General features: G+C 41.7%; 3 protein-coding genes across 5 annotated transcripts; 2 read left to right on the top strand and 1 right to left on the bottom strand.

Moving 5' to 3' along the window:
• Positions 1-19,837: 19,837 nt before the first annotated feature.
• slc4a3 (solute carrier family 4 member 3) lies at positions 19,838-56,149 on the top strand. Of its 3 annotated transcripts, XM_058619186.1 has the most exons (23): positions 19,838-20,061; positions 25,398-25,767; positions 29,652-29,835; positions 31,627-31,877; positions 32,028-32,212; positions 34,479-34,708; positions 40,760-40,902; positions 41,339-41,519; positions 41,643-41,778; positions 44,755-44,938; positions 46,265-46,370; positions 46,918-47,102; positions 47,817-48,036; positions 48,543-48,758; positions 48,855-49,003; positions 49,100-49,294; positions 49,447-49,638; positions 49,733-49,822; positions 49,911-50,077; positions 50,163-50,416; positions 51,724-51,893; positions 52,670-52,843; positions 54,323-56,149. In XM_058619186.1, the coding sequence occupies exons 2-23, from the start codon at positions 25,714-25,716 to the stop codon at positions 54,398-54,400; spliced, it is 3,744 nt and encodes a 1,247-aa protein (XP_058475169.1). In that variant the 5' UTR covers positions 19,838-20,061; positions 25,398-25,713; the 3' UTR covers positions 54,401-56,149. The 3 variants fall into 3 exon arrangements, with proteins under 3 accessions (XP_058475169.1, XP_058475178.1, XP_058475187.1); XM_058619195.1 differs by lacking the exons at positions 19,838-20,061; positions 25,398-25,767; positions 29,652-29,835 and having other exon boundaries at positions 31,718-31,877; positions 32,033-32,212; XM_058619204.1 differs by lacking the exons at positions 19,838-20,061; positions 25,398-25,767; positions 29,652-29,835; ... (1 more) ...; positions 32,028-32,212; positions 34,479-34,708 and adding an exon at positions 37,604-38,196.
• Positions 56,150-76,425: 20,276 nt separating this feature from the next.
• Positions 76,426-93,639, top strand: LOC131475528 (insulin-like growth factor-binding protein 2-B). The gene is made up of 4 exons (XM_058653726.1): positions 76,426-76,777; positions 85,359-85,510; positions 91,200-91,340; positions 93,085-93,639. Exons 1-4 carry the CDS (start codon positions 76,426-76,428, stop codon positions 93,241-93,243), a joined length of 804 nt encoding a protein of 267 aa, XP_058509709.1. The 3' UTR covers positions 93,244-93,639.
• Positions 93,640-97,986: 4,347 nt separating this feature from the next.
• Positions 97,987-111,885, bottom strand: LOC131452419 (insulin-like growth factor-binding protein 5). Its single transcript, XM_058622380.1, has 4 exons — positions 111,160-111,885; positions 103,026-103,240; positions 102,813-102,932; positions 97,987-101,684 (listed from the first exon to the last, which is right to left on the bottom strand). The coding sequence occupies exons 1-4, from the start codon at positions 111,494-111,496 to the stop codon at positions 101,547-101,549; spliced, it is 810 nt and encodes a 269-aa protein (XP_058478363.1). The 5' UTR covers positions 111,497-111,885; the 3' UTR covers positions 97,987-101,546.
• Between the last annotated feature and the right edge of the window lie 32,294 nt (positions 111,886-144,179).

Consider the following 144,179-nt stretch of genomic DNA (forward strand, 5'->3'; position numbering starts at 1 on the left):
ACCAACAGATTCAAGCCAAACAAAATACTTCACATGGCAATGATATTCCAAAAATATTTGCCATTTTATCTTACAAAAAATATCACAACAGCCTTTTCCCACCTGGAAACTCCATCACACCACACAGGCTCCATCATTGTGTGACTTTGATGTTTGAGATCCTGCATTTAGATTTATTTAAATTTATTTAAGTGACACAAACTTACCAAACGAGGCAGCAGGGGTCCCCAACAGCTAAACAACAGCTAAACAACAGCTAAACAAACCCCAAAAATGGTCAATAGTCTTTGGTGCTGGAGACTAAGTGGTTTACAAACCATGTTGTCCGTGATGGCTCCCTTCTGTCTCAGGCAGGTTCTTGCAGGGGACACGATGTAGCGGTATGTCACCACCAAGCACACTTTAAAAAAAAAGAAAAAAACTGTTTACAATCCTAACATAGATATGGACATGATGGCATGATGTAGTTGAAGTAAAAATGCAAATTATATAAACTGCAAGATGGAGTATCATTGGCTTTGTCTTTTGTTGATTTTGACATATATATAGATATACATATATATATCTATATGTATATATAGATATATATGTATATATATCAAGGTTTAACATACATAATGTCTTCTTGTGTGATCCTTTCATCCACCAGGCACAAAGGCACAAAGTCAGGGGCAAATGTCCGTTGCTGTCATTACTCTGTCATCGCTAACAGTGACATAATAAGACGAAGGATTATTACAATTTCAAATTTCAGTCGTCTTGGAGATTGTTATCAAACTCCACTTCCTGACTTGCCTTTCTTCTGTCGGGGCCTGAGTGAAGTGAAGCAGGCTGGGTTAGTCGCAGGGCGTCCGATCAAGGTTACACGGCAGTCTTTGGTGTAACAATATACTGTATTTATATATTATATTATTTATTATATACTATGATCTTTCAGTGTAGCTTTTGGTGGGGGCACACCAAACTAATAGGAAAGTGTTGTTGACGATGTGACATGTATGTCTCTGACATTATTTAGTCAGTTGCTTTGTTTGTTAGACTGAGTTTTTTTTTTTTTTTAATTGGCTGTTGCGTGTGCAGCATTTGATTATTATTATCCAGGGACATTTATTTTGATAAGACTGCTGTAGAAGGAAGTAGTTAAAGAAAAACTGGCTCCGTCCTCCATTTCCCCTCGACTGTCTCCTCCCAGATTATTAAACTCCTCCTCCTTACAAAGACTTTTATGTCTTTGTAAAGCAGCGTGAAGAGTGAAATGAGATCCTATGTCTGGCAGCCAAAGAGCCCAGTGTTGTGTTATTGTGCCTAAACAGCTTCACCACCGTATTCATTTGTCTCTTGAGCCAAAGTTGATGACTGTAACAGCGATGATAGCGATGCTGAGTACGCAGTTAATCCTCAAGACTCTTTTAAAAGTGCATTCCATCAGGCTGATTTCACAAAGCACCAAAAAACGAGCAGCAACTGTGATTGGCTTTGTAATGATTGTGTTACTTTTCCTAGAAGAACACAGATCACATGGTACTGACAAGACAGAAGAGGAGGGGCCAATTTGACACACGTTTAAAATCACCTGGAAGTAACTAAGCAATATCACGTCACTAAAGGCTGCACTCGCCAAAATATTAGATTAAACAGACTCTGCGGGCAGACCTCACACACACAACCAGAAAGCTTACTGTTCTTTGTAAAGTAGCTGCTGTCATGTCAACCTAGGGATTAAAAACAACAACAACGACAACACACACACGTTTTAATCCACAAGGCAGGATTCCTTTCACTCCTGTTGCTGTAAACTTAGCTTTTAGACCAGACAGGAAGACATTTTGGAGCAGCTGGAACGCACATGCTGCCTATTGTAAAATGCAGACCTCCATGTTGTTCTTCAGAATAAATGATCATGTCAAACAATCGAGCGGAGATGAAAAAGGAAAAAAAACCTCTGGAGGACGTCGGTTTGCGTCAACGTCTGACACAGCTGGCGGCGTAAATCACACGTACACAAATAGGAGGACAAGATGGAGGATTAGTGGACGGCAAAATATGTAAAAACATAAAAATAAAAGACATTTTATTGAGTTTGGTTTTAAAGGAGTGGGAGAAAAACAAACACAAGGGGGGGGGGATCTCTCTGTCAGACAACAGTGTCAATAAAACAAAACCCTGAACTGATTTATGAGCAGTAACTAATAAGCACTGGAAGCCCCGTCAGAACTTCTTGTCGAAAGGGTCCAAAATGCCTCGGGAACGGAGGCTGCATGGGGAAGGAGGCTGCGTCTAGTTATTTCTGCAACTTCCCAAAAAAAACACACCCACATCACACCATGACTGGTCAGTTGTGTGGTTCGTGGAGAGGATTCAGTCATGAGAGACTGCCCAAAATTGTTTGCTCTTATCCCTTTATGGAAACAACACCCCCAGTCCCACTCCCACTCCCACCCAACCCTGATGATGACAAACTTTTCACCCCACCTTCATGTGTCCTCGTTGCTTGCACACTGTAAGACCCAGCTCTTTTACGATAGCCATACTTTGGTGTCCAACCAGGGACCAAATGTCATTCCACGTTCCTTATTTCCTGTCATCTCTCTACTCTCATCCACCTCATAAACACTTAAATGTCCCTGTTCATAAGACACTGAACTGAGTGTGAGAGTGTTGCACAAGGAGTGTTCGAGAAGTTCAAGAAGGAACGTACTGGCAAGCTAAAGTCTACATTCCTGAAGTATAAAATGTCCAAAATGTAGGTTGGAGCCGAGCCATTAACCTCTGTACGTGTGATTCTTCTAAAATCTTGTAAAAAAAAAAATCAGTTCCAAATTCAGTTGGAAAGTTGTCTGTCTTGCTGACTGGCTGCTAAGGTTTTGGGGCCCAGTTGTAAACAATGTAATGCGAGTGTAAACAGAGCCGAGGCAGTTGCAACTGAGATAAAGGCACAAAATTACCTACTTTTGTTTGTAAAAACCGAGCTGAATTGTGGATACACTGCATTATCATGAATGTGCATGTGCATTTTGATCTGGAGTTTTGTTTTATTGGGTCCAGATGATGCTATTTTTTGCACAGAATCACACAAAACCTGTTCAGAAGGAAAAACGACAAGAGCGGAAAGAAGGTTGCAGCGAGCTCTGACACAATTCTCCAAGGCAATGTAAGATGTTCGTGGTCTTCCTACGCTGGAAAATCCTCCCCTGTGATATCTCCGACTTGTACTGAAACTAAACCTAAGTCTGTTGCTGCCAAGGCTGCGATGACTCCCCCCACCCCCCCTCTCCTCCAAACATGAAGTTTCACAGTCCATGCTCATCTGCAAAAGTCATCTTGCCCCAACCCCCAATCCTCGCTTTACCCACAAGACATTTGAGGCCAGCAGAAGAGAAATAATAACAGGAGGGAACTTGACGAAAGAAAAATCTGATTTTCTGAGCTCATCCAAGGCAGTAAAGCACAGTTTCTGTTTGAATGTGATTTAAAAGTTACTAAACTTAAACTGGTGTCACTGCGTTAGAGTTTCAAAATGTTCACCCCCGCCTGGTTTTGGCCTTCCGTGTGTGAGGATTGAATGATTCTCGCTCTAATTAGCTCCTTTGATCGTGTAATCCAAGAGTCGTGAAGCTCGCGGGGGTATGTTGTTCTTAGAATGAAGCACATTTCCGTCAAACATAAGCACAGGAAACTTAGCGACCTCAACCAGGGGGCCCACTCCTCGGTGCCCACACATGAACACCGCGCGCTGCAGTCGACCTCGGGTCAACGTTCTTTACCCCAAAGAGAAATGAATTGTTTCCTGAGGCTTCCTGTTAAAGATGTCGACGTGAGAGCGTAGCGCCCCGAAGAATCCAGGCTAAGGGATTCTTAAGTAATCGGAGATTCTTAAGAATTCCCTGTATTCAGCCAGCAGTGGTGCAACAATGCAGCAAAAAGATGTTTTTGACTCCCTTGTGATGTCATCATAGTGTTCTCAATCATTGTATCGTACATTTTGATTTCATAGTATTGAAAATTATAGTCTACTCAATTTTTATAACACAGGTTAATACTCTACAACATCATAGCGACATAGTATTGTACATTAGATGAATGTATGATCATAACAGTGGTCGTGTTCCATCACTGGCTCCTCCTTCTTTTTCCTTCTTCTTCTTTGCACACTTAAGCTATCAGAGTTTGAAGCTACTATGATGTATTCATAAATATTGGGACACCCTGTTTTTCTCTGCGCTTTAATGCAGAGCACGTTATTTATAGCCACAGATAAGGGAAGCATTTTAGAGAGATTCTCTACTTTCAGACACTTTAAACTTTCTAATATAAACATACGTTAGAAGCGACATTATCGATTGTCAGTCAACAAGCATACTGTACAACACCCAGATCAGCAAATACAAACATATTGAAATGGTGCAGACTGGATTACCGGTTAGCCTTGATATTAATCACCGGCAGTTTTACAGTTTTCATTTCCTCCACTTTGAATTCTGAGGACAGCGTCTGCTTTTCATTTTTCATCACTGTTGCATCATTCAAGTGGTTTTCCACCAAGTGCAGCTGTGGATCAGGCTGACACTAAATTTTACAATCAAGTTCATCGTTGTCCGTCCAGTAGCTTTACCGTTCATTATCAGTTGTGTTTCTGGTCCCATTCACTGTGTTTTTGCCTCCGTTTTGGTCTCAATCAACACACAGGAAATTGCTTTACCTTGCTTAAGAGATTTTTTCATTGGATCTGCTGCCATTTTGGTTCGGGATGGGAGTAACAACACATAAGGGTGATAATTCTTTCCTTTCTGTAAGTGGCACCTTCCACATGAACCGTAGCTGACTGGCGGTGTGTTAATGAAAGCATTATGATGGGCGGAGCTCCAGGAGATTGGCCCAGCAGTGCATAGCAGCTGTGAAGATTTTGTGAACTGGCCGTGTGTCTTTGAAAGCTTTCACTGCTCAATTTCTCATGACAACAGCTGTGCTGATAATGATGATAAATGCTTTTAAAGGGATTGTCCAGGAGCTATCGGAACAAGTCCACACAAATCTCTCCAACAAAGCAAGGAATGCTGGGTGACAAATGAAGGAAACCATAACAAAACACAAGCTCCTTCAGGCTCAGTCATTTCTCAGTAATATGGCAAAGACTGAAATGACAGGTGAGTGGAGATCTTATTCATGGCACAAAAAATAAAATCTAACTTGATTTGCTGTAGATCGTGAACGTAAAAGCATAGTTTATATGTTACATTTAGAGAGAGTGAATAAAACATCTCCTTTAAATGAGGGCTGTTCGTTCTTATGTTGACTGCTTCCACGCTCACACATGGCTGGGACTGTAGAAAAAAAAACCACTTAAAATCTACACCAACACCAAATGTAGGCTGTTTAAGGAGTATATAAACTTTTTTTATCTCGCTATTAGACAGACTTTTCCAACAGGAAAGTGAGATTTGTGTCACTTTCACATCACAGCACATCAGAGGTTGTTGATCCACTGCTTCCTTATCCACCGTTGAATTATGATATTTTGTGACTTTTGACTTTTAAAATCCGTTGTTCTCGTTCACCAAAGTGACACAAACTTACCAAACATGTCGACATGAGCTAAAAATTGTTGATTTTCGGACTTCAGTTTGGTGCGAGATGGTGAGCGCTTGACAAAGCAACACAAACTTCAACATCATCAACATACAGTATGTGTGTAGCTTTAATTAAGTGAGCTATTTTCCCATGGGTGAACTTGCTGGTACCTCAGACGAAAGAGCTATCCATCCATCCATCCATACATCCGTCCGTCCATCCATCCATCCGTCCATCCATCCATCCATCTATCCATCCATCTTCTACCACTTATCCAAGGTCAGGGGTCATGGGAGCAGCAGCTTCTGGGGGAATCCTGAGGTATTTTCAGGCCAGCCAGGAGACATAGTCTCTCCAGCGAGTCCTGGATCTTCCCTTGGGCCTCCTACCAGAGGGACTTGCCCGGAACACCTCACCAGGGAGGCTCCTCTTGATGCGGAGGAGAAGCGGTTCTCCTCTGAGCCCCTCCTGGATGACCGAGCTTCTCACCCTACCTCTGAGGGAGAGGCCCAGACGCCCTGCAGAGGAAACCCATTTTGTATCTCGTTCTTTCGGTCACTACCCACAGCTTGTGACCACAGGGGAGCGTAGGAACGTAGATCGACCGGTAAATTGAGCTCTTCACCTTTAGTCTCAGCTCCTTCTTCACCATGACAGACTAAATCTACTGTAGTGAATTTGAAAAGAAGGATATTTTGGCTGTAGTCTGTGGTGGACTCAAAGTACACTCCAGGCGTTTCAGTTTACTTATCTCTAATTCTGTTTAAAGCTATAGGAGGAGACATTGCAAACATGCAGGGGGGGGGGGCTTCAGCTATTCAATGCATTGTTTCTTTAAATTAGCATGAGCAGCTAGGGAAGTGGAACAGCCAACGCAAATAAGAAGTGGTGTAACGTTTTTCACAGGGGCCTCACATTTAACCACATGTACATTCATGGTTTTTACATGGTTGTGGGGAAATTATTTGCACCTTGTGGAAAATGTGAGGAGGACTGAGGCTACCGAGCATGAGTCACTGGGTAGTTATCTCAGAAGGGGGATGGAAGTCCTGCGTTTGAGTGCCGGACTCAGACTTTTGTTTACTTTCCAGACAGAAGAGTTGAGAGGCACAAGAGGGGGGAAAATGGTGGGGAGATTTGTAACTTAACACATTTCTCTGTTACACTACAGTCCTACAGTATACGCTCTGATGTTGTGGGACCGTATAAGGGCTTCCTTTGACTGAGCACAATGATTCAAAAGGAGCTCAAATTCACTGTACATGATAACCATCAGGATTGACAGAATCTTAAGTTAATATTTCAGGGGGAACAAATTCATGCAAGCATTGATTTTCCATTTCTAACAAGATCACAGTGCTGGGCAGCTCTCAGAAGGATTTAGAGGTTTGAAAACAGTGCGGTTTGCCTCGGGGGATGGAGTGATGCAAGTGATGGGGGAAATTATGACTCCCTCTCAGTAACTCTTCCAAGTCTTTGGTGAGATGTGTGGACTGCAGCGAGTTTCTAAAGGATACAAGTCTCTTTAATGTCATTTATTAAATTATTAGTCTCCAAAAGGATTTACTTTCTTTTTTTCACTACGCTAAAGCCCCATTTCCAGCCAGTTTGGTTCAGTTCAGAATGTTATATTTGTGTTTCCACTGTCAAACACTGGGAGGAGTAACAAAATAACCTGTCTGTACCAGTGTAGTTTTTGGCACGATCACCATCCAGCCCACAGTGGCCAGAGCCAAACTGCAGGCCCAACACATACAGTATCTTAACAAGATTTTATTATAACCTTTCCCATTAATTAAGACCCGTCTTTTCTTAATTCTGCTTTTGTTTTCATGATCTCCCAATCTCAGAAATATCAAAAACTGTATTAAAAATGACACGGCCTTGACTTTTCCAACCATCTCATTTAAAGCCTTTCACATGGAACAGGACTGAGCGTGAATGTTCATGAGCACACCAGAGGCTTTGTGTAGTCTTAAAGCACTTTGCATGGCTTTGGGGGGAGTTTGCTCTTTTGTCAGAAAGTTTGGAAGATGGCAGGAACTTGGCTGGATGTTCAGCGTGTGCTGATGTCTGATGGGGGCTCAGCTTTGACTCGAGGGGATGAAGAAGCACTCGGCACTTTTCAGCTCAAACTGACACACGTTATCCCAGAGGCACTGAGGCGTCATCCACGCACTGAGAGTTTCCACAATGACACTGGGAAACCAGCAGATTAGGGGAAAGTCTGTGACTTCACCCTGCAACAAAGACGTTCTTGAAATTGCTGTTGTCAGGTTAATGGTCGCCCTTTCAGTTGTGCTCATAAAGCCTTTTTTTTTGTTGCTTTGCTGTCATATGTTCTGCACATTCTACTGCAGTGGCTGAAACTCTAGTTTTAATGTCCAACCATCACCTCGTTGAGGAAACAAGTCGAAAACAAGACAAGGTTGGACAGCAGTGTGCATATTCAGGAGAAATGTAAAGCTGCCATGAGTGATGTTGCTGTTAGACTTACCTTGAGATTACCTCAGCCTAATCCCAGTTCTCATTTACACCACCAGCCTTACTCTTTACCCAAGACAGTGGTCCTTGAAACAGAGTGACAAGGAAAAGTGGTTGAAATCCCTCTGAGAAGTTGTTGCGGGCTTTTACTTGAAGCCTCACATGCGTGCACGATGTTAACGCTTTCATTGTGCGATTGCTTATCATTTTTTAACAGAATATCTTGTCAGCGGCCTTTTACGATGCATACATTATTGCCACACGGCGCTACAGCATTCAGTGCTCTTGTGTTAGTGCAGCGTAGCAGGATAACACATTCCTCGTCGCATCAACACAATACAGCTGTATTTTATGAGCAAGTTTCTCAAAGAAAGCATTCAAGGAATCCTGATAAATCTTCACTGGCATGCAGCACTTCATTTTGCCCCATATCTCCACCCCAAAAGAGAATCCAGACATCCCCTAAGTAGGGAAAAATTACTTATGAGCCATTGAAATTGCCCTCCATGAACATGTCACCTCATGAGCAGAGGGGACCACCTCTATGTTGAGTTCTGGCTCCTGATTGGGTGAAGTGATTTTAGGATGCTGCAAAAAAACATTTCTCCTGGATTTGCTGTCAGAGCTGGAGACTGCGAGAACCAAACACTCCAGCTCAGTGAGAGCTGTCAGAATATGGAGCCATTTAAAAATGAATTCTCGTGTAAGTGTATCACTGACAGCAGCTTTAAACAGACGACTAATTCGATTTTGGTGGTTAAACATCAAAGGTCAAGGTCACAGTGGGCTCACAGCTGATAGACGTTGCAAGATGCACTTAAAAATGAATAAATACTGTAGAGGTCAGCTGTGAGCCCATTATGACCTTGACCTTTGACCACTTAAAAATCCAAATGAATATTTTTGCCAAATATGAAAGGATTTTCTTGAGACGCTTAAAGGTAAAGGTAAAAAAAAAAAAAGGGTTTGTGAGGTCACAGCCACCTTTGATGTTTGACCACCAACATCTCATTAGTCCATGCAGTTCACAAGAATGGGATGGATGGACAGATGCCTTCAGCGTCTATCGCCCTCTAACCTTCCCATCCCAGACACATGAGATATTCAGACTTACCCTCTCTACCACGAGAACTGATTTTCAACCAAATCATACATTCCATTTCATTTCAGCAACAGAAGCTACTTGAACCTTTCCCTTCCATTTAAACCATAGTTTGCACAGAGCACTGGTCCAATTAGAAGAATTGGATGGAATAGCAAAAGCAGTATTCTTCCCCAGCCCGCGTGACCACAGGCTGGGGAGCGATTCTGCAAACGGAGGCAGAAAACCTCCAGGCTTTTGAGCGATTTGGTGATGAAGGGCCGTCTCTTCTTACACTGACTGCACGGATGATGAGGTCAAATGAACTCCATGGTCTCCATGAATATGGGAATATGAGAGATCGTCACCTTGAGCTACAATTATGAATTTGACTTCAACTCTCCTCCATCTCTAGGGGACAACTATAAGTTTGTTATTCTTTGCGATACGCTCACTAACATTCAAGACAAATTAAAAAAAAGGTTTGACGTAGGCGAAGGAAAGAAAGTGGAGCCTATTTTCTAATAAGAAAGTTATAGTCCACAACAAAGAGATAATGACTAGGTATATAAAACAAATGCGTGCACTCTGGTGATGTCACACTTTTATTAGGGTGGTGTGAGTGAGCGGTGGGGGGGTGGGGTGGTAAGGTTTTTGGCCCTCATATTATTCCAGTTCCTTCTACTGATGGGTTAACCATCCATGTATGTGTGTGTGGCTGGAGAGTGGGGGTCTCCTCCAGCCCAAAGTGGAATGTACCAGAGTCATTTATCACTCTGAGGTCTGTGAGTCATGAGGGGAAAAGAAGTATACTATAATTCCCTTTTGGGGAAGAAAAAAAAAAATGGTTATGGAAATTTATTGGAAACATTTTTACAATGAAAGGTTTAAAAGCAAACTATGTTTAACAAAAATCACAAGTTACAGGCAACAAATGTGAAGAGTTCCAAACAGAAGAGAGTAAAATGGAAACCTCTCGGCCTCGCCCTGTTTGGAAATCATGGCTGTAAAAAGAAAGTGAGAGATTCCAAATAGCAGGGATAGAGAAGTTATCACCTCAGCCTCCCTGGACTCCTGTAACAACAGTGTCTGTTTGCCTTCCACTGTTCCTCCGGCTGCATGCCTGTGCAGAAACCCCCCTGAATGTGTTCAGAGGCCTGAAAGCAGACACGCTCACCGTCGCCGCGCAGCGCAACAGAGTGATGGAGCAGCCAGGCTGACCTCAGGCAGGTACTGTTACAAATAGCTGATGGGTGAGTCATGGCAGCTCTTCAGAGAAAGTTATTTATTCGTCCATGTTGGGCTGCAGTTGCTGCAGGTATAATATTGTGTTTGCAGTTTGCAGCCTTCCCTGCTTCACTCGTCTTTTTTTCAGCTGTCAGGGACTGATGATGTGTTTTTAGTTTCCTTGCCAATAATTCACAGAGTACACCTTCCTCGTCTTGTAGTGACTTGTAAAGGTACAGAAATATGAGAAGCTAAGCAAGCAGTTTTATGTTGTATGCAGATAAATCAGATTTATATGTTTGACTGCGAGTGTTTGCTTCCTGTTTGGCTACATTTTCCTCTTTTAAGTGAGAGTCACGCATATATTTTACTCTTAAAAAAAGGTTTCAGAAAACCATGGGAACATTTTCGATGGATAAAATACGTGAGTGTCGTCAGGATTTTTGAACCCAAGTGAACATGCTGAAAAAAAGGCTTTGCCAGTGTTTGTTCTTCTCTCTTTCAATCTTAACGTTGAATCCAGTTTGCTTCTTTAAACGAGTTTGATGTGTGTGTCTCATTATATCTGAAGGCAGTTTTTTTTCCCCTTTTAGAAATCCTGTAATCCTATTAGATGGTAAGCCGAGGGCATCTTCTTGGGCCTGGACATGTGAAGTATTATTCCCATCAGGAGTCATTTTTCGGTATGTCATTAAATCCATTTATAAATTAAATGAACTTTCGCCCTTAAACACTTCTTATTTCATGCAGGAGCTGTGTTGTGTTACAGCCTCCCCGCAGACTCCATTGTGTTTCAGTTCTCTCAAAACCCGCCAAAATTCACATTTTTCTTGTGTAAAACAAACATTTTCATTTAAATGATTGCACTGTTGCAAGAGTGAGAGGCTGTCTTTATTGAAAAGTTTTGGATCATATTTCAACTAATGCAGCCATGTTTTTCTTTTCTTTTCTTGTTAATAAACTGAATTTAAAAAAGAGAAGTCTCACACACACACACACACACACAGGAGGAGAGGGAGGGATCCAAAGAGAGCGAGAGACGAGGAAAAACCTCCCCATCTGATATGACTGCATGAGGATGACCTCAGTGCTCAGATGCCTTCGCCACATTAGTCTGGAAAGGTTGAGTAAATTATGCTTGTTTCCTGGAGATGCCAAGGTCTGGGTGTGAGTGCCCCCACAGTCTGGTTGAAGGTTGAATCAGCTCCCCCCCCCCCCCCCCCCAAAGTGGAATTTAACTGCTTAGTCACATTCCCAAGAGGTTGGAAATGGCACAAAGGCACAGCGGACACAAATGTAGCAGTACAACATGTGCTGTCGGAATGTTTGAGGCCGGTTGCATGTGTGCTGCATGTGCAGGACGCAGTAAAAAAGTCAAGCAAATGGCGAGCGGCAGGCTCCTGCACTTCCTGCGTGTGAACGCGACCCACGAGCAGCATCACATGTCTGTCATTCTGCAGTGTGTTTTTTGTGGACGCCAGACAGGCTTGTAATTCAAGCCCTTGTTTACACAGTTTCTCGCAGACAGCGAACTGTGTTCGGTGTAGATGTGTGTTTATGCTGGAGTTTGAATTTATGCTGCCGTCCAAATAAAAACACGAGGCACAAACGTGGGCAAAAAAGGAAAGAAAAAGAAAGAGTTGGCTTCAAGGTGACATTTAGCATGCCCTGAAATTTGGGTCAATCGTAAAATATACAAATGTCGCCAAATGTTTCTTTCTGGAGTGACTTAAAGACACTCTTTAAAGATACAGTTTGTAATTTAAAGGACAGTTTTAACACACAATGTGTCAGTTCTGCCACTATAGGGATATCTTAATCAAAACGATAACAACATATGTTGTTTATTGACATCAAGAAGCAGTGAGGGATCATGGGAGTTGTGGTTTTCCTGTGTGTTTGCACTTCACAGGGACAGCTTCAGTCAAAATGAGTCGTCATGATCCATTAGTGACAAATACTCATGATAAAATGAAAAAACAAGAGATATGTAACCCAGATTAAAAACAAAACAAAAATTTAATAAAGAAGATACTTTACCTTAAAATTTAAGATACTTCCGGGTCAAGTGAGGTCACTTCCTGTATACCTGTGTCCCAGTCACCCATGTCACTTCCTCTTTCCACTCTTCCACCTGTGAGCCCAGCGAGAGAAACACTTATCTAATTCAAACCCAGACTCAGCTCACAAACAGAACCAGAACTTCATGCACAACAGAATTTCCCCTCAGTCAACAGTGAGTTTGTTTGTATTTGCTTTGATTTTGACGCGGGTCGACTTTTAACTTGACTGTCTGAACATTGTTGTGCTGGATTAATCATGGACCAATGTAACTGAAAAATGTGGTGACCCATCATGGGTCAAGGTTTTTTTCTTTTTAAAGGAGCACTATGATGGCGAGCTACCACGACGAACAAGGAGAAAAGGAGCATGCCTTCCACAGACTGTGGTAGGACCTTCAACTCTTTTTAATCTTTGGAATTAAATCTGAAAAAAGCCAATAAACCAGAACTAAAAAAAAATAATTGCAGCTAAAGGAACTAGAACTAAAGCAATTATTTAAAACTGGAAACACTTTAGTTTGTTAAAGCTGATTGCTTTGTGTTTGGTTTATCTATGCAACATTATTTAAACTGCATTTTGTGTTTTGGGATTAGGCTCATGTGACCCTCATGTGTAGGATAAAGAATTTGTACATCGGGCTCCCATACACATCTACACTTCCGTTTTAGTCAGTAATTGATCAACCTATGTAGTCATTCAAATTGAAATTAAACTTTTTAGGTTGTGGCCTTCACATACTAGTAAAAGATCTTCTTAATTTACATAGCTTTAAAATGCAAACACAGGCTGTGGCTTGTTTGTCCATTCAGGCTTCTGTAGAAACATGGTGATGTAAGATGGTGGCCTCTGTAAAGCAAGGCTATACTCGCTTAAGTGACTTAGTTAAAAATTATTCAATCTAATAAATCCTCCTAAATGTTACACATTGGACCTTTAATCATATACGATGGCGTGTGAAAATAAATCTTTAAAACCTTTCCTTTAACATCCAAAAAGATAGATTCTCAATAGTTTGTATCTGTTCAGTTTGCTCTTTATTTTTGTAAACATTCCATCGTCTGTGTGTCGTGTCCTTCAGTGAGTCAAAGTGAGAAAAAAAAACCCTTAAGGGTTCCGTCAAGTGAGAAAATGTCATTAATATCCTCACTGACAACTTAACAAGTACACCAACTGAAATACACGGCGGACGAGTTGTAACGCGTTTGTATCCGACACTTTGACCACAGAGATGGTGGAAGACGCAGAAGTTTGTTGATGTATGTATGAATAATTCTTCTCCAGTTTTATAAAACACCAGGAGACATCTTTTCTGCTTGTCAGTATACCTTTGTGGTTTCTACACTTTGTTGATATTGGCACCCATGTTGTCTTTGCCCAGCAGTGTTCTCACAAATAAAAGAAACAGACAAATTAGTTAAAAGAGGTTGTAATTTAGTTTGTGTGGTGCCCTGGGCAGACACATGTGAGTCTTGTAGATATTACATCAGGTAAAGTTATTTAAAGTACAGAGAAATTCTGTCTTCTGCCACCAGATTTTGTACAAACACTGGTGAACAGCAATGTTACTTTGCTTTGGTCCCCACTAAAACCTGTATGAAATGTATTTGTTATCTCTTTAGGACGTTTTCTGGCATAAATATTGAACTTATCAGGACAAGCAGTCCTCCTGGAGACCAAAACCTGGAAATGAGGCACGCACAATGTTGTGGTTAGGTTGAGGTTAAGGTTAGGGATAAAGTTTAGTTTATGCTGTCCAGATGAATAGAGGCCAATGCAATACCTTAAGAAGAAATGTGTCCACTGAGAGGAAAGGTTCAGGAAAAAAAGGTGTAAAAAAGTTACTATTCTCAGTCCAAACTCAAGCCTGACCCTGGGCTATACCATTCCAAACTATACCATACTGTATCCAAACGAACCGTACCATGATGGAAACACAGCATTAGCTTCCCCCAGCGTTTCAGAGCAAAGACTTGTGCCAAAATTTGAATGATTTGAGACCTATTTTTGAACCCTTTTTTAATCATTTAAATGTGGTAAGGTGGTTGGTAACACATTACGGTTGACAAAGGATCTCATAGGAGATATTTCTTTTATGACATTCAAACTGTTAGTTGGCTATCTTCATTAGCGTTGGCTGACAAGCTAAAATACAGCATAATAGCTGTAAAAGGGGAAAATAATTGCTCATCGCACATGAAAACATGATATATATATATAAGTGACATGCAAAGTGACATTAAAGTGACAAAGTGATTTTAAACATACAATGAAGGAAGTAGTTGCTACTGTTTTAACTACTGATAAAAGGGTGCCTCGTATTTATTGATGCCTTGTTCTTTGCTCTTCGTTTTTTATGCAAATTATTTTCTGATGTTGTATTTGTTGTTGTCAATATGATGTCTCCCAGAGATAAAAGAAAACCAGATTTTAATGTAGATGTAACTTTAATGTACAAAACTTGGACTGCCTATAGAATTGGACAAGACCCAGTTGTTCAGTTACACTGCTAAAAATCCTCTGGGTCTTTGTGGGAGCTGAGGCGAAACAGATGTAAGCGGTTTTACATTTCTTCTACTGTTTTAGCCTCACATTGTTTGGCGCACCGCACCATTTCTCTCCGCTTCGCACATCTGTCTGCTGTGGGTTGTCTCCTTTTTTCCCCCTCCTTTCTTTTTACACTGTTTTCTCTGATTACAATTCTAGTTTTAGAGTCTTTTTTTGAGCTTCAAGATTCACTCTTCAGTACTTCTCAAACAAGGTTCTTTAGACTTGTAGTTCATCTTAACTGTTGGACTGTTTCTTTAAGATGTTTGGCTCTGTTGAGGAAGGCTCCCAAGGGGCATGCTTTTCATCATCTGCACTGTTGTGTTCTCCGTCCTGCCAACTTCCTTTCAAAATGTCTGCTTTGGCTTCAGTGGACGCCATTTTCCAGCACATGCATCTACAAGCGAACCTCATGTAAGAAATAAAAAGAGGCAAAGTCTAGAACCATGTTACTGAGAAATCAATAGCTTCATTAAAAGAAAATACAGATAATGCTACAACTCAAACTTTTAAACACTGCAAATGGACTGTGATTCAGGTGAGGGAATACAGTGTGGACACATTGGCCTGGTTGTGCTCTAAGCTCACTGTGACAGATGAAGCGTGAAGACAAGTGAAGATGCAGTTTGGCACAGAGGGGAAGTGGCGGTGCAGGCGCTGACTTGCTCACCTGGCAAGGAATCTGTGCACAAAATAAATGAATAACCCCCATCGAATTCCACAGGAAGTGGGGAAGCCTGAGCTGCTGAAGAAAGGGTTTACCTGCTATTTGCAGAGCTGTCTTTTTTTTGGGGGGGGGAGACTTCCACCAATCTCTGCCATGCTAACAAGCTCCCATAGGCTCTGTTTTCAGCCTTGGGAAACTCCGGCCTGTTACATGGAAACTTTTAACCAATCACCGGACAAATGCAGAGAGAGAACATGCTCCTATAAAAATGGATGTCATCTTTGAAGCCTCAAGAATCGGGATTTGGCACCATGTCGGTTTTTGAAAATCACCTGCAACCAGGCTCCAGTTGGAAGATACGAGCTGTCAATCACACGTGTGTCCACTCATAATGTGTCCTGCTAAAGATGACCTGAAAACTACAGACGGAGACTATTAACTCCTCAGGGAAATGTTTACTTCTGCAACCAGTGGAATTCCAACTATCCAATTATCATCAATAGTCCAATTATCAGATGAATCATTAGCTCCTTCGATTGCTATGAAAATGCTATGCTGCCATGAATAACTAATTGACTTCACTGGTTGAACAGTTAACTTACATATACAGTATATTGTTGTTAAACTACTGTTGTAGAAAAAGTGTTTGATTTTTCTACAAATTCTAACCCTTTATTGTTCCAAATCAGAAATCTGTGCAGAGATAAGTTTCCCTTGTACATCATATTCCAGGTTGGTCGCATTTTCTCATGGAATGAAGAGATTTAAGCGGAAATATTTTCCTTGTCCATGTTTGTCTGAGCCTGAGGTTGACAAGGAGATAAACCAGCACTCTGTGTGATTCAACCTCTAGATGTGCAGCCCTCTGGACTTTATTAGGAGATGAAGAAGGGTAATTGGTGAGTTTTGTGGGCGAGACGTGTCATTTCTCACAGCGTCTGGCTCCTCCTGAGTGTGAGGAGATGGAGTCATCATAGCTTATATCCATCTGTATATACAGTCAATGGCTGTTGCATGTAGCTGCTCTGCATACACGTCCCTTCATTGGAAAGGTTGTAAATGTAATAAAGCATGTTTCAGTCAGTATAAGCTGAGTTTAATTGAGTTCAAGAGATGATTTTTGCCTTTGGTCAGAGGGCAGTGATGCAATAACCTGCAGATGAAACTCAACAGCTATTCTAGCAATTGTCTACTGCAGCTTTAAGGAACAACTGATGTCCATTTCAACTTCTCTTCCTTCCATGCCTCTCAAATCCCACCCCCTGCTCTCCTTTCTTATTCTGTAACAATCCACAGATGTTGGCGATCATCTTGTTTTACTGGTGTTGTGGAGAGAAGTAGAGGGAGGGGGAGAGAAATTAATGAACCTTCCTCACCTGAACAGTAATCTGAGACACACAGATCCCTGCCCCCGATGAGTGCAGAACATTTGAGGTTTATTTTATTTATTTTTTTTGCTTTAGTAAACAATGAGAGTGGAAACTGTTCCATCTGGGTGATCCTCCAGCTGTGAGACGCCTGAAACATCTTTCGTCTTTAAACATTTACAGGGTTTCCTGCCACCTGTTTGAAATCTCCCATCTAAAGTCTTTTTTTCCTATCTTGAGGGTATTGTGTTACAAGCGCTTGCCATGGACGTATCTGAAGAATTATGCAACATGTGTTCATTCAACCGAGTGGATTTAATGCAGAAATGCATTAAAGCTTGCGTTTTATAAAATTGTCTGTATTTATGCAGCACTTTTCTCATCTTGATGAAGTTTTTCTATCACAAAATCTTTTATATCCATTCACACAGTCATCAGGAGCAGGGGCATGTAGACTTGTGGAGTTGGGAATCAAACCCTTGACCTTATCATTGAATAGTCCTCCTCCTCTTCCTAGTCCCACAGAAACTGCCGTGGTGTTTCCTATTGTTTCTAAAACACAATTCCCTTTTATTCATGTTTTAATCCTGTTGAGAAATGCTCCATCATACATAGACTATGTAATGCTTTTTTTATCTTTAAAGTTAGGGCTCCCTCTTGTGGTTTGAATCTGCGGCACACATACGTACATGGATTTTGGTCGTTCATCATTTCAGTGTTCTGCTCCATATGACTGGAATCATCTGCAACAGACACTAAAAATCAGCCCATTCATTCCACTTTCCTCTTTTAAAAATGTAGTGAGGGTAACAATATGTGACTGTTACACCTGCTTTTAACCATTTTTGTAATATTGTTTGTTGTTGATGTTTCTCCTCTTGTGTGTGTGTGCCCTGTTTTTTGTGCTGCCTCTTGCCCAGGTCATCATTTTAAATGAGAATTGGTTCTCAACTGAATTATCTGGTTAAATAAGGGTAGAATAAATGAATACAAGACTGAGATACAAGATCTCTTCTTCCAGGGAGTCCTGGTCAAGATAGCAGCGCAAATAGTTAGAAACAAAACAATTTCAGATGTAAAACTCCCAACAGAATATCAAAGCTAAAATGGAAGTAATTAAAGGAGATTAAAGTAAAGTGCAGAAGTATACAGGCCATCCAAACAAGATCTTCAATCTGAACCCTTCAAAAAGTTTTTAAAGCATGTTTCTTTCATGACGGTCCATTACTTGTGTTTTCTGTAGTATTTATTTATTTATTTTTATTCATATTTGTTTATTCTACAGCTTATTCAGTTTCTTTTTTAACTAATTATATTGGGATTTAGTAGATTATGTGAAATTATTGTTGATTAAGTTAGTGCGCCCTCTGGTGGCCTAATTCCATATTGCGTATTGGCAAAAGCAACATTCATATAAAGAACATCATCCAAACACAGAGGCCGTGAACAAAGATGGAGAGCATTTTTGGGTCGGCATCTGGAAAAGTCGACGTGGACGCGCAGACTTTCCTCAGACAGTGAACCGACACACACGGTTGATGATCTGCCGCTGAGAGATGTCCCAGCGTTACCTCAGCCATGCTTTAATATCGTCTGCTGTCCGTTTTATAAATCAGCATTAAAGCATCTAAAAAAAAAAAAGAAACCCAACAATGATGTCACTCTCAAACATTATGTCATCCGTTTAAATGAGACTGTGACTGTGGCAACCACGGAATAAACACTGAAGTGAATTGGGAATAATGGTTGCAGGCTGCAGTTGACAGAGTGGAACCATCACAGATTGATCCAGTTAATGACACAAATATCCCATCAGTCAGTGATGTTTCACTGTAGATATGACTTATGTATCACATGGGAGGTCTGAGATTGCACACTCGGTGAGCACTTTATTAGATACGCCTCTAAACCTGCTTATTTGTACAATATTAAGCATCGAGTTGATCATGTCACAGTAGCTATACAGAAGCGTGTATGACATCACGCTAAAAGGAGGTCAGTAGCTTCAGTTTATGGCCATAATAAAACAAGAGAACGAGGGGGAAATGTGACATCAGTGGCTACAGTTCACGGTGTGCTTTCATGGAACATGTCAGGGCCCGGATGTGAATCCAGTACAGAGCCTTTGTGGGTGTGATATAAAAGAGAGGGAGACAGATTGTCAACAAGAGAGAAGAATCTTTAAAGGAAGATTCCAACATTTTAGGGAATCAAAGCCAAGACCTGAGGCTGAATGGAGAACAAAGAGAGACTCCCACACATGATGTGAATATAGTTCTTTTAATGAGGTGCTCAGTTAGTGCCTATAACATAACATTCTCTCTTTATCATCACTGCTTATTCTGTCTGGTCTGTCAGAATGCCAACCTTCATCATAACGGTGTCCAAAAATGAGGAAAGAAACTGGACACGGTTCACTTCCTTTATGAAGTATGACGTCACGTTCATTTTCAATTTAGTATTCAATTACTAACTGATTAATAATTATTACAGCATATCTAATGCTCACACCTTTCTCTTCAAATTAAAGGGATAGTTCACACTCTGCACAGTCACCATCACTAAACAAAGGGCTAATTTAACTAAATGCATGCCTGCAGAGGGTACCTTGCTCAGAGGTAACCCAGTTCTCCTCTCAGGGTTCGAACCGACAACCCTTCAGTTACCATTGTTTGTTTATTTATTTATTTATGTTGTATATTCGCTGTAACACCAGTGGTGGTGGTGTTGCATCTGTGTGGGAAGCATGATGTTGTTGTTGTTGTTGTCCATCCATCAGTGACTTGGGCGATGGGCAGGTTGTCCTCCAGAAAGTCACGTGGTCACGCCGAGCATCCTTTGCAGACCCAGCAGCATCGGAGCTGCATCAGCTCAGCTGCGCGGCGTTGCATCCTCCTCACCAGGTCATGCTTGACATGGATCATCTCTCCCTCCTCCTCCTCCTCCTCCTCATCCTCCTCGTCGCGTGGTAGCCTCCCGCAGCCTCTCTCTCTCTCTCTCTTTCTCTCGCTTGCAGATTTTTTTTCCTCCGCCCGCTGGACCGCTCTCCTAAATCGCAGGTGAGTCTCAGCAGCCGCGTGTAGATAAATAACTGGTGACACAATGTGGAAACAATGATCGTCCACGCGAGTCGCTGTCTGTCCGTGGGTTAGTTGAGACGCAACAAAGAGCGTGCATGTGCCTGAGCGGAGAAAACGACTGCGCGGTGTGACAGAGATGAAGTTAGTGTTTTTTGTGACTCTATCTGAGTGTGTGCGTAATTGTGAGTGTGGATGTGGAGATGCACAGTCATGACGGCCAGAGATGGTTGTATTGTGCGCAGATGGAGCGTCACTGCTCTGGAAGCGGTGGTTCCTGGTTTTTTTATGATGTTGTTGATGATGGTTCGTTGCTTGTGTCGCCTCCTCCACTACGGGGTCACCTGTGATTCCAAGTCCAAAATCCAATCATGCACTCTGTAGCTGAGGTGAATAAAAGGTCATACACATAACAATGACTCAGCAGTCACCACCAATCTGCTGAGGTGGAGAATAATAATAATTATAATTTAAAAAAAAAAAGAAGGTGCTTCCCAAGCAGCTGGCTCGTTTTGTTTCTGTGGAAACCAGATGGCTGTGGTAACGTGACACCCTCCTATTTCAGCCACAATTATTTTTTATAAATAAAGAATTTACAGAGAGGAGTGCATGTATTGATCACTGGACTACTTGGGTCTGACCAAGAGTCAGCAGGGCATGGGATTTCGAAATTTCCAACAGTCCTAGACGACTGCATACTGTAAATGATTATGTCTTTACCACACTATTCTGTTATATGTTGTATACATTATAGTGTAAGCATCTGTGTTAGGCTGTTTGAATACATTATTGCACTCAATTAAGTATGGTACCAAAATAACCAGCCCCAACAGTTCCATTCTTTGGCATCCTTTCCTTTGGGTTCCAGAGTAAATGTCGTTGCACCGGTGCATCGTCCTGGTACGCGGCTATCGGGCACAGCCCACAGCCCGTCTACCAAGTAAATGTACTGCTCTCAGTTGAAACACAAGCCTGAACCAGGGCTTTACCATGCCACACTGTACCAAACTGAACTGTACCATGATGGAAACACAGCATAAGTATCCCTTTAAAGCTGAAATGAAAAGCAACTTTTTGGCCTAAAATTGTCTTTTCGAGAGATAAAGCTCCAGTGCGGAACCTCTCTCACCCCCCTGTGGATTTCTGTCTTTAAGCGTAGAGATACTTGTCCAGACTGCATCCAGGAACCTTAATTGGAGCTGCGTGATAAAGGAAACAGCAGCAGACGTGACTGGCACATGCAGGCACATAATTAGGCAGCTGTTCTGGGAGCGCTCGATTGCCGCTGGTGATGAATGACAACCCTTTTGATCTCCTGACCAGTAGGACCTTGCTAAAATATTTATTTGGCAGAATATGGTGAGGTAAACCTTTCCAATTTGTATGTAAATTCAGGTTTTGCTGAATCGATGTGGCAGCAAATGCTGTGATGATGGTAGTCTTGAGACAAACGTGATCTCAGAGGCAGTGCTGAATAAAGCCAGTGGGCAGTAGAGGTCAGTAAACATGATACAGTACATATGTCAAATGTGTCCATTGCCCTTGGTCTTGTTCAGTATAGTCATTACTCAAGATAACAGTGTACTCTATGTATCATATTATGGCCTCTATATATCATAAGGTTGAAGGAACTATCAGCAGAGGTACGCCGTTGCCTGCTGGTTTTAGCTGTGTTACAGCCTGGCTTGTGGTTTGCATTAGAGCTCACACTCTCCCTCTGCACTGTGATTGAAATCAAAAGTTTGTCAGAATGTGCTGTGAAACGCTGCAAGATGTCTGTGAAGCTGATGCCAAGATGAATTGTTCTTCATTGTTTGACCAAAAGTTCTCTGGTTTCTTTGATACATTTATAGCTATTACATAATACCATGGGTAACAGTGATGATCAATCATAACAATACCAATTGAGTTTGCATGAAAATGAACTTGCTGTGAAGTGCAATCAGATTTTTTTTTGGAAGGTAATTTCAGTGTGGAGTGGTGAATAACTTTAATGGCAAAGGTTTAAAGGGTAAGAGTAGTGGCTAACACTGTTGCCTCACTGCAAGAAGGTCACCAGTTTGAGTCTTGGCCATTTCTATGTGGAGTTTGCATGTTTTCCCCGTGTGTGCATGCGTTTTCTCCAGGTACTTCGCTTTCCTCCTACAGTTCAAAAATATGCAGAGGTTAATTGGACACTTTAAACTGACCGTGCGTGTGAATGTGCAAGTGAATGGTTGTTCATCTGTGTGTTGGCCTTGAGCAACTTGTGTCAGCTGGGATTAGCTCCAGCTCCCCTTGCGACCCTCATGTGGAGGATGAAGCTGTAAACAATGAGAGTGCATATTATAATCTCAATTACCTTTGTTTTTTACACACAGTAGCAGCTTTTTATTGACACCATCCTATTTTTTAAACACACACACACACACACACACACACACGAGTGCTCGCCATTCTACCCCCGGTTTTCAATGAGCAAGTTTGTTATGTTATGCTGGCTGTTCACCAGGGACAACTGTGGGATGACACTGTCAACGTTTGATAGAACTGCTTTTCCAGTAAATGGACAGAGCCTGTCGTGAACATCACATGAACACCAGGCAGGTGTGTGTGTGTGTGTGTGTTGGCCTGTATGGCAGGTGTGTGAGTCACAAAAACTCCAGCTGATGCAAAAAATGAGAATGACCTGAAATAATAAAATACACAAAGGTAAGTGGAACAGCCAAATTAAAACAACCTGGAGCATTTAGCCATCATTCCATATATAACATTCATGAAACAAAAGTTTTCTGTCCTGCATACTCCTCGTAAGCACATTCGTTTGCGTGGTGCCTTGTGCATAGTGTGAGCTGTTAGACAGCTGTACATTTCTCCGAGGGAACAATGAGTCAGCACAATGAAATGGACAGATGTCGAGCCTCTTTTTTGTGATGGTGGGAAAACGGCCGGTCCAAGTAGAATGGGTCGTTTGGGTTTTATCAGCTTAATTCCATCAAGTCCCCTAACTTCTTTATGTGCAGAATGCCAAGTGCTTAATTCTACGCTGACAACGTTTACTCGATTAGTAAGAACTACTAAAGTACCCACTATTTTGCCAATCAATGTACTAGTTTTAGTGTTATATAAAAACAAATTCTCTGATTTAGCTCACAGGAGTTCCTGCTTGCTTGCTGTTATGCAGCAGCAGCAGCAGCAAGACACTAGTAAGAATACAGATGCGTTTCTCAGAGCCAGTGTTGCTGCGTCGTATTAAACACCCCAGTGTGAAAAACACAGTAGTTCCCAGGTGAATGCTATTCCTTGCAGACTTTTGGATAGGGAGTAATCCTGTTGCTTTGTGCCATCTCTGTGACTCTCCTGGTGGCAAGGAGAAAAACAATGATGGTAATTATATCGGATCAAAGATGTATTTTTCTATCCCCATTACTATTAGTTTAACGTCATAATGAAACAAAAAATTTATTTATACCAGCTTTAAATGTCTATACATAATCTGTTAGTGAATATCTGAGGACGTTTTGAGGATAAGGAAACAGCAACTCATTTATTAAAAGAGAAATTAATCAACATATTTATAAGTAATGAAAATAATTGTAAGTTGTACATTTATTTGCCATATTCCATCCTGTACTGTCTTTTAAAGACCTTGGTCAAACACTGAAATTAAACTACTCTTCTTAAACACACAGTCACTTAACGATTTAATTAACAGAACCATTCAAGAGCATGGGGCAATCGAGTTACAGGAAAAGGATTATAGGATCCCTTTCTCTAAGATCGTACTTGTGTAAATGGTTGTGTTTCTGCTGCCTTCTTTCCACTCTCCTACACTGCCCAGAATAATTACAGTCCAACAGTTCCTGGCATGTTAACATGACACATTAAAAAAAAAACCAGAATAATCAGCCGCGTCTATTTTGGCATCATCGGAATAATGAAGCAGTCCCAAGGTGCCCTTGCTTGTTTGTTTTATGTGCATGTGTGCTTAGTGGCTTTCAAATTAGACTAACAAGTGAAAATTAAGATGAGCCGAGTACTGTCGGGTAGCGAGATGTGTTGCTGCGGGACAAGGTTAATTAAAGACATAATATTTGATGAGCCACAAGATTCAATCTGTAAGGATTTATAATGAATGAGTCTGGCTAAATACTGTTTGACTAAGTCAATGGAGATAAGAAAATTGGTACCACAATGCTTATTTAGCTAGTATGTAGCTATAGCCGCCAGGTTACTATCCACACAAGATGTACCATAGAAAGAGAAGAAGGTGGCAGTAATGCAACACTAATGGATGGAAACTCTTAAATGTCTCCTTCATAGACGAGATGAGTTGAAACTGTACTGAGAACAAACAGTATATGTTCATTTCACTGTATATTAGCTGTCATTTATGCTAACGAGTGACATTAGCTAACAAACATAGCGGTTACAGCTTAGGTTAGCGGTTTAGTTCAATATAAATGCTATCTGTCACTGCCATTTATGTATTTTATTTGCTTTGTTGTGTTGTAATATACAGTATTTGCACTATTTATTATATATATATATATATATATATATATATTATATAGTATTTACCGACTTCTCTGGTTCCTTTGCCGTTACTTGCCATTTTAAAATGCCCGGCAAAGCATGCGAGCACACACAGTGGTGAACACTTCATCCCATGCTGAGGACACACACAACGCATCCTTGTACAGTATATTCTATGCAAAGGACACAGTCGTTTGTAGAATTTGAAGGCTCCTATGCATAGTGACAGTTATTCAGCAAGGTCTGATGGCACAACATCCTTGGAATGTAGCACAGGGATGCTTCCTTGACTCTATGATGCACCTGTAGTCTTCAATTTTCAAAAACTGTAACTGAATCACATCCACTTGTTTCACAGTAATTGCTTTTACTCGAAACAGTACACTCGCCCGCCACCTTATTAGGTATAAATTAAGTGGTAGGAGTGGCACCTTGTGTGATGTTCTGCTGCTGTAGCCCGTGTGTTTCATGGTTGAACATACTGGCCTTCTACACACGGTAATAAGGGGTTATTTGATTAACTGTTGCCTTTCTGTCATTTTTCGAGCCAGTTTGGCTATTGTCCTCTCAACTCAGGCATCAACAAGGCATTTTCTGCTGGGAAAACAGTCACTCACTGGATATTTTGTTAAATATCTGAGATATCTGAGTTTCTGAGATTCTGTTAATCTCAGAAAGAGGGGAGGTTCTTAATACCAGATTTGAATTCTACCACATAGTGAGGATTTCCAGTTCTTCCAGTGCTTGCCAATGTAGCTCGTAATTACATGGTAGTAATTCAGTCTTTCTTTTTTATCCTGCAGGTTATGCCACCCCAAAGGCTTCCTGGATCCCCAGCCGTGAAAGAGAAGGGCTGAGCTCCATTTCCCCACCGTTCCTGCTGCTTTGCAGCCCACCTTCCTCTTCCTCCCTCTGATGAGTATTCCCCCCTCCCTACCTCACTAGCCCCCTCCCTGCTCCTGCTCCCACACCTGACCCCCTGCCACCCCATCATCCTGTACCTCTTGGACTTTTTGTCCACTCACATCATCTCCCCAGCACCAAAACCAAGTTTTAGCCCTCAGCCTCCTGTCCTCTTCAGAGCGCTCTTCTTCATCTGCTGGCTGAACGCCAGGCCTCATGGCTACAGGAGGTCATGCCCCTGAGATAGATGTGTTGATCAACCTACAGCAGGTAAGAGTTATTTTTTTATCGGTTTCCTAATCTTACTTTACTATAACAGTTATATAAAACATACATAAAACAATGTTTTTTATATGGTTTGGTGCTTCATGCAGAGTGTCTAAATTAATAATGGGAATTTTAGTCCTTCAAAAGTCTTAAATATGCAAAAAAAAAAAACTTCATATAGCAGCAGGTAAGAATTGGACAATCGTGCATAGAGTATCGTGCATCACTGTAAAAAAAGCACAAACAGGAATTAGATTTTTGTAGAATTTCATAGTTGGATAATCGTGAAGAGGGAAAATCATTAATATTTCATGTGAGAGCTCAGCTACATACAGTCTTAGTGACTTATTTTGAAATCCCACAAGAGGGATTCCCCTTTTTTTAACTTCAGATTGTTTGTTAAAAAAAATAAATAAATATATATGTATATATATATATATATATATATATATATATATATATATATATATATATATATATATATATATCCTTTGCAACATGTTTTTCTAATGTAATAATGTTTTATTAACATGTATCTGCAACATTACAACATCTTAATGTAATATTTTTGCATAATGTAAGTATTGGGGTTTTTTTTGTAACATTTTAAACATTAATCCATCTGTTTGCTCCATATCTGCAAGCTTTCAGAAGATCTGCTGAAATAATACAAATACTTCTTGTTGTGCCGATTTTGCAAAATATGATCAATTCCTTATGAAAGTGATGCAAAATAAGTGCAATACTTCCCTTCATTCATTCATTCGTTCATACATTGTCTACCACTATCCTCCACATGAGGGTCACAGGGGCTGCTGGAGCCAATCCCAGCTGACATTGGGCCAAAAGTGGGTTACACCTGGACAGGAGGCAAACGTATAGAGACGAACAACCATTCACTCTCACACCTATGGTTAATTTAGAGTGTCCAATTATCCTCTGCATGTTTTTTTGGATTGTGGGAGGAAACTGGAGAACCTGGGGAGACACGGGGAGAACGTGGCTCAAATGTAATACTATAAAATGTTATTTTGGCTTTAATGAAAACTGGGAAAATGTGGGAGGGAAAATAGAAAACTGGGACATTTTACTACATTAGATGTAGATATTTGTTACATATTTGAATGTAGACAGATTTCTTTCAGCCATCTGAGAGAATTCACACAGCAGAATGTACATAGAAAACCATAAAATGTTGGTGTAGCGTGCACAGATTTCATGGCACTGACATGTCTTCAAGACTAAATGGTTTCCCTCCAGTTTCACAGACACAGGCATGACTCATGTGTGAATCTGTGAAAATGTGTCTCTAGCTGTTATTCAAGTGACACCGATTAGCCTGTGCATTCTGGGATAACGAGCACCACCAGTTGATTTGCTGATGTGTCATTATGAGCAGCGGGGACCATCATGTCATCCATAGTGTGCCCAGCATATTGTGCCAGTGGTTTGAAGGCTTGAATGCTACTTAAGTGGACCTTTCCATTTCCTATACCGTCGATTGCAGAAAAAAAACATGCCTTCAACACAACCATACAGAGAACATCTTTATACTAAAGCTCTTTATGCTAAAGCTTAATGATGCCACTCAGGGATATGACATTTCTCAGAACAAGCCATCATGAACAAAATAGTTTTTCTGTTCAGAGGACATTAACTGAATGTAAGGAATTGTTTGTATTGAGTCATAAAATGGCCATAATATATAATCACAGATTAAGGAAGTTTTGGCCAGTTCTGCTCCCCAGCACTTTGACATCCATGTTTCCAGATTTGTTAGACAAACACAGAGTCCGAGCAAGTGGATCAAAATGTCCTAACCTTACTGAACCTAAAAGACCTAGTTTTCCTCCTCATGTCTTGACAAACACTAAAAGCAGGGCATTTGATCACAGACCTCCTCCACAATATTAGGCAGCCACTCATTTGAATGCATCCGTCTTGCTTAGCAACATAGTGGAAATGAAATATTAATGTTATAGTACTCACAGTAGTATGTTTTTAACTCAAGTGCCGTTTGACTCGGTCTGTTTTTAATTGCTCACAATCAGTTGGAGGTGGCCAAAGCAGTCACAGTAAACAGGCTGCCATTCATCGGGGACAAATATTAATATTAAATATTAATATTAGGAGCTGGTAATCTCACTGATTTCAACACTGTAGAACATAAAAAATGGGTTCTGTTGACCATGATCATTTGCTCACAGTCATTTAAGCTGCTTTAAGAGCTGTGTAAGAAAGCAAAGGTCTGCAAAAGCTTGGTCTGATTTTCTGAAGTGTCTCCGATTTCAGATTTCAAGTGTAAGAAGCTCTTGATAATTTGATTCCCCTGCCTCCTGCATGCTCGAGCCAGGTGCCACCCCTCACCTGGATGTTCCCAACATTCTCCTGTTGTAGTAAACAGAGTACATGTGAAGTATAATCTCTTTTTTGAAATGAATACTTCGATCCCATCTGTGGCGAGAGTGGTGTTTAGTAGCAGGGGTGACGATGAGCTTTGCGAAAAAGGGGGTTTCCTCGTAGTTCATCCCTCACCTGGGCTGGGTTTACCTCCCTCCCGCGTCACTCCATCTGAAACAGACTTCAAAGCTGACATGAAAGAGTCATCTGTCGTTTGCTTCAGTGGAGTCGGAGAAAAGCAAAAGCAGGTTTAGAGGAGTAATGGCTGTATGTGATGGGAGTATAATTCCCCTCCCATCATTACGTCAACACTCTTAACGTCGGGGTCTGACGCTGAAAGGAACCGAGGTCAGGATGGGAGACAAGAGGTTGAGAATTGGTTTGATTTTCTTGGAAAACAAAGCTCCTTAAATGATGAATGAAATTAAACTGGCCACTGTGGCAGCTGATGTGGAACTCTCCTTTTATATTTTGTGTGGCTTACCCTGCCTTGGTGTTGGGTAGATAGAGAAGGTAGCTCGGATCATTAAACATATCCTGTCCCCTCAACCCACTGGTAATTAGGCAGTAATGGAGCTCTGGCACAGAGAAATATGAGACCACAGAACTGTAGCCAGACTGCTCACCGTGCCAGCACCAATGTGAGGCAGAAGAAGCAGCCTGTCCCAGTGATCGGACCTATCAGAGCCACTGAATGACTTTGGCAGGACACTCCCTTCAGTCTCTGTCTCCGGGGGCTGTCTAGTGCATTAGCTGCTCTCTGCTTAGCACTTTGTTGTATTGATTTGACGGCCATCCTACGTGAAGTGGAGGAAATATGGACACCGCGTGTCTATTGTACTGTTAATGAATAATCTTACATACAGTACTGTATGTCTTGAATACAATGTAAGGCTTTAATATGAAGCAAAAGTCTAGTTTTCACTTCAATGTTGGAGGAAATAATAAGAAAATGTTATGTCATGATTAGTCTGACCATTTTTTTTTCTGATTGGGCAAAGCATTCCTCCTTCATTTTGTTTAAGCGTCCACACCAAGTACATAGAAAATGCTAATTGTAAGACTGTGGAAACCAAAACAACTTTTATTGCAACGTGGTTTTACACTTAGTACAAACATACATATGTGTAGCATATTCAATTTTCTGCCATTAAATCCTCCTAAATGTTACACACTGGACCATTGAAACACAATACCTTACAAGTACTTTCCTAGTAGTAGTGAAAAGCAAGAATTTAAAATCAAATAATTAGGTCCTGCTATATCTTACCCTCGTGAAACCTCACTAGGACTGTATGTTGGTGGGCTAGACATCATATTGAATACGCTCCCATTTGCGATTATTCTGATAATGAAAATTCCCCACAATAAACCAACTGTACCAGCTTAATTAAATCTTCATCTGTCATTTTACTTTCGTTTAGCAGGAATCTTCCCCTCAAAAGGATTGACCACTGATCGTTTTCTTTCTGTCTGCTCCTCTTCAGGTGAAGGTGGAGGAAGAAGATGAGGGAGGATCTCCTGAGGAGGCAGAAGAGGAGGAAGAGGAGGAGGAGGAGGAGGATTTGGAGAAAGCACTGTCTGTGGCACGTTTTGGGGACATTATCAGTGATTCTGGACCTACCAGTGCAGACCGGATGGGCCGACACTACACGGAGAAAGACTTTGAATGTAAGAAAACTCAAAATTCTACTTTTCTTAGTTCTAACATGTATCAATACCTGTGCAGCACACATGCTAGTACATGCAACACTACTGCTACTACAACTACTACTACTACTGCTACTACTGCTACTACTACTGCTACTACTGCTACTACTGCTACTGCTACTGCTACTACTGCTACTGCTACTACTACTGCTACTACTGCTACTGCTACTACTACTGCTACTAATGCTACTGCTACTACTACTGCTACTACTGCTACTGCTACTACTACTACTAATATTACTACTACTCCTACTACTACTGCTGCTGCTGCTGCTGCTACTACTGCTACTACTACTGCTGGTACTACTACTGCTGGTACTACTACTGCTACTGCTACTACTACTACTATTACTACTGCTCCTATTACTACTGCTCCGACTACTACTGCTACTACTGGTGCTGCTGCTGCTACTACTGCTACTGCTACTACTACTACTATTACTACTGCTCCTACTACTACTGCTACTACTGCTGCTGCTGCTGCTACTACTGCTACTACTAATAGTAATAATAATAATAATAGTACTACACATATATAAGTATTGGGCAATTGCTCTCTTGATTAAATATCTAGTTTAGTACAGGGCACCAAAAGTTTTTTATCCTTAGTATATTGGAAGATAATTCTTGAAGACATTAGCATATGTTTATTAAACAGTGCTGTTATGCAATATTTCATGTTAATTAAAATCTGAAGCTTTCATTTTACGAGGGGATTAGTAGGAGAGGGACTAATCCGTCTGAGGAGAAGATGTTTCTCCCCCTTGCATGTTTTCATTAAAGGAATCAAAAGACCATGACTAAGGAAAAATAAAATCTGATCCTCTGAAACTCTGTGTTCTGAAAATATAGTTGGTGTGTAGTGAGGCTGGAAACAAAGTGAAACAACACTTTTTTTTGGTCCTTTTTTTTGTTCCTTTTTTGTTTACTAGAAAACTACACATGTGTGTACACTCAACAGCCATTTTATTAGGTACACAGGACACCTCCATTAGTAGCATACTGGTATGAAGAAGACCATTCAGAGATGGTCTTCTTCATACCTTGGTTGTAACCAAGTGGTCATTTAAGTTGCTGTTCATTTCAAACCAGTCATTCTCCGCTGACCTCTGACCTCAACAAGGAATTTTCGCTCATAGAACTGCAGCTCACTGGATATTTTTGTGGCCATTCTTTTTAAACTGTAGACATGGTTGTTTGTGAAAATCTCAGTGGATCAGCAGGTCTTGTAATACCACATTCAAAGTTACTAAAATCAACTTTCTTTCTCATTCTGATGCTCAGTTTGATCTTTAGCGATACGTCTTATAATAAAATGTAAATCTATGTGTGTAAATCTGTCCTGACAATGATGCTGTAATCGTGAGACAACCTGCTGCCTTGACATTTACAGAATTGATTTAGTTTTGTGTCTGTTATATGAATTTGTTCACTGAAGTATCAGTTCCCTCATATTTTGCTGACATAACCTCTGGACATCAGCACATGTCTGAAAGCAGCCTATGACAGCACTTACAGTATGTGGCCATTACACTTTTATTTAACATATGGACCGTGTGTGTTCCAGTTCAGGAAATAAACTTGAGTTGCTCAGCTATACTCACTGCTGCCCTACTTTACTTTAGTATCAGCCCCAATGCATCAAAGATGCACAGTCAGTCGCAAAATCAGACTTTAAAAAAACTAAATTAAACACGAGCCGTCGGACAGAATTAGGATGAACTTGTATTTTTGCCTCTGTCGTTGACACAGATCACAGACACACGTTTCACCACACGCACCACCCCCTGTCCACCCACCTGCCCCTGCCCCAGCGCTTGCGCAAGAGGGTGCACAGCTCGGACAGAAGGCGCAAAAAGAAACGGAAGAAAAAAAAGACCTCGCTGCCGCCCTCCAACGTCACACCCACTATCCACGAGGTAGACGAGGAAGAGGTGGAGTCTGAGACGGATGCACTTGGGGCGTCTGCCACACCCACGGAGCCGCCTGACGTCCAACCACAGGTAAAATACAACTGAAGAGTCATAGGATGGTCAATAGGGCTTCAGATCTGTGCCTCGTTAGACGAGTGGCATGAGCCTGTGTACGAAATGCCGTTATTATTTCAAGTAAGCCCCTTCTGTTCTTCTCACTGATCTTCCTTTTCCTCTCAGTTTAGTTTGGGGAGCCAAGAGGACTTGGAAGAGCCCCTTCCTCTCGCTGCCTTCCACACGGAAAATGAAGACCAGTCGAGTCCGAGGAAGGCTGCGCTCGCGTTGATAAAGGGGGAAGCTCAGAATGGGGGCGTCGCCGTTCTTGGCGAGAATGAGAAGGTGGACGTGGAGGAAGCAGACTGCAGGTTGAGTGTCAAACATTTCAGGTTCTTCAGTTTTTACCTTGTCTCTGCTGTCGTGTGCCTCGTACAGCTGACATAGAGAGGACACTCATCAACCATCACGGCATCACAATCACACCTCACACTGAGATGCTCCACAAAATAGAATATTTTCAATAGGATCATAAGCCACTGGAGTATTAATATTGATGTGGCTGTATATTACTTAAAAAAACAATATTCAAACATGTTTAGCCAGATTTCTTTTTTGTGTTTTCAAATATAAAACGCTTTTAATACAATTGCTTGTCGGAATACTTGATGATTGATCTGTTTGTCCACTTAATCAACATTTTAAAGGAATAACTTTTAGCATTTAGCTTATATTTGCTAGAATCGTATTTTAGTAGTATTTTTGAAAAATGTTGCTTCCTAACCTCAGTTTCCCCTATGTCGAGAAATATCTTCATTCTTTTCTTTGTTACGTGCCCACCAGTGACACTTTTAGGGGGACGGGACCTCATTCCCAGAATGTAAACAGTGTCCGCCATCTTTGCTAACAGTTACGCTAACAAGTGTCACTGGTGGGCACAGATGCTAAGTGTCAATGGAGGAAGTTAGCTCCCTAGTTAGCCATGAAGTGTCAATTTAAATTCAGATTATAGAATTAAACGATATACACTGCAGTGTTTTTTGTAGTTTGGTGCTTAAAGGTGGTTGGGACAAGGTTGTAAGCAAGTTGGGCACAAAGAAAATAATTAAGATATTTCTCAACTTAGGGGAAACTGAGGTTGGAAAGCAAAATTTTTCAAAAATACTACCCCTATTTTAGCAATACAAAGCTAAAAGCAAATCGGTGAAGTATTCCTTTAAGTATATTAAGGTTTAAGCCACAGCTGTTGATCAGTATTTGATTTGACTTGTAACTGATCCTCAGCTGAGAGACAAGATAATGATTATCGTGTTTCGCAAATTGATGTCCTCGTCCTGGCTGTTTAATTTTGTGCGAGTGCACACAAACCCATTGTCACACGCTAGGTGATGAGCAGTTGTATTTCACTCTCACTGTTGTTGTCAGGCACAAAGTCACAGAACACAGATCAGGACGTGGCTGGCACGAAACACACACATGCATGCACACATTCTCTCTCACCACCAAGAGAAATACTGACCAGCACAAAACTCAGCTCAATACCCAGAGCTGGGAACGAGAGGCAGAGAGTCAACTAAATAATAATTGTTTGAAATGCAACGTATTTTTATTTATAGATGGATCATTTCTGTAATTTGCATACAAAGTAGGTTTATTCAACCAGCATACTGAATAGCCTGAATGCTTCAGTAGCAGCTACGTTGTGAAGGAAACCTGCAGACAGACCTGGCAACCCTCTGTAGGTTCATCACTTTCAAATATCATACTTTATTCCTTTAATATTAAAGATTTTTATTAAGAGTTTTGTTTCACCAGCAAGAGTTCATGCAAGTGGCCCTGAAACTGAGCTATGTTGCCGTGGTTACCTACAGTTTAATATGACTTGTGATGGTCTGGTCTACTGCAGACCCATTGTTTTTCTGTTTTGTTGCCACGTCTCCGCTCGCCAGGTATATTTGTCAAATTGCTCTTGGTAATTTTGTGTACGACTCACACTTGAGATGCCTTTATGACATATTCATCCAGATTCAAAGGGTTATTTTGCCTTAAAATTTGTAATTGACCCTCGTATTTGGAGCAGCCAAAGGTAACAGAACGGACAAGAGAGCAAGCAGTTATAGCTGTTCTTATACTGTTAGAGCCACATCCTGTTCCTTTTAGATATACTTTATGTGAACTTTACATTAGCGACTCAAGTGTTTCACTGTAAACAGGAACAACATCAAACAAATAATCAATATGTACAGGTTTGAAGGTACTTATGGCCCACTAATGGCCAGCTGAATCCCATATATCAGGAGACCCGTGTGGCCGGCAAACATGCAGAACCATCACAATATGAATTATTTGGTGGTGCTTTGAATTATGTATTGAATTTGCTGCTGGGAGGTCAGGGTCTCCATGGAGATTCAGGTATTTGGCTCTGCTAATGCCTGGTTGATTAAGAAAAAAAGAAAATGAGTGTGCTGTGTTACATAGTCAGTGATGACTCAGATGTTGGACTTTGAGGCCCCCTGCTGGTACAGTGATTGACTTACAACCAGGAGGCTTAATGTCATGTGGAGCTCATCATGTTTACATTTTATCATCTTTCAAATGTTTCTCATCAACAAAAACCTTCTCTTTGCTCCTTGCCAGTGTTTCGCCGGGATCGGATCCCTCAGGCTCAACCGCAGCCTGCGGCTGGTTCCGTAGGAAGCCCGTCCACCACCGTCTGGCGGGCAGCACCCAGAGGAGCAACTATGACCTGCGGGAGCGGATCTGCATCGGCAGCATGACTGCTCTGGAGATGGCCGTCTATCAGCAGGTGCCCACTGATGAGGCCGAGGCCCAGATGCTGGCCAGTGCTGATCTGGATGACATGAAAAGTAAGGAAGGCACTCAGTGATGAGGTATCTTCAGTATCTCCACCATGTTGGAGATGTCTATAAAGATCTATATGACTAGACTTACTTAGTTTTACTTTTCTTACACTTCAGTTTTAATTTAGAGGATCTATGTGAGCTCACTTGTTATAAACAGTGTGAACCATCAGATAAAACTGCCACACATCCATCATCATATTTATGGAATGGAATTATGGAACGATGCCTGGGTCTCTGATCCCTGGGTCTGTGAAAAGTTTCCTCATTCATCAGTTGCATGAAATTGATGTAGGCCGATATTTTATTTCTTTTGTTTTCCAAGAAGGCTTCACAGTTCACTTAAAAATAAAGAATACTATGTATTGTACCTCTGATTTTGACATTATTTAGATATTATTTTTCATGAAAAAACACAAAACACTCTGTGACTGAACACTGTGTATCCAGACTATTTTTGTGTTTGTTCTGGTATTGTGTAAAAAAAAGTTAAGTTCCCTCTACTGGTAATGAAAGGTATCACCATTCATTTGATGTGTGCCTGTTCAGCAATGTCAATATCCACTTAGAACATTTAGAAAAAAATGTGTGCTATCTGCTTTGTAAAAGTTATTTTCAATGCTCTTCAGTAAAGGGACCTTGGTTATGCAGTGTGTATTAAGAGATCGCATTAGGACACAAATACTTTTTCTTTAACGGACACATTTGTAGACAATATGGTTGCCCTCTAAATAAGCAGCTGCTTGAGCCTTGAACAGCAATAACTATCTCTTCAATTCAAACTCAGTCACTATTAGATTTGACAGAGAGCTAAGTGAAAGATAGATATGTTGTCAGCTTAATAATATCAACAGAAAAACCTTTTTTTGGGCAGAAATATGTCTAATCATAGAAATACAAAAGAGATGCAGCAGAACTGGAATAATAATAATAATAATGATTATTTGTATAGCACCTTTCATACAATAATTGCAGCGCTAATTAGCAAATACAACAATAAAACGCAACACAAATGAAAATTTTAGATAAAATCCAGTTTTAACCAAAATAAACTAAACTTGCAAATAAAACAGCACAGGGTGGGATAAAAAGGAGCTAGTTGAAGACTAGAGTAAAACGATACGTTTTAAGGCTTCTAAGGGTAATGTGTTATATAGTATAATAGTGTGAATAATGAATAATAAAGCCACAAATAAGAAAGTTTTCCCCCAAAGCGTCCTTATGCTACGCATCAAATGCATCAAAACAGTTTATTACCACACATTAAGGTCCACTGCAGTCGGATGTTAATGAGGCAATTAGTAGCACAATTAGGGCAGTCAGTCAAAATCATGTACATTTAGTCCGTCCTGTCCTCATCTCCTCTTAAGTTAATAAATGTGATTCTCAGTGTATATTGCTGTTATATTAACTGACTTTACGGTATCTGCATGAAGAGGAATCATATTAGAAGGTTGGTACCGTAGCTGTTGACACAGGAATAAAGGATCAAAGCGGAATGAGTAAAATCCGACAAAAAACTGAGGTGAGGAGTGAAAATCTCTGTGTCCAGGCATTCGGGGGCTTTAATTAACAGAGGCTGTGATTGATTCCCCTTCAGTGGCGACCCTGCCCCCGGGCCTTTCCTGCTTTAGCCGAGCAGCAGAGAGCTGATCATTGACTGCATAGGATCTGGAAACACAAAAAAGGGCACAAACAGAGTGACAGAGTCCCTCACAACAACCTATTGGATTTGTAGAGAGCGGACATTGACGTGCTACGTATATCTTCCCACTGCATCTCCCTCTGTTCTAGTCTGCTTGTTTGGTTTTTTAAATATGTATGTGCTATTACTGATTGACTAAATGTTGCTCTTTGAGTTTTATAAGAGCTTTTGTGTGTGGGATTGTTGGTTGAGCCATTAAAACAAGAGGAATTTGTCAAATCACAAAGGCTACATTTTCACTAAACATGTTCATTTTGAGCCTGATGTTAAAGCGGGCCAATGCTTATGTGGCTCAAAGCAAATGTTATATGAAATAGATTAGTTATTAATATTGTTTTACTCAATGGAATTATACAAGTCAGTGTATGGATAATAGTTCAGACTAAATGTCAATAGTCTGAATGGTGTAGATTCCTTTAATGGAGATTACTTTTATGCAATGTGTCAAGAAACATTGTTGGCATTTAGGTACCAGAAAGGACGTCATCTTCGTTTGCTATGTAAGCTTTAAAATGTAAAATGCTACCCTTGCTCAAAGACATATTCTAAGGCTACAAACACATTACAGTTTTGGTTGTAAAGTGATTATACAAACATATTTATGGGTTATGCATTTAGTTTCACCTGATAAACCCTCATTTGTGCCCTGTTTATCCTTGTACTATTCATTCATACACACGCACACAGATAGTGTAGCACACAAAAGTCAAATCCTTTTAAAGAGGGTCCTCTTTGGCACCTCAGGCCACAGATGGTTTCCATGGAGACGCAGGGACAGGAGTGGTGAAGCCCTCTGTGATAATTATTACCAACGTGATATCTCACTCTGGCGAGTGCGAGCGCTGATGTTATCATTTGATTCTCTTAAGATTTCAGTTGCAGCTCATGTCTTCAGTAAATTTCATCATTTGTGTTCTCCTGCCAACATTTGGGACCCGGCGTCAACTCCCCCTTTGTGTCGCATGATTGGAAGTCATGGTGGTGATGGTGTTACAGTGAAAAGGGGAAGGCATCAATTGTTTCGCTCTGACACTCTAAAGCCCAGAGGAATCAATGGTCTGTGGACATCGATAAAAATGGGCGGCGTTTCCACTCGGCTGCCAGGGCTGTTCCACAAAGCAGACCATCCCTGCTCAATACTTAGCTTTTGGAGTTGCAGCTAAAGTTAAGCTTGAGGCTGTGGCTTTAAGGTTTTTGGTGATCTTTTGTTATTTTTTTGGATTAAACTAGTGAATGTTTTTGACGGTGGTTTTGCCAGTTTTCACATGATTGAACATTGAGAAGTGCAAGTCTCGAGCCACAAGTGTTTTTATTATTTTTTCTGGTTGGCCAGGGTTATTTTGGACAGGCATTTTTGTCTCTTTTCTCTGGCAGCCAGTACAAAGAGGCAGGACAGGGTGGTGAACCCGGGTGTTCTTGGAACAGTGACTCGGGGTGAGCCACGGCGTTCAGCATTTGGAGGCCCTGGATGAGCAGTGTGTCCGTTCAAAGAGCGGAGGATAGAGGGAGGTACCGACTGTGGAGATGACAGATATTACAGAGGGACAGGTTAACCAGGGGCATGAGGCCTCTGCTGATCAGCAGCGCGTCGCTGACCACCGAGGACCCGATCGTCGGTGCAGTGTCCAAAAAGGCTTGGGGACCCCGAAGCACCACCAACGTGAACAACACAGCTCTCTGTCCAATATGGAAGGGTGTGAGGACTTTGAAGAGTTTGTCTTGGACTTTGACGATTATGACTTGCTTGAGTCAATCCACTCTCAGCTGGGGTCACCACTCGAGCCCATACGTAAGTTCTGTGTGCTTGAACCCCTCTCAGTCAGTGAAAACATTGAAATCACGCACATCTAAAAGTAGTGAAAGTCACATCACACTTCCAAGATTGTGATGCAAATCATAAAACTTCAAATTTCCACTTTGCCATTCTAGTTTAACATGCGTAATCAATGGATTAGGGACTGCGTGTGTTTTTTATTGATTGTACCCTGCTGATAGCTTAATTAATGGCAATGTGAGATTCCAGTGGCTACAAACAGAACGAGGATGTCCACAGCATTGACCGAATTGATACAACACTCAACTGCCAGTTTCCTGCTTCCCTATTGATCCAGTAGCACCCATTCAGCTGGAGCCGAGAGACATTTCATTGACAAACTGCGCGTTGTTCTGCTATTCATATCTCTATTTGGAAACATGGCTGGGAAACATGAAGTTAGGCTTAGAAATTCAGTGATCACTCTACATTTAATTAGTAACTGATGCTGAAACAGTTCGCAACTGATGGGGCAAGAGGAATTATTATATTGGACCTCTGGCATTGACTTTAGTATGATCATTATGTTCATAATTATGACCTTGATCTTCAATTTTGGCAAATGGATTGGCACCAAAAAAGGGTGCAAAAAAAGACTCATGATTCATCCTCATTGTAAACTAATGCCTCTAGCGATGAGGTTCATATGTACTGTATGTCCAGTATTTTCCGCTAACTGTTTGAAATTAGGTTCACGCTGTAAAATTCAGCAAAACTCTCTGCTTTGAAACGCTGTGTGTGCTGGAAGAGTTCTGTCCTCACTCACACACACACACACACACACACACATACATGCTTTAGTGGGGAGCAGGTGAATGTTGCTGTTCATCAGTGTGTGTACAGAATATAAACTCAAAACACTCCAGTATCAATCCACCTGTTGAATCCTCATGTAGAGAAATGATGTTCGCCTACTTTTTGTCCCCAATAGAGGAGCTCTATCCTCTCTTCTTGGTAACTGCATCACACACACGCTTTGGTGGGGACCAAAGCAGGTGAACACTGCTGTTTGGTAGTGGTTTTGTTTTGGACATTTTGCTGTTTGGTTGGTGGTTGGCACAAACAAATGTTTGAAGCCAAACCAAGGGCCTTTAAGGCGTTCAGACTGTGCTACAATGGCATTATTATCAGCGTATTGAAGCTCCATGATGTCGGTACTCCTGACTTTTTACTCTTGGCTTTGAACCTGTTCCTAAAAGGTTGAAGAGCCTACCATCGGTTCTGTAAAGGTTTGGGATCTTTGTGGTAGCTCTTGACCGATATGGTTGACTGAATATGGCTGCAATGAAGATGCCAAACAGGCTGGGTGCAATGATTCATCGCAGCTTGACCCCAAATAAAATGGCTCAGATTCAGACCCGCTGTTGCTGAGGACTGCCATCGTGCAGTAGCCTCAGTTTACAAAATGCCACAATGATTTAGTCACAAATGTCTTTTTATATAAACAAAAAAAATTGGTTTGAGTTCTGGGGAATACCCAACTTTGCTTTTTAAAGGCTGCATCTGCATCTTTGTCCTTTTCACCCGCAGTTACTCACCCCGTCATTGCCTGTGGTGGGAAAAAAGATGCAGGTTGTTCAAATCAGCCAAAGTTCATACAAGGGCAGTCCTTCAAGCTTTTTTCCCCCAGGAGTTTTTATGAAACAAAACGCAGTCTAATTTAATCTCCATTTCCATTTCGCTCTCCCTGAGGAAGGCATGATGCAGCATTATGTCACACACAAACACAGTCTGACTTGTTGGCAGCAGCGCCACACTGAACAAACGTTACAGTCTAAGCTATTCCCACGTCTTATCTCTGAACTTACATGGAAAGAATGTCTCACATATAGCCCTTTTAAATGAATACCAACACGATATTTAAATATTACATTGTATCTCGCATTTGTTTTCCGTTTTTCAGACTTTTTGGATATTTTTACAAGGGATTAGCTGTGATTGGCTCCACCTCCTCTCAGAGAAGCAGTAGAAAATGGACGGCTGGGTGCATGGATTCTTAAATGTCACCAAATGTGTCCTCTCCATGTAAAAACATAGGACTTAACTTTGGCAATGTATGATCATCACTCAAAGTCACTCTTGAAACACATTTCCAGACGTCTTCGTCTACGTTGCTGCTTACAGTTACGACAGATTTCCTCATTATGTTCAACTCAATAAAATGTGATTTGCATGTCAAGGAAATTAAGAATGAAATTTGTCTCAATGACCTGACAAATGTCTGGTGGTGAAACCACCTCTGTAACAGTTTCCCACTGTGCATATTGATTCACACTCATCCAGGAAGCTCTAGTTGTGTGTCACCGGGTGGATGATTCTGTCAGCTGGAAACCTGGACAGACTTGGCAAATGGATGATTTCCGATTTTCCAGTTTCCAAATGGATTTAGGAAATGGAGCACATTTCCTGACTTAGAAAGCTGGTTGCAGTAAAAAGATAATTTCATGCCCATAAATCTTTCCCCTGGTAGGTTGGTCTTCTGAGTGACTCACAATATGTAGACATCATCACTGAGCAATGTTGACCTTTTGTTCCACAGGTCACAGATTCGAGGACAACCCCGGGGTGAGACGCCACCTGGTGAAGAAGTCATCGAGATGTCAGCTGACTCGGGCCAACAGCACCGTGCCGCTATCCAGTCTGAAGAAGAGGAAGAGAGCTGCCGAAAAGAAAACACACGAGGTTTGCAGCGCAGTCGCGCGATTCATATTTTCCACCGCCTGCGTCGGTCCACATATCGACCACTGGATTGAACATCGCAATATGCAGTAAACGTACCTGCTAGCGCTAAAAGTATCTGTTTTACGGCTACTTTTGTTAGGTCAAACTCCTTAATATTAAGTATTTATTATAGATCTTTAATGTTTTTTTTTATCATTTTCTCCCCTTAACACTTTGCTTAAATCCCCAAATCATACTATAGGACACTCATACACTCAACCACACAGAGAAATGAGAAGAGAACTGGTTGCAATAAGAGACACAACTACAAAACACATGGGATGTTAAAAATACTCACATGTTAACACTGGTAGCCCCAAAAGTAACCATATGCTATATGAAGTCACATCCCTTCTGTTCTAGCGCTCACTTTTGTGTCCTGCTTCTTCCTCTTCAGTTGTTCGTGGAGCTGAACGAGCTGATCGTGGACAAGGATCATGAGATGCGTTGGAAGGAGCGCGCTCGCTGGATCAAGTTTGAGGAGGATGTGGAGGAGGAGACTGACCGCTGGGGCAAACCTCATGTGGCCTCGCTATCCTTCCGCAGCCTGCTGGAGCTTCGGCGCACCATCACACACGGTGAGTAGGTCCTGCATGAACGCAGAAATGCCGCAACCTACACATCTCAACGTCTTTGCATGACAAGCCTAGTCTGACTTGAAATGAAATGGCATTTTCATTCCCCATGCTGCTCTGCCATAGGTGCCGTCCTGCTGGACCTCGAGCAGAACTCTCTGCCTGGCATCGCTCACCTGGTGGTGGAGACGATGATCATCTCTGATCAGATCAGAGCGGAGGACAGACCCGGCGTTCTGCGGGCTCTGCTGCTCAAACACAGGTCAGCAGTCAGCCTCCGACGAAACATAATTGTTGAGGTCTAATTTCATGCTTTTCTGCCCAAAGAACATTTTGTCCTGATTTCCCCTGGACGAGAAATATGAAGATTTAAAAAGCCAAATCTGTTGGCTGAGTCTTTAGGAACAGGTGGAAAACAACACTTTGTCCTGAGAATTGAAAACACAGTCCTCCTTTTATTGCTGGTTTAAAAAATTGCAATTGTTATCAGTTTGTAACCGCAAATGATGCCATCTTATCAAGCCAGTAGCATAATAAGGAAAAGCCAATTAAATGCTGCCATATAAAATGCATGGAGTTGGTCCAAGTCATAAAATAATGGAACATGAATGCATTTAAGAGCTAATACTCAGCCGACATGGAATTCTAATAATAATCAGTTTTAGCCCTATAAATATGCAGCACTACATTTTAATGAATAATAAAATGGGTTTTCTGCAGTCTTTTAAAAGTCCTATTTTATAGCAGATATGTCCATTTTTTATTTCTGATGATAAAAATTCAGTTTACTATGTATTAACTTATGGGTATAAAAGTGTGGAAAGTGGTGCAAATACATTCTAAACACGGCAGAAACTGCCATAATACTTTGTCGTCATGCTGCCTTGTGTCACCTCATGTCTATTCTGACACGATGCTTGTCATTAGTGTCAGATGTGGTCACATGACGAACCGTTTTTAGCCTGGATGTCCTTCCATCGCGGTTTTATTTCAGTTCTGAACTTTTACCCCAGTAAACGGGCTAATAATTTCGTGATTTGTTACCAACTTTTCAAACCTCAGGCTTATTATGTCCTGAAGTTTGTAATAAAGCAGATGCAAAAAGTATCACCCTCCACCCCAGAAGTAACATTTGGCCAACGTTAAGTTTTTCTTTGGTCATTTCTGCTGGAGCAGGTTCTTGTCAGCCAACATCGGTGGTGTTCAGAGGTTTTAGACTGTCACACAGACACAGTTTTTCCAGGATCGAGCCAGAGGGAATAGTTGCATCAGATCCTGTGCACTGCGGAGTATACAGCGCATCAGTACGCTCTCAAAACGTATTGATTGGCACTTGTATTGACACACCAGCTGAACTGACCATGGGATAGAATGGAATAGTGTGCTACACATCCAACATTATGGATTTTTGGGGGGTTACTTAATGAAAACTAAATGTCACCTGTCAGACTGAATCAAGGGGAGAGATAAACCATGCGTGGCAAAAAAAAACTCACTGAAAGTTGCCTTCACTCTCACTCATGTTCCTCTATTTTTCCCTTCAAGGAAAACTCAAAATCTTATGGGAGTCAGTGTGTCGAGACAAAATTTTCAGATGTATGATTTGCAGTGCATGGCCATATTATTAAAGATTAGGTCCATAAAGTTTGAGTTTGTAAGTTCTTTTCTGGGACACCTTTTAATGTTATTTGTTGAAATCATCTTCAGGTCCAGACAGCCATCGATAAATTAAAATTCAGGTCTACAACGAGTCTGGAAAACCTTTAGGCTACACTGCATCCGATGCAACTATAATACATCCACCCTACTTCCATCTCGTTAAAGATGTAGTTCTTTTTGTTGTTGTTGTTGATATTATTCTGCCTCTGTCTGGTCTTCTTGAACAGAAATCATGTAATATTATGTGTATGCTGTGTCCTTTCATTTGTCAAGCAATGGACCCTTTGCACAGCAGCCAATCTGAAAGGTCACGGTAGGAAAATAGCAGGTGTAAATAATCAAATAATGACGGCTGAGTTCTATTTAACGCTAACAGAGCTATTGTTAATGTGATACGTAACACCTGTTATTTCACTGCCAAAACATGTCCAAATACATACTATCAGACCTGACTGAGGGAGCATTTTGTGTGTGTACAACAGCAGCGCACGGGCAAGATGCATTTATTCTGTCAAACTGTGGAACAACCAGGTTTTTTGAGCTGTAGAATTCACTTCTTACACTTTCCACGGGCACTTCTTTGTGTTTCCAGTCGTTCTCCAACCTCTTTGCAGCCATCTCGCTTTACGAGCGCAATGTTGCATTCGGTTATTTATTTTTTTAAACGACAGACAGACAAACACAGCCAAAAAAACATAACCTCCATGGAGGAGGTGAAGAACTGAGACAGCAAATCAATCTGGGTAAATATATACTCACAAAGCAACCCAACAGATGCTCCTGAGATAAGCTTTTCAGCAGCATAGCAGCGGGCCATCATACAGCCACTCCATCATTCACATCCTTTCCACGCGTAGACTCCCAGCATGTCACCGGCTGCCTGTGTTGGAAAAAAAAAAAAAAAAAAAACACACTCATCACCAGTTGGTGATATCAGATTTACGTGGTGGAAAGACACACACGGAGCTGCTGCTTAAATTTAGCTCATTGCTTTTTCAGACCACCATAAAGATCCTCTGGAAACAAACTCCAGCACAATTCACTTTGGCGTCACACCTTGTTCTTTTGTCTCATGGCCGGTGTCACTTCCAATTTGGTCACCCACCTTATTGCACCGCGTGGGCTTAGTGAATCAGGTGATGTCATCATGTCATAATGAGGCTTCGTGAGACACGGAATACTTCTCACCAAGAGGGAGAAACAAGCTTACCTTCTCAGTCACAAAAGCACTTAGTCACTTCTTTAGTGCCACCTGTTGACACCGTTTCAACTTGTGTGGACAATGAGTGCATTCATTCATGTTCTCCTCGGGGCGATTGCAAACCATTAAATCTTGAGCTGGTATCACCAGGATAAACCTTTATTTGTACCTTTTACAACTTCCATTCAAAGACTATTACATCATCCTCAGCTGTGTCCACCAAGTGCCAAATATTCCAATCAAGCACTAAACATTTATTCATTGAAACTATCGTCATGCACATGTTGGACTATTAGAAATTAACATTAAGCTCCCTACAAAGTTGCTAGCATGACTTTTTAATGCTTTACTTATGTTTTACACCCCTCCACCCCACAGCCACCCGAGTGATTTCAAACACCGCTTCCACCGCCACCACTCGTCCAGCAGTCTTCACGGCAGCTTCATTCACAACCACGTACATGACACCAGTCTGCCACTGGTGGCCGAAGAGCCCGATGAACACCAAGATAACAAAGGGCCCCAGTATGATCCCAAACAAGACGTGTTTGTCAGCCTGTTTGTAAGTTTCCTTGTTTCTCTTTTGCATCATTATTATTTTAGGTTACGGTTAACACATGTACACCAATGCAGGGAATGATTATCACCTTTCAGGGTGAATGTGAATGTGTATCATCTCCGCCATCTTCTGCATTCGCCTATGAGCCATAAACAGCTATTTCTAGAACATAACAGCATACATGTGCTCACTCATGTCTTGGTCACATGACAGTGGAGGCATACATCTCTCTTAAACAGCACGTGCCCTGTGCTTAGTGAAGCATTTATGTGATATTAAGGGTTTAGGGATCATATTTAGGGATTTAACTTCTTTCTTTTTCCAATATCCCATCTCAGTACAGACCAACACCAATAGTTAGTTTGGGATTAAACTGATACTGAGTATTGGACCAATAACTATACCCAATGACAGACAAATGGGGGTTAACCAATTGCCTTGGCTGGGGCTCCCCAGTTCATAGCAATGACACTTTTGTGAGAACCTCTTTAAATTCTATAATTAGCTACTGTACGTGCAAAAGGCTAACACGATCTCATGGTGCAACTTAAGGTTGCAACTTGCCAGTTAACACTCACAAAAGCCCAGGCTGAGGATTTACCTCAACACACACCCTCCCCTTCCCATAATATTTCAGTTTGGTGTCAATATAAGGGGCAAGTGATGAAAATGTGAAAGATATTAAATCAGGAAATGCAACCTTTCAAATTCACAGCAAGGGATCAGCTAGCACAGACGCAAGTTAGCTATTTAGCTAACTGTGGTATTCTTTACATGTCCCTGTCAACTAAACTAATACACTAGTTTTGACAAGAGCCCTCTTGGACAATAAAACTCTTAAGAATTGGGCCATAAACCATGAAGCATGACTACACTAAAGTCCTTATATAAGACCTGTGGCTCTCACATTGTTCTTTGTAACACCTTCCATGAAGTCAGAAGTGGCGTCGCTAGTTCTTGAAGTCGGGAGAAAACAAGTCTCCCTGGGTCACATGTGTTGACTTGTTTTCAGTCCGTTTACAGGTGTTTCCAGTTACAGTAAAGCTTCTTGATGCGTTTACCGTGAAAACTTAATGCCCCCCCCCCCATGGTTTCAAATATTGCCAAATTTAAAACAGCATATCAACAAACATAAAGAAGCAAGTTATGTGGCTTTGCGGGCGCAAAATGAATTGCATTAATATCTCTTTTTTTTTTTCATTCATACATACTAAACATTGCTATTCCCACAATAATTTCACTTAAGTGGTCCCATGTAGACATTATGATGTCCCAGCACACTGGTTGGAAGAATTATGTGGATAATCTTTGTACTGGTGTTCCTCCAAGAAATCCCTCCACCCTCTGCCTCCTGAGAGCAATCCAGCTGCAGCCAGATCCCTGAAACTGCTCGCCAAGATTCCCAAAGATGCCGAAGCTGTCATCGTTTTGGTTGGTAAGCTCTGGGATGTTTGACAAAGTAGACTGGTTAAAGGAATTCTTTCTTTTTTTCTTTTTTTTTCTCATTTGTTTTTGTAATCTGTTCAGAGACGAGATGAAGCTGCTTTTGTGCATTCATAATTAGTTTGAATCAAAGATATAAAATAGTAAATCAGAGTAACACAAGAACCATTTTTTTTTTTGCCACGAATGGTATCCTGGTATGCTTTGTACTGTTTTCAGCTGTAGTTTGTAGTGTTTTACTGTTGCTATTGTAAATCAACACTTTGCAGCTGTTTCGCTGTGTTCCCTAAGGACACAGAAAACTCTTAAACTGTGAAGCTGCAGGATGACTTGATGTGGCATTAACGGCAAATTAACGCTACAAAGTATGCCAAAATGCTGCAAATTTATTCCTCTTGTGAAAACGTGAGAATGAAATGTTGATGAATGCACTTTTAGCCAAAGTGCAATCACATTTTGTGCTCCCAATGCGGAGTTGTGGAAAACCACTAATAGCTAAGCATCTTGTGTTCCCTTTTTTTTCCATTTCTTCCTCTCAGGCTGTGTTGAGTTTCTGGAGCAGCCAGCCATGGCCTTTGTCAGGCTGAACGAAGCTGTGCTGCTGGAGTCGGTGCTGGAGGTCCCTGTCCCCGTTCGCTTCCTTTTTGTCTTACTCGGTCCCAGTCAGGCCAGCATGGACTACCACGAGATCGGCCGTTCCTTCTCCACTCTAATGTCTGACAAGGTAAAATGTCCACCTTCCTCTCAGAGGAAACAACACTGAACTGGAGAGTGTCTGACCTGCCCTGTCTGTATACTAGGGCAGAATGGGAAAGTCAAGTCTATGTAGGGCTTTTAGGTTTTTATGTTACCTGAAGGCCACCATAGTTTCCTAAATACACTTGGATTGAGAGAATGAGGGAAAAAAAAGTAGGTTGTAGTATGCGACTTCACCCCTAGATGCCATATTGGTCCTTGAAAAGCTGCTGTCGGTGAATATCTTTGATTAAAACACTATGAACCACCAAGCTATATTTCAAAAACATAAGGCTTCAATGGTGTGTTCAATGTTCTGCTCCCACCAAGAACAGATTTTACATTTGTCTTTGTCTGATATATAATCCAATGATTTAAAAAAGGGTTAGACCAATACTGATGCTGAGTATCCCTATAAAATAAACTCTATAAAATTCTGAGTGTTTAACATGGGTCTGACAGTAAATCTCAGGAACTTTTCCAGTATCCCACAGTGCTTAAACCAATCAGGAGCCAGAACTCCGCTAAGAGGCGGTCCTCTCTGCTAGTAATTTTAGGCTGTTTGTTGGTGACTAAAATCCCCCCCAACTCGCCTAATGTGTTCATGATGTGACATCATCTTTAACTATTGCACTCTTGTCCTCGTGCCATTTTATCACATACATTCTGAGGCTGATGTGTCCATATATATAACTTGTCGTAGAACTTCCACGAGGTGGCGTACTTTGCGGACGACCGGCAGGACCTCCTGAACGGTATCAACGAGTTTCTGGACTACAGCATAGTCATCCCGCCCTCGGACATCGAGGGGAAGGACCTCCTGAAAACCGTGGCCGACTTCCAGAAGCAGATGCTGCGCAAGAGGAGAGACCGAGAGCTCAAGAAGCAGCACTCGTCGTGCGGAATGGTGCAAGACAACAAAGGTGTGCTGTTAATTCTCTCCACGCCCGACGCCTTCCGTCTTGATTCTGCATTAGTCCAACAAAGTACGAATGTACCTTCTGCAAAGTGATGCAGTGATGTCAGTGCTGTAAACACTGGTGTAAGGAGGAACCAGTTAGTCATGTACTCACTGCTCTAAGCTTCTTTTGCCTGGGATTTGTAGAATAGGAAAAATCCAGTCAGTTAGTTGGTTAGGTGGTAAGTTACTCAGTATTTATTTGTGTGTCATGCATTCTGGCCCGTCCCACATAACAGCTGCTAGAGCACCAAAATAAGACACCACGTAAAAAAACATGTCCTTGGTTCTCTCAAGGTAAAAATATAAATAAAATAATAAAAAAAAAAGCATCTCTCTTTGTTTGCATGATGGTGCAGTCTCACCTTTTTTGACACATTGTGCTTTAACCATTCACTGCCACTTCTACTTCTACAACTGATAACTGATGAAATATACTTTATGTAATAAAGTCTGTAACAAATCTCCTAGAGGTGAGTCCGGAGGAGGAGGCGGACGGAGACCAGGAGGTGGACCCGCTGAAGCGCTCCGGGATCCCGTTCGGAGGCCTGATCCACGACATCCACCGCCGCTACCCACATTACGTCAGTGATTTAAAAGATGCCGTGGACATGCAGTGCTTTGCTGCCGTCATCTTCATCTACTTTGCGGCCCTGTCACCCACCATAACCTTTGGCGGCTTGCTGGGTAAACTGAAACTGCGGTCGAGTCAACATGAGGAGAATTAGATTTGTCAGTTTTGTAAATAAAGCTGCGTGTGTGTGTTTTTCTTTTTGCTCTCAGGAGAGAAAACGGAGGGAATGATGGGAGTGACTGAGCTCATCGTTTCGACTGCCACTCTTGGAGTTATATTCTCGCTGCTCGCTGGTCAGCCACTCCTCATCATTGGCTTCTCAGGACCGTTACTGGTGTTTGAAGAAGCCTACTACAAGGTGTCTAATCTGTGTCATGTTACAGTAATATTGCACACTGCAGTTGTTGTGGTACATAATGGAACAACTGTGTGCGTCTTCTCACACTTCTCGCAGTTCTGTCAGGCTCAAAACTTTGAGTATCTGACTGGTCGGGTGTGGATCGGTTTCTGGCTCATCATCATTGTCCTGGTGATCGTGGCAGCAGAGGGCAGCTTCCTTGTCCGCTACATCTCACCCTTCACCCAAGAGATCTTCGCTTTCCTCATCTCCCTCATCTTCATCTACGAGACCTTCTCCAAGCTCATCAAGGTTGACTCTAGATCACACACTTCACTCCTATCTTACGATTACTATTAATCATATTATGTTGTTTATCATTTTAAGATTTAACCACTTCATGGCCCTGCATGTTAAAGGTCAGTTCCTGGAAGAGTCATTTTGACTCCTGTCTTTTTTCCTAGGTGTTTAGGGAGCATCCGCTGTTAACAATGTACCCCACTGAGTTCACTCCAGCTACTGGGCTCCAAGAATTGGATGTCCCAATCTTCAACCAGCCCAACACAGCTCTTCTCTCGCTGGTTCTTATGATGGGCACTTTCTTTGTCGCGTTCTTCCTCAGGAAGTTCAGAAACAGTCGATTCTTGGGTGGCAAGGTAAGTCTTTACAAATCTCTTACTAGTTGAGACACTCGATATCTCAGACCCTTGTAACATCTTTATTTCTCTTTGTTTTCCTCAATGTCCCCAGGCCAGAAGAATTATTGGTGACTTTGGAATCCCTATCTCAATTTTGGTTTCAGTTTTGCTGGATTACTCCATTACTGATACTTACACACAGGTAACACTGTGTATTACAACTGTTGTATTATTGTCTGCAATCTCTTTTCTGGCCACTTCAAAAAGATAATGTTTTTTCTGATTTCTAGAAACTCAATGTGCCGTCGGGCTTCTCAGTCACGTCCCCTGACAAGAGAGGTTGGTTCATCAGTCCGTTTGGTGATAAACAGCCTTTTCCAACCTGGATGATGGGAGCAAGTATTGTACCTGCACTCCTCGTCTTCATCCTCATCTTCATGGAAACTCAGATCACTTCGTACGTTCAGTATCATTGTCTTCCCTGGTCATACTGCGTGAAATTTCCTCCCTCCTTAATATTTTGTCCTGTCATTCTCTCTCAGTTTGATAGTCAGTAAGAAGGAACGTCGGCTGGTTAAAGGCTCAGGTTTCCACTTGGATCTGCTGCTTATCGTCATCCTGGGTGCCATCTGTCCCCTTTTCGGCCTGCCGTGGCTCACCGCGGCCACCGTTCGCTCAGTCACTCACGTCAACGCGCTCACGGTCATGAGCAAGGCCACGGCACCTGGTGAAAAACCCATGATCCAGGAGGTGAAAGAGCAGAGGCTGACGGGGCTCCTCGTGTCCGTGCTTGTTGGTGAGAGAAAAGGACGGGGATAGAGAGGGGATGGGGGCGACCAGTTATTGACTATAAAATTACCAATTATAGCATAGCACACAGACCTTAAGCTCATGCTGAGTCTACATCTTCAATGCACTTTGTTTGTTTTTTTATAAAACTAGTATTAAAAGGAAATGAGTCAAGCGTGCCGGTTTCAGTCCACCCCGACCATGTGACAAAAAAGCTACACACTCAACACAGCGCACGGGTTGCCAGACCACCAGCGCAATTGCCTACAAACACAGTGCATAATTACTTCTCTCATGAAAATGACCAACCTTTCTATTTGCAGAAACAAATTTCTCGAGTGCAAGTTCTGGCAAACAACGGCGTCGATACGTATCATTGTGCATTTTTAATTATACATAAGTACCTGCATATCCCATAGACTACACCACTGGGTCAGGGGTTTGTTATGATGAATGACATTTGTATGTCATGGTCATTAAACCCAATTTTATTCATCATCATCAGGTAACGAGGAGCCTTTCTCGTGGTTCTCCCTCCCAAAGAATCAGCTGGAGATATGGGTCTTCAGTAAGCATCAGGTTATCGGAAAACTGTGCCAGAATCTGTTATTTCTGGCACGCTTTTAAGCCTCAACAGTTCCTGGCTGTAAATTGTTAGGATACACTGCTGTACACTGAGGCCGGGGGAACCATTGTTTCAACAAATACTGTAATTACTTGAGTGCTAAATGGTGTGCAACAGCAGAAAGCTGTTCAAGCAAAGAAGCAATAGCAAAAGATTGTGGCTTAAAAAAACGGTTGATTAAGTGGTTCAATGTTGCTCTCGAGGTCCTTATATTCCCCCAACACATGTGCCTTCAATCACATCACAAAAACTGAGATAGACAAAGTTTAAACTGGCTGACTGATGTCGGAATATGACTCAATTTTGTTGTTATTTGAATTCTAATGGAAATATTATATGACAATGTGCCTCATGTGGTGAGTATATCCCCGTGCGTACGGGTCAGTTTCTGTTAACAGATCCTAATGCAGTATCTGACACTGATATTGTTACAGTCCACTGACTTATATCTTGTTTCCATTAAGTTTTATAAATCTTGGCCACGGTTTGTTTTTCCATCGCTAATGAGTCATGACAACTGTTGATCTTGAATTTGACTGAAGCAAATGTTTGAGGATTCGGTTTCAAAACTTGCGTGAACCGCGGATGCATGTCGGATAAACGGCAGCGACGGCGCGTTGTGTCATGAGATGGAATCACTGCACACGACGTGTGACGTTTTACCTTCAACCCGTCTCCGTCCGTTCCAGGTATGTCCATGGTGATGACCGATGTGCTCCGCCTCATCCCCTTGGCTGTGCTCTTTGGTATCTTCCTGTACATGGGCGTCACATCTCTGACTGGCATCCAGCTGTATGAGCGCATCACTCTCATGGTCACGCCTGCCAAGCATCACCCCGACCACATCTACGTCACTAAGGTAACCTAAGCAGCGTCGAGAGTTTACGTTACCCTCGTGTCATGAGATTCATGACCGTTGACAACTACGATGCTCATCGCTGCGTGCTGTGTAAAAACAGTTGTTTGGCCCACTCTGACAGAGAGAGAGATGAAATAATCACTGGCATCTGTTTATTTTTAAAGCTCTTAGTGGAAAATTACATCCTTTTGTTACACAGAAACTCTGGTGCTCCTTCAACTCCATCTAATGACTTGTTAGTCCTTCATGTTCCTGGTGCCAGGACTAAACTTGAGTGTTATTAGTGCAACAATATTTTGGAATCTCCCGCAGCATGACACTGTATGATGTCTTTTGCATGTGTTGTTTTGTATCACTGTGTTTGCTCGATGTCTTCGTTCATCCTTGGCGTGTCGACCTCTGATGATTCCTGTTTTTTCAGTTAATGGGTTAATCCATAATGCCAATATCTGAGAATATATTTGAAATCCAATATCTGCCGACACCGATATTATTGATAAGCAGATGATGCATTTGCTGGATTTTTACAAAATTCGATTAAAGCAGTCAGAGTCAGGGATTGAACCACTGACCTCCCTGTGGGAGAACTCCATCTAGTAGTCACTTCTCTTTAGAATTGACCACTAGATGGAGCCAGAAACCAGGGGAAGAGATTGTCAGTGAGCGTGCTGCATGTGTCTTTGAGAATCACTGTTCGTGACTGCACTGTGGTCTGCACTGTGGTCTATGGTCTTTCGGTTTTTCTACCCATTAACCGACCACATGTGTCGCCTCAGGTGAAGACATGGCGGATGAACATGTTCACCATCATCCAGCTGGCGTGCATCGTGGCTCTGTGGGTAGTGAAGTCCACCGTGGCCTCCCTGGCGTTCCCCTTTGTCCTCATCATGACGGTGCCGCTGCGGCGCCTCGTCCTCTCCAGGATCTTTCAGGAGCGTGAGCTCCAGGCGGTGAGTTGGCCAGCGGAGGCCTTCCATGGCCGCTTGAGCCGGTGCCACGATCATGTGATCCCGCAAACTCTCAATGAACTCACTTTACGAGCACATTTAATATTAGATGGATGCTGGCGTGTTTTTGTAGCTGCCTAACACTAACATTTCTTCGAGAAAATCCAGAAGTGAACTTGACTTTTGACATTCCTCGTGATTTTCTGTGTGATCATGGACAGCTTCCCTCGTCCAAATACTTTTTAAAATCATATTCAAATATTACTTTTGCCGTGGGATCTAAGCAGAAGATGATGAAGCCGATTCATGTTTTTTCGTTTAATCCGTTTAAACCCACACGTGTCATCGCCGTTCTATTTCCAAAATGTTCAGTTTTTCAGGAGCTAGAATAAACAGCCCCGCTGTCAGCTTGACCACCGTGTGCCGTGTGTTCATCCAAAGGTCAAAGCACAGCGGAATTGCCTTCAAATGAAATCAAACTGGAACGTTCCTGAAGTTGGAACACTGTGATGTCAGATCCGTGAACCATTTGACCCTCACTCTGAAGCAAACAAGTTAACCCATGTTAAGTTGCAAACACGGTTGTGTTTTAATTCCTTCCCTCTCACGTTGACACACAAAATAGTCACGTGGATTGACAAGAAAAAACATCAGTGCTGTAAAGTGTCACAGATGCTTGAAAAGTTAAAAACACCTTTTATTTTTCAAGCTTAAATCATTAAAAAAAAAAAACACCCAAATGCATTCTAGCTCATGCCTTCCTCTGAGTGCAGAGAGGTCAAAGAGTGATCAGATTATAAGCCTCCACAGGTGTGGAGCTCTGAGAAGCATAATTGCATGCAGTATAATCCTTGGCCTCTAGGGGCAGCAATTCACAAATGTGGGGGAAAAAAAACTATCTACAGCACAATAAGCTAAAGAAACAGACATCATATCCAATGTAGAAAAAAAAACAATAACAAAAAACACATGAACGTTGAAATGTAATTATTGAAAATATGTTCAGTCATCAAATCAATACTTAATCTCTTCATTTGGGTACAAGTCAAGATCCACCCTGGAATATTTCAGGATCAGTTCTTCAGAAAGATCCAACATTTTTTATAAAAAATGTAGTCGAGAGACAGAATGACGGATCAAAGGCAGGGCTGGGTATCTGGTGGCCTTCAGGGCATGGATCTGGCCTCTCTTGTGTCTTAACTGGTTTATCTTTGATTGTGAGGGCCCTCGTGAAACTGATCCCCGCGGGTTCAGTGAAAATCTTCTGCAAACTGAACTTTGGACCGCGATAAAGTAGATTTTTTTTGTTGTTGTTGCTTTTGTTTCGGGCTGAGTGGCTCTCTCTGGGCCTCAGTGAGTTTTATTTTCATGTCAAACAGAAGTTGAGCTCTTTAATGACACGTTTTGGAATGTTTTGACTCTTTAGATCAAACTAATTAAAGATCATTTGTCTTTTTTTTTTTTATTTTTTTTTTTTTACAGCTCGACTGTGACGAGGATTCTCCCAACTTCAACGAGGACGGCCGGGATGAGTACAACGAGATCCACATGCTTGTATGAATTTCAAATGGATGCAACAAGCGGGCGCTCTCCATGCCCGAGCTTTGACCAGAGAGAACAGTGGAGTTACCAAAATGGTGTTTGTAACATAGATGAAATTGTTTATTCCACTCTGACTACGCCTGATGTTAGATGTACTGTAGGTGGCCGCGTTGAGTTAGCCTCTGAAGTGAAAGATGGGAAAACACCAAACTCACACAAACACTTAGTCCCACTTTGTGTCCTGTCTATCCCTTTAACTTACTGTGCAGGTTCTGGGCATATGTGCAATGATGATGGTGACCTTTGAACCACAACGCGGCTGAACGAGCCACTGAATGTTAGCACTGAAAGTGGGATATGTAGTCAGTTTCCTCACTTATTGTCAATTCCACTGCCACTGCTCCTTCTGAACAAGAAGTTCAATATTTCTATATGTACAGGCATCGAGTAATAAGCACTTTGGCTTTCATTTCATCTCTAGAGGTCTCGTCGTTCTCTCTGTGTTCCGTGTCGGCAGAGAGTTGTGAGTGCACGTTCTGGCCTGCAGGTCCATTCATAATAACACGAGGCTCGGCGCCAGTTTTGCATTCTACAAACGGACATGTGATACGTACAGAGTTCAGGTTGCTCTTTTATGCTTGGATGACAACATTTTTCGTCAAGTGGACCACAGCGGATTGGCAGATACTTGTCTCCTCCTGAGAGCAGAACCTCGACAGAGACTTTGTTAGGTGTTAGATTCCCAACATACCAGTCCACTGCCCTTAATAGTATGACCTTGGATGTAAAACTACATAGCGAACCTTATTTTTCTACTCTGTCCTACAATATTTATTTCACGCCTATTAGACTAAACGCCGCTGCACCGAATCCTCAGCAATGTTAGGCTACGGATCACTGAATGGGATAATTCCGGTGTTCTGATGTGTGTGTGTGTGTGTGTGTCAGGTATTGATTGACCCACCCCAAAGGCGGACACTTGCTCTCACTGATGACACGACTGTCAGTCAGAGACAGAAGGAGAAATGGGTGTTATCTGATTTAATCTGACTTTAATCTTTGAATTCAAGCCTGTTTTCGATCTACAATTTCTTTAGAATACTTCTCAATCTGTAAACTGCTCACTCTCCTGCACCAAAGAGCCTATAGAGAATCAGCAATTTAGGTATGTGAATCCACTGCTGCCATCTTCAGTGAGTTCAAAGACATCATCTTGTGACTTCTGTTTTTCAAATCCTCCCCCACGAGCAAAAAATGCTAGTTTTAGTGCGAGTGAGTGTCCGGCTCTGGACAAGTCCTCCAGAACTATCCCTTTTAAAGATGCAGTGTGTGGAATTTAGTGGGGTCTATCAATAGAAAATGAATAAATAAGTAAATAAACATATTTATTTAGTGTCCGAACATGCCTTTATATTACACAGGGAGTGAGTCCACTCTAAAGTGACCCCTAGGTGTCACTAAAAACCACACACTGGTCATTTTTTTTAGCTCACAGTGTATTAAGCTCAAATAGAAATAACACTGTGTAGGGTCACGCACTCAAACGAATGAAAATAGTGCTAATTTGTGCATTCTTTGGTCTTTTCTGCGAGACGTTTCTCAGTGATGTGCGCATTTCGGAATAACACAGTTCACAGGAAAAGCATAGAAACTAAGCAAACATAGACATACTAAAATTGCTGGGGAACAGTTGAGTGTTGGCAGAATGTATGAATGACGCATTGTACAGTGAGACTGTGAACTTGGAATTATAATGTACCATCTGTGCTCTGAGGTGTTTTTTTGAAATACCATGAGATAGTTTTCACCTCCTATACTGCGAAGCCATTACAGGACTGAAGCGGTTCTCAGAAACCTCACTCCTGCTGCACAGAAAACATGTTTTGTTAAAAAAGAGCTACTTTGGATTCAGAATGGCTCAAATGTTCATAAGACAGAGACATGGATCTGGTTTTACTGGGACTCTGCTTGATATTGGGTTGATCTGGTGATGTGATGTCCGCCATTGTTGGTTGCACTTTGTCCGACAAAAACATCGGTGGAGAATGACCTTGTCTGGGAGCATCTGCTTGGGCTATAATAATAAAAGTGTTAAAGCTGAATGTCTAAACGTGGGGATATTTCACACTTGGACAGATTAATCAATTAATAAAATAGTTACCGATTAATTACGACTGTTTACACCAACATGAGCGTGGGCATTTACAGGTCGTTTAGTAGTAGAAAGGAGACATATTTCCTCTGATATGGAGCTGAAACACAACAAGAACATTGTAGTATAGATTCTACGGAAGAGAGTTAGGGCCACATGAAAATACAATTTTGGAAACAAAAAAAGTCTCCAAACTTCTGACTTTTGGTATTCTGAGAGAAAATGGGAGAAAAGATTGTCAGAAAAACGTCAGAATTCTGAGATTAAAACCAGATTTTTTTCTTTTTTCTCAGAAATAAAAGTCACAATTCTGACTTTAATCTCAGAATTCAATGTTTTTTTTCAATTTAGTTTCCAATATTTTATAATTCTTAGATTAAAGTCAAACTGTTAGTTAAGTCAGAATTCTGAGAAAAAAACTGGCGAAAAGGTCAAAATTCTGATTTTAATCTGACTTTAATATCAGAGTTCAAGCTGTTTTATATATATATTTTTTTGTTTCCAATATTTTTTAATTCTAAGATTAAAGTCAAACTGTCATTGAAGTCAGTGTTCAGACTTTTTTCGAAGAATTATGTGATTAAAATTCTGAGGGAAAAACCAGCATTTTGAATGTAATCTGATTTTTAATCTGAAAATTTCATAATCCTAGAATTCTGACCTTTTTTAAAATGGATTTTATTTTATTTTTAACATTTTCACGTGTGGCCCTAATCCTCTTCCACAAAGAAAAGATGACAGTATGCTAAAATATCCTCAGTGTTTTATCCCCTTTAATTTCACACATGTATTATTGCATCTGCAGTAGCCAGAAGTGTAAAATCAGTCAGTGAGGAGAAACTGTGTGGCAGCGGAAGTGGTTTCTGTAGATAGTACACAAATAGTTTTCTTTTTTCCTCCATTTAGATGATTTTGTTGATGCTGGCGCGCGACCAAGTGCTTGAAAATAAAGAACAAACTTTGACATTCTAAAAATAAAAGTGTCAGCAGTGTGTTAGGATGTATACAGTTTGTACAGTACAGTGTGTACAGTACAGTATGCCAACCTTGAGATTTATTTTATTTTACATAACCATGTCCTAGATTACAAGCCATACAAGACTTCTGTCTCAGGGGAAACTGACCTTGGATCTGTAAATATTACTTACCAACCCTTTAGTTTGTTGTTTTTTTGTTTTGTTTTCCTGTGTGCGCGTGTGTGTGTGTGTGTGTGTGTGTGTGTGTACATAAAGCGGTCAAGGCAATCCAACACTTGCTGTGTATCATAAAATATGTGGCAGACATTCCTGGTTGTAGAAAAGAAAAAAAGAATAATGTGTTTACTCTAGTGAAGTGACATGGAATTTAAACTGACCGAGCCCCGCCCCCCTCCCCTTCAGGCGTCCACTTGAAGCTTGACTTTGATGTGAAGCATACACCTGCCGGAGTCTGCGTCTCGTTCTGGCGGCGCGGGGCAGTAACGAGTCGCCGAATGTGCTTCGCATTAGTGGCCGCGAAGCACTTTCATTTGAAAACAGCCTGCGTTGTTAATGGACCTTTTCAACCACGCGTTTATGTGTCCGGTTTTTCCAAAGAGCGGAGGGTGGGGGGGGATTTTTCCTCCATTATATTTGGGCCCCCACTGTGTTCGTGACATTTTAAAGGCACGTGCACTTTCCCCGTCAGATTCGGCAAAGCTGATTCCAATTTATGGAAAGCTACTATAAGTGACCACCAACAATTTTAATTGACCACTTAGGATTTGGATGCTGTGAGTGCTCGTGACGGATCATGTGTAGATGTACAGGAAGTGCACAGGGCCCTTCGTCGGGACTTTAATAAACTGAGGTTTAGGTTTTTATAACGTGAACATTTATTAATTTAGAACATTTCTGTGTCATAGTCTCCCGACCTTGTTTCAAATTTATATTTCACCTCAAACAGGAATTAAGTTTTCTAAAAAAGAATTGTTATTAGCCTTTAAAATCTCACTATGCAGCGTGTAACTATTTGGAAAACCACGTGCTTAGACAAACCTCCAAGAGACATGGACCTGCAAGACATGACCTGTATTTTGGGTAGTTTCTAAAGCCCTTTGTACATGTTTTTGTGCGTAATTTTGAGCCGTTTATTCGCATCACAGTTGACGTACAAAGGACCGAAGGTTTAATAACAATGCACAGTTCTGTTGTGAATTACCATCCATGGAAAAGTAGCACGACATGAATAAAAACATCCAATGTTAAGATAAATAAAAATATGACGGAAAGCTACTGGAAACTATCATAACATTTTGTTATATGATACAAAATTAGCCAGAGGAGTTGCGGCTCGGCATCTGCCATGTAACTCCAGTGGATGGATTTGCCGAGATAAAGGGGTCACAAGGGCCTGATGGGTTTGAATCCAGATGTTTTCAGAGAACACTAGTCTGGTTAAAGCTGTTCAACATGTCCACGTGCTTCTGTTTTCACAAGGATCGGCGTGTTGGAGTAGGCCATAACCCAGACGGAGCTGGCCAGCGTATACATAGCAAAACATCCTTTCAGTATTTCCATTTGTTATTTGACATAATAAAAGGTGCGCTGTGCAGATGCTCGGCCCCGTCTGAAACGCCGGATGTCGGAACACGCGAGGCGAAGAGGGGGGAAAAGCTGTTTTTCTGACCCTCGAAATGTTCTGACTGATGATCTAACGTTTTTTGTCGCCTTTCGGTAGCGGGTCGGACCACCCACTCAATCGGAGGTTCTGTTGTTTTTCAACCTCCCCCTAATTCAGCGTCACCGCTTTGAGCCAAGAAAAATGAAACCTTTAGAGTTTTCTTATATGGAAAATTGCCTAAGGTTTTTTCCACTGTTTAACGAGCCAGATAAAAGGCTTATATTTTCAACATCATGACAATAATGGCTGTATAACTCCATTGTTTCCTATAGCTTTGGTCAACACGTGTACTTTACTGTAAATAAAATACTGCCCTTATAAATGTTATATATTTTATATTATTGTTAATCTGTGACAAATTATGAGGATGCCACAAGTGTTTTTTTATTGTAAGTTTCATACTCATTTAAAAGCACAGTAGGCAAGATTGCTGGGAAAATAACTGATTATTGAATTTCATCTGCAGGTTATTAAATTATTCATGTTTTGAGCTCACGGCCAACATGGACCCCTTTGTTTTTTATGATTCTGTTTACTGTTTTTTTTTTCTTTTAGGTTTCTTTGTGGCTTAAAATGATGTTGCCACTTCAGGAGTAACAATCACTCTACTAAGAGGAGATTGGAAAAAAAATGGGAAAATCCTGCTTATTGTATCCATGAAGCTAAAGTAAGTAAAAATGTCAATATTCATATGGTAAAGCTGCACTTGCCATGATTTGAAACCTCTTTAAAAGCACAGACGGCCATTCTTAAGTCTTGATATGCCATTTAAATGAGTTGTCAGAAACTGTTCAAAGAACTGTAAAATGTTGTCGTTTTTTTTGTCTGGAATAAATATTTATCATGTGTTTGTAAGAACAAACAGAATCCTAATCCTTCAGAATCATTGTTAGTTCTTATAGTGTTCCTTACAAGTGTGTCACGTACACGTCTGTGACGCTGGTGTAAAACAGTGAAGTCAATCGTTAAGGTGGGAGAACAAAAATGTGTTCCAGAGAGTTTAGAAATGTGCCTCAAAGAACTCAGACAGTCAAATGTGATTTTCTGTTTACAGAGTACACAAAGTTTGACATTCAAAAAAGAAGAAACACAAAATGATCAAATGGAAATCAGGTAAACAAATTAGCAATATTGCAGATGAATGGGTGCCACGATATTAGTGAGTTATACTGTACTGTGCTGTACTGTGCTGGTCTATGACTCCATGTAGACCCGGAAATCAACATCCATCCTGAGTGATCTGCTCACAAGTGGACAGTTTAAAAAGTACATTTAAAAAGCTTTGTATTACAAGAATAGGGCTAGTATTTTTGAAAATATTGTGCTTCTCAACCTCAGTTTCCCCTGAGTCGAGAACAATCTTCATTGTTTTCTTTATCACGTGCCCACCAGTGACACTTGGTACTGTTAGCATAACTGTTAGCAAAGATGGCGGACACTGTTTACATTCTGGGAATGAGGTCCCGCCCCCTTACTAGTGCCACAATTTTTCAAAAATACTACCACATTTTACAAACATAGCCACGGACTGTTAAAATGTTCATAGTCTTCCCGTTTGGAAAGTGAAGCCCAGGAAGTTGTTCCAAAGTAACAGTTAGCCACCAGGGGGCAACGCCACTGGTTGCAAAAAGACAACCCCTTAGACATTCAATGGATGTCTAAGGGAAACATTCAATGGATGTCTAAGGGAAAGGAACTCGGTAAAAAATTTCATGAGTAGTTAACGGTCTCCGTGGCTAGTTTCAGGTGTTCTTCAGTAGAACACAATGCCGATTTTGTCGAGACCTCTTTTGCAACCAGAACATTTACATGCATGTACAGTCCATTTGTGGTCGGGTGGATGTTAAATAGCAGGTTTAACGTGGGTTTGCATGCATGTAGTTATAATTTAAAGACAAACACAGAACCTTTTCAACTTTCTGAAAGCAAAATACCACAGTGTCAACAACAATTTCTAGCTGTAGTTGACAAAAACACAGAAGAAAGGCATGCAGAGCGTGACAATAATACAAGGTGCTATTAACATGATGGCAGTCATGAGTGGGGGGTCACGGAGCTGTCCACAGAGATAGAAGTACGTCTGATGCACCGGCAGGTAGACGTTGTCTAGCAGAGACCCATGTTGTTTACACCGAGTCTTATCCCTCAGGGTCTCCACGCAAAGTTTCAGATTGTTGTAGATGCTACAGAGGAGACCAGCAATAATAAGAATAAGAATAATAAAAGAAGTTAGATGATCAACAGACAATTGAAGATGTACATGATGTTAATAAAGAAGAGGCTTTTTCTCCCTGGAAGACACCAGCCTCACAATAACCCACTGGTGTTCCACTGCGAGGATTTAAATGTGTTGTGTCTATTGTGTGGCTGGTTCAGTAGGCCGTCTAAAGCAGCATCAATCTCACAAGCATTTTGTCGTGGAGAGGATTTAGGGTGGAATACAGTAACTGAGAGCCTGTTTATACTCGTCATAAGGGCATTGTTTTCATTAACTGATGACTTTTATTTTTAACTGACACTTTGACCTGTGCCACTTGTAACCAGGATATGGGAAAGTATCTGATTTTTCCCACGGTCACCAGCTGCTCTCGGGCGTCCCAAAAACAAAGCTGACACTCACGTGGGGATCGGGCCTTCATTGTGGCAGCTCCCAAAAGCAGGCCTCATCAATTGCTGTCTTAAAAACACATATTTTCTCTTTGGCATTTGACTCAGCGTTAGGGTTAGACTGTGCTGTGTATGTCTCATGTTTTTGTATTGTTTGTGTTTAATCTTTTTAAATAGTTGCTTTATTACTGTACAACAATTGTTGTTTTTTTTTTAAAAAAAAAATGGTTTGGATACAGGTCATTTATCTTTAAAAACAACCATTAAGAGACGCTTAAAATTCACCCTTTCACGGTAGGCCACGGGCAGCTGTCATGATAGCCACTCATCTCCATGCTCTTGTTGAACGCTGACAGGCAGACGTGAACATCGCTCTGAAAGCTGAGCTCGTCACATGGGGGAACATATTTGACAGCCATTCCTGGAGAAAAGGACAAGAAAACAATCATCAATCCCGATCACATTCAAGACACCCAAAAATAGCAATGTCTGTTAGATACTCACTCAGTAAATTAAGCTATAACAGTAAGTTAATCGTCAATATTTGTAATCATTATTGTGTGTTTAAGCAAAACAATATGTGCGACACATATTTATAATTTAGAAGAGTTGGGACATGGTTAGACACAGCTAATATTAGGGTCTCGTCCATCTTCACTCACCTCAGCCAAGTGAGGCCAACCATGCAAACACCAATGCTATTGGTTGAAACTGTGATGTCAATATTGTGTGAAGTCAAAGTTCAGAGGAAGTAAATGTTTTATTTGCCCTCTCACTCACACACACAACCGGAGGTAAAGGTTCACCACATGTGTAGCAAAGTAGCGTTACATGAAAATTTGTTTCTCATTTGGTCTCAATGGACCAAAGAGTGTATAAATATCTCTTGCTGAGAGAACAGGACAAAAGCCAGCGTCTGGTCAGTCGTGGGACAGATATAGCCCAAATATCCTTTTAGACCAACTCCAGATGCAGACAATTTAATAAACATTAAACAGTCATTTGCCGTGGGGTATTAAATGCTAAGCTAACCTAGCAAACTCGAACTGAACTTGTTTTGAGCTTTAGCAAGCCACATAAGTGGATGAGGCTGGAATACAGCTTACCTGTCCAGATGAAAACAAGGGCCAGCAACATTGCAGTCAACGCCATCTGTCAGCAAACAAAATGGTGGTGAAAATTAACTATATGCCAAAGTATACATGTTTATCTTATTCAACATATGACCTTAAACCGCCTAGTGAGTTAAAATTGTTTTACATTTTCTTCTTAAATTTCCACTGAAGTAACTTACCTTTTTGTCACAATTTGGACGACATACTAAACTATGACTTTTTTGTCACATTTTGGGCGACATACTAAACTATGACTTTTTTGTCACATTTTGGACGACATGCTAAACTATGACTTTTTTGTCACATTTTGGGCGACATACTAAACTATGACTTTTTTGTCACATTTTGGACGACATGCTAAACTATGACTTTTTTGTCACATTTTGGACGACATGCTAAACTATGACTTTTTTGTCACATTTTGGACGACATACTAACCTATGACTTTTTTGTCACATTTTGGACGACATGCTAAACTATGACTTTTTTGTCACATTTTGGACGACATGCTAAACTATGACTTTTTTGTCACATTTTGGACGACATGCTAAACTATGACTTTTTTGTCACATTTTGGACGACATACTAAACTATGACTTTTTGGTCACATTTTGGACGACATACTAAACTATGACTTTTTGGTCACATTTTGGACGACATGCTAAACTATGACTTTCTGGTCACATTTTGGACGACATACTAACCTATGACTTTTTGGTCACATTTTGGACGACATACTAACCTATGACTTTTTGGTCACATTTTGGACGACATGCTAAACTATGACTTTTTGGTCACATTTTGGACGACATACTAACCTATGACTTTTTGGTCACATTTTGGACGACATACTAACCTATGACTTTTTTGTTACATTTAGGACGACATACTAACCTATGACTTTTTTGTCACATTTTGAACGACATTCTAACCTATGACTTTTTTGTCACATTTTGGACGACATTCTAACCTATGACTTTTTGGTCACATTTTGGACGACATACTAAACTATGACTTTTTTGTCACATTTTGGACGATATACTAACCTATGACTTTTTGGTCACATTTTGGACGACATACTAACCTATGACTTTTTTGTCACATTTTGGATGAAATACTAACCTATGACTTTTTTGCTACATTTTGGACGACATACTAAACTATGACTTTTTTGTCACATTTTGGACGACATACTAACCTATGACTTTTTGGTCACATTTTGGACGACATGCTAAACTATGACTTTTTTGTCACATTTTGGACGACATACTAACCTATGACTTTTTTGTCACATTTTGGACGACATACTAACCTATGACTTTTTTGTCACATTTTGGACGACATACTAACCTATGACTTTTTTGGTACATTTTGGACGACATACTAACCTATGACTTTTTGGTCACATTTTGGACGACATACTAAACTATGACTTTTTTGTTACATTTTGGACGACATACTAACCTATGACTTTTTTGTCACATTTTGGACGACATTCTAACCTATGACTTTTTGGTCACATTTTGGACGACATTCTAACCTATGACTTTTTGGTCACATTTTGGACGATATACTAACCTATGACTTTTTGGTCACATTTTGGACGACATGCTAAACTATGACTTTTTGTCACATTTTGGACGACATGCTAAACTATGACTTTTTTGTCACATTTTGGACGACATACTAACCTATGACTTTTTTGTCACATTTTGGACGACATACTAAACTATGACTTTTTTGTCACATTTTGGACGACATGCTAAACTATGACTTTTTTGTCACATTTTGGACGACATGCTAAACTATGACTTTTTTGTCACATTTTGGACGACATACTAAACTATGACTTTTTGGTCACATTTTGGACGACATACTAAACTATGACTTTTTGGTCACATTTTGGACGACATGCTAAACTATGACTTTTTGGTCACATTTTGGACGACATACTAACCTATGACTTTTTGGTCACATTTTGGACGACATACTAACCTATGACTTTTTGGTCACATTTTGGACGACATACTAACCTATGACTTTTTGGTCACATTTTGGACGACATACTAACCTATGACTTTTTGGTCACATTTTGGACGACATACTAACCTATGACTTTTTGGTCACATTTTGGATGACATACTAAACTATGACTTTTTTGTCACATTTTGGATGACATACTAACCTATGACCTTTTTGTCACATTTTGGACGACATGCTAACCTATGACTTTTTGGTCACATTTTGGACGACATGCTAAACTATGACTTTTTGGTCACATTTTGGACGACATACTAAACTATGACTTTTTGGTCACATTTTGGACGACATACTAAACTATGACTTTTTTGTTACATTTTGGACGACATACTAACCTATGACTTTTTTGTCACATTTTGGACGACATGCTAAACTATGACTTTTTGGTCACATTTTGGACGACATACTAACCTATGACTTTTTGGTCACATTTTGGACGACATACTAACCTATGACTTTTTGGTCACATTTTGGACGACATACTAACCTATGACTTTTTGGTCACATTTTGGACGACATACTAACCTATGAATTTTTGGTCACATTTTGGATGACATACTAAACTATGACTTTTTTGTCACATTTTGGACGACATACTAACCTATGACCTTTTTGTCACATTTTGGACGACATACTAACCTATGACTTTTTGGTCACATTTTGGACGACATGCTAAACTATGACTTTTTGGTCACATTTTGGACGACATACTAAACTATGACTTTTTGGTCACATTTTGGACGACATACAAAACTATGACTTTTTGGTCACATTTTGGACGACATACAAAACTATGACTTTTTTGTTACATTTTGGACGACATACTAACCTATGACTTTTTGGTCACATTTTGGACGACATACTAACCTATGACTTTTTGGTCACATTTTGGATGACATACTAAACTATGACTTTTTTGTCACATTTTGGACGACATACTAACCTATGACTTTTTTGTCACATTTTGGACGACATACTAACCTATGACTTTTTTGTCACATTTTGGACGACATGCTAAACTATGACTTTTTGGTCACATTTTGTACGACATACTAAACTATGACTTTTTTGTCACATTTTGGACGACATACTAACCTTTGACTTTTTTGTCACATTTTGGACGACATACTAAACTATGACTTTTTTGTCACATTTTGGACGACATACTAACCTATGACTTTTTTGTCACATTTTGGACGACATGCTAAACTATGACTTTTTGGTCACATTTTGTACGACATACTAAACTTTGACTTTTTTGTTACATTTTGGACGACATGCTAACCTATGACTTTTTTGTCACATTTTGGACGACATACTAACCTATGACTTTTTTGTTACATTTAGGACGACATACTAACCTATGACTTTTTTTGTCACATTTTGGACGACATTCTAACCTATGACTTTTTTGTCACATTTTGGACGACATTCTAACCTATGACTTTTTGGTCACATTTTGGATGACATACTAAACTATGACTTTTTTGTCACATTTTGGACGATATACTAACCTATGACTTTTTGGTCACATTTTGGACGACATACTAACCTATGACTTTTTTGTCACATTTTGGATGAAATACTAACCTATGACTTTTTTGCTACATTTTGGACGACATACTAAACTATGACTTTTTTGTCACATTTTGGACGACATACTAACCTATGACTTTTTGGTCACATTTTGGACGACATGCTAAACTATGACTTTTTTGTCACATTTTGGACGACATACTAACCTATGACTTTTTTGGTACATTTTGGACGACATACTAACCTATGACTTTTTTGTCACATTTTGGACGACATACTAACCTATGACTTTTTTGGTACATTTTGGACGACATACTAACCTATGACTTTTTTGTCACATTTTGGACGACATACTAACCTATGACTTTTTTGGTACATTTTGGACGACATACTAACCTATGACTTTTTGGTCACATTTTGGACGACATACTAAACTATGACTTTTTTGTTACATTTTGGACGACATACTAACCTATGACTTTTTTGTCACATTTTGGACGACATTCTAACCTATGACTTTTTGGTCACATTTTGGACGACATTCTAACCTATGACTTTTTGGTCACATTTTGGACGACATACTAACCTATGACTTTTTTGTCACATTTTGGACGACATACTAACCTATGACTTTTTGGTCACATTTTGGACGACATGCTAAACTATGACTTTTTTGTCACATTTTGGACGACATACTAACCTATGACTTTTTTGTCACATTTTGGACGACACGCTAAACTATGACATTTTGGTCACATTTTGGACGACATACTAAACTATGACTATTTGTCACATTTTGGACGATATACAAACCTATGACTTTTTTGCCACATTTTGGACGACACTAAACTATGACTTTTTTGTTACATTTTGGACGACATACTAACCTATGAATTTTTTGTCACATTTTGGACGACGTACTAACCTATGACTTTTTTGCCACATCTTGGACGACTTACTAAACTATGACTTTTTGGTCACATTTTGTACGACATACTAAACCATGACTTTTTTGTAACATTTTGGACGACATACAAACCTATGACTTTTTTGTCACATTTTGGACGACTTACTAAACTATGACTTTTTGGTCACATTTTGGACGACATACTAAACTATGACTTTTTTGTCACATTTTGGACGATATACTAACCTATGACTTTTTGGTCACATTTTGGACGACATACTAACCTATGACTTTTTTGTCACATTTTGGATGACATACTAACCTATGACTTTTTTGCTACATTTTGGACGACATACTAACCTATGACTTTTTTGTCACATTTTGGACGACATACTAACCTATGACTTTTTGGTCACATTTTGGACGACATGCTAAACTATGACTTTTTTGTCACATTTTGGACGACATACTAACCTATGACTTTTTGGTCACATTTTGGATGACATACTAACCTATGACTTTTTTGTCACATTTTGGACGACATACTAACCTATGACTTTTTTGGTACATTTTGGACGACATACTAACCTATGACTTTTTGGTCACATTTTGGACGACATACTAAACCATGACTTTTTTGTTACATTTCGGACGACATACTAACCTATGACTTTTTTGTCACATTTTGGACGACATTCTAACCTATGACTTTTTTGTCACATTTTGGACGACATTCTAACCTATGACTTTTTGGTCACATTTTGGACGACATACTAACCTATGACTTTTTGGTCACATTTTGGACGACATACTAAACTATGACTTTTTTGTCACATTTTGGACGACATACTAACCTATGACTTTTTTGTCACATTTTGGACGACATACTAACCTATGACTTTTTGGTCACATTTTGGACGACATGCTAAACTATGACTTTTTTGTGACATTTTGGACGACATACTAACCTATGACTTTTTTGTCACATTTTGGACGACACGCTAAACTATGACATTTTGGTCACATTTTGGACGACATACTAAACTATGACTTTTTTGTCACATTTTGGACGATATACTAACCTATGACTTTTTTGCCACATTTTGGACGACATGCTAACCTATGACTTTTTGGTCACATTTTGGACGACATACTAAACTATGACTTTTTTGTTACATTTTGGACGACATACTAACCTATGACTTTTTGTCACATTTTGGACGACATACAAACCTATGACTTTTTTGTCACATTTTGGACGACATGCTAAACTATGACATTTTGGTCACATTTTGGACGACATACTAAACTATGACTTTTTTGTCACATTTTGGACGACATGCTAAACTATGACATTTTGGTCACATTTTGGACGACATACTAAACTATGACTTTTTTTGTCACATTTTGGACGACATACTAACCTATGACTTTTTTGTCACATTTTGGACGACATACTAACCTATGACTTTTTTGTCACATTTTGGACGACACGCTAAACTATGACATTTTGGTCACATTTTGGACGACATACCAACCTATGACTTTTTTGCCACATTTAGGACGACATACTAACCTATGAATTTTTTGTCACATTTTGGACGACGTACTATTCTATGACTTTTTTGCCACATCTTGGACGACTTACTAAACTATGACTTTTTGGTCACATTTTGTACGACATACTAAACCATGACTTTTTTGTAACATTTTGGACGACATACAAACCTATGACTTTTTTGTCACATTTTGGACGACATACTAAACTATGATTTTTTTGTTACATTTTGGACGACATACTAACCTATGACTTTTTTGTCACATTTTGGACGACATGCTAAACTATGACATTTTGGTCACATTTTGGACGACATACTAACCTATGACTTTTTTGTCACATTTTGGACGACACGCTAAACTATGACTTTTTTGTCACATTTTGGACGACATACTAACCTATGACTTTTTTGTCACATTTTGGACGACATACTAACCTATGACTTTTTGGTCACATTTTGGACGACATGCTAAACTATGACTTTTTTGTCACATTTTGGACGACATACTAACCTATGACTTTTTTGTCACATTTTGGATGACATACTAACCTATGACTTTTTTGTCACATTTTGGATGACATACTAACCTATGACTTTTTTGTCACATTTTGGACGACATACTAACCTATGACTTTTTTGGTACATTTTGGACGACATACTAACCTATGACTTTTTGGTCACATTTTGGACGACATACTAAACTATGACTTTTTTGTTACATTTTGGACGACATACTAACCTATGACTTTTTTGTCACATTTTGGACGACATTCTAACCTATGACTTTTTGGTCACATTCTAACCTATGACTTTTTGGTCACATTTTGGACGACATACTAACCTATGACTTTTTGGTCACATTTTGGACGACGTACTAACCTATGACTTTTTTGTCACATTTTGGACGACATACTAACCTATGACTTTTTGGTCACATTTTGGACGACATGCTAAACTATGACTTTTTTGTCACATTTTGGACGACATACTAACCTATGACTTTTTTGTCACATTTTGGACGACACGCTAAACTATGACATTTTGGTCACATTTTGGACGACATACTAACCTATGACTTTTTTGTCACATTTTGGATGACATACTAACCTATGACTTTTTTGCCACATTTTGGACGACATACTAACCTATGAATTTTTTGTCACATTTTGGACGACGTACTATTCTATGACTTTTTTGCCACATCTTGGACGACTTACTAAACTATGACTTTTTTGTCACATTTTGGACGACATGCTAAACTATGACATTTTGGTCACATTTTGGACGACATACTAAACTATGACTTTTTGGTCACATTTTGGAAGACATTCTAACCTATGACTTTTTGGTCACATTTTGGACGACATACTAAACTATGACTTTTTGGTCACATTTTGGAAGACATACTAACCTATGACTTTTTGGTCACATTTTGGACGACATACTAACCTACGACCTTTTTGTCACATTTTGGACGACATGCTAAACTATGACTTTTTTGTCACATTTTGGACGACATACTAACCTATGACTTTTTGGTCACATTTTGGACGACATACTAACCTATGACTTTTTTGTCACATTTTGGACGACATACTAACCTATGACTTTTTGGTCACATTTTGGACGACATGCTAAACTATGACATTTTGGTCACATTTTGGACGACATACTAACCTATGACATTTTGGTCACATTTTGGACGACATTCTAAACTATGACTTTTTTGTCACATTTTGGACGACATGCTAAACTATGACCTTTTTGTCACATTTTGGACGACATACTAACCTATGACTTTTTGGTCACATTTTGGACGACATACTAACCTATGACTTTTTGGTCACATTTTGGACGACATACTAACCTATGACATTTTGGTCACATTTTGGACGACATACTAACCTATGACTTTTTTGTCACATTTTAGACGACATACTAACCTATGACATTTTGGTCACATTTTGGATGACATGCTAAACTATGACTTTTTTGTCACATTTTGGACGACATACTAACCTACGACCTTTTTGTCACATTTTGGACGACATGCTAAACTATGACTTTTTGGTCACATTTTGGACGACATACTAAACTATGACTTTTTGGTCACATTTTGGACGACATACTAACCTATGACGTTTTTTGTCACATTTTGGACGACATACTGATCTATGACTTTTTTGTCTCGTTTCGGATGACATACCAAACTATGACTTTTTTGTTTGACATACTAAACTATGACTGAACAAACGTATTCACCCAGACAAGTTCTGCTCCTTCCTACTGTAAGTCCAGAGTAAAAATGTTAAAATAACTTCTGTTATGAAACTAATCTGACAGCTACCTACTTCCTGGTTTGATTATCTCTAATTAATGTATTTATCTCATGTGAGCTCGACCGTGAAAACAGATGTTTCCTGGGACTGCAACTAGATTAGGAATTTTTCCTCCTTTTTCTTTATCATGTAGACTTGCAGTGTCAGTCCTATATGTATCAAATTTCACATCATAAACACTACTTGAAATATTCACTAACTACGCATTGCAGGAACACAATGATAAAACTGAAAAGAAAATGCTCCACAAATACATACCTTTGTTTTGTCACTGTTGCTTTTCCCCCCCGTTTCCAATTCCTGGTTAACTCCTTCAGAGGATCCAGTGCTTGTGTGTCAGCCAAATAACACATGCACAACTGCATGGTCATTAAAAGCTTCTGTGGTTATCTGGTCCACTTTCTCATTGGTGCAACTCTGAAATAATTGGATTGTGCAACAGTGCGCCTGCTTCCTTTCCCAGACTGAGCCTGGCTGTTCCCATTCTGAGGATATGCTCCACATACAGCCCCCCAGGAATCACTTGAACCAAGGGGCCTCAATGTCAACAAGCCTGTAGGGTCAGAAATACACTGAACACAACAGTTTGTTTTTCCTTTTTTTATTTTTTTTTATTTCTATTCCTCATCAGGACAGTACACACGCACAGAAAAACTGTATATCTTCAATACCAAACAATGAAATATACCTTCAGTAAATGAGTCTGATACCATTTACCTTTTCTAACTCATGTGTCATAAGCTCAGCCACATGTGTTATATCCATTGTTTACATAACAAGAATCTCTTGCACGGCTACTGTTTGACTGGACTGTCATACTGCATCTCTTGCTGCAGGGCTATTTGCTGTTAGAGATGATAATCTGTTTTAAAAACTGAAATGAGCAATAACTGAAATCAATTTAAAGTTTTTATTTGTGTGTGCTCGGTTAGCGGAATGTCCCTGTACTGTATATTCACTTCTCCATGAGTTTATGCTTACAGGTTTGAGCAGACCAACCATCTTTCTGCAGCTGTTTTTTTGCTTGAAGTTTAGCCTGATGTCTGCTGGGTAAACCGAATATTTTCATTTTAACTCTTTTCGCATCCATGTCCAGACTGAGGAGGCTGATTGACGGCAGAAAATGTGACCACCTCTCTGTGGTATTCCATTTGTCTTGAATAATTGATTCTTTGAAAGATGGATCTTTCAGGATCCCTGTTAAAACATCTCTCAGCACAGCACCATCAGGACGTTTAGAGCACTTACTCCACGCGTCCTAAAATCATAAGGCATTTGTGAGCAGAGAAATGTCGAGGAGTGGTCACAGGAAAACGGTTCCATTTCTTTTAACCGAGGGCGTGAAAGTGTAAAAGCAAATGAAGTAGATTCAGGCAGATATTATCACATGGGACAATAGCAGACTGGAAACATTACATTTGCCCCACAGATGTGGACATAATTCACTCGTAAACACATTCAAAGGCTAATTGCAGACATATCTTGTCTGATCTGCAATGCACAATCTCCCTGTTTGGTGGCATTTAGGGGTGTGGTTGCTTATTGCACCCAACTGAATACTTTTTGCAAACAAACGTGAAAGGGACTCCATGGTTGACTCCGTGGAGTTCACTGCGCACTTTAAACACACGGAGATCGACGAATATATCGTAAAAATTTGACAGACTGAATATATCTGATCCTTATAATGCCCCTGGCGTGTTTTTTACGAGGTTTAGAAACAGCCGGCGAGGACATTATTCCGGACACGCGGTATCCTGACAACGTCAACTTCCTGATTAACTTCCCTTCATCTTACTCCGGGGAGTCACTGAAAGTTTACAGGAGTCTGGAGGGAAACAAGTGGATGCGATCTGGCTTAGTGGCACCAACAGTGTTGGTTCCCATCGCTCCCGTCTTCTTCTGCTCGCTGTGAGCGCGTTTCCCAGCAGTGATTCACATCCACCGTCTCTCTGGATCTGTGGGGATCCAGTAAAATGCTCTCCCGTTAGCCTGTCTGCGACTGTTTTGGCATCGCGGGACATAACAACTGTCCACCAACTTCACATTTATGATGAAAACAGCCGGCGAACTAGACTTTCTGACATATTGCCTGATTGATGTGTCTAGTATATATGTCTATAAGGACGGGAACAGCGTTGTTTCCTGCCAGGGGGGCGTGTCAGAGGTGAATTGTGTAAAACTAAATTTATTTATTTAATTTAAATATTCATTTGAAATCTACGGAGCCCTGGAGGTGACATAGACAGAATTTTTTTTAAAGTGTGCGTGCGCTTTACTTACGTGAGATAATATGTTGCTTTACAAAGTCGTGCGCGCGACTTTGTAAAGCTCGCATGGCGCTGTCCCGCTGCGTGCAACTTATTATCTTGTGCGTGCGACTTAGTAAAGCGTGCATGCGACTTATTATCTTGTGTATACGACTTAGTAAAGCGCGTGTGCGCCTTATTATCTCGTGTATACGACTTAGCAAATCGCACGTGACACTGGCCCGCTGTGTGCAACTTATTATCTTGTGCGTGCGACTTAGTAAAACGCGCATGTGACTTATTATCTTGTGTATACGACTTAGTAAAGCGCACGTGCAACTTATTATCTTGCGTGTGCGACTTAGTAAAGCGCGCATGCGACTTATTATCTTGTGTATACGACTTAGTAAAGCACGCGTGACTTATTATCTCGCGCATGCGACTTAGTAAAGCGCATGTGCAACTTATTATCTTGTGCATACGACTTAGTAAAGCACGCGTGCGACTCATTATCTCGTGCATACAACTTAGTAAAGCACGCATGCAACTTATTATCTTGTGTGTACGACTTAGTAAAGCACGCGTGCGACTCATTATCTCGTGCATACAACTTAGTAAAGCACGCATGCAACTTATGATCTTGTGTATACGACTTAGTAAAGTGCGTGTGTAACTTATTATCTCGTGCATACGACTTAGTAAAGCATGCATGCGACTTATTATCTCACGCATACGACTTAATAAAATCGACAGCTAAATTAAAAGAAAAAGTAATCAGAACCCTCAAAGAATACACACTATCTTTGTGTGTTGAAAGCCATATTTCAACATATTTTAACATTTTAGGATATATGCTTTTTTTCTTTGTCTCTACCTATTAGATGACAATTTAACAGCTTCCTCACACGTGTGTGCTCAGGGGAAACAGCCTGGCAACCCGACATCCTCACTGACATGACTCCAAAAAGTCCCTTTCAAGCTAAATCATAATATTGTCTCAGGCCTCATAATGGGGTTCACTTTTATACCAGAAATTATTTAATGAGTGTTTTTCAACCAACAACTTGTTTCTTTAGGCGTGGCTTTCAGAGACTTTCATTTCATTCGTCACGCGGCTAATCTCATAAATCTGAGCCGCAGAATTCGCCGTTGTTCAGTCAGTACGGCTCGATCGGTCCAGGAACAACATAAAAAGTTACTGTCAGAAGCTTTTCTGCAAACTATTTTCCATCCCACAAACCGTGCGCAAGAGGCAGATCGGGCAAGGTGAGGATTGATGACCCTGAGAGACGTTACTTCATAGTCGCCAGACCAAGCTATAGCACATTATACTTGCTGCACTCACGTCACACCGGAGCTGCTGTGGAACTGGAAACCCTAACATGCATCCGTGGGTCGGTCAAAAAGATGAGGAAATATCTCAGTCATGTAATGGGCACAGCGTTTCCTGTTTCCATGACAGACACACACACACACTCCATCATATGACATATGAGTGTTAGTCCGTAGTTACATCATATGTCAGGGACTGTTATGCTCCATTGTAGTGACAGTAAAACTTTAGAATTCAGACTTTTTTATGGTTTCAAGTAATGAAGCAATTTTGAGTGGTTAAGTTTCCCTGCAGTCATTCAGCAACGGTGCACGCACTGCGTATGAGTCCTGACACTGAAAAGTTCACACAGTTATTAATATCTATGAGCGACTAATTATTTTCATTCATCATGTGTAATGCGGAACTTTTTCATTTGCAGAAAGACAGCAGACGGCATGCAGTTTTTCCCCCCACACTTAATGAGCAGATGGAACCTGGAACACTCATCTGTGCTATGTCTCAGCAAGGCAACATGAGTCTTGTGCTGTAAAGTGCCTTTGCTGGGTGCAGGGATTCAAGTGTTTGCATGTGCCAATTCACAAATAACTAACTCAAACCTGAGGTTTAAGGTTTACAGCTCAGAAACTGAAGTAAAACTAATGTGGCAGTATCAAGCCTGCAATACCATGTCCAAAATGTTTATGAAATTATATTTATCCGTTATTGCCAAGTGATTGCCAAGTGATTGTGCAATGTTACACATGGAGCAGTGGATTGATAAATAGCACCAAATGGAGGTGCTTTGTTGACTGCTGCCACAGGATAAATATGTGGTCAAAATGATGTTATTTCAATAAAAAGTTGAACAAAAATGTGATTATGACATTGCTACCTGTCCATCAAGTGAGCGATTAATGACACGACATCATAGTATAGAATGTCATAGACAGGAGTGGCCTCAAAGGTCTTCTTCATACTTTGGTTGTAATGAGTGGTTTTTAGAACTGTTGCATTCTTATTATTTTTGAACCCCACCAACCTCTAGTTTCTCTTTTTGGGATGTTTTCTGTAAAGCCTGTGTTTAAGTGTGAAAATCCGAGCAGATCGCTGTCAAACCATCAACCATGCCACATTAGAAGTCACTGAAATCATCTTTGTGTTGTCTTGACCTTGCATACTTTACATGCACTGAGCTGCTGCCACACGATTGGCTGGTTAGACATTTGCAGTACCAAGCGGTTGACCGGGCGTACCTGATAAAGGGGGGTGTGGGTTATGATATAGTCAACTCGTAATAATTTAAAGTTATTAAATGATTGCATACTCACCCATGAAACCGTGTGTTACTGTGTGTTCGAACCGCACAAATAAATCGTCACAAATCATATCAAAAACCACAATACACGACAGTTTATGATGGGAGTCAGTCAGTAACATGGGAGCAGATAGGACCCTGTCAATGTCATCAGGATGTTTACACACACACACACACAGTTGACTTACAGGTTCCTGAGGTTCAAACTCTGAGCTCCCAGCAGTCATTTTGGATTTCAGTAGTCACTAATAAACCACGCAGTCTGCAGAATGGTCATATATTTTACATGCGGGCTCCTGCTTGCATACTTGGCCTTGCCTGGAACCTCACTCGGGGATTTGGTTTTCCGATGTCCAAGTTGCACCGCAGAGCGCCTGGCCGCGTGCCCCAAAGTCACAGCCGTCTGTGCGGAGATAGTGAGGGAGCCCGGCTGCGGCTGCTGTCCCATGTGTGCCAGGCTGGAGAGGGAGAACTGCGGGGTCTACACGCCCAGGTGCTCCACCGGCCTGAGGTGCTACCCAACCCTGGGGCCTGAACTACCACTGCAGCAGCTCATACAGGGTTTAGGTCAATGCCAGCAAGTGGGGGAATTAGACAGCCTCGACCACCAAGCAACAAACGGTACGTTTCTTTGAGTTCATTAACAGTGGTGCAAAATGGCTATCTCTAATTAGTATAAAGAATATAAAATATGACTTAGATTACATGTCATTTAGCAGACGCTTTTATCCAAAGCGACTTACAAGGGAATTGAGCACAACCTGCCAGGGGTGGAGTTGAACTTGCGACCATGAAGTCTTTTGCAACACAGGGTCTTAACCACAGGCAGTCTTAACCACTGAACCACTCCACCCCCTAAAATGTCTTGCCTTGTGAGAACTCTGCCTCACCTCTCACTTCCACTGCAAGTCTGCAACTTTTAAAGCAAAGGACGAACACCAGAGGAATGAATAGAGGCATTAATTCACGGGACATGACAGAGTGAGTCTTCAGAAGTGTAGCCACAGCATAAAAGTGATATAGTGCAACGGTCACGTTCTGTATATGTGCGTAAACTTGTTTTATAGATTGTATAATTGGTCCGCCGCCACGCACTTTGTTACTGTGATTTAATGCAGACTCCTGAAGTATCCATCTGGGAGCACATTAATGAGTATTTCGGCACGTGTGCCAGCATCAGTCAGACAGCTAGTTTTGACCTGTCATCATACCTGGGCATGACATTCAGATAATTACCCTTAAATAAGGAAACTTCCTGGAAAGCTGCACACCGAGTCAAAACAATATTGTTTTTTCCCCACAGGGCTCTTTTTTTTTTTTTTTATGTAAAAATGAATAAACCTACATCAAAAGCGACGAGTCACAAGAACTGCCCAAAAGAAATAACTGAGCAAATCCTGCGGGGACATTAGAACTGTTAATCTTTGCTCTCCCACATTGGAGTTATTGGGGACAAAAGGTCACTATTGATTCCTGAAAATGAATGTTGACGTATGCAGTGTGTTTGGCAGGCGGCGGGAGGCCCACATCTGTCAGCGCAAACAAACAGCATCCTCTCCGATGAACCCGTGACATGTCTGTAACCCACATATCCTCACATTTCTTCATTCCTTCATTTTGTACCGGAGAGAGGTCATTTAAGCAAACTTACCGTCTTACCGCGCAATCGCGTTTACAGTAAATATGGAATATTCTCAGCACAGGGTCTCGTCAGGCTGGCGCACATCTCTGAGGGACGTCCGGACAGTCTGGACTGCAACAAATACAAATAAATAAATTAGTAAGAAAAGCTGGTTTTCTCAAATTGGAAATTTCTCAATCGAGAGCTCAGTCGGATTTAATACTGTCTTTTAAGTCACTCTTAAACATCCATCCTTCACTGACATTCTTTCTGGTGTGCAGAGAACGCCATAGTTCCCTGATGTGGAGGAGTTACAGTCTAATGATTAGATGTCAGTAATTCTTACACATGGACCTTTAATGTGAGTGTGAACCTGGCCATGTACTGTATGATGCACGGAACATTGCAATACTCTGTACGCTGAGTATTTCCTTGTATGGTGGAGTTCTGGATCACAACTTGAGAGGACCGTTGTGTTTGAAAGCTGCATGACAAACGTGGCCTTGCATCAATTGTTACCAAAGTAACCCGTGCAGATATGTTCGCTCTGCCTGGACTAGGAATGGATGATGTTATCGCCACGATATTCATATCAGCGGATGTTGGCTTCGACCCTTTAAGCCTCAAAATGTCCGTCTGGACTTCTTTTTGCTAGTTTTAACAGAAAGTGTCCTATGAGTGAAGTACTTTTGCCCATTTTTTCCCAGAAATAAAAAACACAACACTTTTTTTATTGAGGAAAAAACACTGCAGTTGTTCACGAACACCAGATTTTGCATGTTAAATTTGAACAGTATAAAACGCGACAAAGACGCTGATTCGCCGGCTTCCTGTTAAATAACCGTAAAATTACCGTGGCTTAGACATGCAGATCCTCAGTTTTCAGAAACAAAAAAATGCGCATTTTTAAAATGTATTTATTTTGCTCAATGACGAGCATTTATATCTACAGCTGCTGTGACATGAGAAGGCAGAATATTATGTTCATTTCACTACAGAAGAGACTAAAAGTGCAGGGAAAAAACATTGGTTATTAGCCAAGGAACTCCAAAAAGTACAATTTCATCCAACAAATCCTATTTGATAACAATTAAAGATCCCATTTGTTTCCCATGAGCGTATCTTCCGCAACCTGTGTCGTCTACGTTCTCAATCAGGCTCATATGGATCTCGGGTTAACTCAATATGGAATGTGCCTGAAATAGTGAAATAGTCTCTGACAACAACAGAGTGAGCAGAGGTGATTTTCATTTTTCCCCTGCAGGAATCTTCATTTGGTTGAAGTAACCGCATACTTTTTGGTTTTCGGGTGGGAGAGGCTAGTAAAAACAAATCTAATTCCGTCCTTTGTAACGTAAGCTGACCGTGATGGACTTGTCTGTGCTCTCCGCTGAGATTTACCGTCTTTGGTGTTCAAACCGGTTAGAACGCATAAAGTAAAAGCTGAAAATGAGTGTCAGTTGAGACTGCGGTTTGCCCTCAGTTCACTGTGTTATACTTGGCTTTTCAAGCATGAGTAACTGCTGGCTGTCAGATGCCAACATCTGTCTCCTTTATACCTATTAAAATGCACATTTTGACTTTTTTTAAGGAGTTGTGTGGTGGTTATTTTGGTGTGACTCAGAGTTCAGAATGCAATAATCTCACTCAAATGAAATAAACAGAGTGACAGCCTGAGTAAACAGTCCAGAGGTCAAACAGACCACTGCAGAGCACATTTCACATCCTTTTCTTTCCAATTTTAACATCATTTTGCACTGAGACACCCGCTGATGTCATGGACGTAGCATTTACCGCTTCTGTTGCAACTTCATGTTGCTGTCCTTTTTTTCCCACAAGTCAAAGGTGACAGAAAATGGCAACGCTGAGGTTTCAAATCCACGCGTTTGAGCTCGTCCAATCCGAAACACATGTAATATTTTCGATGGCACAGCATCTTCAGTGTTTCCACTGCGGCTATTTCTGTAATGGGAGTGGACTTGGAAATGCTCTCACAGTCATGCTTCACATCAGCTTCAGTCTCCTCGCGAATCAAAACATCATCCCGTTCTTCCGAAAATCCCGAACAAAGAAAAATCCACTGACCGTTATACGCTGGCCATTATACGGTGCGTAACATTGTATATAACTGATCATTATGCAACTATATTTGTAATTTTACATCGCAAGATGCACAGTGTACTTTGTTCAGAAGCGCTGGATACATCCAACGTTTTATAGCTGTAAGCAAAGGCTTGGACTCTATAGAATTATGTGCTGTTCTCTAGACCGGCAACAGTTTGGACATGTTTGTACAATATAGGGTTATATTTACTCGGCTCGAGACAGGGAGCGAGTACGATGCACTGAAAGCCGAAATAATCTATGGTTCGGCCTTTGAAAATCAGAATTACAATTACTCCTAACAGTGAGAAACGTAGATTGAAAATTGGAGACTTTGACTTTATTGAGACTGGAGTGATACGGAGAGTAGCTACGACTTGGAGGCCGTGCTGCTCATGTTGGAGGTGGCAGAGCTTCAGGATGAGGGCGACAAGGGTGAAGTGGTTCAGGAGGGAGCAAGGATTTGGGGGGAAAGATTGAGGTGGTAAAGAGATCTACAGAGAAGAGAGACGCACAGTACGTGGAGTATGTAGAGCGTTTGGTGGAGCTGAAGAAAGTGTGCATGGACGTGCTGAAAGTGGCGGATGTGTCCGTCTGACAGCAGAGATGTGACTGGCTTACGTCTCAAAATCAGTTGATAAGAACACAAATGGGGGAGGGAGACGAGTTGTGAGACAGTTTTTGTTGATTCGACTTAAATAAAGCTTGTTTTTTTTGCAGCAAATGCTTCAAAATGTCATGCAACAGCAATGTCAAGAGGTAAATGAATGGATTAGAGTGACAGGAACACTTGCCTGCTATTAAAGTTGCATCAGCAGCATTTCCAAAAAAACTCACTGTGGAACCTTCTCCAACTTCCTGGAAATACAGATAACAGTGTTCTCTCACAGATGTGTGTGTTTACATGACACAGGCACACAAAAAATGAAACTAGCCAAAGTCAAAAAGGGCAAGATCAATAAAAAGCCGGTTTCGTATAAAACTAGTTTATGGGAATGCATGTCATCTACAGACGTCACTCCCCCGGTGCTCAGCACAGGGAAACCACTTTATGATGTTTACCATAATGTTACCATGGAATCAGGCACTGAGAGGGTTTTCACACTGACTTTGACTTTGTTCAAAGTGTCTCATTTTCAGGAGAGTTTACTTTCTCATCTGCAAGGATACAATAATCCAAGTGAGCACACAATGGTCAAAGGGCTCGGTCTGAAAACTAACCCCAGAAAACACAGGCAGGGTCACGAGGTGGCGATCCCAGCAAACACATGACATAAAAGACAACATGGAGCTGGAATAATCCTCTGGAATAGAGAGCTAATGAGGACACGGGAAACACAGGCAGGTGAGCGGGGAATGGAAGGATGTAAGCAGGCAGTGAAACGCTTAAACACTTTGTCATGAACCTCAAACTTTAGTTTTAAAACTCAGTGCAGTGCTTCGGTTTTGTTGTAGCACAGGAGGCAGACGGTGAGGGTGTGGAGGTCTGTGCAGTGGACTGGAGTGTGTGTAAGTCAGATTTTCATCCAGGAAACAGAAGTCTGAGTCCTGTCTAGAGGGCCGCATTCTTCTGTCTGAACCTGAGTTTGAGAGTATTTATCACACAAGACCGAAACTCAACAGGTATTCAGTTTTTTCCTCTTTTTTTCTGTTAAAGAATTTTTGTCTCACACAAAGTTCTTGTTTATTTTTGCACTAAATCATGAACATTTTTTGTGATGTATATAATAATCATGGACAATTTTATTGTGCGACTGTGCCTTGTCCTCACATAGCGGGTTGCAGCCCTCTCCCTGAAGCCCCCTCTCTCAGCTGTCCCTAATATCATCTGCATGCTGTGGTCCTGTTGTGGGGCTGCTGTCTGTGGAGCAATGGCACTCTCTTGTGGGGGTCAGTTGGTTGCTCTGTTGAAGCAGCGCTGTCACTAATCTGTTGCTCGTCCCTCTCTACTCAGGCTGTTATCAGTGGTCTGAAACTGGCCTGCAGGTGACTCAGTTTCTCTCCTTTGCCCACCTGGTAAGGTCTTTAAAAACCTCGTGCAGGTGTGAGAGTGCGTCTGCATCACTCATCCACTGGGAAAGGTGAAGCCATCAGAGGTCATGTGGGGCGGAAGCTGCGTGCCAACACCTGCATGTCCGAGAAATCTCTCCCTGAGGTGAAAGTTGTTAGTTCAATATATCGTGTTAGTGCCAGTAAGCAAAGTAAGTCAAACACACAGTCCTCTTTAAGTTCAGTGCACTCAACAAAAATGTCTATTTAGGTGGAAAATATGCTCTTTATGATGTTAAAACTGATACCATCTACATTTATATTGCAGCATATATTTTTTTCTTGGCCACAAAGATGTTTTTCTTTACTAGAAAACGAGACAAAATTGACAGCATCGCATAATTCCACATCCAAAACACTCCAGAACGGAGCTCTAAGTCGATCCACACACAGTACATTCAGGAGTATGTGATATAACAACAACACCTGCATCCACCAAGCAGTTGTCCTTCACTTCCAATTCACTCGAACCCAACTCCACTAACAGGTAAAATAAAGTTTGAATCAGCGTTAATGCACCAGCAGCAATGATTCATTTACGACAAAAAAAATCGAGTTACTGCCCAAACACTTTAGCCCTGCCAGTTGGCTACAGTCGTCCCTTTAAAGTACAAAGGAATCGTCCTCTTTTTCTTTCTTTTTTCACACGCGCATAAAAAGCAACATCAAGAGTTTAAAGACACTGCTGTGTAAAAGGTTTAAGAGGAGTCTCTGGCTAAAATCTTCTTCATTATTCAATTTCTTTGTGCGCAGTTGCCAGCAGTAAAATGTTTGAAGTGGTGGAGCCTTTTGAAGAACTGTTTGCACTGTCCATGGTTTTTGAGGTACAGTGAGGCCTTTTTCTTCTTCTTCGTCTTCTTCGTCTTCAGCTCAGAGAAGAGGTGGCACACCTCCAGCGTATACGATAACAGGGCAAATACGTTAATGCCAAGCAACGGTGGAAAGACATTACTCATTCCGTGCTGTGAAAGCGCCGCTCAAAGGCTGTGCAAAAAAAAAAAAGAAGCCAACGTTCCCAACAGCTCGAGACAGGTAGTTTCTATGGCAGTGAAGGCAGAGTCAACAACAGCGTCGAGATGACAGCTGTTGGCTCGACGTGTGGTTTTTTTTTTTCTTCTCCATGGAACATGCTGTCATGAGCTTTTCTGCGCGGCTATAGAAAACAAGTAACTATAGGAAACCTTTACAGCTTGTCTGTGTTTGCAGGTCAGTTCACGTGACAACAATGCCATTTTTTTTTAGCCTATAAGCATAGACCTGGAGGAGAGTGTGCATGTGCACGTGCAAGCGCCGTTTCACGAGCGACAGTATTTATGAATGTGAAAAACCTGAAGAATTTTGAATCAGAACTGAACAATGTGGTTCTTCAACAACAACAAACTAAAGTTTATGATTACTTGTTTAATTTTAAGTGTTAGTGTTCAGCCGGAGTTTGGAATGAATGACTTTTAGTGGTCGCTGACATCACTGAAATAACCGGAATATGAGAATACATATTCAAACACAAGAAAGAAATAAACACAAGAATATAAAAGTATAAGAGAGAGTATTAAAATATGATATAAGACGTTGACATCATTCAGATAAGTGTTTTGACACTGTTTAGTTACTAAAAGCTACAGAAGGCAGGCTTTTTCCGTGTTAATGATAATAATCCCATAATAAATCAAATGAACTGAGAGAGAACAGCACTTTTGGACCTCCTCTAGTCTCTGTTGGCAGCCTTTGCAACTCCGTCCTCATCCTGTTCTACTCTCCATACGATTAGTTTAGGTGGAGCTGCATGGAACAAACTAAACAACTGCTGCATTAACTACTATGACAAAGTTCATTAAAAAATTGTAATAGGAATTGTTGCGGCAGTGAATAAAGTCATTTGGTTTCAACACCTGGCAGAGAGCGTGCGCAGTGAAATGGACATGTATTGTGTCATAGCATGTGTACGGATGATTTGCTGGGGGGGCTTTCCCTTTCAGGCGTGATTTACAGCCTCACAGCTCTTGACAGCACTAATTACACGCTCACACACAAACTTATTTTTATATCTTAGCAACTTAGTATCCTTGAGTGCTTAACCCTAACCTTAACATAAACCAAGTCTTAACCCTGGAAAAAGCCCCTTAAACCCAATGAAAGGGTCGGAATGTCCTCAGAAAGATATAAATACATGTGCACGCACACACACACACAGAAAAAAACCCTATGGCAGGTATTCACTGCTCCCATGACAAAAAAAAAAAAAAAAAAAAGACTTACTCAGCATGAAAACACTTCATCACCTCCTGAGCTGTTGGCTCAGCTCTTTAATTCTGCCTGTTCACCTCCTGTTGAAATGAGTCAGCCCGCAGCATCAGGTAATAACTTACGCGATGCTGATAAATGTCTTTCCACAGCCTCACACCTTCCAAGAAATTGTGTTTTCACCGCCGCAACGATCGCTTCTCTGCTTCTCCTCTGAATCACTGCAGAATAAACGATACCCTTAAAGTCATCTTATCTTCACTGATCATCACTTATCATTTTAGGACATTAAACGTAATTTACTGAAGTAAAACTCACAGTTAGTCTGGACTTAGTCTGCACAACCATATTTGGATATTACCATATATGACAGCTTTAACTTCCAGGGCAGATCATCAGGGTGAGGAAGGACATCTTTACTTTAGCCAGTGTTTTGCATTATATCATGTATATTTGGGCCATGCAATGGACTGGTTGGGATCAGCTGGGATTAGCACCAGCGTCACCGCGATCATGTAGAGGATAAAGTGGTAGACGATGATGAATGAATGAATGAATGAATGAATGAATATGTGTATTAGTCCCTAATGGATCATGATCATCTTTGTCATTTGCCGCACGTTCTGTCGCCAGAGAAATCTCACAGGACAACAATTCCCATGATTCAGAAACTAGGTCTTCTGAAAGAAGTTCCCACTGATGTTATAAACCCGAGCGCATGTAGTGCTTTGCTACTTTACAGGAAAAAAGGTCTTAGCAGGTCTGTTCACACTGTCGCCATCGTAATTACAGCCGTAGAGATGCCTGACTGTCCAGGGGAGCATTAGTCACATGAGGTATGAGCGACACAGGATGCCTCGAGGACACACAGTGTCTTCTAATTCAGGATTAAGATGACTTGTAAAAGAGAGAAGGCCTGTTATTAGAAAAATATTTACTTTTTTAATAGCAGCTTGTAATTAAAGAATAGATCATTGTAGTCAATGTAACATCTGCCAATTAAATGCATACCTATAAGCAGGATACAAATAACCTTCATGACCAAGAAACCGACTCCGACGGAGGATTTCCAAGAACCTGCAATTAACCAATGTTACACTGGAACTAAAACCAAAAACATTCAATGGGTCTCTTTCTATGGCAGATGTTTTATATCTGAGTTTCTTTTGTGGTTTTTTTTCCCTGCAGAGGTGCACGGGACTGAAAATCCACTCACCAAGAGACCTCCTCTGGACGCTTGGCTGTGGCAAGAATCCGCCAGGAAGCAACACTCGAATGAGCGCAAAACCAAGATGAGGATAAATCAAGTGGAGGACGTGCGGACCCAGACAGCGCCGCAGGTGAATGACATTTCAATAGTGTAAATAAAAACAAAGGAACACGTGATGATAAAGCTTTGGCGCTTGCACTAATTATGGAGTAAAGGGCATCAGCAGCTCAGTTGATCCCCAATCAATAATTTCTTTGGAAGCCGAGAGCGGCCATGGTTGCCATAACTTATTTGGCTTGTTTTCTAGTGATAACGAGATCATTGTGGAGAGATTAAATCGTGTCAGGTTCATGATTACACTCAAGCACTGCCACTTGTCAGGGACTGGGAGGAATCTTGAATGGTGTGCAAGCAAAAGTACACACAATTTCTTTCGATAAAAAATGTCAACGTTGGACTTTTTATTTGAAATTTCTCAAAAACTGTGCAGTAAAAATGTCTGGTTTTTAGTATGCTAATAGTCATAGACGTCCTGAACACAACCCAACCAGTCTTGTCCAAAACTTATGAAAAATGTTGTTTTTATTCAATAAATAAATGTCAATGTTGCACTTTGACATTTCTCAAAAACTGTTACTGTACAGTAAAACTGTCAGATTTTTTCTAGATCCTGCTGCGCTGTTAGTCCTTTTAAGTCTTGATATAATCTTTAGATGACAGTACGCAGACTTTGCAAGTGTTTTAATGTGGTTTCTGAAAGTCAGGTCTGAGTCCATGAAAATGGCAACGTCTCTCGCTTGGTTTTTTGGGTTTTAATGCAAGTGACTGAAGGTAAGCCTTCACTTAGCAATTAATCCTGTTTTCTCTTTGTTCAGCTCAAGAACATTCTTTTTCACAGACACTCACTCATTCATTCGCTCAGATGCAGGCACTAAGCGCCCGTATTGGGCTACAGTTGTCAGGTGATATGGTGATGTAAATGCGCATGTCGTCTGCATAGTTACAGTTACATATTTTGTTGTTTTTTAGGTCATTTTTTCTGAATAAGCAAGATGTAATGGAAGCACACATGTACCACTCGTTTAATTAAAGTTTAATCCAAGTTACGTAGGTAAAGTTCGACCTTGTGTGATCAATAACAAGTTTCTAATTACGTTCACATTATTCACACATTAGTACGCATTAGCGCCGCATTCCAGCGGCGTATTCTTGGCGTACAATAATTGCACATAATGGGCGTCTTTGTGATAAAGAGCGATGTTGTTTTCCGCCGTGGAATGTGTGTCGGCAGTTTAATGCTAATCTATACATTAGATCCCAACCCGCTGTCTCCCATTCTCCAACATTACACAGTCTCTAAAGCAGCGTGACAATAATAAAAAAAACAGTTCCAGGAACATCCTTAATGGGGTGGAGTATAGACACAAAATGCTCTTTCTGTTTTATGCAAATGAGCGTGGGCTCCGCGGGCTGTGCTGGAGGCCCCACATACGTCTCAAACACGGCAAACAATGAAATGCATTTGCTCATTTTCTCCCTCACTTAACTCGGCCGGGTTGCAGCAAAACATCATAAAACTTAAATAATTATAACAATAAGCTGTAGCGCACGTAAGAATTGCCACGGTCATTAGGAGCGACAAAGCGCGTGAGGCGGGGGGTGCGGGAGGGGGGGGGGGGGGGGGGGGAGTAAAAGAAGTCGAGCAGCTGGACATGGGGAGGCATTTCAGACAGCTGGGGTCAGGCATGAATGCACTTCGTCGTGTGTGGCCATGTGAGGTCAAATACTGTACACAGAACACATACCGCACTGTCAGAGCCGGGGTCATGGCATATTTGTAACACAAATGGCTTTAATTTAAAGTACACATGTTTTTTTTGATAAGGAATTGATGTTTTCATGGGAACAAGACATTGGAATTCCTGTTGATTTAGCTGTCTATTAAAATCTAATTTGTCCTCTTCTTCTTTTTTTCAATTTCAAAAACAGCACTGGTTTTACTCGAATAATTCCCAATGCATATTTCTTCAGGGCCGTAGCTGTTTACGTGAACTGTAGTTTCCTTCACGTATCTCGTTCTTTTTTTGATGCTCCACAAGTTCACATTTAACCCTTTAACACCAAAGACTTGAAATGTCCTTCTAGACTTTTTATTTGGTTATTTTAACCATAAGCAAGTGCTTTTGTCCATTTTTCCAGACTAACTTTCAATATCTGGCAGTTATTTTCAATTTACTGCGTGTTAAACTAATAAAATGGTTTAAAATGAAAAAAAAACACTGTAGTTGTACACATACACCAGATTGTGCATGTTCAATTTTAAATTTGAACAGTATAAAACATATTTATGTGGCAAGCACTGTCACCTCATGAGCGGAGTCTCCATGTTCTCCCACGTGTGTGCGTGGGTTTTCTCCGGGTTCTTTGGTTTCCTGCAACATACAAAAAACATGCAGAGGTTAATTGGACAGAGGTTGAATTGACCGTCGATGTGAATGTGAGAGTGTGTTGTTTGTCTCGTTTGTGTGTTGGCCACATTTTTTAAAGCCTGAATATGTGACCTGTATTAAACACACACCCCAGGGACGTCCGTATAAGGAGTTGTGTATTATTCCCAATTTACCGAGGGTGCACCTGTCAACGTCAAAACGTCAAAAATAAATAAGACACAGAATAACTTTTATAAAATAAGATTTAAAAGGTTTAAAATCAAGCAGGTTTATGAGAAGTGGTGTGAGATGCTGGTGCTCGCAAAATCTCATGGCAATGACTGTGACTGTTGCCTTTCGTACATCTCGAACCAATCTGAACATTCTCCTCTGACATCTGGCACCGACAAGGCATTATTCTCCCAAACAACTGCTGCTATGTTCCTCTATGAACCCTAGAGATTGTTGTGTGTGTGTGAGAGAGAGAATCCCAATAATTCAGCAGGCTCTGAAGTTCTCAGGCAGCCCGTCCAGCACCGAGATTTCCTCATTCACCTCACGCTTTGTCTCGACTCTGTCTACGCGTCTAAATGCACAGATTTGCTGCCGCACAGAGGCGGAAAGTAGTGAATTACATTTACTCGTGTTGCTGTAATTGAGTAGGCTTTTTGTACACTTGTACGTTTTAAAGTAATTTGTAATTTATACTTTAATATATACTATACTATAATATATATAATACTTTTACCTGAGTAGTTTATTTGGAAGTATTGTACTTTGCTACATTTAAAATCACATCCTTTACTAAGTAAAAAAAAATGTTGCGCTGAATTACAAAATAAATAAATTCATGCACCGGAAACTTTGGACAGGTGAATGAATGGCGAGGACAGGTGAATGAATGATGAGGACAGGTGAATGAATGATGAGGACAGGTGAATGAATGACGAGGACAGGTGAATGAATGACGAGGACAGGTGAATGAATGAATGATTAGGACAGGTGAATGAATGACGAGGACAGGTGAATGAATGAATGATTAGGACAGGTGAATGAATGACGAGGACAGGTGAATGAATGATGAGGACAGGTGAATGAATGACAAGCACAGGTGAATGAATGTTGAGGAAAGGTGAATGAATGACGAGCACAGGTGAATGAATGATGAGGACAGGTGAATGAATGACAAGGACAGGTGAATGAATGATGAGGACAGGTGAATGAATGATGAGGACAGGTGAATGAATGACAAGCACAGGTGAATGAATGACAAGGACAGGTGAATGAATGTTGAGGACAGGTGAATGAATGACGAGCACAGGTGAATGAATGATGAGGACAGGTGAATGAATGACAAGGACAGGTGAATGAAGGTTGAGGACAGGTGAATGAATGTTGAGGACAGGTGAATGAATGACAAGGACAGGTGAATGAAGGTTGAGGACAGGTGAATGAATGATGAGGACAGGTGAATGAATGACAAGGACAGGTGAATGAAGGTTGAGGACAGGTGAATGAATGATGAGGACAGGTGAATGAATGACAAGGACAGGTGAATGAAGGTTGAGGACAGGTGAATAAATGTTGAGGACAGGTGAATGAATGACGAGGACAGGTGAGATATTACAATAAATATTACAAATAAATATTTTCAATGAAGTACAAAAAATACTTAAATACAAATATTACAACAATACAGCAATTATCCTTCCAGACAACAGGACATTCACAAAAACAGTTCCTTAAATAATAAACAAAACATTATCTAAACATTAATTTATCTCTATAGTCTATCTTAATAAAGAGTTTCCAAAACAATCAACACAAAACACATCAATTCTTAACACACACACACACACGCCCATCTTAAACTCTTAGGCTATGTGCGCATCACGTGAACCTCTCATCTCTGGCCACTAGATGTCACTTTAGACTGGCAAATTTAACATAAGACATAAACATGAATGTACAGCTTCCAAAACATTCAAAACACAACTAGAATTCAAAACAAAGTTATTTCTTAGTGCTTGAACACATAAACATTCATTGTCATACCTGGAAAAGGGACATAGGCTACATATGACCACGCAGACGTTGCTTCTTCTTCGGCAGCTTCACCGAGAATGAGGCGTCTTGCGGAGCGCTCCCCCTTCCGGTAGTAATCAACTACAGATCATTTTTTTCCTGAGGCTAAACTAACAGATCTGACATCTTTTAAAGGTATATTAAAATGATCTCAAAAATGCTTAAACATTTTAAAACCTCTTTTAAATTACCCTCATCTTTATGAATTTTACATATCTTACATATCATATAATTAAAAACAATTAATGTGAGATTTGTGTCCCCTTGTACTTTTTGCACGACACAAGAAAAATAACCTTGTTAAAAAAGTAACTTTTCAACAAACTACTTTTTTTTAATTTAACTTGAGTTCTTTTTTTTGTTCTTTTTTTTGATTTAAGTAAAATGTTATCAAAATAGTGGCACTTTTACTTGAGTAGAATATCTCAGTACTCTTTCCCCTTCTGCTGCCACGTGATTGGCTGATTAGATATTTAGTTGAATAAGTACAGTGTATATATGAAGGGGATTTGCACAATAAATGTAATGGGACAAATTGCTTGTGTTTTGTGAGTCGTCTCTTGTTGCAGCTAAAGAATGCAAGTTTGAAAAAAAAAAAAAAAAAGAGGTGTGTTGAAAGAAGTGAGCTCACCAGTGAAGCAGCGTCCCACCTTGTCTGCTGCTTGTGTTACTGCACCACGCAGTCATAAAACATGACTATGAAAATATATTCCCATCCAATACTTCCATTATGATCCAGACCCTCGGTCAGTTTGGTTCTTCAAGGCTCCGTCGGTCGCATTCTGTGTGGAAAAAGTGTGAATAAGAGAGAATAGATTTCATCCATATGTTCAGACGTCTGATAAGGTTTGTGGCAGACTGCGCCTCCTCCTGCTCTCCTCTCTCATCCTCAGCCAACTAATCGTAACACTGGACCTCTTTGATCCCGGGAGCAGCCTGATACAGTCTCCATGTGCATGTGTGTGTGTGTGTGTGTGTGTGGGGCCGTGCCCACCTGCTGAGTTACGCAGTGTCACGTTCCACTCCACCAGACTCACATCAGTAATATTGACTGATCTCTCTGCTCGCCTCTAACTGCACCTCATAAAGGAAAAACGTTAGCGATAAATACATAAATGTGCTTATTTGTGACATTTTTACAGGACATGCAGAAGTATTTTATTACACTTTTATTTATTACTTGGACAGATCACATTCTTTGGCCCAAACCTTCTTCTTAACTTACACTATAGTCTTTTTGTTTTTGTGAATGTGTGCCAATAATGGTATAAGCGTAACGGTCCCGTCTCTGTTTGAAACTCGCAGGGTGCCTGTCAGGAAGAGCTGGACAACGTCTTACTGGAGATTTCCAGAATGACCTCCGAGGATAACAGAGGCTCACTGGAGAACCTGTATCTGATCAGATTTCCAAACTGTGACATACATGGACTGTACAACCCCAAACAGGTAAGATGGGCGACAAGTAATCATTATTGTGATGGTTTTTTTTAACTTTAATTGATGATTACAAAACAAATAAAAAGACATGAACGGAACTCACCAAGTAAAAAAAGACACCTCATCAAATTTACACCCATATAAGTTGATGATATCTCAAGAATTTGGTCCGTAGGAACCCTTTTCTACGGAGGATTAAGTGCTCACTCTCCTGCACCAAAGTCCATTGGAAAAATTGGTGTTTTTAGCTCACAGGGAGGCAGGAGATTCTGGTCTAAGTTTGTGTCACTTAAGCAAACCCTTATGGAGGTTCTTAAACACCTTAGTTCTAAAACAACACATGTAAACTTGGTGATTGAGGCAGCGGCAGATCAACAACTCCTGTGTGCCATGATGGATGTAAATTCACTGCATTTGAGCAGGTAATAGAGGTATTTTTTATTTTTATCTATCCCTTTAATACCAGGTGTGAGCAGCACCATACTTCTCTCAGGACAAATAATGTAATCTCGACGGTTGATCTCGTCTGAGCCGTAACACTGTGGCAGACTGTGTATATCATTTGGTGTGGTGCGCGTCTTTCTTGGATTTCCCCCGTCTTCATTCTCTCAGTCTCGTCTGACTCACACACATGCCTGCGTGCACAGACTCTCACACTCACAAATTGTCTTGTATCACCCTGGCAAATTACCCCACTCTGCATCCCCCCCACCCCCACCCCCTCCTTTTTCCCACCTGCCACCATTCTCCACACAACTTCTCCCTCTCGCTCTCTTTTTTCATAAACTCACACACTTTTTTTTTTCATCCATGGCTCTGACACACACAGAGAAATGTGTGAGAGATGTTGTCATCATGAATGAGGCAACAAGCTTCTGAGCTCAAGGTTACAAGGCAATAAAACTGTTTGGCGCACTTCATGGGAAGACTTTTGTTAAGCCGCTGGAAAGGAACTGTGCTTCCGACTGGGGGCTCGAGTCTTGAGTTCTGCTCATCCATAGAAATCGCACAGTGGAGGACAAACAAGGTCACATATCCAGTGTTGTCCTGCGCAGATAGCAGAGCCGAAAAGAAGACTTGAATAGGTGCCACGGTTTCCTAAAGCAGGGTTCTCAACCTCTCGGCCAATTTTCATCACTGGTCACAAACAACAGCATTGTTTCAAGGCTGGAGTCCCCGGTTCCCAGGCTCCCTTTTGGAGTTGTCCCTCCTTGTCGCGCGGTAATTACTGTAACTGTCACTTTTTTTGTTCTTTTTCATCGAAGGAAGAAAATGGAAAGTCTTTTCTTTGCCCCGGGCTCTTGGTTCTTTTTGCCGTACCCTACTCAGCTGCCCCGCGTGCGCCGCGTAAACTGTGTCCACTTCAATTACAACCTCATTTCTGAGTAGAGGGGGTTCTCCGCGGGGGGGGGGTTGGGGGCATGGGCCCACTGGCATGCCACTGTTGTGTGTATGTGTGTGTGTGTTTGGGTGTGTGTGATAGAATGTGTGGGTACGGGGGCATGACCTGAGTGAGGACTGTTATTGGGCGAGAGCTGTCCCGCCCAAACCACACTGACTCTCATCCAATGGCCCCCGCCACCGGAAGCCACACATGCACAGACACAGACACACACACCATGCTTCATTAGTCATGAGTGCACCCCCGACAGCCCCCCCTTGTTTCTCACTGTGCATCCTTACCCCTCCCTCCCTTTTTCCAGTGTTTTCCAACTTATCTAGTTTGTGTTTTTGTTTTGTTTTTTCCCCTCAGTGCAACATTTCCACCCACGGCCAGCGGGGCGAGTGCTGGTGCGTCAATCCCTACACCGGTGTCCAGATACCGGCAACGCCCAGAATCAGAGGGGACCCCAACTGTTACCAGTATCAAGAGGACTTCCTAGAATTGCCCACTGAAGCCACCTACCGCTAGTTGAGCCCAGCAAACATCAGACAATCACGTTTTTGTGACAGAAACACGTCAATCCGTCTCTCATTGGCTTCCCCATCTTTGTCCGTGGGACTTTAACCCATTTAAACCAGCTAAATATTTTACATTTTTAAGACAAAGCAACTTAAACTTTTAACTTTTTTTTTAAAAAAAGGTCCTGCCTCTATATATGTTTGTTTTTTTGCAAAAGTCACACTTGTGTGTGCTTTAAAGCTGCTTGAAAAGTGTCCTTTTGCCACTTAGGGACAGCAAAAACGAGCTATAAACAATATTTACATTATGATCATTTCGTGCATTTTCTGTCACATTGTCTTGCACTTTGTCAACTGTATTCGGAAATAACTTTTGTCCAATGTTAAATTTTGTTTTAATTTTTAATCCCAGTCTAAGAAAGATGACTCATTCTTTGTCTGGTATTTAGTGAACAGTGGGAGATCACAGCTATGGGGCTGAAAACAGCTGCCCACTGCAGTCGGACGCCAAGTGGACGAGAACGGGAAGACTTGAAGTGAAGCTGTAGACCAGAAAAAGATGGAATGAAAAATGAACAATGAGCTAAACAAAGGGATTTTCACTATAAGCAACTAGGAGGGGAGTTGAGGTCATAGTTATAGCAGTTGCTGTGCTAATGGTGGAGCCGGGGTTGATACTGATCACAGTGGGAGCTTTAATAACAAAAAGAATCAGCCAGCCATATTTACACACTTTTATAACTTAAAACATACAGTGTATTGCTTCTCAGGTGCACTGGGCATGTGCATGCCAGTGTAAACAGGAAGCCGATTCTCTCCTCTGTAGTAAACTCTCTGCATAGTTTTAGAAATGACTACAAACGACAAAAGCACGCCGCTGACAAGAGCAAGAAATTCCCTTTCCCTTTAACAGATTACGATCAATTTGCATCCAGATAAAGCAGCATTGTCAAACTTGAAATATGACGAAAAGCAGGCACATCCGGAGCAGAATGAATGCATTCTAAAAAGTCTTACAAATGAGAAAAGGGTTGTGTGCCTCTTTCGCCTCGAGCTAAGCCGAGAGTCTTGCAGGCGCTCCTTATTCTCCTTCGACATGTCAAATAAAATAAATGTTATTTACAACTTACTGTAGTCGCTGATGTAGACTCTATTCATGGTGCTTTTGCAAGGTTTCATCACACTTTTATTTTTTATTTTTTTTACTGATCGTGTCATGTAACAGTGCTTATTAGAGTGCATGCTCTCCTCAGTGCCCTGATGCAGATTGGAGACTCTGAGGTGTGGTGACCTCCCGCCTCTCACCCAACACTTCAGCTCAGTAATATTCAGAATGTGACGTACGAGGCCTTTTCTTGTCTGCAGTAGCGTGTTCCTTTGTTTTCGTAGCACTTTCTTTTTTTTATGACACTTTACAATAAAAGCATCTGTCATGTCAATTCAACTTGGAAAAACTCTGGTGAATGAATGCACCCCCCCCTATCGGTTTGATCAGCTGCCCGAGAGCTGGTCTTGTTGCTCTTATCAACGCTTGTCAATTCCAAGTAAGTGTCAGTGAAGACAAATTACACCTACGCTAATAAAACTGCAAAGTGCTGGGTGGCTCCACTGCTCCTACTATCACTGCTTTGTGTGCAGAAATGCATGTTGCTGGGGTTACTAATGAAGTGTTGACATGGGGAGGGATTACGACTGAAAGGGGCTAACGCTGACAAATGCTACACACACACACACACACACACACGCACTGTTATTACAATACTCTGACATAGTAGTTTCTACTTCATTTTGTTCAAGTCAAGGTTTTTTTTAATACATAAAACGTGCCATCTTTTGTTAACAGGCAAGCTAATTAGCCTAGCGCTCAGCATGCTGTCCTGGCAGACAATGCAGGGGGGCACACCCGGGGGTTCTGTGGGCTACTGATGCCTCGCTGGCCATTTTCAACTCTCAACGCTTTGCTAAGAGTTAATCATCTACTTCTGACCCTGGTGTAAACAAAAGGTTCCACAAGGTTCTGAGCAGAAGTATATCAAATACTAATAATTGGTTTGTCTAGTTGTTAATGGCTGTTTTTTTGTTTTAAAACTTTGATTGGTTCCAAAACTAGTGTCTTTAGTCCTGGTTTAATGGGCTGAGGAGGGACGTTTTGCAGTGGGGTCGCAGACAGATGTTTCTTTGGTTGACATTGAATAACTTGATGGTAGGTCTGTGTTTAAAGGAATAATTCACAGATTTGCATTTAGCTTTGTTTGTACTAGAATAGGGCTAGTGTTTTAGAAAAATTGTGCTTCCCAACCTCAGTTTCCCCTGAGTTGGGAAATATGAAGTATTGGTGAAGTATTCCATTAAGACTCTTGGAAGCTGCTCTTGTGTTTCATGTGTGAAAAGACACTGAATACCATTAAATGTGGAACCAAATTCAAATATTGTTTAATCGACAGGAAAATAATGAATTACAATATTGTAATCTTGGCATTTTTCTAGCCTAACCTGGGATTTATGTATTTTCCATTCAGCAGAACCAGAAGAGTCACACGGCAGCCACTACACAGACATACTAAAATGCCTGCAAAATCCTTTTATGGTTGTGTAGGATGTAAAATATCTGTCTCCAAGTCAGTTCACTTACCATGCAGTTGTAATTCTCATGGTCACATCCGATCCACACTGAGGAACCCTCCATTTGGGATTACGGGTCTAAGTCCATCTTTGATGAAAGGGCTTGGATGAAAACCAGTAGTCACTTGTCTACCGTACCCTGCCACCAGCATCGGAGGATTCCCCCGACTAAGTCATGTGATTTACTCCCAACTGCTGTAAATACTTTCAGATCTCCTTTCATCTCCATCCCTGTGATGAAAAGAAACCTCCATTATGGCTTTAACAGATAGCATTATACAAGAGCACAAGCAGTGATTTGCCAAGATCCCAATTGTGCTGTGTAAACATCTGCATGCCATTTGTAAGCTTTTGTCTTTAAATGCCCCATCATCATTTCCAAAAGTCACTTTAAATGATTATCAGCCACAGGCAAATCAATGCACAAGTAAGCGAGAGTATTTTTGTTTGTGTGTCTGTGTGTGTGTGATGTTGCAGCAACGACAGACGTTCAGTGTGGGGGAAGAGAGTCTCTGAGGTCCGGGGGATTACAGGAACGCTCTGCACAGCAGTTTGACGGCGTGTTTGGATGGGGTGAGGTGCGTGAGTTGATGTTAGATGAAGCCATCCAGCGTTGTTGGCCTAATTATGTAATAAAAGGGGCATAAATGCTTTGAAGTCCTAAGTGCAGTTGTCAGTTTCTTTGAAGGCAGAAAGTAATTGTCATGTTCAATGCCTCACAAATCAAATCTTACACACGTGTTGCCTCCCCCCATGAAGTCTGTGCATGTTCACACACACACACACACACACACACACATACACACAGAAACATAACACAACCTTTACGGCAGCCTTGATCTGCCATACAGGAACTCTCTGCTGGGTCCTCCACCCTTTCATGCCCTGCTTCAAATCACCCACATCTGCAGTTGGTCAATGCCCCGAGGTCCCCCGGGGGGAGAGATTTCAGTGGCTTACCAAAGAAAAAAAAAAAAAAGAGAAAAAGTCCCATTCTGTCACTTCCTGGAATCCACCAGAAAATAAAGATGACCAGACACCGTCCTGTGTGGATCCTTCCTGCAGAGCCCATCGCTTTATACGCCCACTGTGGGATTTAGAAAGAGAAATACTTTTATCACATCTAAAAGGTTCATCATTGAAATGTAACCTCAACAAAAAAATATTTAACCCTTTAACAGCGAGCGCATCGCAGACGACACTTTGCATCACTAAGTTGTGCTATCGGAAAAATGTTCTGGTAATTACGGTCATTTCACTCACCCTGTTGCAGGAAGCCGGAGAATCAGCGTCTTTGTCACCGGAAAGGGAAAAAATGCTTGTACATAGTTTCTATTGAGACAAAAATCTAAATGGTTTCACTTAAATAGGTGTTAAACTGTTCAAATTACATATTTAACCCGCACAATCTGGCGTTCATGAACAACTACAGTGTTTTTCTTCATTTTAAATTGCTAATACACTAGTTTAACATGCAGTACATTGTAAATAACTGCCAGATATTGAAGGTTATTCTGGAAAAATGGGCAAAAGCACTTTTTTTGGGCCCTTTTCTGATTAAAATAAGCAAAAGGGCTTGAGGGTTAGGTGTTAAAGGGTGAAAATTGCTTCTGGGCATCAATAGTTAATTTTGCATAGATACATAGACAGATACTCTACAAACCTTGCGTCTTGTGCATGCGCTTGTGTTTCTTCTTTCGTCTGTACTACCTTGAAGTAATAATAAATGCGGGTTTCCAATAACATGATGAAGCTTCCTCCAGGCTATGGATCCCATCTTCCCCAGTCATGTGAATTGTGAGCCTGGCCCACTCGGAGTTTAACACCCACCCCCCTCATTGAAGTTCAAACTCATGTTAAATGACTTCCTTGTTCCTGTGCAATCTTTCCGACTGCGGTGTTGAAAACCAGGTGACTCGCCCCCGGGGGAGGGGGGGGGGGGGCTTATAAAGTCACATCCTGCATGCTGTCTCAGACTTGCTGTGTGTCTAAGAGGTTTATCAGCTCATGCACTGGAGATTAGTCAGTGATTACTATCAAGGTGATTATACTTCAAACTGTGCGTTTCCAGCCAACTCCATGCATGGCCACCTTAACAAACTTAATGGAAATGAAAACAGCACCAGGATGCTTAAATGAATACATAACTTTATTTAAATAAATGCTTTGTCATAACAAAAAAGACAAAGGTTAAAAGAGTACATAAATTACAAGTTGAATAAATATTACACAGTGATATTCACTTTAATAATTTGAGATTTTTTGTCTTTTTTATTTTTTTTTTTATTTTGCCTTATGTATTTCCAAATACTGACCATTTTATTTCCCACTATCCTCCTGCCACTGATGGGTCTATTTCACAAGCCAGTGAACACCAAATTACCAAAAGAAAATAGAACCAATTATTTCGTCTCATTACATCCAAAAAAAAATAATAAAATGTTATGTATTCTGAAAAAGCTGTACTTTTCTGTCATTACTGTGCTACTGAAGTAAAAAAAAAAAAAAAATGTTTTTGTGTATAATGTGAATATGAATTCAAACCAAGTAGGAGTTGAGAAAACTGAGGAAGTCACTACTCGCAAGCAGGTGCTGGGAAACAAAGGAGCTGCTCCTGACACGATGAAGGATAGTTGTTCTTTTTTTTTTTTTTTTTTACTTTTAACTTCAACCTGCAAAACCACACGTAAAGACAACAAATTCCCATTGAAGTATCGACACCTGTGACTGACCCACACATTATATGACACCACATACGATTGGAGCGTCCTCTCCTCCTGGTTGCAGTACTGCATTCCCCAGATTTCCGTGACTCTCTGACCAGAAACTGTCTAAGCTAACTGTATCTAACATCATGCAGTTGGTGACCCCCGTATCGGGGGGGTGGAAAGTGGCTACGCCCTGATTATGACCACTGCCCATGGCGTTCGCCCCTCCTCCTCCTCCTCCTCCTCCTGTGTCCCTCTCTCCTCCGCGATGATTCACCATGAGCACAAATCTAGCTGCGTGTTACTTTTCCGTCTAAGTTTCCCTAACAAACAAAAAAAAAAAAAGATGTTTGCGTATCGGAGGTCCCAGGCATGGGCTGCACAGCCCCTGTCGATAAATATTACCTCACAGCGTCGCCTTTACAAGGCAAGCACAAGATAACACAACAAGTAGCTTTTGTGTCGGTTTTTTTGTTTCCGTTTTTTTTTTTTTCTTTTAATTGTGTTCCACTAACTTCATCATACCACATCTTAGGACGTCGTTGAATGTCAATATCAATAGTGAATAACTGAAATAAGTGCAAGCTGCTTTTTTTTTTTTTCTTTTTCTCTCTCGAAAGTGGTAGTGGGGGATTTGGTGTTGAAAGAGGAGGCGAGGAACCTGGAATATATTCACAACCGGAAGCCGCTGAGGATGCACGCGTCACCTTTTTTCCCCCCCACCTTTGTTTCAATAAAGGGGGGGTAGTTGATTTGCCTCCAAACACCCTTTTTGGCTTCCCCTCTCTGGCAATCATATACATTGGCATTCACATGAAAAAAGCAAGAACCCTAGCTTATTGGTTGTCATAGAAAGAGGGAGGTCTGACTGTCTGTCTGACTGTCTGACTGACTGCGGTTCCTCACCCGTCATTCTTGTCCAGAATTGCCCCGAGGTACAGGCAGAGATTATACATTCCCAATGCATTGCTGACACCATTTTACTGGACCGACCACATTCACGTCTTCTCTTAATCAGAACTAAAAGCCCAGACCTCTTTATCGTTGTATCAAGTATCAGTCGCCCCCCACAATGATATCCATGTCACTTTCACGTCACTATTTAATGTATTCGCTTGTAGGAAGGCACTGTGATTTGCACACAGAGAGAGAACTCTACTTAAATGACCCTGTTTGTAACCTGTTACATGTTTGTTTTGTTCCCCACGCTCCCTGTAGATGCAGGTGGGTAAACTTCTCTTTCTTTTTGTCCCTGGAGGCATGTGAGCTGAAGGATTCCAGAGGGGTTAGCTTCTCTCTGACTGTCCTGTTGTCAAATGACTCTGGGTCACTCTCCCTGACAGGCTACAAGGAAACTATTCAAATTCTTTAAAAATCTTTTCTTTTCTTTTTTTTTTCAAGCACAATTACATCATACTTTTGTTTCTACAGGAAAAAAAAATAAAATAAAAACAACATTCAATAACTATATTTAAACATAACGTAATACACCATGGTTACACTGTAGTAGCAGTAATGGGGGGGGGGGGGGGTTGGGGTGGGGGGGTGGGACCACTTGATTAAGGAACATGGCTCAAAAAGTGGGGCGGTGTTTACTTCACTGGAAGCAAAGAAAACATCACAAACAAAAAAAGCATACAAAACTACACTACACACGTCTGGACCAGAGAAGTGGCCGGACCGGACTGGCGAGTGCGATTTGTGCGCCGAACTCAAAGAGATCCAAAAGTCAAACTTGAGTCCCATTTCGCTTCAGCGGAAAATCTTTACTTTTCTTTGTTTTGGATTTCACCAGCGGAGCCAGCGCTCTCTGGGCTCTGCGTGGCCCTGCGTGGCTCTGCGTGGCCCTGCGTGGCCCTGCGTGGCCCTGCGTCGCCCTGCGTCGCCCTGCGTGGCATTGTCTGTTCAAAATAGGCACAGTTGGCATATCAGGCTAGCTACATCGTCAAAGAGCCACGTACACGTAGGTTCGTCTGTGACGCTCATACAGTTACTTTAAAAGAGAAGGCCAGCCCCCGAGACCACTTCAAGCGCTCGCGATAACGGTTGTGACAAAAAAAAATCAAACAAAAAAATGAGAGACAGAAATGAGGACATTCTTTTTTTTTTTTTTCTCGAAAAACAGGCTCACTCCCGTCGTCCGCAACGACTCACACACACACGCACGCACACACGCACACACACACATACGCACATTCAAGCATGCATCATTTTGTGAAGTTATCTAAATGACATACCTAAGCAGGTTCCCCTATTTATAAGTGCTCTGACAGAACCACATACCCAGATAGAGTCAACTGTTGCGTCATGTCCCTATCGCTTGTTTCGTTTCTTTTTCGGAAAAATAGACAAAAAAAGGACAAAGTTACTCAACAGCCAATTCTCGAGTCCACAGAAGCATTATATTCCACAGCCTAAATCTGTTTTCAATCAATGTGCCTGATGCTTTTCTCTTTCTCTCTCTCTCTCTCTCTCTCTCTCTCTCCATAATGATTTTGTGTTAATGTTACATCATACAAAGTGTTTGTGTACTCAAACCCCCAGCTTCTATAAAAATATATCCATTGTGTGCATATATTTTCATGGATTTGCGATCAGGGAACCCGGCTCAAGGGGTCCTGTGAGCAAGAGTCAAGGGATTATTTATATATATATATATATTTTTTTTTTAAATCTTCCCGGGACATTTCCCCCTCATTTGAAGATGAGTGCTTGGTCGACAAAAGAAAAAAAAGATTAAAAAAGGAGAAAAAAAATGATTACAGGTGTCTTTTTTCAGCCTGTTCTTTCGTTTGGATTCTTTTTTTTTTTTTTCCTCTTCCTCTTTTTTTTTTTTCCAATTTGAAAAAAAAACAAAAACAGAAATCTCGACGTGAACGGAGGGGCGAAGCATACAGGTGTGATTCAGTGAGGAGGCATGGACCCTGGGTCACTCGGTGGTTAGGGGTCGGGGGGATAGGGGTCAAGGGTGGTCCTCCCCACTTCACTCGTTGTTGTTGCTGCTGCTCTCCAGGTCTTTACACTGAATGTCCCCGCCGCTGTAGTCCGTGCCGGGCAGCTGGACGCCGTACTTGTCCACGCACCAGCAGATGCCTCGTTTGCGGCCGCGGGACGGCTTACACTGCGGGACGCAAGACACAAGGTACGGGGGTCAGAGACAACAGTGGAAGGGTGGAAGAGAACGTGTGATGGACTGTAGGCGATGTAAGGGATCACACTGAAGAGGCTACTTTGTGACGGGTTTACTAGCGAGTGAATCCACTGATCAAAGAGACACCGCACACTTTGGTATACGATACGATTTACGTCATAACATTTTTGGAACCGGGCTCAAAGAGCCCATCGGGGTACGCGTGGACAAACTAAATTTCCTCCCCACCAGTAGGTGGAGTATTAAGCTCCGCTCGCCGAGCAGAAATAAACATTTAGTCGCCAAGGATCGTCATCCGACCCTCGAAGCGGCTGACGCCCAGACTCCCCTGCCCGACGGAGGGAGATGAGGCATCGTTCTCTTCTTCTTTGGTAGGAATGCGTCCTATTCCCTGCGTCCTGACTTGTACCGCCACCCGATGGTGAAGTCGGATACTACAGGACCCTGACGCGCGAGTATACCAGGGTATATTTAATTAAATACACTATCGATTAGTATATGTTTGAAACTTGTTTGGTTTTCATAGCCTCATAATCAGCCTTTTTATATGCACAGTAATGGCACAGTTCACAGCAGCCTGAACGAATGTGTGTCTCACATTTTGAAGGAAAAGGTCACTCTGCAAACGGAGATAAACGACGCCCACAAACGCCCACGTGAAACGGAGAAAATGGCAGAGAAGGAAAGTGGAAAAGTACACCTTCATCCTCGCACTTTTCCACATTTCTTTCTACACTAAGGGCTTGTTGGGGGGGGCCATCTGTTTTCCTTCCAGACGGGGGGGGGGGGGTCATGTGACACAAGCGTGATGAATCAATGACGGCGATGTCATGGTCGATAAGAGCCAATCAGGAAGTAAATGCGGATAACTGCATCCCATCGTCTCTATTTTGGTCCGTTCCGTATTAAAACGCAGGTCCCGCAGCATTTTTCAAACGTCTCAGAAAACGCGGCACATGTGTCCAGAGACTGCCGTGTTCAACTGTGATGTGACTTAAAGGGTCAGGACTTGAAATTGTACCGCGAGAGAAAGAAATGCATGAAACCCCAATGTGAGACAAAATATTTGAGGAAAAAAAAAAGAGATTTTAATCTCACCTGCTTGCGCTTGAAGAATCCTTTCCTGTCACAGTTGGGCAAGTACAAAGACAGAGCCATTACACGGGAAGTGTCCTTCATCCCTTGAAGGATCCCATCCAGTTTTCTCCTGCATGGACCCTTTAAGGGCAGAGAGAACAGGGTTACAGTCAAACCACGTCGCCCTGTGCAGAGTTCAGTCTCCACTCACGTTACATTAAACAGAACACTTACAAATTCCGGCTCATGCTTGTCGATGGGCAGAGGGGAGTAGTCCATGGGGGAGCCCATGGAGCGCTGCTTGCCCAGCTTCCTCTTCTGCTCCTTGCGCAGCGCGTGGACTTTTTTACTGTTCACAATGTCTTTGGGAAGCAGCGGCACTTTAGCCGGCGGGAAATCCTCTGTGATCTCCGTGGTCATGGTGTCCTCGTGCTCCCGCGACTCACGATCTGCAGCGGACCAACGACAAAGGCCACAATCAGTGTGTGACAATCATTTACACCTGCGTGCAACACTGAAACACTGCTCTCTGTAGTCGCCATGCGAGACGTCCTCTTGTTCTGTCCACAGCAAGTGTTTACTCTATTTTAAGCTCAGTTTTGGGCTCTATTATTATCTATTTGGCTCTGGCACAGTGTGTTTCACCGGAGCATTTTAACTGACAACAGTGACCTCTCACAGCTGGAAACAATACTGACAAAACACAATTAAACAATTAAGTTACAGGCCTGTGAAACCAAAACAAGGAACTTAACAGAGGCATAAATGACTCACAGAGCTGACCTGACCTTTTAATGCATTATAAATATCCATTATGACTATCAACAACTCAAGCACAGCTGGAATTTCTTCAAGCACAAAGGTTAAGACTCGGGAATGAATGAATGAATGTATGAATATAAATCTTCTCCACAAAGACGAGTGTCTGATTGAGAATCAGTCATTACTGGCCAACAGTCGTAAATTACCAAACTTATTGGTCGCACCCAAATAAAGTGCAACACCAGGTGCTTTTCCCATGGTTTTGTGCCACCAAATGTTGCCTAACATTTGTTTGTGGGGGGGGGGGAAGAAGCTAAGATCCACAGCTGACGAACAGCTACAGTAAAACTGATCTCAACTCGTCTTTTCTCACCCGTCGCAGTGTCTTTTATAACATTTACTGACACGAGTGCACACAGCTCAAAAACATCTCATCGCGCAAGACCACCGCCAGCTGATCTGGATCCACCAGAACGCAAGAGACCCAGAGTAACTCATGTGTGTGGACACACACAAACTGTGAGTGTGCAGATCTCTTCAGCTGAAGGAAACTTGCATCACACGTTCCTGGAAAATGTGCAAACACGTTATCTGGACGGCTGAACGGCAGCGGCTTTTATAGCGTATGTGTGCCACATTAAGCCGATTCAAATGCCGAGCGCAGGAAAATCCAGTCGCTCTGCGGACTCGTATAAATGCTTGTACATTTTCTGTTACACATTTCATTTCATTCCACCAGACGTGACTTCAGCTCCCCCAGGGGGCACTGTAGTCCCAGGAATCTGGACAGGATAGTCACAGGTTGAGGTCCTTTTATCCCCAACCTCGCTCGTCCCCACCCCCGTGCTCTCCTATCTTTCTTTGGGGTTCAGCCTCTTAAGCCTGGACCCCCAGCCAGAGGTTCTTTGAGGCCACAGAGAGAAGCCCTCTGCCACTCCCCCCCCCACCTCTTGGCTTAGCTGTACCATAAGTGCAGAGTTATTGTGGGGACTTTGCCAGGCCCCAACTGGCCGAAGCGATGGTGCCAGTGGATGACCCTGGTTATATTTATCTGACAAGAAAACCCGCCGTGGTGCACGGGGCCAGACAAGCTGAAACAGAGAGGAATGTTAGCCACGGAGCGCGGGCCAATTGCTCTTGAAAGTCAAATCATTCCATACTTGCACGCTAGTATGGAGAATATGTTGGAAAATATGATTTTAATGAGCTGCTGTAACTCCGCTGACTGGCCTGTTAGCGCACACCCACCGCAGGGAAAAGGTACTTGGACGTAACAGGGACACAAACTCCCGAGAAGCTGATGTTCAAAGAGCCTGACACAGCATGAGCGTCTGGAGTCTCTGGGAGGGGAACGAGGGAGGTGGGGGCAGGGTGATTACCAGAATTGGGTCTTTGGCTTCTGTGCTGTTCACTGCTGTGTGTTTGAAATTAATCTCACAACTCATGACTTGGCAGACCTTGGTTTGTGTTTAGATATGTCCTTGTGTCTCCCCGCGCAGACGACGGAGCTATTCCTTTGCTATAAATAAATACGTCAAACAAGCATTCCATGTGCGCCGCTCGTGTGACCGCTGTGGAAAAACTCTTCTTTTTTTTTTCTCTCTGTACAGTCCAATTACTTCTCGGGGCACTTGATTAAAATGCCACATATTTGGCAGAGGCGCGCAGCACACGCTGGAGGAGAAACGTTTCTTTTTTAAACATGCATTCTTGTGTCGTGAGTCATCTCATTTTAACATACAAATGGCCAGACTGAGACTGAGAGCACGCCGAGCCAGGGCACCTCCATACTCTGCTCACCTCACAAACCAGTCACTCTGAGGAAATATCTGTCTTCAGGGGAACGCTGTTAGAAATGTGGAGCCGAAGAAGAAGAAGAAGATTTTGTAATCTGCTTCTTGAAAATCGTGTAGCTTTTGTTAGGACAATAGTGCCTGACTTCTTTTGTGCTCCCCTGACAAAAAAAAAAAATCACTAAATTCATCTCCTCTGAAGTGGGCTCTTCAGCGCAGCCACAGAAACTCAGTTTTTCCATGCTCAGGGTACCCAGCTTGTAAAGGAGGCTTAGAGGGTCTGTGTTTAACTCCTGAAACTCAGCCAGGACACTGGACGCGAGCCAAGGGAGCCGAGTCATGTACAGCTCTCCCATTGAATCAGCTAAGCCCAAAGCTGCGCCGCTACCCCGCTACCCCGCTACCTTTCTCTCTCCCCCGGCTTGAGCTAAAGATTTCATTAGGACGAGAGTGGCGGAGACGCCAAAGGAGGTGCACCTGATACTTCTCTGTTTAAAAATTAACATCTGCACACAATTATGCTTCATGAATATCCCAAGTTTCTTATGTGCGGCAGTCCAAGCGTGAAAGATAAGCTACCTATCCACTGCATCTTAAAGAATATAATAATACCATTTAAATAGCAAAAAAAAAAAAAAAAAAAAAGGCCTGGACAATAGATTCCCCCGACCTTTCATTGGATTCCCAAGCATTACACCACATTTGTTTCTCTCCCCCCTGCCTTTGATTATGCCAGTCTCTGTGCGGCATCTGAAATTACATCTTTACAAGATGTAAGAGGGCAGTGAATAGGGGTTGTTGTTTAATCTCATTGGCGGGTATGACAAGATAATTGTGAGAAGAAACCAGCCCGAGGGACTGCACTGCGTAAAAGCATGACGTTAGTAAACCATCCTTCGGCCTCAGCTACTTAATATATGAGAGAAGGCCATGGCCTGATAACCTCACGCTTTCTAGAGCAGAAAGGGAGGTGTGAACAGAGGACTGAGTGTGTGTGTGTGTGTGTGTGTGTGTGTGTGTGTGTGCAGCAGGCCCTGATAACCAAAAAGAAATAGGTCTGAGAGGCTTTGGTGCAAAGGAATTTGCAGATTAGGTGACAAAGTACAATAGCCTGGTTATCTAACAGCACGTTCATTAGGTGACAGTGGTTCGGATCCAAACATCCACGAAGTTACAACCTTTGACCAATCACGTGAGACTCCTAAAGCATATACAGACTTCTGAAAAGCTTTGACCCTCAAGTTCTGTTGTTTCAACTGACTGCTGAGTCGTGCCCAGTGACTGCTCCCATTCAGCTACTGAACACGCAGGAAATATCTCTTCCCACGCCATTGTGCGCGCAGAATACGTTCACTGCAATCAAAAAGTTTCCTGCTTTTCTGAATGCCCGGTATAAATAGCGTCAACAACAATTCAAGGATTATAAATCACAGCACAGGACCTATGAGGAGGGGGGAGGGGGGGGAGGCTCCTATAGGTAAGCAAACTTTCAGACCTGTTTGCGGCGACTGCAGTGTAAACAAACACTCGGGCCGTGATGCGAGTGGTCATGTGAAAAAGCACATTATCAGAGCGCGGCGCGCGGCTCCTGCGCTGTGCATTCCTAATTTTGGTCTGAGGTCGCGTCCCACATCTGAGTTTGGGCTTTTTTTAACGAGCCGCACTGGACAGACGCGCTCCCTTTTTGGGTCACCGTCACCACAGCACAATTGCTGGGTGTGACGACGCTCTCACTCCCGAGGCGGCTGCGGCAGCTATTTTGGCGAGTTCCGAGCGTGCGGCACGAGGCCGAGCTCTGACCGGCATGAAGAGAAACATCACAGTGGGCGGGAATTTGTGTTTTACACCTTTTATGCGACACGTACAGTGTGACGGTGTAAAATAGCCCGCTTCTATTTATACATATATAGATATATATATGATTCAAGGTGACCAAAATGACTTGCAGAGACTGGGAACAACAGAGAGTTTCACCTGTCTCACACTCTGAGCAACATTTCAGAGAAGCCACTGGAGCCTCAAATGTTTTTTTCAAACTTCAGAAACCTAAGAGGTCTGCGTTTTTTTGTTTTTTTTTGCCGTTTGTTGTGCAAGTGACTGGAGTTCTCGGCAACTCCCCTGCGGCGCCCTATCTTGTGCCATGCTGGCCCGCGACCAGGTGTCAGTGGTGAGATCACAGTGGCTGCTGCATGTGCGATCACTTAGACATAATCATTTTTAAAACACGGCGTGAGGCCATAACCGTCCTTTTTTTAAAAACAGCAAGCTTTCACTTCTGAACGACTGCAGCTCAAGTGCTGATTTCTTCTCCAGCTGCTGCCACCAGCAGTCTGAAGGAGTCAGCGACCAATAAGGTGCACAAATATCACTCTTAAAAGTTTTACAGGGCGAAATCGGGCCAAGTGTGCCCAAGGGGTTATTTCCTTGCCACAGATCGCTCAAGTGCCACAGACCGCGCTTCAGAATGATGCTTTTAAACACGTGCAAAAATCGCCTGCATCGTATTTTCCATGAACTGTGTGCTTTTTCTTCTTGTCTTCATGTGATACGTTGTCCTTTGCAATAATTCTCCCGAGCACCTGCAACAGATCGGTTGCAGCGTGCTAGGCTTTCACTGCGCTGTCTCAGATGTTCAAGGTGAGACGGTCTGAAAAGCCACATACGGTCTTTCCTTTCACATGAGCCCTGTCATGAAGCTGTCAGGCGGGGCGGGACACACACACACACACACACACACACACGCATGCACGCGACCAGAGCTATGTCCAATGCCACAGCAGCGTGTCCATATGTGCACGCAACGTCCACAACAGACACGGCAACCGGTGGCTGGTTGCCATTAGTCCAAGCGTACGGCCGGAGCCGCGGCTTCCTCAGCTGCAACCAGCTGTGGACATGGGAAAAGCAGATGGTGAATCTCAAAAGCTGCATTGCTCACTAAAGGCATGTGGAACTCTGTACGTGAAGGTCGCTGTGTGTGCAGTGAACTTCTCTGGCAGGCGTTACGCATCGCATGCCTGCATTTGCATGACAAGTACAACATAACATGTGAGAAACTGCCATGACTTCAGAATGCTGCTCTGGCAACAGGTCGGGACTTCATGCAAAGCGTTAAAACAAATGGAAAGCATTCGAGTTGCTGGTCGAGACCCCAGGTTTCCTTCTGTCGTGGTAATATAAAGGGGCATAACGGCATTTTTGTCCATGTGAGAGTGGGGTATTTCTGGAGTTGAAGCCACTCCCTAATCGTCTTTTGTTTCTTGGCAAAGAGCAATCTGTTCAGACATACAGCCTCCCTCAGAAGCCTGAAGGACTGCGGGCCTGATGCCATGAAGTCATATCTTCTGGCACGTTTTCCAGGGGTCTGATTCACTTGCTAACACAATCTTGAGTGCCCCCCCCCCAAAAAAAGCATATACCACCTCCTGTGCCTTACAATTTTACACAACTCCTGGGATCATGGCACAAGCGCAACATGACTTAATGCACTGCAGGGACATGAAGAGTTATGGCAAGGACTCTTTTTTTTTTACAGGGAGAGGGAGCGAGGGACTGTAGGTTAGCAAGGATTCCTCTCTCCCATTGTTTGGCTGCCCTAGTCAATATTTAGTAGGCTGCTGCTCTCATGGCCTCCCGAGTGTGGCAGACACTCGAGCTCCTCCCCCTCCTCCTCCTCCTCCTCCTCCTCCTCCTTGTGTTTGCCTTGCTCAGCTGGTAGAGCACACACAGACAGCTGCAACCCCACACCACAGGAAGCCAGAAGTTCACCTCAACAGTTCCCATCCACAGAGCCATCTGACAGACAGAAGGCCCTTCAGAGGAAAAGAGGGAGCCGGAGGCATTCTGCTGAATCACTGCGTTGTGACTGAGCGCCCATGCAGTGAGTGCACCGCCAGCGGCAGGAAAAGATGCTCTGATTACCTCTGTGGGCCAACAAAGACACTGCAGCTGTGTGTGTGCATGTGTGCGTGTGTGTGTGTGTACAGCCAGAGTGAGACAAAACTGCCCGAGGTGTCATCGCTCACAACAATCACACACAATGCACACCCAGACACCTTCATAACCCCACCCAAAGCATTTGTGAGGGCGAGCATGTGCACACACACACACACCTCTACAGTCCTCTATAGTCATTACCTAGCCCATTACCCTCCGTGCCGAACCCTAAAAACCAAGTCTTTACCCTCAAAATGTCCTTTAATTGGTCATGAGGAGCTGTTTGCACAACATGTCCGTTTTGTTTTTTTTTGTCTACATTGTGTTGTAACATCATTAAGACGAACTCCCTAATGATTCTGTCAGCAGCCAAAATGAGTCCAGTGGTGGAAGCTGTTTTTTTTTTCCTCCCTTTTACAGAATGAGGCGCGAAGTCAAAACCTTTGTGGTTGCCACCTACTTATCTAGCTGTTGACAAGCTGCTGAAAAACCTCTGAGTGACAGTGGACCTCTCTCTGCCGCTGCTGCTGCTGCTGCTGCTGCACAGAGAAATATCTTAAATCATTCAGGGCTTCTGGCTCATGCTCTCCTTCCTTCTCTCTCTCTCTCTCCCCCCCCTCCCCCCAACACACACACACACACACACACACACAGAGGGAGAGAGACAGACACAGGCAGAGGCTACAGATTTAGTGGTAATCCGACTCTAAACATCACCCTGGGGGTACAGCCTCAAGACCTAAATCTATCTTGACTGCGAGCAAAGTTTGCAGTGTGGCACCTCATCCGCTCCTGATGAAGTCTGTAAACGCTGCTGTTGTTGTGGGTACTTTGCGTCATTAGGGCTTGAAATGCGTAAAAAGACGCGCTCTTGTCACATGAAAAATCGCTGCGTTTGACAAGACACTTGTTAAACGCGTTGTTTCTTGGCGGCAACGTAGAGGCTAAGCCCCACGTCCCCCCCCCCCCCCCCCCCCGCCGCCCCCCTCCTCCACTCTCTCCGTCTTTGTAAACTTCACAACATCCATCAATAAACACGACTTTTACGCACGGATCGCCCTCGAATCCAATAGGAAACATTCTTTTTTTGTTGTTGTTGATTATTGCAAAGAGAAAATCCTTCAAGGGAAATTGTGTTTTATCACTCAAATGTAATTATTTTAATGTCAGGGGGATGGCGGTGGCGGCTTGGATGACTGTCAACCGCTCCTGAGTCTCGCTGCACCGCAGCCTGACAGCAACCGTCCCGCACTCTCCGGCTCGCGGGACCACGCCGTGCGCGTTAATCACAGCATTATCTGGCACCAATAACACAGCCTGTTTTCTCTTGTTGTTGTTATTTTTTTTTTTTTTTTTTACCAAGCTCACTATATGCACGTTTAAGTCATAATTTAAAAAGCGCACGACACGGACACGCCATCAAAGGTGCGTTCACTGACGCCTGATGTGTCCATCCACAAAGACCCAGGCAGGCGAGAAGAGAAGAGGAGTAAAGCTCCTGCTGCCACTTTAATTACTGCAGCGGACAAGAGTTAATCAGATGGCACCTCGAACCATCTGTCAAACAAACGTTCTGTCAGAGAGCAGGACATGGCACAAGTCACCACGCAGAGGGAACGGAACCACACAGCCTTTACCAATCATTCTAAGAGTCATTTATTCTAGTAAAAAAAAAAAAAAAAATAGTGAACTGGACTGGATCTGCGTTAAATACCTCACACACGAGCGCACGACTGATTCTCACATGGGGCAAGATGTTGTTAAACACTGATGCACAGCCTGTCCGTGCGCTCGGCACTGACGCGCACTTGTTTGCAACTCGTCGGTTTTTTCGTGCGCTCGGAGCAGCTGGTGCGCGTCTCTTTCTCGCGTCTTACCTATGGGCGTGTGAGCGGGTTTGTATCCTTTCTCGTTGGTGCACACTCCTCTGCCGTGGAGCAGCGCGTGCAGCGGCTTCTCCTCCCCGCTCCGCGGCAGGCAGCGCAGTCCCTGCGTGCAAGTCCCGGTGTACACGCCGCACGCCTGCCCCTCGGACAGCGCGCACGTTAGGCAGCAGCCGCAGCCGGGCTCCTTCACGAGCTGGCAGCCCACCGGGACCTCAGGGCACATGGACACAGCCTTCTGGTCACAAGGCTCGCACGGCACGTATGAGCCCAAGCACCCGGACAGCAGCCCCAACATACATGTCACCAGGAGGCAAAAATTCACAATCATGGTTGGTGTTTCTTTGCAGTTATAGCATAAAAAACCTGCGAAGAGGAGGAGGGGGGGGAAAAAGTAGACTGGTCTATTGAAGACAATGCTTCAGTCAGATAATCCGATTGTTAAAGCTAAAGCCAAGAGTCTTTATCCAAGAGTGTTGTTATCTATTAAAAAATAATGTGCACCGTGCAAAATGAAGAAGAAGAAGAAAAAAAAAGAAAGACTTGAAATGACTAAAAATATATGCGTTATTTTCTTTCCCCCGAATATTGATTTACTGTTCTCTGCAGGAGCAAACCAATTCTTTGCACAAGACCTCAAACTTCTCTCCCCTTCAGCTTGGACTCGCAATACTTTCTCTCCAACAGAGCAGACTGATCAACCAGAGAGCTGCCGTGCCTTTTTAAAAACAGCCGAGCCCAAACCCCTAACTATGAATACGCTAAACAGCAGGGAAGGGAGGCGCACTTGTTCCACGGCTTGGCAGGCGGCCAAACATTTTTTTATCTTCCTCTTCAGCAGCAGCAGGAGGAGGAGGAGGAGGAGGAGGAGGAGGATCGCTCTTTCACCCTGAATGCTGAACTGATGCCAAGGTACAAGAGGCAACAAACCCTCATCATCAGAAATATGTCATGTTTCATTTTAACTGCCCCACAAGTGCAAGAAAACGCCACAATCAACAAGTCGTCATCACTCAAAAGAAAAGAAAATCTCAACTTGGGTAAAATAACTTGCTTCTTTTTCTCTTTTCCTTTTTAATTAATCTGGAGACTCGTATAAACAAAAGCCTCTTCAAAAAAAAAAAAAGAAAAAGAAAAAAAAGAGAAAAGAAATGGCACCAAACTCAATAAAGTAATGAAATGATGTGTTTCATTTATCCAAGATGACACTTTACTGGATCGCGTCTGAAAACCTCCTTTATAAAACATTTCTCCAGTTCTCCGGGGGGAAAATAATTTGTTTAGATCACTCACATCGTTCAAAAACAATTAGAAAAGGGCTACGTTACATGTTCTCAGCTGACATGTGCGGGGGTTTTTCACCACAAATGGCAGATAACGGTGATAAAATGGACGCTCCAATGTTTTTGTTTTGCCCCACAAACCAAAAGGTTTTTTTCCAGTTTTTTCCTGGCTTCTTTCTCATTATGGAGCAAAGACAAACAAAGGAGGCGATCCCTAAATATTGATCAAGGATAGGCGCTTGGATTGAGTCAGAAATGTCTCATGGATGCTGGAGGACAGAGGAATGTCATCACACACAGTTTACGCTGGGTTAACACTGGCAGTGATCGCTAAATCCCACAGTGCACCTGTCGCTTCCACTGGACACAGTTCATTTTTTCATGAAATGTAACCAGCCTTTGCTTCTCTCACTCACACACACACACACACACACACACACATTCTCTCTGTGTCTTGTGTGTGTGTGTGTGTGTGAGAGAGAAAAGGATGGAAATATGTCACAAACTCTGGGATTTGAGGCGAAAGCCTGACAACGTAAGTGCAACTGAGCTCTATTATTTTACAGCCTGCACGCAGAATAACGCCTGATTGTTTCCACGTGTGCTCCATCGTCTTCCTCTTCTTTTTTTGTGCTTGAGCTACATACAGTATGTTCTCTAAAGCAGGCACATGCTGCTCTTTTCCATCTTTGCAGGTAGGGAGTTCGTTTATTTTATCTTCCCCTTCCTTTTTCTAACAACCCAGTGTCTTATATCAGATTTCCTTGCCACTATCCACTCGCTGCTTGATAAACGGGAAAACTCACTTCCCAAATGTGGCCATGAATTGTTTGATTTAATCCTGCAAGTGTGCAGTCTTGGAGAGGGTTGATGCTGCTGCTGCTGCTGCTGCTGCTGCTGGTTTAGCAGGTTAGCGGCCACTAGAAGGCACTGTTAACAACGGTTAAACTGTGGAGGAGCACATCCTCATGTCATCTGTGCACAACCTACCATGGAAATTACACAGCAATGACACATCTCACAGTGAAACCGGGGCTCGAAACACAGCGTTTGATCCTCCAGTGTGAATGCAGCTACTGCATTAGTGCACGCGTCTAAAAATAGAGCCGCTGAAAGTGTTTATTTCATAGCAGAAATACGGCATATTCTCCATGGAATCAATGACTGGATAATTACACATTCTCACTTATATGAAATGAAATTCACATGGGCATTTCTAATTTTCTCTGGAACGGCACAGGAACTCGATTCGCCACAACATTAGTGTGGCACATGTTTAGTGTTTCCTTTACTTCATTTCAGCCATGATTGTTTAAAACTGGGTTTGCAGAGGATGTTGAAGGCTTCCATAACCACTGTTTACATATCTGGACTGTTTTCTTTCCCCATGGTTTTTTCCCTCTGGTTTCCCTTGCATTCCTTCAACCATGCTATCACTTCCCATCTTTTGCTTTCAACCATAAACATCTGGAGCGGGCGCCTGACTTTGACACACAGGGAGAAATTATAAAAATTAAAAAAAAGAGGAGAGAGAGAGAGAGAGAGGGGGGGGATCACACGTCGATTCGGCAGCCGCAGGAACTGCACAGAGTGAACGGCGATGGCCAGAGCTCCTGCGCTGTGGTGAGTCAGAGTTCCCTCCAAAACCAACAGGAGCGGTAAAATCCAGCAAGAGGGAGCTAAGACATAAATCTGGGCTACTTTGGCCAAACCCAAGCGGCGATAATGAATGGGATTAAGACAGTGAAGCGGCACGGATTAATGATGCATCCACCAAATCTCAGCTGGGCATGAGACGACACAGGATGACATACGACGAGGGGGGATTTGCTGTTGAGTACAAACTGAGGATGTATGGAATTACAGGCTATAAGTTATCATCACTTCCTTTGCCCTCAATGCCCTGATTTTGGCAGACACACCATAATATACTGTATATGATGTTATTGTGTATATGGAAGACAGATCCCAAAAAAAGTAAAAGCCAAAACATGTTGATTGCCTCCCGGTGGCTGGGTGCAGTATAGGTCATAAACCACACCTCCTCTACAGCCTCTTTACCTCTTGTTGTTGTTATTAATAACCAATAATATTTGGCTTCTGTTTGCAGCACAATCAACATTTATTGATTTTCTTCCACAGCTCCGGCTCCAGTTACCGGTGACGTTCACACGTTTTTATGCCCGTTTCAGATTCACGCAGTAAAACTCCTGAATGTAAACATAAAAACCTTCTTCCTCAGGTTTTTATGCTCGAGGGAGGTGGAAAAGTTGGCAAACGCATGAAAGGGAAATGCAAATAAGTGCAATAGAGACGGACAGAGTGGATAAAGAATGACGTTAAGGGACGTCACTTGGGCGTGTGAGGAGACCACCGCCGCTTCACGACTTATGACTTAAACAACGTCAAGGCTACAGTTACAGCACATGCTGATATGGTTATTTGATGCCGTAAAAACAGGATGGAATGTAACGACTGAACGCTGGTACTGACGTCTGTCTGGTTCATGGACTTTATCGGTTTATCGGTTACTACTGCGCAGACTCCAAATGACATCACGACAACACGAGGTGGCAGCGTCCACACCCATAATACTCTCTGATGCATCATCCACTTTTATAGACAATCTACGAGCGGTAACTGGTTCCGCTCTCCCTTTTTTTCACCGTAAGTCTTGAACTACATGAGCTCAATTCCATCGATCTAAGCCACTGACGATGCAAGAGCTACGCACAGTTGGTTGCGTGAGATTTGACCCGCTTTCCGAATTCCGAATTACTGCAAGTTGCTTTGTGAAAGAACAAGTGTGTAAGACACTGAGTGGGACAAATCTTCCAGCTATAATTATGTGTATGAAGTGGTGGCTGAAGCTGTTATTTAGTGGGATAATGTCGCTTTTAAAACTCAGCTCAGACTCCCAACAGGAGGAAGTGTAAGCAGGCATCAGAAACAATACTTACTCAGAAGCTCTTTCACTGACTCACATTTATTTTAATATATATATAGATATATATATCTATATATATATATATATATATATATAAATGTGTGTATATATATATCACCTGAAAATGAGCAGAGGTCAGAAAAGATTTCTGATAATATCCCACAGCTGTTGCCATCCAGCGAAAAATCTGAGACACAACACGTCTCACGTCTATTCATGAACCCATTGTACTCGCTGCGTGAATCACGACCGGCATTGTCCAGCATAAACATGCACTCCTGGGATCAGCAGCTGTTAGTTTGTAATCGCAGGCCTTTGTTTAAAAAGTCACTTTTTGTTTGTTGATGAATAGTCGAGCAGCTAAGGGTTTCAGCCATGTTATTTTTCTGCGAGTCTTGCAAATCAATGGCTTCACCTTCTCCCAGATGAATGTTATTCATTGGCTAAAGCAACAAAGGGATTACACAACCATGGACACGTTCCCAATGTTCACCAAATGCAAATCATTGTGTTGCTCTGTTTACGTGGCTGTGGAGAGAGGGTGTAGGCCACAGATTTTTCAGAGCTAAAGATCAACATGTTGTTTACGAAGCACAAAGGCTACTGATTTGAAACTAACGATGCCAACGTCTGCATCACTGGCTCTCACGAGCCCCGTTTCCACTCGTCAAAAAAACCCACCAACACCTGCTAACATCTGGTTTTTGTCTGCTAAGGGAAAAGATGGAATTGGCTTTCAGTCATTGTGAAAGCGGCTTTAAATCCTTGCCCGTTGCACGACCACAACTGTCGCTGCTTCACATCGCTCGTCCATGTTTAATATCGATAAGTCTGATTATTACAGAGAGTAAATGTTCACCAAAATGGTCTTTCAGCTGCTCCCTCTCTAGGGGGCGCCACAGCACATCCGATTTGGCCGACCCCCTTCCTGCACAACCCTCCCATTTATCCGGGCTTAGGACTGGCACAAGAAGTACACCAGATGTGGCTGGGGTCTATTTAGAGTGTCCAATAAACGGTGAGTAACAGAGATTGGGCACCTTGATCAAGGATACCCCAGACCTTGACCTGACGGGGGGACTTGACGTCAACCCATTTGGTCACAAGCCAAGAGCCAAATAAAGGCCAAAAAAACCATGTTCAGCTCAGGCGATGGCGGTGAAAATGAGGTTGCAGATGGTTGTCTACCTTACTTACGGGAATATTCACTGTTTTATGCTCGTAAATCATTGATCGCAGGAGGTTGAATTGGTGAAAAACTCTCCAAATTGACCTAAGTCAGCTGTTTCGTGCAGCAAAACACAACACATGGTTCAGAACGAGATGACGTGTTGTTTCAGGTGACACAACATGAGCAGGTGCTTTTTTATGAGCTGAAAGTGCAACAGTGACTGGTTTTGAATCTCGGTTTGTGCAGACAGCTGCTCGCCACTCTGTCTTACTTCTGCCTCCCGCCACTGAATCTTTTACTACCAGACATTATTGGCCTACTTTTCTTCCTCGCTTCCAGTGTTAAATGACGTTGAATCAGACGCAGGTTTTTTGTCGGCGCTGGCTCCGATTGGCGATGATGTAAACGTGACACCCACGTGAACACACCGATTTCGGAATCTAGCAAAATCGCAGTTTGAAACAACTTAATGAGCCAATGGAAAAAGAAAATACTGCAGGTCTGTAGTGGAATGGTAACATTATGATGCTATTCAAGCAGTGATCAAACACTGAGGACTGACGTTAAAAACATTCTTCTGTTGTGTGGTTGCTTGTTTATGGCGTGATGGAAGCAGGTTCGCTTAAACCAAAGTTCTTTTTCTGTTAGACTTGAAAAGATCAGGTGTGTGGGACCCATGTTTTGTCTATGTTCGACAGATGGACTTTCCTGATGTCTCTGAGTGACCGATTGGTGTTATTGGTGTCGTGGCGCGGCAGATCTTGGATCTATAACGTTTAGTTTAGTTTTGTTTTTACTCTTATGTTGTATTCTATTGTTGATTTTGTTTTCTTTATGTTGTTGATCTGTCTCTTTTTGGTGTGTGGTATCTGCTATGTCTTTGAAACTTTCAGTAAAGAGATTGTTTTTCTTCATTGTTATTATGAAGTTATTTTTCTTACACCACTGTACACACTGTATGTGTATATGTGTGAAGGGACAATACCTACTGTTTGCACCAGTATGAGTGTAATTGCATGTTTTTGTATGTGTGAAACAAATGGCACTTTTGTGCTTATGTGTTCCAGTACACTGTGAATGGCAGGTGTGTGTGTGTGTGTGTGTGTATAATGTCTTTGCATACCCCCCCCCCCCCACAGATGGAAAATAACGAATGCCAGAGAATGCGGCTTGTAATTTTTCCTGTTCCACTTTGTCAAGTCCTCACTTCACGTATACAAAAGGTATACACAAACACTCGCGGGCACACAAACAGTCCCACTCCCTAGGACATACAAAAAGGTGTTGTTGTGTATATGCGCTGGGAGCAGACAGCTCCAGGAATGAACCTGTTAGCAGTCTGCACTGTGTCATTTAAACAGTGAGGTACAATGCCAAGCTGCACAGTCAGTGACGTCTTTGAGTGAGAAAGAGTGAGAAAGGCATGAAGACGTGCAGAAGTGGACGTGCTTGATAGAAACATAAGGCGGGGGCAAAGAGATTGGACCAACACTGTTGGCGCAGGCAGAGCTGTGATTAACAGAATTAAAAAAAACAAGTGTGGTTTTATTTTCTGTGAAAGCAGTGGACCTTTGTGCTGCAAACAGCTCCTTAAACTAAAATAATTTCATGTGTCTGGGTTTCACTGGAGGGCTCTGATATATTATTATGGTGAAACGCTGTTTCAGAGTCTTTTGTTTGCGGTGCAGAATCGAAAACACTGACTTTTGTAGTGCGTCAGTATGGTCAAATTTTAATGAAACTCTAGGAAGATCTGCAAAATAGGAGGCACTGATAGTTCCAGTAGAAAAAACATTGATATCAGGATTGGCTTTAAAACATTTTTAAAATCCACATTAACGGGCGAAATCTTGTTTAAATGACTGGAAAGAAAATCGGTGGTTTCAGTCGTGTATGTGCATTGGCTCACCTCGACCAACTCCCAGCTCATTTTTGAAACAAAAGGATAAATCTCTCCAATAAGGTTTGTTTTCTAAAATACCAGATCACTTGGGAACGTGCATAAAATCGCTGAACTCGCTAAACGCGGCGCGATCTACGGCTCTCCTCCTCCTCCTCACTCTCTCCTCGCCCTGTGGGTTTCCATGAACGTGGAATCGCCTCGACATGACCACGAGGAGACCTGCGCGGTCTTGTAACACGAGATGGTGTGAGATGGTGATGGAAACTGCACAGATCAAGATAAGCTGGCTGTTAAGTCTTAAAAAACCTTACACAAGTGGCAAGTCTTTTTATAGCCTCTCAAGGTATGGCCGGCCTAAAGCATTTCCAAAACAAAGCCCATTCAAACATGAAGCCAATGAGACGAAGGTGGAGCATGTGGGCACCGGGGGTTCAACGGTTCTGCTTTGTGGTCTGGTCCCTGGCCAAAACCTTTAGCTTGAAAATGGGGAACACTGAGTTTTTGTTAAAAGGTAACGTATTAATGTATTTGTGGTTTCTCTCCCTGCTATTACATTTACTACTATGAAAAATTTGATTTACTTGAAGTTATAGTTTAAATTTTTTCTTTAGTGTAAATATGACAATACGTTTGCTGCTTTCTCTCACTGTTAGTCAGACTTTTCTGGTTGAAAATGTAAGTTTGTGTACATTTTGTGTTACTTATACTTCACTAATTTACATTGAGCTTTGTATAACTAGAATAGGGGTAGTATTTTTGAAAAATTGTGCTTCCCAACCTCCGTTTCCCCTGAGCTGAGAAATATCTTCCTTCTTTCCTTTGTTACGTGCCCACCAGTGACACTTGGTCCTGTTAGCGTAAGTGTTGAAAGATGGCGGACACTGTTTACATTTCGGGAATGAGGTCCCGTCCCTCTACGAGTGGGTCTAAAAAGTGTGGAGTTAGCGTTGCAGTTTCAAGCCACGGACCAAGTGTCACTGGTGTGCAAGTAACAAAAAAAAGAATTGAATGAAGGATTTCAAACCGAAAAAGCACAAAATATTAATATATATATATATATATATATATATACATATATATATATACATATATATATGTATATATATATATATATATACATATATATGTATATATATATACATATATATACATATATATGTATATATATATATATATACATATATACATATATATATATACATATACATATATATGTATATATATATATGTGTGTGTGGGTGAGTGTGTGTGTGCATGGCGCGCAGCAAACTCAATAATATTTGCATTTTTTTTAAGTGCACCTCAAGTGTTCATTAAACACTCACACACAATTTGTCAGCTTAGCCATTTCAGTTAATGTTCAACATCACTCTGCTTTGTTACACGATTCAAACAAAACGTCGACATCTGAACGAAAGCATGGAAAACACCTCACACATTGAACTCGTTTATCTTTAGCCATCGACATAAGCAGTGCCAAGACAAACACATAAACACACAAGAAAGAAAAAAGAGAGAAGAAAGGGGAATTGCTGTCTACAAATGTTAATATATAAGTAATAATTGCATACATGTATTAAGATAAACAGTGTATGGGAAAAATATACAGTTTCTTTCCAATTTGCTGCAAAAACAAATGCCTACAAAGGTCAAGCCAACAGATGCATTTCAGTGCCAGATTCATCGGGGTAAAGAAACAGCTACGGGCTCAATACTCTGACACTGGACACCTCAGCTGCGAGATGAGCCAATCTTGGTATACCAATGGTTTTTTGGACAGTAAGAGTCAATAATCTGCCAGAGACTGAACCGTTGTGCCAGGACTCCGCTGGAGAGCAGATCAAACACATCAACGTGCTCGCATGACACGCCAGGCCCCGCGTCTACACTCGGAGCCAGGAGGCCGTGTCAGAGAAAGGCAGAAATGTTTTAAGCGTCTTATGGAACAACAGCGTAAACAAAAGTGGCTCTATTTTGACGATATCAGCGCGAAAGGGCATTCCCGGGTTTCACCTCTGACAGTTTAATAGCAGAGAACGCGTCACTGTGACTGACACATGGGCTGAACGTAATTATGAGCGTGTTTTGGGCGTAACATGTAACAAACCAACCAAGGTGCCATCTCCGATTGCCTTTAAGAGCCAGGTGTGGTTGCATTTTGGCAGATTGCTACGAGAAAGACAAAGGCTTTGCCAGGTAGCAAAAACAATTCTCTGTGGACACCGATTCACATTGTGTTCCCCTTAAAACTGTAGTGAGTAACTTTTGATTAAAAGCCATTGTCCAATGTGTTGATGCTGATGATGCCGGTTCAAAAGGACACTCTTTCTAATCTTGTGCCACGCTGCTCACAGGAATTCGACTAGCAGTTGCAGTACAGTTGAAAATGTGGAGAAGCACCCATGTCGAGGTTCAGAAGTGGATTCTTCTGCCGAAAACCTTTGACGGACACAATAAACACTCACTGCAACTGAGTAGCAGTCAATCACACTGGTGTCCTCATTCATATGTGTCATACTTTGTCTATTTTTCTCTAAATGGGAACATCATTTACAAAACTGACATCATGTTCTGTTGAAGCAGAATCCAAGCGGGTCACTGAGACCATTAACTCCTCAGGAAAATGTTTACTGACATTATCAGTCAAGTGGGAAACGGATTGATTTCCCCATAAACTGCTATTCAAATCAAGTTATTTCTGCAACCAGCTGAGTCGCTCCCAGGTGGATATTCAATACATTATTCTTTTTGTCGTTGGTTTCAAGAGAAACCCGTGCTACTATGTACATTCTTTTTTATATAAGGTCTGTGACTAGAGCTTTAAAGTAACAGTGAAATATTGCACCACTCACTTCAAAACACAGTTTCTGGTCAAAAGCACAACAATGAGCCTGACCACAGCTCCAGTTTCAGACTAGCACCCCCGTTGGCACTGGACAGGCAAATCACACTTTGCATTGCATTGTATGACTGCCACATCAGGGGCTTATAAAGCTAGCAAGCTAATATTGAGCAGAAATGACCTTGCCGTGTTCACCACATTCGTTTGGCTTAGTTGCATCCAAATATCTGAGAGGATGAAGCAGAGGGCATGTTGGGAAACGGCAAAACAAACTGCAGCTACCCATGGTTCTTCTCAAACTGTGGTACGTGTACCAGCAGTGGTACGCAAGCTTTCTCTGGTGGGAAATCAGAAATACTGTTCTATACCAGGGCATGTGATTGGAGTGGGAATACCAGTGTCTATAGTATAGTATATATACTATACTATACTATACTGTATGGATATAGAATGTAAGTACAGTATTATGAGAGGAAGAGGAAAATATACACCACTATATTTCAACATTGACAATTACTAGCCAGACATATGGTTTAATAGTAAATGTAACACTGAGATAGGGCTATGTTTGACTTGTTGACTACTATCCATACTGATAAAACATTCAAATGTTAAGCACAACAATAGAGATCACATCAACAGCTAACTTGGTGGTTTCAGTGATGAAAAGTAAGGGGTAGCTGAGCTTACACTGCATAGCCTACATGAGCTATCCCGATGAATAGACAGTGCAACTAACTGTGGACACATCTATGAGCGTTATCTGCTAGTCGGCCTTGTCTGCCGTGCAGCCCGATTAGATAGCCCACAGTGCTGTGTGAGTGAGAGGGGGAGTGGCTACAGTAGAGCGGCGAAAGCCAATGTGTGCTTCTTTTACCTGATATATTTAATGATATCTCTTGCATTACTTATCCAAACATCATCAAACGACATAGCAAGACACCTGTCAAGCTTGAAATCAATAGGACCATCGGTTTGAGAGACATGCGAATAAAACACACAGACACACAGAGAGACAGACGTTCCTGGAATTTATAGATAGATGGTACTGACGTCGAGAGCTCAATATTTTGGTATAAAATGGCATACGCTGTATAAATGTGTGTCCTTCAGGGCCGGCTCTACTGGGTGTCCGACAGGGACCAGTGCCCCTGTAATCCTGAGCCTACCATCTGAGGCAGAACTACAACTTGGATACTGAACTAACATGTCCTACATGTAAACACTGTCTTTTGTCTCGGGTCAGACTAAAACACTGCCCCCAGCCTGGTCCCCCACCGCTCGTAAAATTGGTCTAAAACCACCACTCATGTCCTTGAATTCCTGCTCTCCAAATGACAATAATGTGCCTTGGCCAAGCCATCGTAAACAAATGAAAATAGGGATTAAATGTTTTGCTCTGCTGTAAACATCTCTGCAGACCGCCAACTTAATTGACTCTTTTTCCTGTTTTGTTTGAGGGGGGGAACGGCAATCAGTTTCGTTCACTGTCTCTATGGCGACATGCCTCAGTGAAATGTGTGCATTATCTTTCATTACTGTTACCATTGGAATTGTTGTGATACAGGGGGGGAAACAACTGACTATATATCAGTGGAGGGACAAAGCCGCAACAGCATGTTATGACCCCTGAATGTCGACTGTTTTCTTTGAGTTAAGACGAGGAAATATTTTATACAACATCAGCCAACAGTATATATTCAGTATGAGTGTGTTCCAACTGAAGATGTATGTTGTTTACACCATGGGAATCATTCTAAACCGTTGGCTGATGGTATCCATGATGTCATCTGCATTAATCTTTTCACACTACACTTACATCCACCCTGACACACTTCATATCCTTGGAGAACGGAGAGTATTTCAAATACAGGTTTTGTGGGCTTGAACACAGTTTGCCTTGCGCTGCATGAATCTGTAATGATTGACCGGGCAACAGGTCAGTGGGTTTGAGAGGTCACAAATGCCGGGTTTTATTCAAACCACATATCAGCAGTCGGAAAACTGAGGTGAATATATAACACAGCCGCAGCCATTTTCTACTATTGTACAATCGGTCAAAGTGGACTCACTTGTGACTTTTTTGCGAAAGCAAACAGTGTGGTTAATTTTTACATCCACTCTCCTTGGCTTGTGTGTCGAGCTCGGAGCTGTGGGGCCGTGTTGCAGCAACAACAGCTGCACATGCAGCACAATTCATTAGCTCGGAGGTTTGCACAGGAGAGAAAGGGGGTTAAAGGGTCAGTAGGTTAATTACAACTACATGGTAACCCTCTTGAGTGTCTGACCTGTAATTGAGAGTAAAACTCCAGTCTAATACTATGCAACATCTTTTTTATTTTCACTATTATCCATTTCCAGCACAATTGAGGTGAGCTCAGGTTTTGTGTTAATCCAACACTTGGCTTTTCATTAATTCTTTCACCACAACTACTACCAATGCTCCTTTTCCTTGTTTATATCTGTTCATGTGTGTATAGATTTAAAATGCTTTGATAAAAGGCCATTCTCTCCAAAGTCAGCATAGTTCAGAGCCATAAACCAAACTGTCCCCTTTCATTTTGATCTATATTCCGAAGACGACTTCATATATCATCCATAGCCTGATTTATATCACCATTTATTGCTAAAATGTGGAGAAATTACGGCTGCTGACAGTAATTCATTGATTTATGAAGCCAAAAATCCTTTGGCTCTCGTATGTCATTAAATGTACCACCCATTTGTACATAGATAATGCATATTTAAACATAAAACTTCAGAAAACATTGAAGAAAAACAATATTTGTGGTGTGAGGGGGGTTCAGACTCTAAAAACCTACTGATCTACTGGGAATTTTAGTCACAACCACCTCGAGAGCAAAAAAGAGTAAAATACCCAGCGAGTATCAGTTCTCTGGGTGAAAATGCCTCGTTGATGCCAGAGGTTAGAGGAGCGCGGCCATGTTTTCTGTATCTAATAAAACAGCTGGTGAGTCTAAGGATAAACATCATTCACTTAGCAGACCGTACTCGGCACTGGTTCTGATCTGAGTAAGTAAAACCAGGGCCAGACTTGTGACCAGGAAAGGGACTACATTACTGTCTGTCATGTTTTATGAGCTGACTGTGTTACGGCCAGGTCAGGGGGAAAACCTGGGTCCAACATGAAGAGAAGAGAAGAGAAGAGAAGAGAAGAGACTCCCCTTTGCAACTCACATCCATCTATTGTCTACGGGGGCTGCTGGTGCCAATCCCAGCTGACCCCGGACAGGTCGCCAGTCCATCGCAGGGACACATACAGAGACAAACAACCACTCACTCTCACACCTATGGTCAATTTAGAGTGTGTTTTGACATGTGGGATATAAATGGTAAATGGTCTGTATTTATATAGCGCTTTTCTAGTCTTGATGACCACTCAGTGGCTTTACACTACAGTTTTGCCATTCACCCATTCACTCACTTTCATACCCATTCACACGCTGCCGGCACAGCCTTCAGGAGCAACATGGGGTTACGTGTCTTGCCCAAGGACACATCGGAAGAACCCACGACCTTCGAGTTGAAAGACGACTGGCTCTAGCACTGAGCTACTGTCGGGATGAAACTGAGGAACTGTCTGTCTGTCTGAGAGTGATTCAAGAGAAATCCACTGCAGCTGGCCTCTTACACTGGAACCTCGTGTTCAGGACCATCAGCTCCCAGGATCCACCTCGACACTCATACACACAATCAATCACGCACACCTGCAACCCATCATACACACACTCCCAAATGCAGAGAGAGAGAGAGCCAGAGGGAGAGAGAGAGAGAGAGACAACCGCCGGGGTCGTAACAAATGCGTCATTATCGGGCGTCTGAATACACATTCATTCAAACGTCATCGTCAATCATTACTCAGAAAAAGATGTATTGGATTAATTGCTATAAGGTACTGACACGTTCCAACCCCAAAATACACACACAGTGATTTTAGGACGGCTTACATGGGGACAATTTGTGAACAACTAATCAAACTCAGACGCTTTCTTTTTTTCTTTTTTGTTTCTTGTTTTTTTATTCAAACGAGCGGAACCCAAAAGCATCCCACAGCCTGTTGTATTTAAACAACATCGGTCCAAATGTGTTGATGTCGGATGATGATTAATCAACTGCAGCGATGCCATGTGCACGACACGCAGAGGACGCTAAGTGGATGAAACGTTGTGTGAGTGCTCGCTGCATGTTCTCAATCATTGCTGCTGGCAGAAAAAGCCTCCGCTGAGTGCCTCGCATCCATTGTGCTTTGGACCGAACGTCAACCTATTGCTTTATAAGGATGTCATGTTTTTGGCCCTCGGGCCCCAAACTCTACTCTCGGTTATAAACGATGTGGTTGTAAATTTGACAGAAGATTCCTTATCTAAAATACTCATGGTCCTCATTCAAAATGGTTCAATTAATGACACAATTGAGACGAAACAAAACAAAGACTCAGTCTTGATTTCCTTAAGCTGATGCTGATGTGCTCAAATTTGCCTGAATCAGCCCTGATACTGAACATTCAGCTGCACCAGGAGCATCAGTCTCAATATGATCTTTGCTATTTACTGATCTTCAAACTTGTTTTTAATTCCGTCTGCGACAATGTGACCCCGTTTTCGAGAGTCTTATTTCCTTGTGTTTCTTATATTAGTGAATATTCCCATCAGCCACAGTGGTGTCCTTGCTGCGGTGTAATGTCATTTTTCTTTCTTCATGAATCCCTGCCAACCATGGAGACTGCACATGTTTTGCACAAATGGTGCACATGCAACCGAGTTGCTGTTTTGCCAACGAAGAAAAATAAAAAAAACATTTGGCATCGCTGCACATCAGAAATTACACCCCGTTTGTTGGCGTAAGGGTATTTAGCAAACTGCAGACATAAAACTTTGCCTCTGGATGTGAGTTTTCCAGTTTTTTTTGATTAGAGAGTGGGTTTGAATTTTCATATGGTCAAGGCTCTGGTTGTGACTGCAATGCTACAGAGAATCCCAAATGGGCCCAAGTGGACACAGAGGCTTTTGCAGAGTATGTAATTACATAGTAAATTATTCAGTGGGTCCAAACCAAAACATAAAGGCATTCATTTTCAAAACCAGCTTACAAGGAAACCTCTGGCAACACTGAGCCAAACTGTTTTTTTTTTTGTTTTTTTTAAAGGAGAACCTGGGTCCTGGAAGTGGTTTATTGTTTTTGTAAAGAAAGATGATGAAGTTTTGCATTTGTTTTTTTTTTTTTCGGTGAAGCTTTGTCAATGAATATGCACCAAATATCTGCTTTCATACAGAGCTCCAGGAGCTGACGTCACATAATCCCACAGTGAGCAGTCAGAATCAAAACGATGCCATAGCAGTTGGAGACAATTTACTGGATCATTGACATCAAACATGCTTTGAGTGAGGATAGATGATGGAGCGATGGGAACCCACAGGCAACGGATGCCGCTAATGATCATTTCATATCAGCTACATAATCCAATCTTTTACCGTCTTTTGTTGGAATACTGCAGGTCTAGAACGATGTCATCCATTCAGGCATGTTCTGCGATATATTGCTCATTGTCCGTGTGCAGTAAACTCTGACCGTCACTGACGCCGATGGTAACAATGCTTTCCAGAGAGCACCACACTGACATTAAACGTCAGACCCCATTTTACAATCAAAGACAACATGGAGAGAACATGAAGATGTGACTAAAACAACAGCTAATAAACAGCTTCGGTTTGCAGCCAAACTGGCACCAGCAGCAGCAGCAGCAGCAGCAGCAGCAGCAGCAGCAGCAGTGGGAGACCATGTCCTGATGTAAACTCTGCTTGTATTTTTAACCTGTGCAGAACTGTCCTTTACACACAATTAAAGAAGTACCTGCCATGCTTTTGAAGTCAAGTTTTTGAAGTGTGGTTGAATGAGGTACTGTCAGAGTGTCGACGCTTGAATTCACCGAGCGTGCTGGCGAGCACACTGCCGTGTTCTTGAGCCAGCCTGGAACTCGCTCAACACTGATAAAAAGTCTGCCAGGGGAGACGATGGAAAACAGATTTCTGCTACTTAAACAAAAGGCTTGCCTTGTAAAATCTATGCCAGAACATGTTTGCCACTTTTACGCAGCCTTTTCAGGCAGGAAACTGGGGTTTGTAAAACCTTGTAAAAAAGGCTGTCTATTATTCTCAAGCTATTGTTGACTTAAGCAGGTGTGGATTTCACTAGGTGTCTTTTGTTAAGTTGCTAAAATCAGTTTTTCCCCCCCGTCTCTCACTGGCAGCCATGTTACCAGCGAGAGGGAGGTGTCTGGTCACAGGTTGGCTTCAAGGAAATGGTTGCACACTCATCAAAGTCAAAGTTGATTATGTGTCAACACCTCATGTAACCACTGAAGTATCCCTTTAACACATGTTCAACCCTTTGAAATACCCCACGTGTATTTAATTGGTGCCATATATTCCCAACAAAAGTGCTCGGGCGCCTGACCATTACACCGACAAGGATTGTATTGAAGTATTCAAATACATATCCAGTACTTTACTATGGGGTTGGTTCCCCTTTTGAAGTTATAACAGCTTCCACTCTTCTTGGGAGACTTTCCTTAAGTACTTCTATGGGAATGTGTGCCCATTTGTGAGGTCAGGCACTGATGTTGGACGAGAAGGCCTGGCTCGCAATCTCTGTTCCAGTTCATCCCAAAGGTGCTAGATGGGGTTGAGGTCAGGACTCAGGTTCTTCTGCATCAAACTCTTCAAACCACGTCTTTACAGTCTCTGCTTTGGAAGTCGTGTTGGAATGGAAAAAAAAAAAATGGAAACATAGCAATGTCCTGGTATGCTGAAGCGTGAAGATTGTCCTTCATTGGCGATAAGGGGCCTAGACCACCTGAATTCAATACTTAACATGTGTGGCCAAATGCTTCAGTGCATTATCCGGCCTTTTTCCTGGTGTGTGTTCTCATATGTGCTCACTCGAATATTATCTGGGAATTAAACGAGGGGATCTGGTGACTTTTGAGGACACTGGTGTTCTTACACACAGGCCCTTACTTATACAATCTTCAGAAAAAATGTCTGCACTTAAGTGCATGTCTAAAAGCAGCTTAATGGTGCTTCCCATGACAAGATCCTCACCATAATAGTGACAGAATAAACCTGGGATGAGATGACAAGAAGGGAGAGAGAGAGACTGAGGGAGCGTGTGATATATGACTCTGAGGGGTTAGGCCATGACTTTGATTTATTGTAACTATATCCAACTGGTGTGTTTGTACAGGCAGAAAATATCCGATGGATCTTGTGTCTTACAAAAAAAAACTTCAGCAAAGAGTCGAGCATTCCTCTTCAAGTGGAACATCCTCTTCCACATGCAATAATTACGGCATGATGGAATTATGGTTTAAGAGGCCCAGCGCTGAAATATAATACATGAGTTATGTATTTTGTTCAAAGTCAACAAAATAAGCTCGTCATATCACATTTGAGACTTCAGGCCCTGTGGTTAAAACCGTGGTTTCGGACCTTTTGGACTATGTCTGCTGCTCAATTATCTTTTCTTGCATTATTTCATTGAGCCTGTGAATCTTTCTTTACTGCTACGACGGGTGATGATGGGAGATCCGTACATTGGTAACACTTCACATTTCAGTACAGTGCAACAACAACAACAATAGAGATTTTGTGATAGTGGTTATGCCGTCTTATTTCGTAAAGGAACTTGCGACTTGGTAACAGCAATGATAATGATGCGGTACAGAGACGAGTTAACGTTAATATCATGTTAGTTATAAACTCATTAGCAGGTATTTTCAGCATGAAAGTATTACTATAAGCTACCGTCAGTGTGGTACGTTCATATAAACTGATAATTACCATGTCATAAAAATATAATTCATAGTAATCAAGCTATTACTTCCCCTATTACAAATTTACAACCATGTCATTACCATATTGCTACTGAACGGTTATCTACATTGTATTAGCCGAAACCCATTTAACCCCAGGTTTAAATGGGTTTTTGAACAAATAGAAAGCTTTTAAGCAGCATTCACTCCTGAGTCAAATGACTGCAAAGAAAGTGGGCTTTTAAGCACTGTTTTGGCAGCGATTGCAAATTCCAGCGTCATTTCATCTATTGGCTGTTAGCCACGAATGTTTTCAATGAACCTTACTCTTTACAACTCGGAACAGGGTTCAGTATATATATATATATATTTTTATTTCAGCATACCTCATTTTCTTGAGACTTAAAAACTTTCACTGGCTCTTCAGTTTGAACAAGGAACCGAAGTAGAAAAGTAAGCATTATGTTGCTGTTGTTCTTCTTCCTCTGCCAAGGGCATTTGTTGATGCATGGGTGAAAAAAAAATCATCCACTGATGAAGAAGAACAACAACCACAAGCAACTGGAATGGTGTTAATCGGCTTCACTTTGGGTTAAAAAAAGAAATCACAGGTACACCTGCCAATTTAGAGACTGACATTTCAATTTTCTTTTTTTAATCCTGAGAGTTAGTCCAAAAAAAACAAAAAAACACAAAAGGACCAGTGCTTCTCAAGCTATTTTATTAAAATGTTAATTTCTTTTGGGATGCAGATCATGGAACAGAGGTCATGCAGTAAGAACATGCTGGTGTGTTGCTTCAAATTTATAAGGTGAGAAAAGAGCTGAGACCGATGTGAAAAAAGGGTTACACATGGACTTAGAGGACCTATTTCCTTCATTTTGTACTTATTTTAATTTTTTTCTGTTTGGTTATAGGCAGCAACACGACTAGAAAAAAAACTTGGAAACTGAAAACTGAAAGATTTACCCTATGATTTAAAGAAGATATTGAAACATTTACCTATCGAGTACACAGTGAATGATATATCGGTATATATGTTTGTTTAGGTGTATGATCAAAGTTGACTTCACATGTTCTCACTGCAACGCAGCCATAAATGGTCCTTGGAGACACATTCTAATAGCACGTGTGAACACTGGCCCACGTGCGATCAGGATTGATGTTCCACCAGTGTGAACCAGTGATCACCAACAAAAAACTGTAATTCTCCTTAAAGTGAGGGTGAAATCTTACATCCAGCTTTAATATTGGGAATGAATAAATGATTAATAGCTAGTCATTTACTGTACCTTCAGGTACCAGTTTCTGTTTATCACAACGTAAGCTTAACTTTAAATGTCCTTGTTGATCTTCAAATACAAGGTGTTGTGTGTGAGGTTGCACGGTACATTCTCAAGAAGTTACTTTATCTAAAATAAGGGAGTCTACTCTTTATTTCAGTCAGTTTCAATCTTCAAATAATGCTCTCGTTAGCATTAATGTAAGAGCACATTAGCTGCTGCAGCTATTGTTTTATGTAAATTCATTTATGGTGTTTTGATCCATCAGGAACCTCCTTAAATCTCACACATAAAAGAAAAGAAACATCCCTGTGCCTCAAACAACTGTTTACATTAAAGTAAGTGAGAAGTTTAGATGTTAGAAATGTCTCTTGGTAAATGTCTCTCAACCAACTGAGTCGACATCCCATATGGTCTAGTGGTTCAACTCACTGCATGAGAACTATGATTTTGGCAGCCCATAGCGAAGAGGAAAGGAATTAGGCCTGTAATCGGAGGGTCGCTGGTTGAAATTCTGGGACGGGTCAAGAGCTGGAGCGCCCCTGAGCAAGCTATTGCTCCGTGGTAACAGATAAGTGCTGCTAACCCACTGCTCCTGTGCCGGCTTGTGTATGTTCACTACTGCTGTGTAAAAAAGGGATGGGGTAAACGCAGAGGTCAAATTCACTCATCACTCATTGGTGTGTGTGTGTGTGTGTGTGTGTGTGCAAAAAAACCACGTTCTAATTCTAATCTGAAACACAAGAGGCTCATAGTGGTGAAGGTTTTAAAGATTTGTATGCACATGTCTCTATGATGTAGTATTTACCATAAATACTCCATCCAATACATTGCAAAGTATATGCACTGGTGAAAAAGAAAATACAGTAAAGGTTGAGATGGCTCCGTCTTTTATTCCTGTTGAAACATAGTGTACGAGCCTCTGCTTGATCTTTGTGCACGTTAATAGTTATTCTTTCATGTGTTTCCACTCAGAGAAAAAGACAGGGGGGAGAAGGGGGGAAAAAAAAGGCCTCATATGTTAAAATTTATGCAGTGTCCTCTGATGTTGTTATCATGCATTTATGTGCTTTGTTACACAGAACATTGTGGCAACCCCGGCTTTAAAAGCACTTCATAAATTGCAGCACCGGCTCTCCCCTCTTACTCTGTCCACCATGTGAGCGGCTGCAGATAAACTTGAGAAGGTGCAATCAGTCCAACAAATAAAGTGGCTCCATCTGGTTTTGTGAGGGCTCTGGTGTCGACATTATTAAGTCAGAAAACCCTCCAGTGTGGTGGAGCTATTTTGGACCGTCCAAGTGCATCTGCTCTACTTCAGCTTTAAACCAATAGCAATAGATTTTTTAACCAGACACCAAAACATTTATCATACGTCATCCATCAGCCCCTAATTAGTGGTAAATATCATTTCCACCTTAATGGATGAGAAGGGACGTTTAAGATTCTCAAGCAAAGAACCATAGTAGCTGTCATTGGGCTAATGGAGAGCAATCATTTGAATAGTTACAACATGCGTCTAATGCAATGTCATTAGAAAATGTCAGAATCCTCTGTGATGAAATAATGTGTGCAGGGCAGCACTTGTCGACCTCAATAGCTCCTCGGACTTTGTTAAATAAGAGCAGCAGCATGAGGTTTGAGTTTGGTAAAATATTTATCCTCCATTACCGAGTCAAAAGTGGAACTACACCAAGACTATTTTCAATCTTGAATAAGCGACGACCACAAAGTCCCATGGCTAAAATTAGTCCCCTTACAATGCTCTTTCCAGGTTCCAGGGCTCAGTTGATTGAGTCCCCCTTATTACCTCAGGGATTTGTTAACCCAGCAGAGTCCCAGTTGCCACACGTCGGGGGCTGGATCGGGGCAGTGGGGGTCAAAGGGTCGTCGTCAACATGTGGGCCTGCTTTCAGCATGTGACTGCTGACCCATGCATCGTATCGCCTTGCACTCATTTAAAAGGTCAAGACTTGTGTAACCTGGTGCCGTTTGCCCAACCCGACCCCTTGACCTGGTGTGGACACTTGCTCCGTTTTATTAGCCAACAATAGGCACCATTCAGAGTAGGGCAACCTGTAGAACATCTGTTTCTGGGGTCTGGAGCAGACCATAGATCAGCAGTGAGGGAGTGGTTTGGCAGAAGGCGCTGCTTCAGAGACCTTTATCTTTTGCGATGTGGAAATCATTCAACACGCATCCATTTAAATGTGATTTGTGTCCCAACACTGTGCGCAACGCAGTTGGCCTTAAGTACTGTCTTTACAGAGACACTGACAACCAGTTTAAATGTCCGTAACTGTCTACTGAGAACACAATATAAATCTGGAACTGCACACTTAAGGTTGCAAATACATCTGCATACAGCTTTTGATGATGTTAGCACGTTGGTGTTTCTACCTGCGTATGTACGTGACTGAATATAAGCACAGTGTTCACAACTCAAGTCATTTTACCAAATATTTTACCTATTTTATGTACAATTTATAAAAATGGAACATTCGCCTGTTCAGTAATGCTGTGCAGTATGTATATTATGGATCTTTGTTGATATTTCCCACATTCACACTGTTCAAAAGAGGTTTAAAATGCTAAAGGAACAATACATTGCTAATGGTGTTAGCATATGGTTCAGCATTCTTTATGTTGCAGGATATACATTCTGTCTATAATGTACATTATACATCCTATTTTAACTATTTTATAGTCTTAGTGTTAATATCTTTATATATTGTGTTTTTTTGGTGATGCATGTTTATTATTTATTATCGTTTATCTTTACTGTCTTTACTGTCTAATAAAGGACTATCTTATTTTATATATCGACCCAATCCTAATCAGTATCAATAGGCCAATCAACATTGTAATATAAAGATAAGGCTGGTGATATTTTTTATTCATCCTATAGTCAACAAATCCCAGATCCAACAAACAAGTACTCTAGATATTCATAAATACATAAATATGCCAATATTGTAATTATCAATCTACCTGATATTATATTATACATATAGAACTTTTTATACTGCTTTAACACCATGTTATGCCCCATTGTTATAAAGTGTCTGCATTATCTCCAACACAACAAATCAAGATAAGCAGTTGGTGGTGCAAAAAAGAAGACAATTATCAAATGGCAACCCAGATGTGATGCTGCTGACTGAGTTGTCCACTTCTGTGATAAGTCGTCTTTGGATGGACTGGATTTGACCGACATCTCCACTCTCCTGTTCATTTTGCAGCAACTGTCTGCGCGGGACGATTTATTGACCCATTGTCATCGTTACTGGCGCTCCGTCATTTCGTAACATCATATGTTCTCACCACATGTCCCACCCATTCACAACCTGACCAGGTCTAATTGGTGGTGAAATCAAAAACACACATGTGGGTGTGCAGGGGGATTTAACAGTAAATATTTAGCACATTCCTCACTGGTTATGTACCCTCTGACTCGGTGAACTACTGCTGTGACTTCATAGAAACCGTTTTTCATGTTAGATCACAATGAACTCACCGACAAAGCTGTCCTTTGGCAGAGGAAGACGTTATTAGCACTCGCGATATTAACCTCTGTAATGGATAAGACCTCTGTGTGTACTATTCACTTGTTGAGTTTGGCTTTGGACTTCATTCTACTTGTTCCTTTTTCTGGAGGCATGGGCTCAATAGTAAAAACCCCTTTCAGTTTCACTTCATCTGAAGGCCATATGATATCCGCAGCCTTAAGTTTTATTCACAATGTTCACAAAGTATTCTTCAGGAGTTAGCTGTGGGCAAACTGACTGAGTGGAACAGTTCGGTTTGGTACAGTACAGTACGTATTTATTTAGCGATTCTTCTTGGGGTACCAGAGTAAAAGGGTACGGTACGGTTAGAGTGATTGGGCGACAGAAAAACTCTGCGATTGATGTGGAAGTCTAGGCAAGCGCCCCACAGACTATTCTCATACAAAGCTTGACTTCTTGTTGAGACAAACAGCCACAAGCTGAGTAGGAAAAAAAGCTGCTGTCCGTTGGGTTGTTGTCTGTTGCATCGTGTTCAATGCCGCCGTTTGTGGTCGCTGCACCGGTACGATGTCACGCTACACAGCCATCGGGCACAACTCACACCCCACCTACTGAGTAAAGGTAGTGTTCTCAGGCAAAAAAAACAAGCCTGACCCAAGATTTTTACTTTCCAAACCTTACCATACTGTACAAAACCAAACCGTACCCTGATGGAAACACAGTATAAAGACCCTGGCAAACTGCCACGCACAGTGCGCGGGGGCCCGACTCCTGATTTTGATACCACGCACAAAGAACGTGCACATGCATAGTAGGGGTGGTAAAAATAATCGATGACGCATTGGAAATGTATATTAAAAAATTGTTGCATCGAGATGCATCGATAATCGGTTTAGGTTTCCTTGAGGTAACTCAAGGAAGGTGCCTACAGCTAACTCCTGAAGATGACTATGACCTCGGTGACTGAAAACCTTCACAGCAAAGGAGAAGTAGCCCCACTACCCACAGTCCTCAGGTGTAATAAGGATGACATCTATGATTTGTAGATCATACATTATACATTTACTACAGAGCAGCCGCAATTTCACTTTCACAAACATGCTTTAAACGGCATATATAAATCACAACGTACTGCATCATTACATTAACGAGGTTAAAAGAACCAAAAAAAAAACGAAGAAGCATTCTCGAAGTTACATGAAAGGGATCATTTGCAATGATTTATGGGATGCATACTTCCCTCGCTCTTACTGTGTGTTTACGCTGAAAGCAGTTGCATGCAAAATCGATGTAAGGACACGTCGTACTAGATGTGACAACACTGACAATCCTGATGTTTCAGAAATGATTACGGCCTCTGAACCTGCACACCCCGAGTTTGCAGGCAAGTTCTAACGATGTGTGGTTCAAGGTGTTTTCAAGTGTGAAAATTCAGATTCTCTCTGGGAGTGTACCAAAACCATGTGGCGTAACTATTTATTACAAGCAGAAATTAGAAAAACTGTGTGCAAACTGAGTTCAAATGCCTTGTTTTTACAATTAACTTAGACATACATTATGATATAGCTGTCCATGTTTCCCGTTAATGTGAGCGTTGCTTTATTTTCCCCTTGCAGGGGCATTTGCGTTGGTCCAGTTCATGTGATGTATTAACCAGTGAACGATGACCACCTAAATGCTGTCATATAATGTTTTCCCAACTTTTATGAGTCAGTGAGGACTGCTCTCCATGTACCGTTTAACTATTGTTCTGCTTTTGGAACACTGAGGTCTGGATGATATACAGCAACCTTGTCCAGCAAAGTCACAAAGTTGGCTTCGTGTCTCAGCCACATACTTGAGTGAAGTTAGGTTTTTTTTGTTTTTTTCCCACCTTTGCTTTCTTTGCTGGGCATTTAAAGAGTGATGTTCATGAATTTGCACTTAATGCATTCTGAAATGTAGAGTTACAATTGTTTTATGGGATGCAGATGTGTCTATGTGCTGTTCCTGTGTAGATACGGTGCTCTCTGGCCCACAAATCTTTGGTGGTGTCATAATATTTTAACAAATATTGACATATTTGGTTGGTGATGCAAAGAAGCAGAGGTATGTGTGAACTAAGTCACAAATTGCACCCCTCGAATACAGCAAAACAGATGTTCTGTGCTACATTTATCAAAGTAGATGAGAGTCATTTTTCAGATTTCAAGATTTGCCTTGACCTGTTGAACCTGTTGAAACTATAATTTTTTGAAAAGTAAAAGTGTCTGCCAGGGAGGCAAAAAGGCATTATTTTGTCATTCTTAACAAACATGCTGCTGCAAATGCATGTTTTCATCCAGCGGCAGCAATTCTGTGCAGATTCTGTGCCGTGCAGATCCAGTTACACATGGGAGCCACTATCTGCTCCTCTCGTGACAGGCTTATTGCACCTCGGGCTCTGCAATGTTGGCAAGCCACAACAAGAAGTGATGAGACACTCTTACAAAAAGTGCTGACACGTTTACTTATCTGTGCCTTCATTAGTCGAGACTACACAGCCTTTCTCTGCAACTTACTTTGTGTTGATTTTGGATTTTATTTTAAGAATCGTTGCTAAATTGCAGAGGATTTGGAAAATACATAAGAAATAAATCTTAAACCTATTAAGTTTTACTTTGTGATTTTCCGTGCATTCTTCTGAATTATTCCAAGCATGGGCTTCGTCATTTGACTTCGTAGCTGCTCTGCATTGACATTATGCCCATTGGTTCAAGATAGCTGATTACTGGGGTCAGCAAATGAAACGATTCAAACAACGTTGAACGCATACAAACAGACAATTAAATGCACAGATTGTGTCTGTGTGAGAGATCAAATGTTTATTGTGCTCGTGTGTGAGAGAGCCAGCATGAGGTAATAGCAGCATTGTATGCCTGTTAAGTGTAAGCATATTACACTGTGTGCTATGGGCGTCTGTATGAGCAATGATAAGAAGTTCCATGTGTTGGGAGTTTCATAGAGCAGGTACGGTGAGGTAATGACATGAAGATGCTAATCTGATTAGCCACATTGATAGCACCAGTACGGGAGGTGCAACCCAATGATGTGCTAATGGTGGCTTGCAGATATTGCCTCATGAGTAATGTGATTAGTTTTCATCTGAGTGAATTCAAGTTTTGATCAACATTGATTTTAAAACGTGTATGAAGGGAGGGGTGTGTGCTTTCTTTATTCCTTTCTTTCTGCCTTTACATACAAGCAGTAACCAAAACCTCCTTGGTTTTCTGGGAATTTTCTGTATTCTTTCTAGGTAGGTCTTGGACGACGTGATGCTCGCTGTAAAACTTTTACGGTGCAGATCCAAATTCTGCTGATTTAATTTGTTTGAAAGAAAATACAGATGGCCGGCTGAGCCTGCACGCTCGCCATCCTGCTTTGTTCACAATGATACAGTTACATGCTTTCACACATACAGTATGTGTCACTCAGTAAAACAGCCAGCAGTGCACAAAATACCCAACACAAGAGTTCTGTTGTCCTCTCTCTATTTAACGGTTCTATTTCATTCCGTCACTTCTCCCAATACAACTGGGGCAACCAACTCACCTTACCTGTGGCAATTTGAAATGTCATTAAAGATTATCTTCCATCCATGTAATGTATAATCATTCATTTAGAGACAGTTTCTGCCCGGTTTGTGGCCGTCAAGCTTCGTGTGAGAATAGAGTGCAGGAATCGAAGATTCACCGGTCACAAGGGAGTGACGCTTTTCTCTCGCCCCCAATCAGGTGATCTCTGTCATGGGTCTAGCTCCAGCCATACCACATCGTACCATTACTCTGGTACCGCAAGGGAAGGGTACTGAAAAATGTCACGGTTGGGGCCAATTACTTACTTGGGAAACGCAAAAAAATGTACCGTGCCACATGTATGCTCGCTGTAACGCTCTTGCTGGTTTTTTAAAAATGGCTGGTTTGATTCTTATGTTGGGCATTGCACTCTTCCAGTATCGACTCAGTTTGCATGAAGCCTCGCCAGAGCAGGTGCCAAAAAAGCACCAGGTACCAGGTACTATCCCCAATGGAAAAGCAAAAAACTAGTAGCGTCAAGTCAAGCTGAGTAGCGCTCGAACTGTAAAATGGAAAAGCCTCATAAATGTTCTCAGCTGACTATCTTTTCCCTCATCCCTCTCTTCAACTGTGGTTGATAAACTGGTAGAACATGAACCATCCAAATCTCTGGAGACTGAATAGTACTTAAATTATCTTTAATAATATTCCAATTCCTGTAAGAGGTTAAATCATTCATAGAACTGACAAATCTTAATGTTTTTCAATATATGTCCACATGTTATTTTACTCAATCATTCAATTGTAGGTGATCTGGGTTTGTGTTGTAGTGGTAACAAGCAAAGCACCAAAGCCCAGACATCTTAACTACTTCCTTCAGCTTCCACAGCATGAATTCCAAGGTATTCCCCAGGTCACATGGCTAATACCTCTAGCATGCTTTGGGCCTACCTTGGGTCTCCTTACAGTTGGGCATGTCTGGAATAACCACAGAAAAGCATCTACAGGGCTGCCAAAACAGAAACAGAAACCCAAACCACCCAGATTGGTACAATACAGTGTGAATGAGCAGCAACAAGCTACAACAAAATCCTCCTGTATGTCCAAGTTACTCCTTCTCTTGTCCTTGGTGGTAAAGACACCATGAGAGGAAATTCATTTCCATTGCTTAATCCAAAATCCCATTCTTTTGGTTATAATTCAAGGCTGACAATAATTGGTGCAGGTTAAAAAAAAAACCCAAGTATATCAACTGACACCAGTGCATTATGCACACAGCAACATTAGCAGCAGCAGCAGCAGCAGCAGAAGTAGGATCACATTACTCAATGCTGTTTTTGACAAATCATTAAGAACAGCTCGAACTTCGACCAAAAAAAAGAAAAGGTTATGCAATTTTTGTTCCAGCTGTGCAATGCATGATAAGAAGAAATAAAAAATGAAATACCGTGCCTAAAAGCCATGAAACTGGTTACTGACCCTTGTCTACTCAGTAGTTGGAGAAAGTAGGTCAAAAGTATAGCAACAGTACTTCCAAAGAAATCTTGCTCTTTGACGAAAACCACTTCCGAAGAAAAAGAAAAAAAGCCAGATGAGACCAGCATTATTTTTTTTGGTCAGGCTTTTGTGTGAGAGAGTGCGATGGGCTGTTAATGGTTCGGAAACAACATAGAACCAACCTCTCCCTCCCGGACTGTGAAGTAACTTGATGCATAAATTATGTTGCATGTATGTTTTCATAAGTGACGGGCTAAAATAGGCACGACTGCTTACTGGCGTCAGCTGTCACCATCATTTTTGGTTTTGGTGAGACTGCGATAACTCGTGGTGCTCAGGAGGTTTTGCTTAGTGGTGCTAAGGTACCTGAAGCCCTTAACACATGAGGAATTAACTTGTTTGTATTGCAAATGTTCTACTTTATGCAAATGTAACCTTAACACATGGGGGGAAACAACCCAGAAACAGCCATTTGTTCTTGTTTTGAATCCCTTGAGAAACACAAACACAGCTGGTTTCTTCTCCATCTCCACTATGATCGAGTACCTCGAACAAAGGGGAGGAAAAGCTAATTGCAAAGGTCAGCATTTTCCCCCAATGTGTTGCCATACAAGTGAGCTAACAGGATTTGAAAAAGAAAAACACTATGTCGAAGCACAGAGTGCAGGAAATGAACTCCTTTGTTGTGTGCGGGTACTGTAGAGCTGCAGCAGGGGAACACAAGAGTCTAGTCTGAGATGGGTGAGCCTATTACAAGGTGAATAATAAACATACCTGCAAGTGGCATCTACCACAGGTTTAAGAGGGCAAAATGGCAACCCAACAACTTCATGTGTAAAAGGAAGACTGTTCATGTTAAGTGTACAGAACGCATTACATCAAGCAGTTCTGAGGAGCGGAACGGCTCTTTTTAGACAAATTAAAATGAATAAGATGTGGCGTTGTGCTTTATTATCTTGTTTAAGTGGACATTTTACACCCGTTTAACCACAAATAAACTCTTCCACACCATAAATCTGATTCTGAAAGAAAAAGCTTTAAGATCTTTTGGGGAAAGACTGGAGCAGTTGGTTTGTGGTGGAAACATGATCCGTCGTAAGTCGAACCCCACTCCCAAGTTTACTCCTCAAGTTCAGGCTAAATGACTCCTGTAGCCAGGTGTGTTTGCACTCTGACATGTGGCAGAATATGGTAAGTGTAACACTTGTGTAATAGAAGGAGCAGCAGGCCAGAGAATGACCTTTGGTCTCAGTTGGACTAGCAACACACATTGAGGAATCTTCTGCCTGTATTTAAATTTTTGTTCCACCTCAGACACATCTGACCAGTGACCAAAATAGCAATTCTTGCATGGTTTGTACTGAAGCATTTTGGTTTGCTCGGGTATTTTTTTTCCTCTGTTTAGAGAGAAAACTGAACCAAAGAAAAACAGGTCAAGTTTAAACCCGGAGGAGTAAACCATAGGTTTGTGCATCCTTCTCTCTTTTCTAGTAAAATGTAGGTACAGGCCAAAACACGCTCTGGATACAATTTTTTTTGTGCTGTTAGTGGAGAGTGTGATTTAGCCGACACATTGTCAGAAACACTGTCCCGTTTTTTTGCTCAGTTATGGGAAAGAAGAGAAGGAGGAATGGGACGGTTGGTGGCAGTAAAGTTGATAGTGAGGGGGATGCGGGGGCCAATGTAAAAGGGAACAGTTGGGAATGGATGGTAATCTTGATCTGATAAAGTTCATATACCGTGCAACTGAGCATAGAAAGGTAAAACATGACGCCACAGACTCCACTCCCTTTTTTTCCATCAGGTTTTTTTAGTGTCTAACCTCATACACCGAATAGAGAAATTATGCTTATTGTCACGTTTATTTATTGTCATATTTTCCTGCTAAAGCAGGGGAAAATATTTCATTATTGGAAGAATAACCTAACACTGAATACGATACACGTTGGTACGCTTTCTGTCTCTTGCTCCTTTCTCCTGGTCAGACATTCCAGGATTATATTTCTGCGTCTGAGGGCAAATCTGTCTGCGCAAACCAATCTTTCATTGTGTGGTACTAAGTGTCACAATCATGCTAGAACATGATACACATTGTATTCAGAGAGTGGGAACACCTCGTTGCAAAACGCAAGACAAAGGATTTACTTTTCTTTCAGTTCTTTTTTTCCTCTCCCCCCTCATTATCATTTTGTTATGTCAGAGACATTGGCAGATTTATGAAAAGTGATTCTCCACACGACTGAAAATCACCTTACTCTACTCCTATTCTACTCCTTTGTGCCACGGTACAAAAAAGTACAATTTCTATTTTAATTTGCATTGAGGCTAAAGTGGCACTGTTTTTTTGATGTAGCAGAGAAAAAGGGTAATAACCTTTTTTAAAAAAAAAAAAAAAAACTTCCATAGACCTCCGTGGCATTTAAACTAGTAATTGGTTCTGATGTTGTGCCAGATCAATGAACCACTGAGGGACTTCACACAGATTATTATGCACATTGAGGAAGTTCACCACCCCCAGACACACCACTCGACACGCAATATCCTATTCACCCTTAAACCAGGTCTGATAGAAGTCTCTGTGCAGTGTAGAGTTCACAATCCCCCACTGGAGCAAGGTGAGAAGCAGTGCAGCTGTGTTTGATAGGTGTTTGCCTCTGTACTGTTTCATGTTCATAATAGCAGATTTTTTTTCTTTTTTTTATTGGAACAGTGCGTGTGTAACACTGGACCCTACAATGCAGAGCTTTGTGGACTGTATGGAGCCTTAATGTCGCTTGGCTTTTAGGGTGCATTCACACCAGCCCTTCTAAATCGAATCCCAGTTCGTTTGCTCGGAAAGTCCGGTTTGCTTGGGGGGGGTGAATACGCAACTGAACTCTGATCCTAAAAACGTAGGCAGCTCCATGTTTTGTTCTTATGTGGAGGAAAAAAAGTTGTCCTGCACTAACCAACAGATGAGCGAGTTGTCTTGTTCATTGTTGTCTCGTCTTGTCCTTCAGTAATTCTTGATGCAGCTCACCTCAGGCGAGGAGGGGACTACGTTACTCAAAAAGTTTGGTTTGTTTCAACTGCACTGTGAAAGCAAACTCGTACCGGCTGAATGTTGCAACTCCCAATCGTACCGAGTCCAGCGGACTATTGAAAGTGACTCCTGAAAGTGTCACGGTAGCCCGGTTTCTGCAAGGTTGTGCTAAAAAGTGTCTCAACGACAAAAATGCCAATGCTGTCAAGCGAAGATGAGATCATGCAAAATCATCCTGTGATAAAAGCTCAGACTTTACAATTAAATAGTCTAATTCAAAACTAACTTTGCTAACTGATGCCAGAGACTGTATTTTTGGAACCCTTAAGCGATGTTTCCACCGAGTGGATCGGTTTGATTAGCTGCAGTGCATATTTTTTTGCGTTTCCATGAGGAACAGTACCAAAATACCCAACCGTTCAGTTTTTCAGTACCCTTTCCCGGAGCTATGGTACGGTATGGGTGAAGCTAGACTCGGGACAGTCAGCGGACTGGGCGACAGAATTGGTGTTTCTTCCATATTTTCTCAGTAGGTACTTGATATAGGCCTTTTTCACATGGAGTTTGCATGTTCTCCCCGTGGTTGAGTGGGTGTTCTCCAGGTTCTCCGGTTGGCAAAGCACCTCCAGCGACCCTCATGTGGATGATAAAGCGGTAGAAGATAGATAGATAGATAGATAGATGGATGGATGGTTTAAACTGTATCTCACTGATATAATGCAGTAGTCATGATTCACATCTAAACACCAACCATATCTACTTTACTGGATCAGAAATCTAAAAAGATCTGGTCATAGTGAGTCCAATCTCTACCAAAGAAAAGTCCATTCACATACATAGATGATTGTACGTGTGTGAACACCTGTCAGAAACATCTACATTTGCATGTGTTTGTAAGCACAAGGTGAAACAATGTCTTTTCCAGTCCATGTTTTCTCAGGCACGTCACATAAAACTTGGGGCTAGACAAATCCTATAACTCTGAAAGTGTCTGAGTTCTTAAGACGGGAGGCCATCACAAAGCTTGAAATAATGTTGCTGAGTCCACATTAAACCTTTTATTGAGGGGGTATTTTTCAGGAAAAGTCTGGTTTATGTGACACATGTAATAGACTGTCTTATAACAATCTGTGAAAACTTCCCAGAAGGACAAAATACAGCAGCAACAAAATGCTCTAAACCTATAAAAGCTGAGCAGCTCTGTTCTTTCTCTCTTTTTTCAAAATGTGTTCCTAATAATTAACCTTTTGATCAACATATTCAAACATCGACTCTGTGTCTGTTTAAAAGGGAACGTTCTCCTGCAAAGCACAATGTACTCTCACAGCCCACAAATGTTTTTGTTTTAGCATATCCTCCACCTTCGGTCTGTTCGGGGGAAACACTGTGTCACAGTGCAGCATCGTGCTCCGTTGGCTTCGCTGCTTCACTCGCGCTCAATGGCAAGATTGGCGATACTCTAGACCTTCGCTATTGTCAACAAATCCCACTAAGTTCCCTAAACCACAGTTTAGACTAGTCAAAACCACTTGAGCCCGCCTCTAAGCCACTTTCTAACGCACTGACCAGAACCACTGATTCATACTGAAGTGCATAATGTTCTAAAAAAACTGGTCATCATCTTGTAAACGTTTGACATTTTCAAAAAGAATCAGGACTGTTTATTTTGAAATAGTGGTGCTGGTGGCTACACTTTACATTATCATTACATTATTTCATCATCACTGCATGTTAACAGTTAACAAGTGCTTTTGGAATTATTATTAGTGAGCGAGTCCTTTAAGTGACGCGTTTGAGGATTTGAAATTGAATAAAAAAACAGCTCAAAACTTGTGGACGGCTATAGTTTCTGGGCTCTTGGTTGTTGTTAACTAATTCTTTTATGATGCAAGGGAGGGGTGAGGAACCTTTTTCCTATTACGGACCATTAGTTTTTACAATATCCTTCGAGGGCTATACTAAATTATTAAACACATCACACTAACCTCTCTCTCTCTCCCTCTCTCTCGGATTCTGAAGTGCTTGTTTTTGAGCGAGGCGCCTGGCGTCAGATGCCAGTGATGACGGAAATGATGATGCTCACAGCTGGTTTTGGCTAACATAATAAAAAATGAGCCTCTGTAACATTATCACTGTTGGAATGTCTCTTGTGAAAGCTGCGTGTTGGTCACTGAAACTTCACAGCAGTGGGTT

Source organism: Solea solea, chromosome 2 (genome assembly GCF_958295425.1).
Source record: "Solea solea chromosome 2, fSolSol10.1, whole genome shotgun sequence".
Lineage (NCBI taxonomy): Eukaryota > Metazoa > Chordata > Actinopteri > Pleuronectiformes > Soleidae > Solea > Solea solea.

Excerpts from the sequence above, each read along its gene's own strand:
- slc4a3 (XM_058619186.1), top strand. The coding sequence starts at position 25,714 with ATGGCTACAGGAGGTCATGCCCCTGAGATAGATGTGTTGATCAACCTA. Across the intron at positions 40,903-41,338 it reads CCGAAAAGAAAACACACGAG|TTGTTCGTGGAGCTGAACGA; the intron begins GTTTGCAGCGCA and ends CTTCCTCTTCAG. Across the intron at positions 41,520-41,642 it reads TCGGCGCACCATCACACACG|GTGCCGTCCTGCTGGACCTC; the intron begins GTGAGTAGGTCC and ends GCTCTGCCATAG.
- LOC131475528 (XM_058653726.1), top strand. The coding sequence starts at position 76,426 with ATGGTCATATATTTTACATGCGGGCTCCTGCTTGCATACTTGGCCTTG. Across the intron at positions 76,778-85,358 it reads CGACCACCAAGCAACAAACG|AGGTGCACGGGACTGAAAAT; the intron begins GTACGTTTCTTT and ends TTTTCCCTGCAG. Across the intron at positions 91,341-93,084 it reads GACTGTACAACCCCAAACAG|TGCAACATTTCCACCCACGG; the intron begins GTAAGATGGGCG and ends TTTTCCCCTCAG.
- LOC131452419 (XM_058622380.1), bottom strand. The coding sequence starts at position 111,496 with ATGATTGTGAATTTTTGCCTCCTGGTGACATGTATGTTGGGGCTGCTG. Across the intron at positions 103,241-111,159 it reads ACCCGCTCACACGCCCATAG|ATCGTGAGTCGCGGGAGCAC; the intron begins GTAAGACGCGAG and ends GGTCCGCTGCAG. Across the intron at positions 101,685-102,812 it reads GATTCTTCAAGCGCAAGCAG|TGTAAGCCGTCCCGCGGCCG; the intron begins GTGAGATTAAAA and ends TGCGTCCCGCAG.